This window comes from Labrus bergylta, chromosome 22, assembly GCF_963930695.1.
Source record: "Labrus bergylta chromosome 22, fLabBer1.1, whole genome shotgun sequence".
NCBI lineage: Eukaryota > Metazoa > Chordata > Actinopteri > Labriformes > Labridae > Labrus > Labrus bergylta.
The window spans coordinates 13,762,111-13,906,289 of NC_089216.1; the positions used below are offsets into that span (position 1 = coordinate 13,762,111).

General features: G+C 43.3%; 1 protein-coding gene across 6 annotated transcripts; it reads right to left on the reverse strand.

The window, feature by feature from the left end:
• Nucleotides 1-6,236: 6,236 nt before the first annotated feature.
• On the reverse strand, nucleotides 6,237-118,612 carry pcdh7b (protocadherin 7b). 6 transcript variants are annotated; one of them, XM_065950151.1, is made up of 4 exons: nucleotides 114,519-118,609; nucleotides 64,340-64,535; nucleotides 9,412-9,430; nucleotides 8,003-8,141 (listed from the first exon to the last, which is right to left on the reverse strand). In XM_065950151.1, exons 1-3 carry the CDS (start codon nucleotides 117,588-117,590, stop codon nucleotides 9,414-9,416), a joined length of 3,285 nt encoding a protein of 1,094 aa, XP_065806223.1. In that variant the 5' UTR covers nucleotides 117,591-118,609; the 3' UTR covers nucleotides 8,003-8,141; nucleotides 9,412-9,413. The 6 variants fall into 6 exon arrangements, with proteins under 6 accessions (XP_020484817.2, XP_020484816.2, XP_020484815.2 ...); XM_020629162.3 differs by having other exon boundaries at nucleotides 64,316-64,535; nucleotides 114,519-118,608; XM_020629161.3 differs by lacking the exon at nucleotides 64,340-64,535 and having other exon boundaries at nucleotides 6,237-8,141; nucleotides 114,519-118,603.
• Nucleotides 118,613-144,179: the final 25,567 nt, after the last annotated feature.

Below are 144,179 nucleotides of genomic sequence, written 5' to 3' on the forward strand. Positions count from 1 at the left end.
ACAACACATAAAAAAAAGTTAGCCCTCCATCCCCTCGGCGCGTTCCGTAAAATAAATATGAAATAGAAATCAATTTAACAAAGCCTTAACTGCTATCCCTTGGATGCCATTTCCTGCCTTTGCGCAAGAAAAATAAAATTCAAAGACAATAAAAAAGTCATAAATTGTGGTTATCAAATAGCTTCCTCTAAGGTTTATGGTCGAATTGCCTCTGCTGATGTGATTTTTGAGTCGTTATTTCGCACCAGTGAGCATAAATGGGAATGAGATTTATATTAAAATCGCATACCTCATGTTTGATGTGGGAGAAGTGATCAATGATTTCATTAATTAGCTGTATATATTTGAGCTTGGGGAGTATTACATTTGATATTCTCTATATCTCTCTCTTGCCCTATAGCGTACTATAAGACTGTTCCCCTTCCTGCTCTCCTGTGCCTGCAGTTTTATCTGCCTGTCCGTCCCACACTATCTCCCCTCATAGGCCTGGTTGAACACGGCACCTCTGCGGAAAGAACCTCAGATTCAGCTGAATATCCGATTATCATCCAGGTTACACCAACGTCTCTTTTTCAACAAAAAAAAAAAAAACCCTGTGTGGGAGGTCGGTGCATGGCCGGACATTTTTATGTGTAAGGAGAGCCTGTTTGTCAAGGGCAATGTCAGCTATCATTGCTGATAATTGGCGTCAGAGGGGTTGCTTGTTAATATCAATGAAAAAGTCATAAAAGATCATCAGTTGCTTACACTGCTGTCCGCACTATTAGAATCACTTTGACCTGATGCCCACAGGACTTAATAGAGTTTGTTTCGCAATGAGTACCAATAAATAACAGTTTTTGGAATATACTATTAGAGATCAAAGTCGGAATAGAAAATGGTCAGCCAAATCAAGCCGAATGAGTTAGAGCTCCCCCTACTGACTGGCTGAAGTATAGCTTATAAGCTCCTCCTCCTTCTTGTTTATCAAAGGGTGATGGGTCAAAGTATCTCTAAAACCAAGATTCAATCTTGATAGTTGGTTATTATCCCACTTACTTTTGTCTTAGTTATCATAATCAGTTATTTCATGCAAAAAAGAGCAAATGTAACTCTTTGATTGACAGCTCTGTGGAAAAATGCGGCTCCTGCAACCTTAGTCACAGGATTAGCAGGGTAGAGGATACAACGAAAACTAACAATGAAGTCAACTGTGAGTTTCTGCTTCAAACTTGCAAGAATCTTTCCCCAAGTTGACAGTTGACCTTACCGCCAATTTTGACATTGTTGCGTTTTGTCATCGCCAATTGGGCGGCGCTGGCCCTGCCCCCACTTGGCCCATTTCTGGAGCTTGAGCGCAGCCGTGAGCACCTGTACACACCTCACAGGAGAACAACAAGATCAAGACAAAAACGTCCAAACAACATGTTACTTTGTCTTTCTGTGGTTCATTTGTTGTTTAGTGGGTGCCTGTTTTGACGTTATGATGATAAAGTGATGGGAAATAGAATCAGAAGTCTGTATGTAGTGTTTTATTTTGAAATTGACCGGATGGTGCTTTTTCTTGTCTGACTTCATGTCCGGGTCGATCTGTTATGTTGAGCTTCACGCGTGCTTGAAGCGGGCTTTACTCGAAATTAGACTTGGAGCCTATTTGGAACGGAGCAGAGCGTATAGTGCTGCTGCTGGGGCCTTTCAGAGACGGAGCGTGTTGCTGTAGAGACAGGAGCTTTGACTAGAATGGCAGTATAATGCCCCACAGTGGGTGGTACTGACGAACCGCTGCGCGCACAGACTGTCGAAACTGGCAGTTAGGTGTCAAAGCCATTTTATTGGTAATTTAAATGTGTGCTTTGGGTAGCAAAAGCAGCCTGATGTGAGCTCCACCTGCCAGATACCTTTTGTCATTTCTCAGGGTTTTTGGCTTCACTGTTGTACAACAGAAAGAGAAGGAGACATACTGTCCATATTTACACACAGTCAATGTAAGACATTGACGCAGATAACAAAAAAGAGTAAATAAAAATAGAAAAAAAATGTAGAAGAGAAATCAAGTTTATCTTTGCCTGCAGGCTCTGACACTTATTTATTAAATTCATAGTATTCAGTCACTGTTTTATTCATAAAAAAAACCCACAACTATTAATTGGTATGCATTGCCTAAACATTAATTACATTCAAATTCATTCTAATTTGTCTTAATTTCCCCCTCTCTCGACAGAAAAAAATAAATACTACCCACTGATTATTCCATGCCAGGCAATTCAAAATGCTTCAGAGAAGACAAGAAAATGAGCGAGACCATTTGCATATAAACATGATTCAAACATACGGGTGGGAAAATATGGTCACATTTTGAATTTCCAATTGAAATCACACATAAGCAAAACTTCTTAGTCTTGCGGAAAAACAATGTTTTTCTGAACTTAATAATTTGGGTAATGATATGACACAACACTGCCCTGTCATTGAATGTCCTCAAATATTCCTATTTTGTAGGAGAACATTTCAAATTCTTGAACTTTATAAATGCATTTTTACAGCACATTGTCTTTTTCTAATAAGATGCCATTAGTGATTTGAGGGCGTTGAAGAGGCTGCCACTTGTCGTTAATCAGAGCGTAGGGAAAAAATGTGGAATGGATCTCTAATCACCTAGAGCGTAATCACCACATACATCACCCAGGCATACAGGCCAGATAGGAAACACACATTTAAAAAAAACCCATATAATTATATGCACATAAACTCAGCCAATGTATTTATAAGTGCAACTTTTACATGATTACATTGCCAGATTCTGGATGAGTGTTAGACAAAGATATTCCATATTTATGTCATGCACAGGATTTATTCCCTACTTTGAAATGCACTTCCAAGCTAATACATTGTACATACATTTTGTCCCGTTAACTTATTACAAAGCATATTAAATGTATCCCAAATGTTTACAATATGATTTGATGAAGTTACATCAGCAACCTCCAGTCTTTAATAAATTAAGCCAATGTGGCATTGCAAAATCCTGCAGTTCTTGGAGTGTCCACTTGAGGCTGGCAGAAGTTACATACACACCAGAAGTTACATACACACAACAGGCAATAAAGCCGATTAAACAGCATAAATAAACATGTTAACAGCCTGGTACAAAAACAAAATAGGTCTGATTAGTTATTTTCATCACTGGCACAAACTGTACGGGGGTAACATTTTTTTAACGGCTCAGTTTTATTTTGAAAATGATATGTGTTATCCAAAGTTAGGCGCGTAGCTGACATGACGCGTTGTAACATTTCGTCAAGAACCTTAAAAGCCACCTCAGCTGCGGCTCTAAGCTTGTCGTTAGTCTGACTGAAAGTTAGTTAGTTCTATCTCCTTACGTTTCAGTTGTGAATAATAGTTATAAGGACAAGAAAAAGTACAATAAGATAATAAGTAGGCCTTTATTACTTGACATTACATTTTATCTGAAACTGTAAAATATTAAACTGAGAAATAACATTATAACATGGTTTGGTAGGCACACTGTGATTAACGCTCCATTAAATAGCTGGAATGACTTCCTTACATACTCCATTTTCAAATTTACGAGTATGATTTACTGCTAGAGACTTTTAAACAAATAATTATACCTGTTAAACATGACTGGTTTAATGGAGGCATTGTTGTAATTCTTGTAGCTACTCTTTGACGAATAAAAGGCTCTTTCAACATTTATTCGCCAATAAAAAACGAGAAAAAAAAACGACACATTAAAAAATAATGAAAGCAAAGAGACCGTAAAGACAGAATTTGTTTTACCATGTTATATTTTAATTTCTGCAGAGACAAAAATGACAAGCAATTTATTTACACAAACCTGTACAAAAGCAAATTAAATTATGTAAAATATCTCATAAATAGAAGTGGACTTGCGTTCAATACACTTTGCCATGTTCAGCTAAGCTGCGTGCATAGTGACTCATATTAAACGATGATAAATTGGTTCCTCAATTTCTATATCAACATCCAAGTCGCAGGACAAATAGTAATGGTTAATATTACAAATCTCATTACACTGTGAAGGCTATATGAAGAGTGGAGAGCACGGACTGAGCACACACCTCGGGCAAAGAAACATTTTTGATTACAGGTGTTTTGTATGCCACTTTTTTTCGGTCAAATGTTTGTTTGTTAAAGCAGTTGCCTCAGTGGATAAAAAAACGAGTGGGTACACTATATTCAGTGTAGTTGCCAATTGATGGCATATTTTCTCATGCCTCCTCTTTTTGTCTGATGTGCACACTACAGAGTATTTCTTTCACTCCCATCAGAGCTGGAAATTCAAAGCATCACCTTGCAATACCATAGCAAACATCGTTATTTGTAGGACAGGGTTTCATCACATACTCTGATATGCATATTGTGAATCTTCTGCGTACGAGTGTTGTGTTGCTCCACACATCCTGAGGTATGTGTTCTGTCAGCTACTCTCCCTTACAACTTTGTTTCCCACCCCCCTCCCCCCCATTCCCTCTCCCACTTTCCAACTCCTAGTAAACCGTCACATTAGCATTTTTATCTCCAGGCTCCCACAAGTCTCAGCAGTCAAATGTCTCCAAGCATATTTTTTTTTTTACTCTTTCACCCCGCTCTCTGTCTTTCTATGCTTCTATATTCAGTCCTAGGGCTTGTTTCATGCACAAAGGTCACTTGACCTCTGATGTCATACATGTACATGAGTGAAACACGACAAAAAAGTCCATTATATCATTATTATTACTACCAACAAGCAACTTTTGAATGTACCTGTACTCATTCAGTAATGCACTATGCTATGAATGGATATTTCAACAAGATAATTGATCCCAGTGAACAATAGCCATAAGACTTTCAGGCTCACTGACATTTGACTGTTTTTCCTCCGAGAAGCCTTTGACATCATGGGATTTCCTCTTAAGATATGCAAATGTATTTCAGTCCGTTCTTAAATGCCACCCCATCTACTTTTGAAAAGCAATGTAATTGTTTATGCACCATTCCAAAACCGACATTGAATCATACCAATTGGTATAAAAAGGCACAATTGCATATTTGCATTCACTCTAGTATTTTTTATGGGTTTTTTTTTTAAGTTTCTTTTTTTGTCAGAAGCACTCTAAATATACAAAGTGGCACCAGATAAAGAAAAAAAAAACACATAGTACATTGTCATGATAATTTCAACGGTTTTGATTTTATAGTGTAAGAAATCAACATGTACCTCATAAAATAAAATAAAAAGTACAAGATAATAAAAAATATGGTGGTGATATAAAGTTGGGTTTGTGTTGTGATATCAGAGACAATGATGATATTTGATTATGTAAGAAAAATATCTTTAAAAAACAGAATCAATGGAATGGTGTAAACGGATGTACTAAGTTGTACTACATGTCTCTTCAGGTATAACAAAGGCAAGCAACAAGGTGGATTTCCATGTTTACAGGGAAAACATTTTTTTGTACATTTTGTTTTACAGTTTTTTTCTTCCTTCTCAGTAAGTGAAGTAAGTTCCCATTAAACGTGCAGTAAAAAGTAAATATTTATGTATACAGTTGATAAGTATAGGAGCACTTTCTTTCCAACAACGAGTAGTACTTACAGACTATAGATTGCCAGAGTGCAGAAAAAAGCAGCTCCGGTCGAACCAAAGGGGTTTTTGCTAACATACAAAAAAGTTCCATTGCATCTGATATTCTTTTGTTTTATTACAGTTATGAGATTTGTGCCCTCTGCAGCTGCGGAAAGAAACATCACTTGTGGGACAGGGAGGCACAACATCTCAACATCGTTTGTTAGCGTTAGCTGTGAGGATGTAATGCATGGTAGGCTAATGTTGAGACCTCACAATCTTATTGTTCAGTCTCAATCCTTTAATAAAAAAAACTTCATGTAATGTTAAAGCAACGTTCTCCCAGAAAGCTATTATCTGTGAATGATGTGTAAGGGGGAATGCTTCATCCTGTTTGCGAAGCTTTGGTTTCATTTTGACGCCATTTTGCTCAGCCTGCAACCTAAAAAAAATGTTCCTGGTAATCTGCTCGACAGTACAGATGTTGCCTTTTTTTTGATTGTTCTCCGATGAGCTGATTCTTACATTCGTGCTCAAAGACACCATCACCAATGTACAATGGAAAGCAACATCGACTTGAGTTTTCGACATCCATGTGTGTGCGGTAATGTCACCTTGAAGGCTTGAGAAGAAGTGAAAAAGAAGTAGATGCTTGTTGGTCACATGTACATTATGATATTTATTGCTCAGTCTATCACACAACAGAAATAAAGAACAGTAAAAGGCTGTCCTTGCAGCTGTTTTAGGACAAGCTAGGCCACGTTTACACCAACCTTAGCCTATTATCGGTGTACATCTACAGTATACACTAAATATAGCCTATACACACACTATATACTGCATATCTGGCCCATACACACATACAATTTCAGTTGCACCTCAAGAAATGTAATCTCGGCATGCCACACACTGTGCTTACCAAGGATTTTCCGTCAGAACAGCCTCAGTTGAATTAATTTGCTTTACTGCTTCTGTGTGAGTGTGTGATTGGGAAAAAAACAGGATACAACTTGATATAAACTGGAGCATTCTACCAATGTGATTGAGATATGCACAACCATGTACACACATGCTTTTTCCAGCCAGCGGCTCTATGATTATGCAGTTCATAAAAGATGGGTTTTGGTCTCAACCTTGCCAATCAAAGACAAAGAACGAGAGACTGAGGGAAGGTTGCAAGACAAAAGGGAATGAGAGCAGTTAGCTTTGTTGCTGTGGTTCAATGTTAATGTACAATGAGTGACATTTTATCTGTGACGAACCACACACCGGTCAGACAAAATCAGTCATCTTGTGTTCATAGTACACCAGTTGTGTTGCGGGTCTGAAGAAAGAAGTTGTTGCAGCAAATTCCATTGGCTCCCTTTTAAAAAGTGTTTTTTTTTTTGTATTAGCTGAGTACTTAAAGCTTAGTCTTTACTGTCCTTTTGAGATTTCAATAAGTTTTGGTAAACTTTTATCACAAACAGTCAAGTTGACAGAATCCACAGACAGCTCAGTGTGATGGAGACCAATGTGTCCCAAATATTGTTGCAGCAAATGAACATTACCGCAAGAGCACTGCGATGTTCAAGAATTTAAAAAAAGGCATAACCAACCAACACACACTTTGAAGTCAAAATAGTCCACATGTACAGCTTTGTTTCTAGAAAAAAAGTTGTCTCTTTTTGTACAGTGTCTTCTTCAGACATGGGGCCTTCATTTGGGGGGGGGGTCATATGGGTAATGCATGCATGTACTGTGTATGTAAAATGGGTTGATTATTTTACAGATTGACTGTCAGGCAGCAGATTGTGTCCTAAGAGCCCATTGCCAGTAGAACATCCCAAGTCCAATCAATGTCATCAACAGCATGTCCTCCTCCTCCAAATTGTTCCAGGTCAAGATCAGAATTAGCACTTCCAAAATGGTACGTTTTAATATCCCGTCCTTTCATTAAGGACCAGTCGCAAATGTCTTGGAGACAGTTTAGTCCTACCTTGTGAGGAACAAGAGTGGCTAAAAGTTTTTTAGAGTAGTAACTTTATGGGTAAGCATATATGCTTGGTGTGTTCCAATGCAAATGTTCTGGCACAGGGGATACAAGCTCACAGGTACACCTCCCGTCGCGTCAGAGTACCACAGGACGTGGGCTTGTACTCTCCGGTTGGTGCTAGAGGGATCTCCTCGGTGGGGTGGCCCAGTGTCTCCTCCCCACTTCCCGGTGAACCGTAGGAAGGCGATCCGAAGGCCTCGTAGGAGGAGGAGGAGGAGGCCATCTTCTTATTGAGCAAGTTGCGATTGCGGTCGCCCATCATGTGAGCCGCTGTGGGGTCTCCGTTGGCCATTGCGGCCATGGCGAGGGTCTCTTGGCTGCCAGGCTGGTCAGCGCTGCTGCTGCTGCTGCTGCCGCTGCTGTTGCCGCTCATGAAAGTGGAAAGCTTTGGTTGTTGTGGGGTGGTGGTTGACTTAGATGGCCGTCGCTCAGGCGACGTGCGCACAGGCATCCAGCAGGAGTCCGAGTGGCCGTACTCGTCGCATTCCCGGGTGCACTTGCCAGTCATGGCTACGTCAGGCAAGGGCCGAGAGTCTAGAGAAAGAAGAAGGAGAAAATAAAGTAAATGATACAGTTTGTTCTACCAAAGTGGGATATAATATAAACTATTACTTTTGACTAGAAACATTTCCTTGCACTAAGTGTTTGTTGTGGTATGTGTCTCATGATTTGGCTATGATTCCTCTATTAGATGCGTGAGTCTGTGTTTTCTCCCTAATGAGGTCATCATCGCATCTGAATGTTAAATGGAGAGGGTGAAAAACAACAGAAACTGGTTCAAAATGGTTACCAGGCACCTTGTCACTGCTAAAGCTTACGTTTCAAACGTTATCACTGGTGGATATAGGATAGAACTAAGCCTGTGCAGAGGAAGTTGCATGTTTTCATGCAGCATCCAAAATCACATGACAGAAACGGCAACATAAAACAACAATGAAAAGAAGACTCCACTGGCTACGACAACAGCCTCCAACTAAAAAACAGTGGCGTGAATCAGAGTTCAAATAATGTCATGCTTCAAAACGTGTTTGTGCTAAGAGGGGAAGGGGGGGGGGGGGGGGGGGGGGGGAGAGCTGGGGACGAGGTCAGTTTGTGTTTTTTAGTTTACCCTGATCTAAAATGTATGATGCATAATTAGGCCTGCTCTGTGTGCATGAGTCAGTATGTCTGTGAGCTGGTGGCACCGACAGCACCCTGTGTTCTTATCCGGTGATTGACAGACGGCAATCACATTGTAATCTAAGTAGCTTAATAGCTTTGTGTGGCTAAAGCAGCCCGATATCCTCTTAAATCCACTAATAGAGGTCTTAACCAATTACCTAGCAAGGAGATGGCCATTAGCTACATCTTCTGTGTTATTGTGCAAAGGGAATTATGTGCTTACGATGCTGCAACAGGACGACAGGTTTGGCAAATAATCTACTGTCAATGTCTACAGTCAAGACAGTGCGTGAGTTTATTCCAGTGCAATATATGTGAAAGATAATTAGCCCAAATACACACAAAAAAAACAAAAAACACAAAGCTGACTAGCTGGCTCAATATGAGACGAAAAAACTGTGAGCACGAAGCGTAATCTAAAAGCCCTGCCTGAATGCTTGGACGTTCGAAACACAGTGCCAGTTTTTTAAGAGTGCCAAATGTTATAGAGATGCTATGTTAGATGTAATTTATTCATGATTTGATGCGAATTATGGGAAAACCAAAATCAAGCAAAGCGAGGGTGAGTGCAAACCAAGCCAAGCATGCCTTTTGCCCATAATATTTAAAAAAAAGTAAAACAAGAGTTTGGTCCATGGCTTACTTTTAATGCTCTTTTTCTCCTGTGAAAGAAAAAAGTAGAACAGAAATCACTCTTTATGTTTTGCACTTATGCCATAATGAATATGTATATATATATATATATATATGTCTGCTGTTTATGAGGAACTCTTGAGCAGCATTGAAAGTATGACTAAAACGCACAACAGTGACACAAAAACAGTGTTATGCAAAGCAGATATATGACTGAGGACACAATGCAAGGCTGAGACAAGGACAGCAAAGAAAGAGGAGACAGGGAAACAGAATGCCAGTCCTACTGATTTGACTCTTTAAATCAACCAATGAGTCACTCGCTCCACTATGAATGCGAAACATTCAATGAGAGTGCCATTCCTGTACTGCCTCAACCTCCTATTTCTTCTCTGTGTGTATTAGAATCCTTTTATCAAGTCGCAAATTACCTTCATAAAGCATCAAATTATAATTGGAAGTCAATGTAAAGCCAATGCCTTGGGGAGCTGCTACCACTTGAAAAGAAAAATCAAAGAACTTTCTGTTATTAGTGATCCAAAACAACACTAAGAATTATTGTTTAATGGGATGAAAAAAAGCTTAAATGAATGAGAATAAGGCCAGAAAATCAAACAAACTATGGAGATGGAATTGCAATTAGAAAGAGTTAGCATGCAAGCTAATGGGGTGGCTATAATAGCAGTGGGTATGGATCATGGCATATGGATCTGGGCCTTAGCTTGCCAAACACAGCCATCACAGAGACAACCAGGTACTGATTGCCTTCCTAATTTACACCTAAGATTGAGCCATCAGGTTACCCACAATGCAAACAACTCTCACGAGGTGCCTGCGCCCTGCTCCTGGAGGCACCTCAAATTGCCTCCTTAAAAAAGAAAAAAAAACTCAACAGGGGAGGACCTTCTTACTTCCGCCAGCTCTCGTGTGGAAGCAGCCAACCTAAAGCTGCTGCCGAGGTAGTTACCCGGCGCTCTGTGGAGTTGTGTGCGCTGAAAAGGAGGCTGATTATTTCCTAGCCATGCTTCATTGACTCGGCAGGCTCGCTAAAAATGAAGATGTTTCCCACTGAGCTAATGAATTGGGCTGCTATATCAAAGCAAAAAATGCTCTCTTCCCTTCTTCAGAAGTGTCACCTCCCCCCTGAGGTTGGGCCATCAATATAAGTACTTTAAAACCACTTAAATCCATGTGTCCTGTAGCGCTGGACAAATAAGTGCGCTTGAGTCCTCTTCAGCACGGACTTCTATTTGTTGTCTTGGGAATAGCTGTGGGGATTTGCGAATTAATTCTAACGTTCACTCAACATCAATCAGATTATTATTTATTCCAGCAAGAATAGAAAGAACACATCACTATTTCTAATTCTTAATAAACCCCCTGCCGACTCATTTGATCTAAACTTTACTCTAAATCTAAGATTTTAAGTCAGCAGGATAAAAGAAAATGCGTTAAAATGTAGCTCAAGAGTAATCAATTGTAATTATTTTTTTTTCTCCTTCAAGTGTTTCAATGAAGACACGCAACATCGCTCCCAAACATATCCACGGGCCCTTTCAAGACCCAATTCAGGAATCAGGACGTAGAAAAAATATCTTCAAAGAAAAAGCCCTTACAGCACACGCAGCACTGTAGCAAGGCTTTTGTTACATATTCACAAACACCCCGCGAGCCCACACCATCAACCACTGCATAACACAATACAAGTGGGTCACTCTGCTGTGTTAAAAAAGCCTCTGTGCAACACTGAAAGCTTAACAGGGAGGCCTCGTCGTCCTAGGTTAGGTCCCTAAGGGGCCTCAAGGCCTTCTTTTATTTGGGGATGCATGACCAGAGAACAGTGGTATACATATGGTAAGGGTGCTATGGGTAGTATGTTGCTATCTCTGTCACTTGGAACTTGAAGGGGGATTTCATCAAAGCAGGACGGGCCACCACCCCTTCATCTCATAAATGGCCCCCACAATTCAAGCCATTGTCTCTTTACTTCCAAGAGAATTCCAGAAGAATTAAGAGCAGGGTGGTATTTGGGAAATTTGGTCAGGTGAGTAAGGAGAGGGGGGAGGGCAAAAAAGAAGAGCCGCATTCTTGAGCGGTAATTACATTCACCATAATCACAGAGAAGGGACTTTCCTTTGATTTGAAACTCGGGGTATGGAGGATAAATTGTGAATTCTAGGTCCTTTATCAATTGACCACTTCATATTTCATCAGCAACTGGAAGAAAAAATCAATTGCTGTCATTTTTCAACATGTTGAGCAACTTGTTAGGTAACAACATCAAGTTCCCCACAGCTATGTCAGCATTCGACATATTTTGAACGTTGCTTTAAGATAACCAATGCCTCGCTAACATAGCTAAAACAACTTGTTAGCTCGGTATCTGCCCATTTATATAAGCCTTTTTCTATAATGTAGCATAATCCTTGATGTAAGCTATGACGTGGTTAAAAGCTAGACTTAGCTTTTGTCGTAGAACAGCAAATGAGCTATCAAATATGCTGCAACTTCATACATGGACCCCTCGAGATGTTCACTATCGGTTTTCTGTTTCAGTCTTTCGTCACTCCTAAGGCGTGAAATGTTGTACATCTGTCAGTTGTCCTTCGTTTATTTAGCGTTAGCATCTGCATTACAATGGCGTTTGAATTTCCAGCCCCAAATGCACAATCAGAGAAAAAAAATGGCTGCCATGTGAATATGCAAGGCTGAAAGTCGCGCAGTGCTGAAGTGATGATTACCCAGCAAGACGCCATTATAAAGCAGTGCTCAGAGATATTTGTGCCTTATACTCATGGCTATGCTGAATGCTTTCTTCATTTGTGCAAGAAAAGCAGGCTGAAAGTGGGCCACTGGCTGCACTGGCTGAGCCGCTGCTTTTCTTAGCTGGCTTTAGTCAGCCTCCCTATCAGCTGACTAGCTTACACTGTGGGATATTTCAAAGAACCTCCACTGCCGGGGATACAGTAGCAATTTGTTGCGGTGTCTTTAGCACTCGCTAAGATGTTGCAGCGGTAGGAAGAAAGCAAGAGGGTTAGACTGTCATCTCTCGCGGGCATATGCGCGCTAATGTCTGTTAGCGTGGGCATTTCTGGGCAATTACAGTTTTGCAGTGTTTGTTTGTGTCGTGCACGCTGTGTTTTTGTTGTTGCAGCATTGTCAGCATTAGTCCACTTGTCGGCATGCATTCATCTACGTCACCCTACACTTTTGAGATCAGTCTTCTCTTCTTGGCCTCTCCATATTTTCTGCTACACAGACTGAAGCTCTGCGACCCCCCCCACCCTTTTTTTTCAGGCTGGCAGATTCGACCCAAACAGCTGAGGCATTGGGAGGAAGACGGAACGAGTGATGATGGGGAGGGCGGAAGATGGGCCGAGTGGGAAGAGGACAAAACAGAGGTGATGTGCCTGCATGCAATTTTCTTTTTTTGTGTGTGTGTGTGTGTGTGTGTGTGTGTGTGTGTGTGTGTGTGTGTGTGTGTGTGTGTGTGTGTGTGTATTCGTGTCCACGCTGCGCCTTTGACGGACATTGCAGCTGGCTGGACAGCAGATAGGGGTCACGGCAGAGAGGGAGGAGGAGGAGGATGGGCGAGCGGGCAGATGATGATGATGATGATGATGAAGAGAGGGGAGGGAGGGATGGAGAGTGAAAAAGACAAGGAGGGAGAGTGTGTGTGTGTGTGTGTGTGTGTGTGTGTGTGTGTGTGTGTGTGTGCTGAGTATAGCAGGGTCAGGGCCTGCGAGAAGGGAAACAGCAGATTGAGCGGAGAAGACAGCATGGCTGCCTCTGGGCCGTCACAGGCCAAACACACTGCCAAAGAGAGCAGTAGAGAGGAGAGGAGAGCAGGGGAGACAGGAGGAGAAGGAGGAAGAATTGAGGACATTAGCCAAGACAGTCAGAGGAGCGGGAAGGACGGGAGGAGAGAGGGAGGAAGTTTGACAACAGAAGACGCACTGTACTGGAACAGTTCCGCGTGCTCTCACAAATTCACTCATCAATCCAAAGACCTTTATTTAGCCTTTTTATGGCTTGAAATGATCCCTCTAACAATGAGTTGCATTCAAGTAACCCAATCTAATTCGCCTCCATCGCACTCACTTTCATTAAATAAAACACTCGAACCTCCAAATGTCATTTACACCATGCAGTCCACATGCTTCCAATTCGGAATCTAAATCAAGACAAGGGAAAACAACTTTTTTTTTTTTTTTAGAAGGTTCAGGCCAAAAGGCACGAAAAAGGGCGCCTGTTTGAGTTCAGCTTGGATCATATAGGCTCGTGATTTCCTCGCGCCCCTCATCAAAGGCCTCCTCCATACGGACAGATCTGTCTCGCACGGTTGCAGCAATCAGCGTGACGATGGCGGCGTCAGGTGTCACACGGATTACTGTGAGCGGCCGAGGGAGGAGAAAATGAAGTATTTATCCAGCCGTGGGAAGTACTCGGGACAAAAGTGCAAGAGGAGAAACTAAAGGGTCAAATGAGAAGTTGATGCGGAGAGATGACGCTCTACACCAAAGAGAGAGTTCTCTCCTCCAGCCGCCCTTTGTGTTTCCTGTTTCTGCTCATTCTCGCCTCTAATAGGGTTCCCGCTTAATTAGCTCAAACATGTTCATCTCATTATGGTGTAAGAGTTCAACTCTCTCTGTGTTTTTTGGCCGCCTTCCCCGCGCAAGGAAGGCCCCCGTGGCATCGCCCAGCGTCTCAGTGGTCCTCAGCGTGAATTACTGACAGGCAGACGTCTGTCTCGCACAACTAAAGGTGGCCGTGGGGAAGGAAACAGAAGGAAATGCAGAGGGAGAAGAAGAAAAAAAAAAAAACGAAGAAGAAGAAGAAAGAGAAGCGGCCTGAGACGGGTGAGAAAAAATAAAATAGAAGGTGAGGGAGGATGTGTTCCTGTGAGGAAGGAGCAGCAAGAAAGAAAAAGAAAAGGAATAGGTGCTAAATTATTAACGCTGTGACAGCGAGTTCAGACGGAACAATATCCACAGGAAAAAGCGATATTTGTCTTTCTCTCGCTGAGATGTTTGCCAGACAATTAAGGGAGGATGGAAGAGAGAGGAAGAAACGCAGTGATGCGGGTGGGGGGGGGGAGGATGAGAACAAAAGGAGGGGGCGTCCTGGGGAGCAATGACCTTTTTGAAAGCGCAAGTCATGGCGTGCACCGCTAGCAACGGCAGTAATTGATGGCATTAACGTCAGCGGCGGAGGAGTTCTTTTTTTTTCCTCAGTTGCAAGGCAAGTTTTACAAACACCTCTGACTTGTAACCGCCCCCCCCGTTAGTCCAGTTAAGATGTTATTTCATGATAAATTATACTGAAAGCTGATTTCTGTCCCCTATTATTAGACAAGAAATGTCCATTTATCCTCCATTCTTTAACATCAATCAAACCTCAATGATAAGCCTGTTTGACCCCGCTTTGACCTTTCACTATGCCAGCATCCCTCCCGCATAACCTTTCACTTCAGCGGTCCTGCTTATGGGCCCAAGCTGCAGGAATGCTGTTGAAAGCGGCAGCAGGTGATCCATTCTCTGCCTTCTGAGCTCCTTGAAGTATTTACTGCCTGGCAAGGGCAACTGAGGGAATAATCTAGAACCCCCCCCCCCCACCATGCCTGGAGAGTATGAGGACGGGGCACAGACAAAAAAAAAGAAAGGTTGAGTGAGCGAGAAGAAAAGACACAGGAGTTTTGTAATGAGCTGCCGTGTCCTTTTGCCTTGTTTTTTTTGAAGACGTCCGACCTCTGTGTGGCACAAAGACTGCGTAAAAAATACGACTTACTCGGACTCATAAGAGCCATTTTTGAGGCTGTATGACATCACATGTCTGTCATCCCTCATTTGATAACCACATATGCTAACTAGCATTGCAGCTAGGGGTATGATACGGCCGCCTTCCTCCTCCAGCAGGGTCAATATTCTTTTCTGGAATAATGAATGTACTGCGGCCTGCTCCTGAGGTAATTAATTGCGGGGAGATTAACTAGCATAATTTCATTCTGGTGACGATCTCTCAGCCAATTATCAAATGCGGCTTGCACTCTCCCTCCCCTCTCTCTCCCCTCTCTCGCTCCAGGTCTCTACCTCTCTCTCTCTCTCGCCCCGTCTGAACGCTCAGCACTCAAGCCCCATAAATAAAAACGTTCCCCGCGTGTCATGCTCCCTCATTCATCTTGCATGCACTCAGCGCTCGCAGGGCATGCGAGTACATGTGCACGCGCCCATGTTGGGGGTGGGGGGGGGGGGGGGCTTTCTGTACAGCAGGTGGTTGTTGTGTTTACTGGAAGCATATTTTCTCCAAATGCGAGACACCAAAGGCCATGTCCTGAGAGCACTTGTGACCCCCCCTGACCTCATCTATAAGTGGCACAACAGCGGGATGATTTGGAGAGCTGAAAAGCGGAGTGACTCATCCACTCTGCTAATAAGAATGACAGCTTCTGGCTTCCTGCCACAGACGCACATAAAAGATGACTAAAACAACTCAAAAAGACTCCGAAATATGTTCTAAAAAAAAAAAAAAAAACAGCAAATCTGGAAACAAAGGGATTTTCTCATCAGGCTTTTTCTTTTATCCTTTAAGCACAACACTTATAATCAACCTTACGAGGTAAAACTCACACCTTTGTGCATGTAATTCATTCATGCCTGAAAAATCACAGACTCTACAGTTTGAAACAAAGTATCCTTCCTGCATTTTTTTTTTTTTTTTTTTTTTAATATGTGCTGTTTTTCTCCAGCATGGCACACTGAAGCTTACACAAAAATGCTCCCGAAGACCCGTAAGGATTAGCATTAGCTGCTTTGCTATGGTGCACACATGCAACACTGCTGGCCGCCGATAAAAAACAATATGGCAGCCTCAGCTCTTTTTCACACCACACTGACACTGCAAGCTTTACATTAACCATGCAGCGTGTGTGTGTGTGTGTGTGTGCAGCATGTGTGTGTGTGTGCACAGCATGTGTGTGTGTGTGTGTGTGTGCAGCATGTGTGTGTGTGTGCGCAGCATGTGTGTGTGTGTGTGTGTGTGTGTGCAGCATGTGTGTGTGTGTGCGCAGCATGTGTGTGCGTCGATGCTCAACATTCCCAGCCACAGACAAGAAGAAAAAGCACACAGTATTATTTGATAAGACAAACACAGAATACAGATGAAGGGGTAGAGTGTGTGTAGAAAATGGTAGGGCTTACTGAGCTACTGTGAGCTTGTGAGATGTGTTTTTTTATTGTGTATTATTCCTCTGAATTCTCTCTCTCTCTCTCACACACACACAAACCACCTCTCTCTCTCTCTCTCTCTCTCTCTCTCTCTCTCTCTCTCTCTCTCTCTCTCTGTCTATGTCACTCTCTCTCCAGTCTTTAGAAAAAGAAGTGTCATTGCTTCCCCTCCACTGTTACTCTTATCGCACACTCCCCAGGGCACACTCACACAATAGCCTGTTTTACACCATTAAATGGTTATTTGTCAAAATACAATTTCGATTAAACCCTCCCTAAAATAAAAATAAAAAAAAAGGAGAGGAAAAAAAGTCTGTGATTTGTGCTTTTTTACCGATCGTACTAATAAGAGAATACTTTTAAATCACTGTATAGCACCACATAGAGCGAAAGAGGTGTGATTGTTTTGAGGTGTAATGTTTTTGGAACACGACTTAGGGTAGGTTAGAATAACTGCTGGGGCTCGGATTGGTGGATTTCTCATCTGATACAGTCGAAATAACAAAGAACATAGCCCCCATTTGTAGCACGTGTTCAGCCCTGAGCAGCATATGAAATATGACGCTTTAGCAAGAACTATTACAACACTTGCCGTTTACAAGTCTAACCGAGGCAGCACATTTGCATCAGAATTTCATGTGCGGCAATCAATGGTGCAATCGTGCATTTTGTGTTCCCCAAGTAGAATTAAAAACATGTCAGATGCCACAGCATAAAAGATGTAAATGTACTCTCTTAGCACTTGATGTCTAAAACCAAGCTTCCACTTGTGATAAGTAGTTAGCAGCAGTAGGTAAGCTAGTTAGTTGTGACTCAGCCAAACAACACCCACCATCTACCACGCTTGTCATCCTGAGTGTAGCAATTAGCTCTCAGCTGCTAGCACATTCTAGGGCCAGAGCGAGCTGGGCATGGTGAGTCACGACCTTAATGGAAAGCTCGTGGTGGAAATGGTGGTGGGGGTAATTATGCTGACCTCAAGGGACAGGCTTTCAGTTTTTGTTGGTGTGCAGGCTCATAAACAGGCACAGTAAGCTCCACTCCGAGGGTGGGGGAAAAAAAAAAAAAGGCAAATTATCCTGGGTTTGTGATTTCCAGAGGGATTAGTTTTATGTTTTCAGCAGGTTCACAAAACTACTCGTACAACTCTGAGCAGACCAAAGTCCTGTTCAGGTGAGGAATGTGTCATTTTCCTTTCAATTTGACCTTTCCATTCATTTGGTTGGACAGTTATTCTACAACACAACACAACAAAAATTTAAAATTAATCGATTAATTCAAAGTTAAACGATATAATGACCAGGGTAACCAAACAAGTGATAATCGGGGGCGTGTCCAGATTTTTTAACTGAGGTGGTCCATGACTTAGGCAGCGACGTTTGTGGGAACACACACAAATTAGTTTTATGCTTTTTACCCTTTCTATCCCCACTAATGCAATGTGGGGACTCAAAAACATAGATGCATGTGCGTACTTAGAAATTTGAAGTTGCTTTGTACTTTAGTCCTCTAAATTAGGCAAACAGCCAATGATAGATTTGGATTTTGGGGTGGCATGTGGCGTGACCAATCGGGGGGGGGCATGGCACCACTGGACACCGCTCTGGACACTCCCTTGATGATAATACAGGTTTTTAAATAACGGTTCTATCAGGACAGATAGCTCACCCAGTAGGAAGGTTTCAACAAACTACATCAAATGCCCCCCCCCCCCCCCCCCCCCCCCCGCACAGCTCATCCTCTTGATGAAAGTGCTAAAAGGATGTGCCAGTCAGCAAATACTTTCTCCAGCACCTCTTTAATGTATCTTCTTGTCCAATCAGTGTTGGAACGTTAAAAAAAAACACGACGAAAGGCGTCTTTGACAAGCTTGAAGGCCACATTCTACACAAGAGACATCTTTCGAAGCAATCCAAATTACCACAACGTGTGTGCTAGATCATATGTGCAAGAAAAAAATAAATAAAATGTGCTGAATTCTGACAAAATGGCACCATAAACTGGGAAGGATCCCAGCAGGAGAGGCTTGGAAACTCAGCGAGAATCGTGATCTTTGATTTCTTGAGTGCCTTAAACACTATCCAGCCACTCTTGCTCAGGCAGGAGCTCAGAGCGATACAGCCTGATAACGCCAAGGTGTCCTGGATTATAGACTATCTGGCAGATAGGCCACAGTTTGGTCCCTTTTTCCCGGAGCGGTATATTGGATTTGCTGCAGCAGAGAGGCACTGTGCTGTCAACCTTCCTTATTTGTTCTCTATCTTTGACTCGGGACTAGACTGGAGGTCGCGCCACCTCCAGATTTTCCCCGATGATTCCTCTGTAAAGGTTTGCATGCATAAAAGCGAAGAAGGGGAGGGGTATGGGAGGCTGTATGGGAGCCTGATCAGATGTAGATGGTTTCTGTTGAAAAACAACTGTTGGAACCCAATACTTTTGGGCACCTTTCACCAATTCAATGCTCTTCACAATATTATTCATGTGCATATATTTCTTTGTTAACCTTATGGCGTGCATGTGTCAACTCCAGGGCATCTTGACTGCGTTTGCCCTTCCCTTATGTCTTCTCCCCATTCCTAAGAGGCTTTGAATGTTGGGTGAAGTTATTCAGCGTGAAGAAGCAAAAAGCCCGTCTAAACAGTTTCACTCTGCTCCTCCATGCCTTGCTTCACCAGCTAAGGGGGTGTCAGCGACAGTGGCACACCACATCTTAAAACATTCATCAGTGCATGATTCTGTTCCCAGCAACAAATGCCACAGGGACACAAGAACAAGGCTCTGTTTCAGTCATCACTCAAAACCTGTTTCCTGTACCTGAAGCCTTGGGAAAAAAATCTCAATTTGAATGCAAGTAAAGGCTGGGAAGCAGGTTTCATGTTGACGTTTGAATGTATTACACGGTTGAACAAGAAAGAGACAAGATTCAAAGGGAATCCGGCCTTGGATTGGAGTCAGTAACTATGCCCCTCTTTGAACCCACAACACACACCCTTCTTAACAGGCCAGTTTTGCAGTATGGAACTACAGCACACATAGCTGGAGTCATACACAGTGTATTATTTAAAGCACCAGGGGCCCAATTTGTCACTCTGGCGGGCTCATCACAGGCGAACATCCTTTATGAAATGCACTTTTCACGCTGCCTGTCGGAGGGATCAAAGCGGCAGCCTTGCCCGTTTCTCCCTCTTCAGTTTCCCTGCTCCGATTCCCCCTGACAAAATGAGTCAATTTAAGCCAAATGGATCCCCTATCAAAATAACGAGGGGAATGGCGAGTGAGGGAGATAGACAGGGAAACAGAGATTCATACGGTGGGTGGCTTGCGTTTGGACAGGTGGGTAGAAACTTGAGAATATAGATACTCAGCCCCTCTTATGTTGACTGAAAATGGTTGAATAGGACACAAGTGCCATAGCTATGTTTGATCCGAAGATAGTTTTCAGCTAAAATGAGAACATCGTCAGACCAATGACAGAGCTGTATATCTCCAGGCCATATACCATGACATTGATATAAACCTCTGGTCTAATAACATTTTATACACTTCGTCCATCACAACAGAATAAAGGGTCTCAGTTTCGATCAAGTGTACGTCAAAGGTAAACTTTAAGAAAGTGGACTCTTTAGCAGTATCTAGTGGACGTTGTTGGAAGACTATAGAAACTTTGGACAATGAATCTTTTTCACGCAGTCTTAAGGAATGTTAACATTTTTCTTTTAAATTGCAGCTTACAAAACAAAAGTATTTCAAGGGCATTTTTCTACTAAAACTGTTTTTTTTGTTTGCTCTGGCAGCGCCCATTTTCTATAAAAAAATCAATATACTTTGGCATTAGCGCAAACACACTCCCAATGTCAGCTATTTGTTTTGTTGCACTCACACCACTCAGTTGAAAATATTTCAGATTTTGGAACGCCACCGTTCTTGTCAGTATCACTTCTCCCTCACTGGCCAAACAAAATCAAGAAGGGGCGGGACTTCCGATATCAACAATGGCGGAGGAGAAACTGTTCAAAGTTGTCTTTACAAGAGTACAATTTCCAGACCTTAAGCTGCTGCTTATTCAACGATTCCTTTAAATTGTTTTCTTGGTGACATTTAAATCGGGGAAAATAAAAAACGAGGAGTCTCCCGATTTATTTTTTGTAACCTAGCAACAAAAAGCACTGATGAGAAGCACTCTGAAAATTATTTTGTTGGGGGCATTCTTTAAGATTGGAAACAAGCCCTTATATCTGCCAATTTTAGGTATACTTCCTAATGTCACCAAAAACACACACAGGTGCATATTAGGAGATGCCACAACATTCAAGCTAACAGAAGTCAGCTAGTATGTTTCAGTTTTCTTTAAATTAAACTGTGGACCATATAAAGGCATTAACAGCCAGCATGTTTGCTAAATGTAAGCACTTTTTCTGATAATGTATGTTTGCTATGTTCAAAAGCTAAAAAAAAAAGCTAATCTGTTAGCTTGTTGCAAACAACACCTACATCAAAGGGCTTTTTTATGTTTGATGGAAGTGCTCCAGCACATAGACAGAGCCCAACAAGGACAGCCTGTGTTAAAAGCAATAATTCCAATCGGCTCTACCTTGGCATTGATTTTGCAAATATCCGTGAATACACCTTAAAGAGGCTCTTGACAATTATACATTCTTGACAAGTTCAAAAGCCTTGAGTTCACCTCAGAATTTCTTACATCATTTCACACTCAAGTGATACTCAAATTAATTTGACATGAGATGACACCACGAACGTAACATAACTTCACTGTTCCTCCTCTCCTTTGCCTTTGACGCACAGAAAACAGGCCTCATTATTCACCCAGCTTGACAGGCCTACCCCCTCTTCCCTTTCCATTCCTACCCCTTTCTACCTCCACCACCCCGCCTCCACCCCTATTTTAGCAAAGCTTTCGACCAATTGATTTTTCCTCTTTCCACTGTCTGCCTCTTTTTTTTCGCTCCCCGTTCTTGATTCTAATGCTTCTGGGTTGTGGGAAATATTTATTCACATTGATCGACGACCGAGCTGATGGGTCTTTCATGAGCGTCAGAACTCAAAACTGTTTTTGTCCCACTGATGTCTCAAAAACATCAATCACCGGTGGGAAAAAGTGCGGCCGGACTGCAGATTAGGGCAACGAAAGCCCCAAAAGGCCAGACTCATTTTCCTACCAGAGAATAGAAAAACATACACCAGACACCAAAAGTCTGACCGGTGATGGAGTGTTTGTGTAATCAGTGATGCTGTCGGTTCTCAGACACAATGTTTTAGAGACAAATGGAACTTTTTTTTTATGAATGATTGAGCACATCCAGACACTGGCTAACCTCGGCCTAGGGGGTGCAAAGTCATTTGGGTGCCATACATGACTTGTTTTTTTGGGGGTCTAGATGGAGCGCTCTGATGATAATTCCTGCATGTGCGTGGTCTCCATTAAAAATGCAGCGCCGACTAGATATTTTCTGCATCAAATTTTCATAGCATTAAGCGGTCTCTATGGCCCCGTCTTGCACAGACTTACATGAAACAAATTTGAAGTTCCTAAAGCTTATGTGTCTTTCCCCTTCTCTCTGAATGAATACAGTTATTTGCTGTATAAGGGATGAAGCCATGGTAGGGAGATTCCTTTCAGGACCTGCACAGTATATCTGCTACCCCGGGGTGCACACCTTCACTTTGCAAGTGTGGATGCACGTGGAAACTGAATTATTTCTGTCACTCGTCGTAATAAAAGATCTAGACGCTGCCGTGGAATCTAGCCGCAGGTTGCTATTTATGCAGAGAGAACAACATGTGCTATACGTAGAAAAAAGTGACATGTATGTACATTTAAATAAGCAGCAGCCCACACAAACAGAGCCGTACTAGTCCATTGAAATCAAATACAGTATGTTTGGCAGCCAAGCTATAGTAAACACATTATGTCTAATCCTCTGGAATATCACGACCTGATCTGACTCAGCTGCTCTTTTCATATTTTCATATTCATATTCAACTGTCACATCCGAGATAAAAGCACATCATTCCCGCAAAATAAAAACTCTGTTCCACCAATTGCTGCATGCAAGGTCATATGTAAATAGGCTTCCCCTTGCAGCGAGGGAGACAGAGGCATCACCGCCTGTGTCAGAATCCAATGAAAATGGCAAAAGCCGTGTTTGATAAATACGCCTCGTGCAACACAGACGCACGCATTCCCTTGGACTCAAGTCTAGTCTATGGGGGAAAGAAGAAGAGCTCCTAATAAAAGCAACGACCATGTAGACTCAAGAAGTGGTCATTTCACCCTCATTACCGGCCTCACAGAACATATACTCTCCATGTTCTCTTGTCATGTGTGGAGAGCAGACACAGGCCTGCAAGCCATTAAAACTTGTATCGAGCAGAAAGCATTCGAGACAGAAGTTGTAAAATTATATTATATGCATGGAGCAAAAAAAAAACCTTTTGATGACTCCCAACTTAATCCTAGCAACGCTGACAGAGTATTTGCTTTCTATCCAGTCCACTGGTTGAAAGATTAGCACTATCTCTGTCCTTTTGGATGAAAAGAATTCCCCAAGAATAGGACGGAACATTTGAGGCTAGAGTGTAACATATACAGCAACCGACTGAGCGAGCGAGTGAGTCGCATGAGGGTCTGCTGGCAGCTATGAAAGGGCATGCTGTGTTAATACCTGATGAGCGTCACTTGAGAGAGGGAGAGAGAGAGAAAAAAAAAAAAGCAATAATATGTATTCGCTTCCTTTGTTTCCTCTGGAGAGACGAATGGGAGGGGGGATAGCCGGGCTACAGTGGAGTGTGCGGCCAAATTAAGAGAGAGAGGAGAGAGAAACATAATCAGTGAGTGGTAGAGAGAGAGAGATTGCAAGTTTGTACAAGAGAGAGAGAGAGAGAGAGAGCGAGAGAGTGAGAGACTGGTAATATGCTTGGGAATTTAATAAGGCTCAGCGCTCCTCAATAATATCACCCGCTTCACAGAGTCCTCTGGGAAACATGAAATGTGCCGATAAAGGATGATGCCTCCCTCTGACAAACCGGGTGTGCTAAAAGCGTTGTAGGAAGAAAATGAAGAAGAAGGAGGAAAAAGAAAACATGCGGTGACGCTATAGCTTGCGCACATGCTAATGTGCCCCAGGCTACACTTTAAAGAATTATTCACTTTCTTCTCCTTATGCTGCGATTCTCCAGACCTCCCTACTTTAAGGTCACACACGCTGCACACTCACACAGAATGCAGCTGAACAATGTCAGCTTGTTTCAGGGTGGGGAGGTGCTGTTAGTGGACACGGGCGGTGCTTTTAAGAGAGATTCTGTTTGTGTTTTTGTGCCTTCTTATGCACATTTAAAGCGTGCCGTGCCGTGTTGAATATACAGAAAGCTGCAGTGAGATTCGTCATGGCGACACAGCTTTGCCTCTGTGAGTAACACACTTGACCAGATAGTAAGACATGCTTTCAAAATAGGAGCCAGTACTTCATTTATTGGCAAATATGCCAAATAAAGGGAGATATCAACATATTTTATGTGATTTTCGAACATCTTGTTTCACAAATATGCTAATTAATTTGTTCCTTGAACAGCACACACTGTTTTATGGAAGAATTTCCAACAGAATTTGGAAAAAAAAAACATTTGCTGGGCAGAGCCTTACAGAGGTACACTGCTTATATTGTTGCATCACCAAAGTTTTCTTGTTGTTGTGTTGAAGTCATTATCATTAGGAAACACCAAAGTGTTGCCCAGTGAAAGCAGACTTCATTGTGGCATTAATATTTGACTAATTTAGAAGTTAAGGACCTACATTTGCGTTAGATTTTAAGTGTTGGCATTCCATCGGTCCATTCATTGTCTTTACCACTTTTTCCTGTTTGGGGGTCGCGGGAGCTAAAAACGCCTCACTGGAGCTTTAAATATGTGTTTGAAGGTACCTTTGAGTGCACATTTTAAGGTACCTATTTGCCTGAGTTAGGCTACTTCTGTTTCAAGGTACCTTTTAATGTTTTCTTTGCTTCCTTCTCCACACTGTCCCAATCCTGTGATTAGTAGTGAAATAGATTCCCGTCCCTCGGGCAATCCACGGGATTCCCATGACCCACGGGAGTCCTGTAAAACTGTCAGCCTACAGACAAACAACTACAATCAGTCCAATTTGAATCAAGTGGGAAAAACAGGAGGAATTTTAGAGTTTAAGAATTTAAGAGCAAGCTAATGTGTGGCTCCACCGCGACCTCGAAATGCGCCCCTCTGCCTGTCATGTTCCATCTCACAAACCGAGAAAGACAGCCTCTCACTCTGTTGATTCCTATGACATTTACATACCACACTGCCTGCTTGTGTGGGAATCACCCCTAGGCTGTACCAGGCCCTTGAATTTAGGACAGGCACTTTTTTTTCCATCCAGCCCCTCCCTCCTCTCTTGTCACTACCTCACCAGGACCTGCTCACGCTTGACAAAAAGAACCCCAAACATGTACCTTGCTCCACTGCCGCCCCAAAACGGACCGCCGGTTTTCAGACGGAGGACACAAAGCGTGAAAGGGGAAAAAAAGCCACGGCCCATTTCTCTCCCTCTCTCCTCCCTCCTCTCTTTTCCTATCTGGGCAGACATTGATGTTCAAAATCTTTCTTTCACGGCGACTCTGTCTATCAAGGCTCACCTGCTCTTTTGTCTTCACTAATCCGTTCTTGCACGCTCGCTCAATCTTTTTTTTTTCTTCAACACCTTTGAATATCTCATCCCTGTTGTCCCTACGGCCCCCACCTTTCTGTCTCCCATCTTACCCCCACCACCCCTCTACATCCCCCACGTCTCTCATTATCTGCCTCTGTCTCTGCTGATCGTCCAATGACTCCCTATTGGCAAATTCATGAGATTGATCATTTTTACACGGGTGGGTGGATTTACTAAAAGGGCCCCCCCCCCCCCCCCCCCCCATACACGGCTCCTACACGGCGCACTATGTGGCACCCGCACCCCTGCCGGTAAGACTCTGAAGCCCTATCACTTAACATGCACTGGGCTCAACTCCCAGGAGGAGACAGAGAGAGAGAGGCGATGGGTGAGAGGAGGAGAGATGGAGAAGAAAGCGGAATATTGTCAGCGCGGAATACTAATAAAGTGCACCACTCGAGAAAAAAAAAAAATAAGGGAGCGCGGGTGGGGGAGAGACAGTGGCGGCGTTCTGGGTGCTGCAAAATCACCACTTAATTTAATTCAATACTGCAGCGTCTCCCTTTTCCATACCCGCCTCATGTTTGCGTGCGAGAACGTGTGCGTCAATTTATGAGAAGATGTGTACGACCGCGTGTAAAGTGTGCCCACAGGCGTGCAAAGATCCAGAGTTATAGAATTCTCCACTTAAGATATTCATATGCCTTAAGGGACTTCGGGCACTCCATTCTTTCTTCTCTTTTACTTTAATGCGAGAGCGAGAGTGTGGTCGGGTTTTTTTTTTTTTTGGTTTTTTTTCAGCGAGCCGAAAGAGCAAAGGAGAGGTTGCATTAGCATGATTAAAAGGACAGTAACAAATGACTGCTGTCTCCGAGAAGCCATGTGACTATCACAACAGGATATAGGCCAAGTATATCAAGACACACTCACACACACACACACACACACACACACACACACACACACACACACACACACACACACACACACACACACACACACACACACACACACACACACACTCCCTCATGATTTGATGTTCCTCCTCAAAAGAATGGTGGAAATGAACAATGAGGTAAGCAAAGAAAGACGCACCGGGCGAGATCAACTTGATTGTATGTGTTGTGATTTTTAAGAGGATATATTTGTGTGTGTGTGTGTGTGTGTGTGTGTGTGTGTGTTTGTGTGTTCGGATACATCAAATATTAATGGGAGCATGGTCACTGGTGAAGCCTCATTATCACAATTTCTTTTGGGGGAAGAATACAGAAGAGAGAGTTTCTTTCATTGCTACAACTGCTGAGTTGCAGGCAAAGGCGGAATCTATAAATAGCCTCAAGGTTTCATGTGCTGTAAACCCATTTCTATCTTCTGGTACTGGGTGGAAGAAGTGGAAATGCATTTTTTCTTTTCCCCCCTGATTTTTTTTTCTCATTAGAATTCAACCAATACAAGGACTATTGCTCCTCTTTGCAGCTTTTAATCATAATGCTTGTCTTTTGCTGGGAAGTTCATGGGCTCATCCTTCAATAATAACCATCCTGACTGGATAAATCCCTTAATTCTCTGCTATCACTTGGCTAATAGTTACCTGTGGCTCTGCAATAAAACCTTTGCTAACCAAGTGCAACTCTCTTGTCCAATTCCGTCTCAGAATCAGGAAGAAGCTTTAACCTTGTTCATGTAAGCATAGTGGAAAGAACATGTTTCTATCTTTGCCTGTGGCGGCATTCAGCTTGACGTTCATTAATATTAGAAGCGGAGAGAAGAGAGAGTGCGAGAGAGCGAGAGAAAAAGATTCTGCGGTACATTAGCGGCCAGATTTATGGACGTCTTTGCGCCGTGAATGTGGCAGGTGCTCTTAGGCTACTAGTGAACAGCGGAGCTCCCCTCAACTCCTGCCTCTAGAGATAAGTTTTCAGGGAAAACACACACACACATAACCCACACACACACACACACACACACACACACACAACCCACCACATTCTGTCAAGGTTGCTGAGACGTTGCAGGAACTTTATGAATGTTCTCTGTCTTGTCAGGGCACAGTGTGCAGCCTCACGCTGACAGCAGGCACAAAGTGATGGAGGGTCTGTGCGCGGTGTTGCCAACAGCTGAAAATCACCCGCCGGACCTGTGGACAAACCTTGAAAACCGACCCACCTGAAACACTTTTTGAGGTCTCTCAAGTCACATTTTAAAGTCTTTCAAAAACAACTCCGAATGCTCATGTCCGAATCTGGTACAGGAATGTCAATGCAAGCCAAGTGTTATTCCAACCATGGGCGTGGAAAGGACACAGAAAAAATATAACCTCATCTAAGCGCCATGTGCCTACAACCTTAAAAAAAAAAAAAACAACAACACTGTTCCATTAATAAAACACTCCACTTTCCTCTCGCTGTGAGTGAGGCTCATTTTATCCGTTATATCAGCACTGCATAGTGTCTCTCCTTACTCATGTTGACATTTATTTTCTATCGTCTTGACAACACAGTTGGCAGTGTGACAAATCAACGCCAAATCAATTTTATTTTCCACAATAACTCACGCTGTAGTTTGTTTATCAGTCAAGTAGCCTTTCCTTGGCACGTATTGCACGCTACTCCTGCTTGTATTTCCCCTTTGCATCACCATCTGTATTTGCTCTGGCATTGATAACGCTGAAAAACAGGTCTAAAGGGCCGTAAACATGCTACGTTTGGAAGGTAAAATGCAGCTGGATTTCCCTTGAGTTTGATGTGGTTTGATCAAATAAATCCGTCCTGCTCAGATTACAAGGGCAGACATGAATATATCAGATTGATTGAACCAGGAGACGAATGTAATACATACATGTCCTGTAATAGTCATAGGTTTCTTACATCTGAAGCACTGCTCGGTTCTCACTTGGCCCTTCCCCAAGCCACAATCATAACCTTTTCACCCCAGCTCATATGTCTCTCCCAAGCCTGAGGCAACCGGCGAGCTCCATCACTCACCGGATAGGGAACTGATGTATGGAACTACGCATCGGTTCAATACCATTTAATTTTATTAGGCCTAAAGTATGAGATTAGTCTTCAAATGTGTCCAGGAGAAACAGGGATGCTATGTGAGCGCCGGGGGTAGCGTACTAAATTGATGTGGAACCGACACTGACTAACAGGAGGGGGGGGCGACTCTGGTCTCAGGAGATAATGACTGCTTGGTTTGTTTCTGCGGGTCAGTCCGGCCATTTCCACAAACCAAGGGAGTTGTAGCCATTGATGTGTCGGAACTATTTATCCCCCCTCATCACTGGAAATTCCGTGCAAGTTGATTTTCATCCCCGTACCTTGCTTAAAGCTCCGAGACAGGTTGTCTGGTGTGATGCTTGTGAAATAAATTAGAAAAAGGAAGGGGAGGATAAATCACATTTTCATTGGATTTTGAGCGAGGGAGCCTCTTGCAAGAATCAAAGGAATGAGCTCAGGCTATGAAACGCCATCTATTCTTGGATTGTGCTCGTCCTATATTTTTTTTTTGTTGGGAGTGACTGCGTTGCAGCGTAGCATAAATAAATATGCTATGGAGGGCTTTTGAGAGGGTTTTTGTGCGGCATGAAAGGCCTTGGTGTCCATGGTGAAAAGAAAAAGAAAGGGAGACAAGGATTGCTTCCGAGGCCATTACAGATGCAAGCTACTGAACATACAGGAACAGGCTCATTTATCTGACTCTTTATCTCCTTTCTGTGCGTACCATGGAGCACATTGTGGCATCCTTAAAACTGCCTGAGACAAAGCTTCCTTTTGTTTGTGCGTTCGAACGTGTGGGAGTGCAATGACATACGAATGTGCAAAACAATCCTCAACACTATGCAGAGATTTTGTAATCCAAACACAGACGCGTTCTGGGTGATAAATCTCCAACAATCGATTGGGAGCTGTGGATATCATAGCAATGCAGGGAAGCCCACCAAATATTTAATACACAACAAACATATCAGCCACTAACAGCTGAGTATGGATTAGGCCATTTTTCCTGAATGTGAGCGCATATTTACTGACACAAACAAGCTTGGGAGCATATTACCCGGATACATATTGCTCAGTGCCAGCATATGAATGTTAAATGAGACTATATGGAGGTGCAGAATGGATTGCAGCTGGGACATTTGTTGCATCAGTTGAAGATCACCATTATTCTACTTGGTGACCCCTGAAAGGTAATGGTTGAATTCATAGCTTGTTTAATTCATACTTTTTTGAGATAGGGACTGTTGCCGGGGGTGACTGTGGCTCGGTTGGTACAGTAGAATCGGTCGTCTCTCAACTGGAAGGTTGGGGGATCGATCCCCAGCTTCTGCAGCAACATGTTCGATATGTCCTTTGGCAAAACACTTAACCCCAAGTGTAAATCACTTTACATAGCAACCGTTGCTATAAGGGTGTGAATGGGTTGGTGTGAAATGCGGTGTTGGGAGCACTTTGAGTAGTCTGAAGACTAGAAAAGGAATACAAGCTCAAGTCCATTTACCATTTATTAAATGTATTTCTTGACAGATTGACTACAACTGAAAACACATGTAAAGCTTTGATAACTGTGTACTGACCCTTTACCAGTTTACACTGAAATAGTGGCACATTTCTTCAACCCCTCTTCCCTTTACATATCCTCGTACTTTTCCCCCTTTGCCTTTGATGGCATTTTGATAGAATAGCCACAGCCACTGGTAAACAGGAAAAACAAATGGGCTTTGAGCTCAGGGATGTACATGGGTATTGTTTTTTATTGATTTCCATTGACTGAGGAGCTGGTGACAGGGAGTCTCCACTCATCAGGGCAGGTAATTGATTCTCTGAGGAGGAGGAGGAGGAGCAGCAGCAGGGGTGCATAAGGAGGTCAAGCGTGCAGGTGAAAAGACTTGGAATGGTGCTCATTGGTAAGGAAAGGCATCACTGTGATCCCTGACACCGGTAATTAACGTGTGAAATGTGGTCAATTTCTTGTCGGATAGCGATTCGGCTTTTGCCAAGTCAACACTTTGCTAATATGGGGGCAATGTTCTCACATCCATGAAGATTAAACAAAGGTTTGGATCCTGCAGAACTGAAGTGCAAAGTCAAGTTGGTGGTCATGCTAACTTTCTGGTTCCATTCAGCATTCATGACAAGAAATACAGCCATCAATGTAGGTATTGTACCTTCAAATTAGCTTAATGCTAACAATAGCATAAACTTTAAGTTCTCTAGTGCAGTATAACGTCAAGTTAGTGGTTGTGCTAACTTTTCTGGTGAAATTCAGTATTCATGATGGAAAATATGGCTTTCAATGTGCGTATACTAGCTGGTTAACTACAAAATTAGCAATAGGTACTTCCGTAAATATCAATAATTCCTTGTACCCTCATCCCTTTCAGTGGCTGGTTGTAGAAGTCTGTAGTTAGAGGACACTGGTACACTCAGAGGTAGGCAAGACAGATGACATTTTGAACCCCTGCAAGGACTGAATCATTACAAGCACCACCCTACTGGAAGTGTGGTGGGATCAGCAATATTTCACACTGACAGAAGGACCTGACAGCAGGCGTCCACACACAAGCCCAACTCCTCTACGCCCTGTTATTTATTTAATTCTGTGTGTCTTTCTTTCACCCCCCCATATACTTTGGAGTTACTAGATTGGATCAGAAAGAAAGAAAAAAAAAAGCACCCCAAACTCAAATGTACTCTTTGGCTCCATCGCAAACTTCTCTGCTTGAAGAAAGTACGCTCAGAAAAGGGCAGCGTGTGATTAGAAATCTCAAACTCGACAGATTTTCCCCGACATTCTTCTTTATGTCTCTAATCAGCATCTGAATGTAAATGTGTCTTTGGCTCCAGCTGGAGTGATAGCACCAGAATCAGTATGTGTCTGCTTAACACCAAAGTGTTTAAAATGCCCGCTGAGTGCTCCTCTATCTTTCTCTCTCTCTCTCGCTCTCTCTGTCTCTCTCGACTCCTCTTTTCCTTTCTCTGACTTTGTTGCTGATGTATATGCAAAAGGCACAACATTAGCACTCTGGTTCATCTGATTGAACCCATTTGCGACACACTCTTGCCTCTATCCCTGTACCCATTAGATAGAACCTTATCGCACAACAGTTTGCTTGTACCTCTCGTACATGTCCAAAAGAAGATGAGCTCATTTGATCTGAATACCCTTGCCTTAATGCATTTCATTCCTTGTGCTATTTATTTCTATTTAGGCCAAAGCCTTTTCTTCTCTTTCTCAGCCCAATGAATAGAGCATCACTACTCTCTGTGAGCGCTTTAACAACAAACACAAAAAGCTGTTGAAGTCCAAGTTTGACTCCAGGGTAAGTGTCCTACCCCCATTGTCTACCCATGTAACCCATGACTCTAGGCTCTAGACTCTCTTCTCTTTTTTGCACCCATAAAATGTAACAAGTCGGAAATAACAGCTCTGTCTTTAGCAATACATCTGAACATCGTAATTCTACAAACAATCCAGCTTTGGAGGCTACTGACATGGAACGATGTTTGCTGACAGAGACCACACTTAATCACTTCGGAGGATTCCTCCTTTGTCGTCTGTCTGGTCAAGAAAGAAAATACTTCATCTTGGGTGGCCTGGATTCCCCTTTGGGATTAAGAAATCCATCACCAATTGCCTTTCAAATGCAGTAATTCCTTTTCCTGAGTAGATCACTTTTGGTTTAACATGTTCCAAGCTGAAGTTTTTCCAATATTTTATAAATTATACAAGTTTTTTTTTCTTCTCAGTAGGCTGATCGTGTCAGAATATCTGGCAAGAACTGGTACCTTGGGAGCGAGTTGCCAAATACGCAAATACATAGATTCTTGACTTCTGTGGGTGTAAAACTTGCCATTGCCCTCTTTATACCAAGCAACTAGATATTGAACCTAAACTTCTTGTAAACTCTCCACCAATGATTAAAATATTAGCAACCATGAGGGGTGACTTGTACCATTTGCTGGGATCAATTAGGCTGATTGGCTTAGGCTCTGTCTTGGCCAGCCCAGGGGGTTGGCAGTTGCAGACAAGTTGTCCAATTAAGTGAGCACAAGTACTTGCCAATAATGGCTGAATAATGGGCCTTAAGGGGAGAGTGATTCATCTCAAATGTTAGGCACCAGGGAGTCAGCCATTGAGTGTGTAAAAACCATAGATTTCTCTTTTCAGATTACAATCGATATTGCCCCTGTGGCTTTGACAACGGCCTCAATGAAGGATTAGACTGTAAAGATGGTGGTATCCTGGGATGATGCCAATAGTTATTTCCAGAGCCACAGCTACCGGAGTGTACTGTACAAATGTCGAAATGTGCTCTTCAGAAGAGGTGGCTACAATGAGACTCAGGTAAGCACTTAACATATCATTGTTCTTTACTCGTCTTGTTTAGGGAAGCAGATGCTTGGTGATGTGGGCATTGTAGCATCCAAACATTGCAAAGTTGTCAAGTGCTTCATTTGACGGGTATACTTACCTGTCATTGTATTGTCCTGTTCAATTCATTTTTGTCTGATTTACATATCTGTGTAGAACAAGCACTTTTCCATGTCAATCAAATGGGAAAACTGGGACAAGATTGGTACCATTATATCATGAGGGGAGGGTAAGCAGTAACTCTTGCTGCTAAGGACAAGACTGCTTAATTTTTTTACATGTGCAAAGACTCCAAACTTGCTCAAAGGGTTTGGCAACCTTCTATGAAGATGTCACACGTATTCCCTAATTCATCGTCTTCACAGTCGCTTTTCTGAGTCTAGAAAAATTGTCAATAATTAGTCGAAAGACTTTATTCCTTCTGACATCGCATCCAACGTCTCTCTTCCTCCCATCTCTTTCACTCTCTTCCGTTGATGTGTCGAAACGCTGGCAGGTTTCTTAATGTCACATGTGAGCGGCTGTAATTTAACGAGTCGGGTGTGGCAGGCTGACAGTGGCAGTCGTTTAATCTCCCCCCTGTCGAATCCTTGTTAGAACCACCACCTGATCATAGGCCCCCGAATGGGAGATGCCAAGGCGTGCAACAAAAGGACCATTTGAAATGAGAGTGGAGGACAAGAGATGAGAATTGGAGAATTCTTGCCATCTGCGATACACCCCTTCATCTCTCTTGGTTCTATTCCACAGGAACTTCTCGTGTAAGTTATGTGATTATTTAAGATGACATAATGAGAAGGAGAGGGAGGAGAGTGAAAGTGAATCGGCCTTCCGCTGAAGTAACCTAACACCTTTACAGTTTGCTTGTGCTTTTATATCAAATGCTCCTCTTTAAGATCCATCTCACACTGCTTGTGCGTCTGCATTGCTCTGTTGATCTCATATGAGCTGCTACTGGGTACCACAGCACATCATTCCCTTTTCTGATTTACTTCTCAGCTCTCTCTGTTAGAGCAGTCTCGCTCTGCTTTGAGTCCCTCTGTGTGCAATGGCTGAAGGGTGGAACATGTAACAGACCTGGCTGTTTTCCCCTTCTAACAGTTTCTTGCATTTCCTTCTTACTATTCTGTCGTTCTCTCCTCTCTCTCTCTCTCTGCCATCTCTCCCAGGTGGCTCACGTCTCTGGCCAACCGTGGACACAGCACATCAGGGTCAGCGACAAAACAAAAAAAAAAAACGACATTAGCAGGGGAATGCAAGCCTGCACATGTGTGCGAGCACATCGCTCCCCCCGGTGCGCGCGTTCCCTCGCTGATGCCGAAGCTGTCAATCATTACAGTCTGGGAATGCGTACTACAAGGAGGTCCAAAAATCTGGAAGTAATACAAATCCTCTGTGCCGCTGCAGGCATCCCATCTTCCCAATGTCTCCTCTTCCCTCCCTCCAACACTTTCAATCCACTGTGCCTTTACCTCCACCAGACACTCTATGCTCGTTCATCCTCCTCTGGAACAAACTGTAATCCTTCTTTCACAAGAGGGTACTTGTGTCTTTATGTACATTCTATAATGGTTGCCAGCAGATAATTGTTTAGAAGACACATTGTTTTAGTCGAGATTTAAAACTCAAGGGGGGGGGGGGGGGGTGGAGAGAGATGTAAGCCAGTAACACATGGCTTGTCTGAATCGCATTAGATATATTTGAACATCAGGGCTGCATGTGATTTTTTCGCTGACCACATTGCCGTACAGTTAACAGCAGGGCATTATGGGAGAAAAAGCAATTTGCTGCGGCAAGGCTCGATGGCCTCATGAATCAAGCCAATATGGACGAGGCGAAAGCAGTTAAGAGACTGGTACATGCTGCTTAGAGATTTTACTTACTACTGTTCTTCTTTTTAAATAAAGTGTCAGGCGTTGAAGTATCTCAGCAAACAGGTTAAAGTCCTTTCATGGTGTCGTGTAGTCATAACAGGTTTTCGGGTTTGCTGTGAAACTTTCGACTACCTGAAAGCAACCTGTAAATAAAAAGATGATGTGTTTTGTCCTTTGTAAAAGTAATATATGACACAGCAAGCGGGAAGCCCTGGCTTGGTTTTCTTACAAACAACAACCTGTTGGTTTTGGGCTGAGAACAAGGGCTTAAAACACCTGTCATACCCCACTGCCAACCTCCTTCCTGGTAGGTAGCTGCACTGCTCAAGCTGCTAATGATAATGACAGCAATCAAAACATTGGCACAAATGCTGTTAATGGCGATGATGTGCTAATGAGGACACTACCTGGGAGGCTGTTTGCTTTAGCTGTTTTTTTCCTGGCTCGCCCTCTGGGACCAGAGGAAGACTGGATGATATCCTGTTGCAGCAGTCGCTCAGCGGTCCCCTGGATATCCTGAAAGGCCCTCATCTGCGGCGGCTAACTGCTAATACGGGACGCTAATTACAAACAGGGGAAATGAGGTAAGAGCAAGAGAGCCTCATGAGGCTCGGCGATGCACCCTGACTCTGTTCCCTCCCTGCTGCAACCCATCGGCCCCTTTGCCCCTGGAGGGTTACGATTTACAGAAAGTTTCTAAACCGCAGTTTTGTATCCCTCTGGCTGTTGTGAAGCTTGGTTGAAAACACACCATGGTGAGCAAGTCGGAAGAATATTCCCATTTTGACATTATCTCTAAATCTTAGTCTCTCTTTGCGGTAATTAAAACTTGGAATATTAGTCTACAGAATGGCTGCATGAATGAAAAAAGACAGAAAAAGAGCTCCAAAGCTTGTCTATGTTGACAAAAAGCTATTTATACGCTGTACTTTCTGCCTCTAACAAAAGTGTGAGGGAGGAATGGGGGTGGGGGATTACAATGTTGTGGGACCACCTTTGTAATGCTAAATCCCATTCGTAATCTGCCAATATTGATTGGCCATCACAAGCATTCATTTACCAAACAGAGGATTGTGGGGGAATAAGGGATTGGGGAAGACAAGGCAATGCGACAAGGCACTCCCGAATGGCCGACACTGGATAAAACCAAAGCCAGCTTCTCTGAGCCTGCGCAGACGGACAGAAAATAGAAAAAAAACGAGGATAATACTCTCCCTCTCATCTACTGTTTTGCCACCAGCACAAGGGAGAACATAATCGCCAGTGCAAGACTGAGCTAAAAAAGGAAAAGAGAGGGAAAAGGGTAGAAATGAGCCCTCCTGCCTCCATTTTGGCTCAGTTATCTGGCAGTTGCCCTTTAAGAGTGAGAGTCTGCAGGGTCCAATTGGAGACGGGAGCCCAATCCCCTGTTCGGTCATTAAAAGCGGTTTCTAGAATGGCATCCATCTGCTGCTCCCTCATTACGGCTGTGAGTGATGGTGGTAATGTTCCTAAATACGGTACTGGCGAATTGTCATCGTGACCCTTGACTCAGGAAGTGGACACTAGCCGGCTAATGATGCCAGCGTGTGGACAGAAGTGAGCTCTGGGTTTCCAACTTGGACTCAATGCAGGCGGCGAGCGCTGTCGCATCATTAAGGCTGGAATGGCTTGTCCTCCCCGTGACGCAGCTCGCCTAAACATTGTGTTTTGCACCAAGGGTCAATTGCTCGGCCGCCTGCATTACCATAGAAGGAGCGCCCGCGACCAGTGGAGGATTCTTCTTTATCTCTAACGAACATCAATCATTGCCTTCTGGTTCCCTTCCCCCCCACTGGACCCCCCCGGTTCTTTTCTTCACTGCTTTCAACAGATGGAAAAACTCGAATGTGTGAAATGAGTCATAAAGCGTTGCTAAAGAGCTAAGCTGTGACTCAGCAAACTGCACATTCACTGAGGATAAAAGACTTTTCCACGGCCGCCATTTTCATTTCACATCCACGACGTCAAGTCAAAGGGGGGGGTTGGCGTTATTTTCTCCTCAACAGACTTTAAAATCTCTCCGCTGCTGAGAATTTATATATATATATATATATATTTTTGCATCCATTTCTCTGAGACTAGCCCCTCCTGCCTCAGCGCTCCATCCTTAGCTCCAGTGTTCACTCCCATTAATTACCTGCTTACAGAGGCTCTACGTTATGCCTGCCAAGACGCCAACAGAAATAGAGCACGAGTGAGAGTCAAAGTCACCCATGTTCTTTTTGGCTCGGAAACATTTCTAACTACCCCCAAAACACACACACACACACACACACACACACACACACCAACCCAACCAAACCCAACCTCTCCTTGTTTGCCTTAGACAAATATCCACAAATGCACAAATGATACTGCTAACTTAATAGGCATGCAGCTATGAGTCCAATATGCAAATAGATACAGTAAAAATTGAAAACAACTCACAAAGACCTGTGCATGTTTATACTCCTCATCACTCCAAGGTATGCAGACTGTATTTACCTGGACGATATATTAACTACTCAGGACACCATAGACTAATGAGCTCACTGCAGCCAAATCCCCCAAGTGTATCACAAAAAAAGTTCACAAACACAAACCTATATACACACTCAAACACACTTATATGCAAAACTATACTCCCTCAAATGCCGGTTCCCCAACCTCCAGCCTTCCTCCTTGCCTCCATTGCTTCCCCTTCCCTAACATCCCTTTTCATCATTTCATTTTCTGCGATTCTTCTCCCCACGTCATCCCTAGTTTTTATTCTCCTCCCCCCCCCCCCGCCTCCCTCCCCGAGGCGTATCCCAGGGAGCTTCACTGATCCAGCAGCTGTTTGTTTGGAGTGCAGTTGATAGGGCGCATGGTTACCTTGGGGAGGGGGCGCAACAAACAACAACAACAAAAAAAAGGGCGACAGAAAGAGGTATTCGAGGTGAAGGGGAGAGGGAAAATAATGGCCGTGATGCTCCGGTAGATGCGCACCTTTGGAGCGAGGGGGGTGCGGATGTCACGGGACGATGTGTTGTTTGTTAACACGGTGACTTGGTGATGTTCTTTTACTCAAAGTTTGGGTGACATGAGTGCAGCTAGAAGCCTTGATCCTTAGATTTTGAACATTCTTGCCTGAAGCAACACGAGAAAAGTTCAAATTGGGCACAGTCAAGGTGACCAGGTGTGAAGCTCTACTAAAAAAACAAAACAAAAAAAAGAAACATTTTTTTTCAGTAAAAAGAATAAATGAAGGGATTTGAAAGCTTGAAGTGCAGGTTATTTGGTTTAATCTCCAAAAATGGTTCCTGCCATTCAACCTACAGCAGCTGTGAAGAGATTTCAAGCCTCCATACATGTGGAGCTCGAAAAAACAGTTTGGCTTTCCAACGCCTTCCAATATTGCTCTTTACTGATCCTGCAAATTGACTTGAAACCATTTCCCACAATGCCCTCATACAACTGATCTTTCTAATGGATTAACATTTAACATCATACCAGTTGATGATACTAGTCCCAAACCTTGACACAGTGCAAATGACGGGTCAGTTAGTCGGTAAATAGGTTCATTATGACCTGAAGTTGTTTTCTTTCACTTACCCAGTATGAAACAAAGGGGCTAGTCAACATATTTTTTTGGCAAAAGCAAGCACATGGTGTACCCGATGGGCCGATATCAACTGACAGATTTCATTCACAAGATTGTTTTCAGTCTCACAGTAGCACACAAACAACAACTCGAACAGACCCATTGGACACTGTAATTTATAACGTTGCTAAGGAAACCAAAACACATTTGCACAAATGCGCACGAGTGCCATACGACAGGTGCACAGTAAAAGGGGACAACTTGAATCCCATAAAAGGTGCCTTTGTGGTACGTGAAGCTGCTGCACTGCAGTCTACTTCACTTTGCTGGTAATTATCGCTGCCTGCCTGGAAGACAGAGACAGTAATGCTTCATTGCAAAGAACAGAAAGGGAAAAAAAAGAAAAGAAGACTTGGGGACGCTGTGGAGAAGAGAACAGACCAGAAGGAAAGTAGGCGATGAAGGGGTATCATTACTGGTCCATTTGTCTTAAAACACAGACAGAGGAAGGAGTAGAGTTTGAGGGAAAAAAAGGGAGGTGCATGAGATGACTGGATGTATGAGAGAAAGAAATCCTTCAGAAACTAATCCAGTTTGGTCTCTTGAGAATCCCGCCTGTCAGTGAGGACCAACTGGCACCCCGCAAATTGAACCGAACTGCAGAATAAATGTGGAAAACTCTTCAATTCAATTTTATTATTCCACCTTTAATTACTCGCCCAATTTGGGGTGAGCGCACGCCTTGATTAAAATGGACACTATTTAATAACCCCGGCCCCCTCAAAAAAGGAACGCACCTTGAAGATGGAATAATTAAAGCGGCGGCGAGATAAGATTCATATCGTCCCTCTCGTACTCACTCCGTGCAAATTGGATGTGCCGTAACGAGAGAGCGGAGGGAGGCGGCCAGGAGGGAGAGAGAGAGAGAGCAAAAATGGGGGTGTAGGGAATAGGGGGCTTGGGGGTTTTGGGATTGAGTGGCGGAAGGATTTGATGGACAAGTAGAGCTGGGAGACAATGGAAGGGATATGTTATCGAGGAAAATATTGTAAAAAAAGAAAAAGAAAAGAAAGATGGTCTGATAGCAGGTTTTTGTTTTTAGTATAGATTTAACCACTCCCAGGTATCATATTTGCAATGTTTAACACAGCTGATAAAAAAGTGTCTCCTGAGTTGTGAAGGGTAAATGGGCTGTAAGGATGTGGGTGGGTTAGAAGGGTTGACTTTGCATGGGTCCAACAGCGCCCCGAGGGAAGGGCTATTTAAAGACAGGGACGGACAGCAGCATAGTCTCCCTCTGTACTCTCACCAAGAAATGAGGAGAGAGAAGTGGGGCAGGACATTTGCAGTGTCCTCCACACAAACACACACCAATTCCGACCGAATGTGAAGCATCTGTATAGCTCTCATTTACTTTTTTTTTTTTTTAAAAGGGCTGTTTGCACTTAGAGAGGGGCTTGCAGGACATGTTCTTGCCTGTGCTTAATCAAAACCCCAGTGGGGCTTGAGAGGTTGAAAGACAAAATGCGAACAAATGCGGGAGTTCTGTACTTTTTTTTTTTTTTTGTTGTTGTGAATTTGTTAATAACAGGAATTCTGTTGGCGAAGTCCTCGATTCAGAACCAGACGCCGAATCTGTGTAGCTGTCCTGACTTTCAAAGCATGGCTGCGAGGGGGCAAGAAGAGAAAGATTGCACCACGTTGCGTTTCAGTGCTTGTGTGTGTGTGTGTGTGTGTGTGTGTGTTGGTGTGCCACTGTAACAGATACTAACCTGTGTGCCCCCGTGGCCTCACCTAGTGAGAGTGCCATGGCTCGTTACACTGGCAAGGATGATAGGGCCTGACATCTATTTACCAAAGCCCCCGCAAACACACACACATGCACAGGAATGGCCTACTTTGGCCAACAGCATCCCTCCCGGCCTTTTTACGACTCTCGCTCTTTGACTCTTTCCCTTCCATTACACCCAACCCATGACCGCCCCCCCCCCATCCCCCTTTATGGCTCTTTTTCATCCCTTTGGCGTCTGCATCCTGGTCTGAAACGATTAGTGTCACACCTTGCTATGAGATATAAACAGAAAGTGTCTATTCCAGTGCCTTACAATAGCTTCTATGCAAATTCTCTGTCATCGCATCCTCCAAGATGTCCACACAGACACAAATATGGCTCTTCCAATACTATCAAATGTCTCGCAGACATACACCGCAAGGCTTCGATGCAATTCGACAAGCTCTCCGTCCAAATTGACAACATTTCAAAACATCACAAGTTGCCGTTGATCTTTGCAGATATCTCTGTGTGTTAAGGGGCTTGAATTCAGCACTTCACTGGAGCAAAACACATCTTTTAACACATTGCAGAGACCTTGCAGATCTGGCCGCTGTAGTAGAACGGTAGCAAGAAACCTTGAGCGCCAACAGAATACCAAACCCCTCTCTAGATATTTCAGCAAGAGGAGAGTCCTGAGTCTTTGAAAGCAGAGAGATGGTCAACCTATACACCTATTTAAAATTCATACAAGGAATTCAGCTCGCTTAAACATTGAAGGGGACTTACAGAATGAAGCACGGAATGAATGTAAGATATGTAGAATGACGGGTTGGGAGAGTGCAGGAAATAACAGCATGCTCGCCGTGGCTCAAGCAGATCAGCGTCGTCTAGGTCAGCACATTTGAAGTTAAAGTCAGCCTTAAATGGGTCTTCAGACACCTTCAAATAAACCCTACAGACAGCGCTGACCTTTACAAACTATTGTCTGCAATGAAGAGAGAAGACGAAGAGCAGGGGGGTGGGAAAGGGGAGGGGTGAAATGCCTCCAATTCTTTCTAATTGAAACTTTTCCACTGTCTGTCAGAATTGAGCTAGACTTTCTGGATGGAAAAAGAAAAGAGGTAACAGGTTTGGAAATGACACCTTTCACACATTTTTATATATTTTTTTTACCAGTCGTATGAAGGGGGGGATCTCAGGAAGTATTTCATGATGTGTAAAGAACACGGCAGAAGTCAGAGCCTCATTACGTTGTAGGAAGATCCCACCGGTGTCTCGTTTTCAACCCCCGCCCTCTAGCTTGTGGTGAAATGTCCTGACTGTCAGCGTTCAGACATGGAGCTAACCCCACTTGTAGCAGACTTCTTATTTAGGGGGTTGGCAGGGAAAATTAAGTGCAAAGTCGGGTTGAAATATTTGGCCGATTGCGTTCACACATGCAGCTCACCTGGACAATTTGGAATATTTTCCCGAGTGAGGTGCATGTGTGAAAGGGGCTAATGATACTGTGTTTCTGATGGTTTCTGCTTTCCTCTGCAATTAATTTGTGCAAAAATTGATGATTTTAACAGGACACAACATAGATTTTGTTTGCCGATTTGTCGGAAGCTATGGCTGGAATTTGACAGAAAGTAAAGGCAAAGTTTTGAATTCTGTGGTCGCTTGCAGCAGTCCCAGCTAATCTCCTACAAACACATCAAATGCTGTCCTTGCTTGGCTGCTACCTATAAATCTTACCAGTAGCACATGAGTTATTTGTTTATGCGTGACATGTGTTGGCTGGGAAATGTGTGTCAAGCGAGCAGGTGGGGCGGTCATCGATGAAGACAATTAAACACCTCGGAGGCACTCAGCCAAGTCTTCCCCTCTGTCCCTTGTTTCTCAATACCATTCCGCTCTCCCTCCCTCCTATCTTTTCCTCGTTCTGCCTCCGACAGATGATAATTCAGTGGGAGTAAAGGGGTCACGGCCCGACAGGGAAGGGCATCATCAGCTGCGATAACCATCGCTGGACACAGACAGTCAACAACAAGTTGGCAGCTGAAAACAACAACAGACGTGATGAGAACTTTTCAAAGGCACACACAGGCCTGGGTTTCACTTACAAACCTCACACACTATTGTTCTTCTTGATTGTGTGTGTGCGCCCGCATTAATGCTGAATTTGCAGTCTAGAGAAAGGGTGGTGCAGCAGGTACACTGTGTGCTGTGGTGGAGGCACACTGCTTACTCATCCTAACTTGACTCCCTGGTGTGTATATCGAAACCCGGAGACATACGAATACACCGCAAGACACAAAACGTATCGCTGCTCAGCCCCCGTCGAGGTCAAAAGGGCTCTCAGTTTCTCTCGCATCATCTCAAATGCTTGCTAATTACAAGGAGTTGATGGGTATTATTGTACCCTATCTAATTGCTTGAATATTCTTGAAGGACAAAAAATACTTCTGTCACTTGCATATCCCCAAAGGAGGGATTATAGTCCCAAACTAGAGAGAGGGAGGAAGAAAAAAAAATCCAGTGTCACAAATGGGGATCGACTGTCAGCCGAGCTAATTATCCCCGTTGAAAAGAGCAAGCTTCATTTCCCGGACTTACGTCGAGGGGAATCATTTGTGGCGACCTCATCCCCGACTTTATGAAAAGAAACATTACATTCATGATATTACCAACCCCCCTCCCCCCCCCCCCCCAGATCCCCCTCTGCACCCCATCCATTCTCTCCGACTTCTCTTCAGGCTGGCTCTCAGTTTGACGGCTAATTCCGGTGTTTTCATTTCAGAGGCATGAGCTTAATTCTAATGCATATTAACGCATTACAAGGGGGTATCTGCGTCAGCAGCCCACACACATCACACTGACACATGGGACAAAACATGTAAGCTTTCGGTCACAACTACAGCCTATTGCGCCAACAGTCTGTTGAATGATAGCTCCTGCTCAGTGTCCACATATTAGCGCTTCTTTTAATACATTGACACTTCTAGCCTTGTGCCTTTAACTCTGCTCTGTCAGAGGCACAGCTTGGCGTTCGCTACAGTGCATCTCCATCTGAGTTCAGAGTGAATGCAATGCAGCAAGGTCAAAGCCGGGCCCCCCCCCCCCTCACATGATCGATGCTAACGTGATTAGCGACGCCAACCAGAGGCTACAGAGGCGCTCGTGAAGGTGCTAGAAGTGTGCTCTCTTTCTCATCACAGAAGAGCATTTGAACCCGGGAGCAAACATGTGTGCAGGCTAACATGAAGCTGCCCATGGACCATAATCCATTTATGACTGTAAACATGGAGGAGGGGGGGAAGACATTTACTGTCAGACAGCACTTGCTTCACAGCCAGTATATCAGCACCCTGTCAGTGACGCACAAACCGCTGCCCTCTTGAAACTCACTATAGCTACATCAGTGAATCTTATTTATATATTTTTTTTAACCTACCATAACCACTTTTTAGGAAGGTGAAGATCAGTTTAAACACATGTTTGACCTGTTTTTTTCAGAGACAGAGAGCATGCTAAATGGCATGCTGAGGACCATGTTGAATGCGATAACTTTAACACACAACATCTATATATGTAATCAGCTTGCTCTATTAGGGGCCATCGTCTCTGGTACAAATGACCAACTAACATCAATTTAATACCAGATTTAAAATGTTTCAAGACAAGGGTCTGTATGGTAGAACAAGGATGGTAGAAGTGAACTGCAGCTGTCCAAAGTCTAACTAGGGACTGAGTTGAAAATTAGCTAAAACTATAAACTCAGTTCATTGAGTCCAATAGATCAGTTTCATTCACTGTATTGGAACGATGTTAAACACTGAGTATGCGACTTTCAGAGCAGATTTTCAGAACAAAACAATGCTCTCTTCAGACACACCTTCTTCATCCCTCAGCTCCGCCCTCCCCTCCTGTCTCCACACTTCCCCCGACCCTCCCATCCAGTATCGCTAGCAAGTTTCTATGAGGCAGAGAGCAGCAGACCAGTCTTCACAAACATCTGAAAACAAGATTCTGCGATCAATATCAAGAGACTTGGTAAGTGTCTTGTTTCTCCTTCAGTTGTACTATTGCCAGATTCAAAACACCACAAGTTGCCGTTGATCTTTGCAGATATCTCTGTGTGTTAAGGGGCTTGAATTCAGCACTTCACTGGAGCGAAACACATCTTTTAACACATGCAGAGACCTTGCAGATCTGGCCGCTGTAGTAGAACGGTAGCAAGAAACCTTGAGCGCCAACAGAATACCAAACCCCTCTCTAGATATTTCAGCAAGAGGAGAGTCCTGAGTTTGTCAACAGGCAAGAGCTACAGACCAGAAAGAAGCCCAAAAGCAGGGGCAGAAAATGCTTTGCACTCACTCTCGTTGCCCTGCTGAACGGTGGTTGGAGGCCCCCCCCCCAAATAGATTTTTGCCTAGGACCCCAACAGATTCTAGAATCGCCACTGACTAATTATACCCAGTCATTATCATTATACCCTGATACACGTCGTCCCTGAGTGCGCGTGGCCATCTCTCCTCATCCTCATGGTGGCTGGCCTAATGGTTGGACAGGGAGTGGATCACATAGAAAAAAATCTATGAAACATGTTTGAGCCTCTGAACAAAACATGAAGAAGTTGAAGGAAGTGCTTATCCCATTTGTGTGAACACAGAGTTCACAACATCAAACCCAGAGGGAGTTTGACTTCACTCTCTCTTTATGAAGTCATTACTCCACTAGAGATTTAGTAATTCCTTCAAATAGTTATCGGATAGGAAAAACAGCTAGGAAAAGCACTTGAATGTGTGTTTAAACTGGGATTTTATATCTGCAATTTAATTTTGTGTTGTCCCCATTCTCTGCAATAAGAATTATAGTAGAATTTATTTAAATAAAATAAGAAAAATCGGCAAAACCAAGCAAAATAGCCACGGCTATCCAGTGGTCACAAAACTCTGACAGTTGAGTGTTAATCCACTGGCCTTACATGAGGTGAGTAAGGCCACAGTTTGACAGCCAAAGTTAGAAACATATTCAGGAAAGGTTGACATTTACACACTCCGGGTTCTAAGCCCTTTAGACTCCCAGCAGTCACTCAGTGGCTTTGTGTCCTGCTGCTGTTGTCACAGCGTATGGCTTGACAGTTGAGCCGAGTGCGATAAAGTATATGTGAGCACGTTCGTAAATTGTTAAGAAAATGGAGGGAAAAAATAGAGTGAAGCAAAAGAGTTTATTTCCTTCCCTGGGTTTCAGACAGACAATGACACACTCCCTTTCCCCATTATGCAAACACCTCTTTTCACACTCTGCCTTGCTCCCAGACCAGAACTTCTATTATTAGAGAAGGGCTCTCCAGCTACCGGTACTCCCTTTTGATTTTCATTTGCGGCATCAGCGGTTGTGAGCAGGTGCAAAAGGCTTCGCCCGCAGAATCAACCATCCTCCCTCTCAAAAAGGGAAACACAATTAACAAGCTCACAAACATCTACATCGGGACGAGTGTGTGTGCTTTTGCTCTGGCTCGGAGAAACACAATACATCATTAATAATTTTCGCTGGGAAGCGGTTTGTTTTATTCATACAGGAATGAGACAGCTTTAGGTCAAGCAATGTACACCACAAATACCTCCCTTGCCCTCCGACGGCCAAGGTTGTCTGCTACATCCAGATCGATATTTCACATCGTACTAGCTGCAGGAACATGGGGTGCATTGGCTGCTGAGCAACTAGACACGTCTGCCTGTGTTTTTCCAACCAGGAAAAGAAGCAGAAGTTGGAGTGAAGTGAAATGGAAGGAAGCAGAAAAACAAAAATAATAATAATAAGTATTAGCAGCTTGTTTTTATGTTTGTACTTTGGGCCAAGGTTTACTAACCAGAAAGATAAAGGGATTAATAATGAGGTCTTTAGGTTAAGTTTGACCATGTTATCCCTCACTTACATTTATACTGTATAGCAAGAAGAACATCAAATCATTGTCTTTTTAAAACCATTAAAATGCCCTTATTTGTCTTGGCATGTAAAGTAGGAACATAGACTGTATAAACAGATGGTCAACATGACAGCTCCCCGGGAGTAACATTCAGAGCTCCACCTATTGACCATCTGAATTCCCCTGAATTAATACTAGGGGTTTGGCAGAATAAACTCTGGGTGAAGTGTGAGCAAAAAAAAATGTGGCTGTTTGCGTTCACACATAGAGTTTCTTTCGCAGTTTTTTCTGCAAGTGTGAAAGCCCTAAAAGTCTGCCTCCATGTTAACAGATGGGACACAGGTCAAACTTCACAATCAAAGTACACAAAAAATAAATGTTTCTCAAACATGGCTTCTCTCACTATAGTGATTTATCATCATGATGATGTCAACCAGAGTTTTAACTTTCCTGAGAAATGTAGTTTTATTGAGTTCACTGATACTTTATTAGTAAAGTTATGACTTCATGTTTCACAATCCAAAGATAACCTCAAACTTGCACTTTTGTTTTTGGTCCAAGAGAGCTCCTTCCTGTGTGTTTATATAGATGAATGCTGCTGACTCAATTGGATCATCCATATGCTCTTATATAAGCACACGCCTCAATATGCTGAAACTTTTTTTTTTTTTTACATTGCTGAACATCTATCTTGGCAACATAACATTGCTACCAGAGATCGTCAGAGTTACATTTCTATTATTAGTTGCAGTTGCCACCCCCCCCCCCCCCCCCCCCAACACCACATACACACTCCTTCCTGTCGACGCATCGCTGTCATCATAGATGACTGGATTCAAATTGGATGCAGAGGAGGCTGCGTCCATGTTTCACAAGCTGCGGACGGCTATCGAGTCGTGAGCGTCGTATTTTTCCAATTAAAGTGAGCACCCAGAGCCAACATTTCCCTGAGAGGTGAGCTGATTACTCTGGGAGTCTTATTGAGTTTTTTTTTTTGCCTAAACAGATGATTACAACGAGATGTCTGGGGAGAGGGAGGGAGGAGAAGGGGGGCAAAAGGGGGAGAGGGGGGGGAGAAGTTTGTGGAACATAGAAGATGACTATGTTCTCTGTCTCTCTGAAACAGTTGGCACCTGCTTTTTGTCTTTCCTTTCTGCTTACGTTGGGTAAAAATAAGAAAAGACGAGAATGTTCACACACACTCAGAGGCGCTCAGACACACACACACACACACACACACACACACACACACACACACACACACACACACACACACACACAGACACACACACAGTGGGAAAACTGCAGAAGAGCGAAAGTGAGGCAGCTGTGAAAACATTGCTTCTCAGTATCAGAAGAGACTTGAGAGGAAATATGGTGCAATTTTTTACAGCCTTCTGCCTGTCAGGGTGAGTAAAGAGAGCCCTGTCCAGTGGACCTTTACAGTCCGAACACGCATAAACACACACAAACACACACACACACACACACACACATCACGCTCTAAGATCCAAGCCCTGGTGCCGCTGAGTGGGCTGTGAACATTTACCTTTTGCCTGATTTGAAACAGCTCGCGTTGGATTATTCTTGCATTCCTGCTGCCTTTTTTTTTTTTTTCTTCCTCTTCTTCTTCTTCAAGGGAACACATTAGTCTGTGGCCTCATTTTTTCGCTACAACATAAACAAGTGATTTCATGCTAGCAATTGCGGGAACTGCTGAGGTTTTTTTTTTTGGCCTATTTCTGCACCAGACGTATCACAGTTAACTTTTGTTTCCAACGCTCTTCATCTGCAGGTTGGGTTTGGGTCCGATGTTAATGTACACAGAATAAGCCTGAGCCTGCTCCCTGAATGAATCTCAAACACAGTGTATAAAAAACACAATTCAAACTAATAATTCCATTGATTTCTTGAGTCTCGCTGCAGAGGAAAAAGGCTTCATTTTTTGCGCGTCAGACATTGCATTCCATCCGATGCTCTCTGCTCTCTGGATCCTTACTGTGCATTCTTTGTTTCTCATTATTTTTTGCCCTATGCTCACATCATCAGCCCTTCAGATTAAACCGACACAATCTCCCGCCTGAGTGTAAGGACGCACACACAGACGCGCACACACACACTTGCACAATTAATCACAAGAAAAAGGAGGAGAGTCTGCTCCGGGTTGCATAACACCTTGCACAGAACACAATTGCGTCTCCGCACTCCCACATTCGCTCTCTCTGTCTCTCGCTCCCTCCTCTCTCCCATCATCACCTTTGTCAGCGGATAAACTCTTTGGCTCGCAGGCTTTCCATCAAAGCCCGAAAGCACAATAAAAGGGAACTTGCCGTCTTTATTCTCGAAGTCTCTCTCTGCAAAAGTCTGTTTATACACTGTACACACTTTCACCCCTCTGCAGCCTTCTCAAAAAGACAACCCCCCCCCCACCCCCCACCCCCCCTCCTCCTCCTCCTCCCCTCTGTGCTTGCTCCTCCTCTGATGCTTTGGAAACAAATTGCTTTGTCCTCGCGCAGAGTTCAGCCAGAGCACATGAGTGTTGACAGCTATGGTCTTTTCAAGAGTAGAAAGGAGGGAGTGTGTGTGTGTGTGTGTGTGTGTGTGTGTGTGTGTGTGTGTGTTTGTGGGGGGATTACTACATGTATGTGTCGAGGTGGATTAAGATGTTTGACGCTATTGAAAGGTCCCCACTGGAGCAGTTTTGTGAAATTGGTCAGCGAGTCTTAAACCCAGATAATGCGTGTTTAAGACCAAAATGAAATCACCAAAAGCAGGGGTAGTAATAATCATAATAACAGCAAGGCGGGAGGGTCCGGCAAAAAAAGAGCAAATAATCAAGAAATGTCTGGAAAAATGTAATTTTCACTCCTAAACCATCTGTTCCTGCTGCTGATAATCTGTGGTTGCTTTTGATTAAGATTAAACCTGGCTGAGCTATTAAAGAAGACCAGCCCGTTTCTTTCTTCCTTTTTTTTAATATAGATGAGTGATTTGAATTGTGATTTGGGATGCTCTGGAACAAGGTGAAGTGTGTGCGTGTTATATATGTGTGTATATATGCATATGCGTGTGTGTGTGCGCGTGTGTGTCCTTGCGCCGGCTGCAATCGCTCAGGGATTAAGATGATTTATGCTGCCCTGGCGTGACTTCAGATTCCCAACGTGTGGGGTTATGGAACCATCATTCATCACTCCCTCTATCTCCTTTCTTACTGTGAGTGAAAATCAAACTAGTCGACCTGATTCCCCTGAGCTCTAAAAGTTTAAAACTCTTATAAAATTCCGGCCAAGTCGGGTTTTTTTTGGGGGGGGATATGTCATGAGCAGCTAGCCTCAAACTGAGATGAGGCGTTACTTACAGAGGTCACTTTAACTACCTCCTGTTTAACTTCACACCGTCTGATTGTGTGTGTGTGTGTGTGTATATGTGATGGCACTGATATGACTGCCAAAACCTGGAACACATTTACTTATAATGCATTTCAACCAACAACAGATTTCTGCAGATATTTGTGTGTTAAGTTAGGGCCTAATGATGCCTTGTGTTAGCCTCAAGTGGTCTAGGTTAGCGAACTGTCTTCTTGTGTTCATGTGTGTTTGACTGTCTTCTTGTGACAAAACTTAACACCTATTTACACACTATGTAACTGAACCGAGACAAAACCTTCAGAGATTAAGATTTGATACAGTTGCAGTGGTGAATGACGCTACAAAATGCTAATCAGCGGCAGATATAAGCTAAAAGTTCTGACTAGACCCACACCCCCTGATTATAGGCTACATTTGTGTTTGTGGATTCCTTTCAAACTTATTTGAAGTGAAAAATCGAGCGCCTATTTACTCAAAGTACGGTTTCCCGAAGACATTTCACTGAGAGACAGGGGTATGTTATGCTAGCAGTCGCTAATAAGCGGCTAAAGCAAGAGGAGCTGGACTCCACCTCTCACCTCTATTTAACTTCACACCCTCACAAGATGCGTGTCTGTGTGTAGCACTCCTGATACACTTATTTTTACACACACAGTGGCAACTTGCCAGTGAGTGGTGATATTGGTGTACGATATGTAAGCAGTGGCTAATGCAGCTTCAAGCAGCTAGCCTCAAGCAAAGAAGAAACGCTGGATCCAAAGGTCAGACAAACTCACTTGTGATTAACTTCACACCCCCAGATTTGTGTGTGTGTGTGTGTGTGGCAGTCCCGCTATGAGACAACTAAAGAGCAGTTTGAGAACGACTTCCTCATAACAGCTATAACTGGATAATGACTGTAACTTGTTTCTCTGCGCAGTGTGTGAACCCAATCTGTCACTTCCAGAAGATTTTCAAATCCGAGCCTTACATTGTGTGTGGGAGGCAGGCTAAACGGTGCCTCTCTGCATCCTACAGCCCTCTGTGCTCATGCAGTGAAGGATACAGTAGCCTTGTTCAACCAAAGAGACTGGTGTTTATTTTAAAACGGTCCAAACAGACAGTTTTTTTTCCCCTGTATTTCAGATGCAGTATTCACTAGCTCCCCTGCAGCACAAAGGATCCCTTCTTGCCTATGTATACAAGCTCTTGATTTGCCAGAGGTAAGCCTCTTCCCAGAAGCGTCCCTCCGACAATTGCACAAACCCATTCTCTCGCAGCTGAGTTGCAGGCGATGCAGCATTTGCCGAGGCTGCCAATAGCTGATCTCAGGGCATTTATTTAAAGAGATAGGGAGAGATTTTTACATGTGTTTGAATTCTGCACATTTTTGCGGGCATTGTGAGTGGACTCGCATGCACATCACGCGGATTAGGATGCTCTGTTTTGACAGTCCATCGGTGAACGGGGGCGCATGCATGGGGGCGTCTTTTGTCATCATGTCAGTCTCTTCCTGCTTCCTTTTCTCGTTCTCTCTCCTTGTGCCTGATCAGATTTGAAGGGTTGCTTGATGCTCTGACAATGTGTAAAAAAAAAAAATAAAAAAAAAATGAAAAATGAAAAAGAAAGTCACGAAAGAAAATCCCCCCAAAAAAAGAGGAAAAAAACAAATCAAAGTGAAAGGAGAAGGTCTTCAACTTTTAAACAACTCCAGCTCTTAGCGGTTGTTGACCATCGCTCATTCGTATTTCCCCTCCTCTTAAATCTAATCCTGTTTGCCCTGTGGAGGCACTTTTGTGACTAGTTCCACAACCTCTGCTAAAGTGACTGCCTGAGGCTAAGCTTGAGCCACAGACAAGATAAATGCTATTGTTTTAGCCTGCAAGGTAGCCATTAGTCTGCAGGTGGGGACTTGCAAACAAAAGAGCAGGAAACAGACAAAGAGTCTCGGGCTTTGCCACAAACGTGCGAAAACGGGTGTGCCCCTACTGCGTGTGTTCAAAGAGTTAATCTTTTTTTGTTAAGAAACCCCAGGGAAAGAAAAACAACTCACCTGGCTCTTCCCTCATTAAATCAACACCACATTTACCTCCCATTGTCCGGCTGCAGTGTCACGTTGCCTTGCTTTGATTGTGACCGCTGATATGTTTTGGCTTTTTTTCTATTGTGTTTTAAATGGACGCTTTTGACTGCCACTTTGGCTCTCCCCCATCCCTCACAGGAAGTTTTGACCTGCAGTCGTGAGCGATGTGTTTAACCTGAGATGAAGCTTTGTGAGGTGATTGCTGCATTTGGAAAGGCTTGAAAAGACAGCTGCTATACGCTGAATGGTACACAGAAGAAAAGGACGTTTTTTTTTTCTCTTGTTTTGTGACCTTAAGGTGAGAAAGGTAAAAGAAAAAACATCCACACCTGTGGAAGAGGCGGGATGCATGTTTGGATGGGATGCACGCTTCCTTATCTTCAAGACCAGGTGAAAAGATTTTACAAAAACATGCAGAGAAAGAAGAGCGGAGTGCAATGTTATAAAACAGTCGGGGGAAATTTGTCATGGTATAGGCTCAAGATGACATGGAGATTCTATTAGTGGGTGCTAATATTTATTTGAATAAAGGGGACTGGGGGATTGAGCGATGGTGTAAGGTAGCTTTAAAACAATCCCTAAACTATTAGAAAGTTATTTCTTAATTTCTTCATGCTTTGAAAAAAAAGTTGATCCAGAGGAAAATAACGCCAAAATAAGTGATTTTTGAAAAAGAACAAGCCAGAGGGTATTTTATTTTGAAAAGTGGAAGTCTTTCAGCAGGTTCTATTTGTATGTATTGCTCTCATTGTGTGATAAAAGAGAGCACAATAGCAAAAAGCCCTTAAATGGGTCATCAATGCATAAGCAAGTAGCCTCTACTCACAGGAGAGAAGCAGGGAGAGTGCAAATATTAGCAGCACACACACACACACACACACACACACACACACATACAACGGCTACACACACAATTTCCTCCTCGTAATGCACACACACACACACACACACACACACAGCGGCAATTTCACGGCTGTGCGAATGGTTCAGCGAGTGTTTGTGTTAAGTAGGCTGAGCTCTCGGCCTTCATAAAACATGTATGGCGCTAATGCTGACCGTTATGTGGGTTTCGTGCCGGGCAGTCGCCAGGGAAACCGGTTCGATGGACTAAATGGACAAGTAAAAAAGAAAAAAGAAAAAAGGAAACGTCTCTCATAAAATGCATTAAGTGTCATTCAGAGCGCTCTCCGACGGCTCCGACTAAAAAAAAACCTAAAAAAAACAAACCCTCTGTTCTCTGAGGACTTCTGAGAAAACGGCAGAAGGATTGTTCAGGGTAAGAAAAAAAATAATGAGCGTCTCTCTCTCTTTTTTTTTTTTTGCTACTGAAATCGAAAATAATAAATCACATCTGCTCCGGGAGGGGATTTTTTTCTTTTTCTAATGCACACGCGACCCTGGATGATTGTGTCCACGAGCTCAAGCATGGACACAAAAAAGAGGAAATAATGAAATTCCTCAGCTAGGGGAACTAAGGAGGATATTGTCCCTCCAGGTGAATGGAGTGTGCACGCATGCATACAGCTGCAACAGGAGGCTTTTGTGTCTCTCTCTTTGGTGATATGTGTTGAATCTCATAAACCCCCCCCCTCCCCATCCCCACCCCACCCCTCAGAAGGGCAAAGGTCAAAGCCTGTACCAAACAGGGACCTCTTGCATCGCTCTACTTTTATAAACCGTGTTAGCTTTTCATTTCAACACCCCCCCCCCCCTTCTTCCCTCCCATTGCACCCTGCGTCCATATGAGACACATTAACTGCGTCCTCAAAGAGAGAAAAGGGAGGGGAGAGGGGGAGGGGGGGAATAAACCCTCCTCTTCCATTGTTACAAGCTTTCATCTATTTTTATAAGGCGGGGAGCGGAGAGCAGACGAGGGAGAGAGAAAGATGGGGGGGGTTAAAATAAGTTCTGGTGGGCCGTGTTTCGTCTTGTTGCACGGCTGAGAGGATGATGCAGCACCACTCGGACTCACATGTGCAGAAATGTGCACACATGTAGAAATGCTACACATGCATGCCTGAATACACAGATTGGTGCAGGAGTTAGTACTGATCGAATACCACCTCCTGTAGAGCACTGGGTCAAGCTAAGACTCTGACCTCTATCATGCACTTTATGAAACAGTTAGTGCATTTTGTATAACACACTGCAATCACTTGATATCAGATTAGATGTTTTTAACTGTTGATTTATACGTAAGTACATACATAAATCAAGTAACTTCTATTTCAGGACAGTGGCTTTGGGCTGCAGGGAGGCTTCACTCTGTATCTTACTTTAACCCCAAGCCGAGGAAACGCAACACACTGACACCATTGCAACACACACGCTGGTTATCATTAGCTTTCCACATAATGCCTGCAGCAAGCAACCATTTGTTAGCTCCGTTTTGACAGTTTTCACAGTATTAACCACGTCTCTGAGTCATCAAACCACCCCGATTAAAAGACAAACATGATGTCAAATTCCTAAATAATACGACCTAATTGGGATCAATTAGTGGGAGCAGACGACGCTGTTGGCACAGCGGCGAGCTTCCTGACAAAAATCCTTTCCCAGAAGGAATGCCAGTTTAAAGCCATGCCTGCTGGAGATGTGGCACAGCAAGCTGTTCCTGTAAACACACACACGTGGGAAACCCCAGACAGAAAGTTTTTTTTTTAAAGTTTTTTTCCCCCTCCAGTTAGTGACAAAGTAGTGGGCGGAAAGGCGCGATATGTATCGGAATAGTCAAAGGTCAAGATGCTACCCGGCCAGATGCAGCACATACATAATGTGTAAGATAAACAGAGGGAAGGATAGGACATGCATACGTCAGCTCAGGCACAAACACAGCCAGAAATAGTGTACACAATTTGCAATTCCTACACCTTAAAGGTCAAAAAGAGTGTCACTGCTTGTGTTTCGACTGCAGCTGCAGGATGTCTTACCAAATTTGGCAAACCCTCCCTAAAAATGAAGACATATTCATTGGCTGGAAAAGGGGGTTACATCTGGTACCGGTTGGTTCAGTTGGTTCTGGCAGAACATGTTCACCTTTCTCAGAAACTTTTGCAATCGCATTTAAGTGATATGTGTTTTGTAATCAGCGCAGGATTTCTTGTGTGCAGAGCGTAATTGCCAGCGAGTTCTTCAGACGTGTGGAAGGAAAGTGTTGAGCAAGAGTTATTATGCATGCATTTGTGTTTGTGTCTTAGCTGTGAGGAGGAATGAGGAGGGGGTAGTGAGAGACGGTGTTGGCAAAAAAACATGAATGAATGCATGAGCGGCCCCAGCTTGGTGTCGGCCTGCAGAATGTGCAAACACCTGAAATGTGCTTGTTTTGTTTGCAGAATTGTTTTTGTTGCACTTCTTATATCCAATTCCCCGAGGTGAGAAAATAAAAAGAGTGCCTTCATTCTTTGGCTCTCTCAGTTTTCTTCTCAGATATAATCCTGGTGTGAAGTTGGCATGGTGCAACATATGCACATACTTATATACATTCACACAGATGCGTGTATACAAATGAATTAATGAACATTTGGCAGCCATTTTTCCCATGTTGTCCCACTTAAGGTGAGAAACCGGAATGATGTAAATATATTCGATTGTTAGCATTTCACTGCTTTCCTGTAGACCAGCAAGTTAAAAAAAGTGACCAATGAAAATCCAGAAAGACACCTTGTCCTTTTTTAAGGGAAAAGTTAGGCTATATATTCACTAAATTATTAGCTGCAACCAGACAACAGCTAACTATGGCATTCAATAATGATCACTGACTTGAAAGACAATAAATTCCAAAGAAACAAAATGATATCTGGTCATATTTAAAGGTAATATCACACAACTGACAGCCCATTAGCTACTAGGAGACAACTACTACTGTTAGCATTCAACCATTTCTAGCTAACCTTCATGTTAGCTAAAAGTTTTCCTACAAATGTAGGGGACGTAACATCTGATATGAATTCAAAGCTTCACAGGTGAAAATCCAGTGGGACTTCTTGCCATATAATAAAGTGAAATAACATGTTTGCTAACTATTAGCTGCCACTCTACAACATCTTACTTTAGCATCCAAGACCTGTCCAGTGTTAAGCTTCTTTACCTTAATGCTTCATATAAATACAAGGAATCCAACAATCTCTCCACTCTGCCAAAGATCACTGATTTGAATCCAAAAACCACAGTGACAAGTGGTCATGTTTAAAGGTAAAATAATGAAGTAGCATTTTAGCTACTATACTACCAGACACCAGCTTTCCAACCATCTCTAGCTAACCTCCCCGTTAGCTAAGAGTTACCTTATTACTGTATGGGATGTGGCAACTGCTGTCATTTCATAGCTTCTCGTAGGTGAACATTCAGAGGGACTTCTAGCTATATATGAAAGTGAAACAACATGTTTGACAAACTTTTAGCTGCAACCAGACAGCAGCTCACTTTAGAAGGCAGCATAGGCGGACATGTCTCATATTGTATTCTCAAACACTGATTCTAGTAGTCAACTACTTTCCAGGTTCCTAAAGATAGAACTGGGTTGATGTTAGTTGAGTGCTAAAAATTGGCAACTGTCTGATGGTAGCTAATTAATCTTTTGGAAGGAATTGACAATCCAAGCCTTAGTGACTGTGACATCATATGAAAATGGCTGCCATTAGAATAAGGTCAATTGGCATCCCTTGCAGCAAGCCCTTCCCTTGCTATGGACCTCACACTGGGAGATACAAGGCACCCACTGTGTCCCAGTGCTGCACACCTGATGCTCCAGCATGCATCGGCAAATTGTATCTCCGCGCAACCTGTTCCCCTGATCTTCTTTTATAATCACACACGGAATACTAACTGATTCTTGTGAGAAAAAAAAAGGGAAGGAAAGTAAGGTGGAGAAGTGAGAACAGGAGGCGCCGGAGGAGGAGGGAAAACAAGCAGAAGACAGAGTGCCTGGGAAAGGAAAAGGAAGGGGGCGAACAGAGGGAAGAAGGGCGGGAGGCTTTGGCTTAGTGCCTTGGAGGTGTTTAATTGTCTTCATTGAAGACCGCCCTGCCGGTTCCTACACCTGACACACATACCCCGAGCCAAAGAGTGATGATATCTTGAGAGAAGTAAGGTAAGGAAGGTAAAAAAAAAAAGAAAAGTAGAGCTTGCTGCATTCCAAATTAACAGCTGCTGGAGAAAGCGGTTTTACTCTGAACATTTCAAACGTCCGTGCCATTTGGAGATGTGCCAAATTGCTAGTCGACGCTCCGTTGCACTTAAAAAGGCACAAAATGCACATGGCGGCGTGTATGACTGAAGGCCCTCATTGAAAACGCAGTCATGTCTTTGCAGTCGCCATGAAAAAGCATTCTGCTCTCCTTCTTGTTTTTCTCCTTTTTTTGTGCATCCAGATTGTAGAAGACAATATAGAAGTAGCTTAGATGTGAATATCGACACGTTTACAGGGGGGTATTATCGCTAGTACTTTAGAATAATACCCTTTACAACACATCCGCTGCCTTTTATTGTGTGTAAGAATGGCTCATATTCTGTACATACACACGTTTAGTGCAATATAAGAGTGCAGCCCCTTTTTTTTTTACTCTCTGGAGCAAATGGCTATCGCGGCTGTGTGATGCTTTTCTGTCTGTGTCAGTGTTTGTAAGCCTCCTGAATGGCTTTTTTTTTTAATCTCTGTCAGGAGTGGGTGTCATGCCGCCTCTAGCTGCACAAAACACCACAGCAAACAATTCCATTATCCACACTTCGGACTTTCACAACAACTGGTTTGTGTGTGTGTGTGTGTGTGTGTGTGTGTGTGTGTGTGTGTGTGTGTGTGTGTGTGTGTGTGTCTGCTCAACACTTCCATACATCAGTTCTTGTTTATATTTTTGGCAGTCTCCTCTGTTACTTCTAGCTACTTAAGTATTAGAAAACATTACATCTGTTTTGAACAGTTCCATTCCCTTGTTTTCTTTTTGTTTGTTTTTTTAACTCAGATTATTAAACTCAGTTGTTTCAGTCTCAACAAAACTCTCCTTGAATTGCTTCCCTTACATTTTCTGAGCTAAAACATTGGAAGATTGCAACCACAAAAATTGCTCCAATCATGTAATTCCATATCCTTTAGGGTTATAAATAAATTAAACCCCAAATATTGTTGTTTTCAGAGGCTTGTAGACTTCATATTCCCTAAGAAGTGTATGATGTTTTGCCGAGTTGTTATGTTTTTCCTGCTCATCCACCCTGCAAATCATATTCTGACCCCATGAGATTTAGCTTTTGACCCCTATGGGCGGGTTCCGAGCCCCCCTGCAGCTCTAGATAATCCACCGAGTAAACCGTTTTTCTTCGGGACCATTTCTGCAGTAGCAAGTAGTTGAAATGAAGTAGAAACTGTCCAGGGAGAGGTCTTTAGGTTATACAGAGTATCAGCTTGATAGGATTTTTTTTTAAAAATTGAAAACTGAGTGATGTCGGAAAACCTCAAAGGTCTTCAAACCCGAGTTTGAGCATGCCCAAATTCTAATTAATTCAACAACAACAACAAAAAGTCTGCAAATTGGGTGAATTGTTTCTTTAACAGGAAACAGTAAAAATCAGCAGCTTCCTCTTGGTCACCTCTACTCCATGTTGTTTCCCAGTCTAACGTGCGTCAGAATAGTATGTTACAGGAGTTAAGACTGCACTGGGAGGGCTTTACAGTCCATGTGTTCCCATGTGGAGAGACACAGAGGAAGACATGCACTGTGGTTGTGACACTAGGGGTGTGATTTGAATACCTGCCTGCTCCAGCTAAGCTGTGATCAATCATCTCTCTGTCAAGCGCCACTCCCCTGCTGGCGAACTTCACCATGCATGTAGCCCCATCCCTCCCTTTACTTGCCATCCTTCTGTTTCTCATTCTGTATCTCTCTCCTGTATCTTTTTTTTTTCGTATAAATTTTCTCTTTATCTCCTGATCTCTCTCGGGCTCCCACGCAGTGTGACTCATTTACTCCAACCCTGCCATGCCATGCATCCCTTTCTCTTTAATCCCCCCCCCATCAGCAGGTCCCCCTCGTTCTCTCTGTCTCCCTTTGCTGTCGGCACCTCAGGATATCACGAGAAGAAATCAATGGCGTGGGGGAAAAGGGACAGATGGAAATGAACGAGACTGCGGGCACACTCGCTCGCGCAATGTATAAGCATGCAAATCCTTTACACACGTTTTATTTGGGAGCAAAAAGACTTCCTTATTTTCTCTGCTAAATTTCTCCGCTTCACATTTGCACATGGACTTTCACCTTGGGGAAGTCTGTGCATGTGTAACATGCTGATTGATGGCCCAAAGTGTCTTCCGCTGGGTGATTTTTCACTACACTGCTCTGCGCTGGGTGGCATGCAGCAACACAAAAACACACTCACACTCCCATCCCTCCGACGAGTTGAGGGAAATCAGACCTAAGACCAGTGTCTGCTGCCTCTCAGCTCTTGAAATATGAATGGTTTTAATTAAACAAACTCGCTTTGCCATCTGGCCCTACAATTGGGCGCTCTTAATGAACAGAGTTACACACAAACAAACACAAACACACACACACACACATATGCGCACATTATTAACCAGGCTAAGCGGGATTCCAACAGGCAAAAAAAAAAAAAGAGAAGCTTCATAAATAGAGAGAAACAACAACGATGAAGTGATCTAGTGAGGTGGTTCTTCACAGAGCTGTTCTTCAATGATGCCTCAGAGTTAAGAGTTTTTTACACTTGTGTCTTATGTGTATGTTAGCAGAAACACACAAAAAATACCTGCTGTGTTGTGCAACATCTGCATCTCCATTCTAAGCTAGGTTGCCACTGCTAAATGATGATCTTGCTAATCCAGCAGTTGAACCCCAAGTTTCTCAACAGGAGAGACAGTGTGGAGATTGATTCTGGTGTGTGTATTTATGTCTGTGTGTTTGTGTGTGTGCGCTGGGGGGGGGCTGGTTGTCTGGCAGCCAAAGCACAGAAACGTGGGAGGCATGCTAACGTTAGCAGCCAGTAGGACGTGCTATTACTCTCTCAGAGGCAACAATAAATTTGCACTATTCATCCGTCTTGGCAATCTGGCACCGATGGAAATCAGACGTCAGCCTCGGTGAGAGGCACTCAGGGATGTAGTGGTAGATAAAAAAGTTGGGTAAACTAATTGTACAAGGCACTTGTAAGCAAAATAGTCCCTTTCCAAGCAAGTCCCCTTTAAAACTTGTTTAAAATTGTTGTCCGATTGACATTGTCAGATATTATCTGCACGTATCAAGAGAATTTAGAGGAAAAAATGATAAGAAATTCACATTGTTTACAGAAGGTGAAGATTTGTTCCTGCTTTTTTACCCGTGCAACCCTTGAGAATGATCTTGTAACCCCTGCAGGAGCCCCAGATAAGCCACATAGTAAACATTTATAAGGACTATTTCTGTGGTAGGAATTAGTTCAGAAGAAATTAAGACTGTCCACAGCCTTAAAAAGTATCTTTGTTTTTTCCAAAATGGACAAATTGCTCCTTTAACTGGGATCATAATGTGCAGATTCTTCTGGCTCCTCCACTTCCTGTTGTTTTCCAGTCGAACACAATTCATTTTACTTGACACACTTGTGTCCACAAAGAATATATTATCTTTGTTTACCTGTGTACAGCAGCAGCAGCCCCCGGCTGCACAGCAACATACCATTGTATCAACTCAGACGTGTACAAGGAGGTTAAAGCTACACATTAGCATTTTCTTCTCTAAAAAAAACCGCCCCTATGTAATAATGATTCACGCCATGGATCAAATAGGATACATCATTGGCAGCGTGACCCGTGGCAACAAGCTCAACTTATCCACACTGACGTTGTCAACAATGATATTACATCTTCAGCGCCGCGAGCTGTTCGACAATCGCATGGAGGTTTCACATGAAAACCCTTTGCACAGCTCAGACACCTCACACGATCAAAGGGGCGATGTGGAAGCGTGTTATTTTTTGAGGTGCACTTGAACTAACACGGCTAAGAATTGAAACATTCGCCGCCCTCCCTCTGGCATTGTGGAGATCAATATTAGAGTAAAAAAGTCTCTGACCCACCGGAAGAAAAAAAAAAACAGCGCATTTCTATCTGGAAGGGCTCTTTGACATCCGTTATAGCCTAATCGGGTGTTTGACTCCAAACACTCAGAGTGTATGAATATCTGATGAGCACCCGGGTAAGCTTATGAATAAGTGAGAGGCCCAGCTGTGCATCAAAAACATCAAGACTTCATGGGATGTGCCAAGTGCCTTTTGCTGAGAACTATAAAGCACTATCAGGCTGTCCAAGAATTACTGAAGAATGTATGTACGCTCTTGGCCTGAAAAAGGAGACTAACAATCGAGTTTTTTACGTCCAACTGAAGAAATTCAGAGCCGCTTCAGAACTCGTAAGGTTCCTGACATGGCGAGCTTTTGGCCGTCTGAAAGAGAAGCCTATGAAGATGAAATTGCAGAGGAGTCTTGTCTGATCATTCGTGCAGCATGGAGCGGGTCAAGAATGTGTTCATTTGCCCGCGGTGACCTCAACGCTCCCTGTTTTCATTCACTTCTGGAAGAAAACTGCCTTGGCTTGAGAGTTTTTCTGTCTCCCTTCTTTTTTTTTTTTTTGTTGTTTTGACAATCCCCATGGAAAGGAGTCAACGGATAGAAAATAATGAAGTTGGAAGCCTGACCTTGATGAAGGAGATGAGGGGAGAAGTAAACAGGGTCCCTTGGCACAGCTGTGCAGGGTGGAAGGAAAGAAAGGATGAAGACTTTGGAGTGAAAAAAAAAAAAACAGACTGTGTGTTTGTTGTATTCGCATGTGTTTGTCTGGCTTTGGTTAGTACCAATGCCTGGGTGATTGTGTGTGTGTGTGTGTGTGTGTGTGTGTGTGTGTGTGTGTGTGTGTGTGTGTGTGTGTGTGCGTGTGTGTATTGGGGAGCAGAAGTTGCATGCGTGCATCCATGCGTGCGAGACAGAGGAGCAGCTGCCGTGCGGGGCGATTGTTCAAGCACATTGTGCGAACATCGATTGACAACAAGCGAGTCGGAGCTGAATGGAACCATTTGCCTTTGTGGCCATTTAAACATTACACAAAACACAAGCGATCAAAACTTGATGGATCATGATGAAGTAAGAAAGGAAAAAAAAAGTCAAATCCATGAGTCAAAGTTTCCAAACTGGAATTTTTGTTTGTTTTTTAAGCTCCAAGGTCGAGATTTGTCATATTCTAAAAATAAACTCAAACCGTTATTTATTCTTGCCTGTAGCCCACATGAATTAGAATCTAAACTCAAACCAACCCTTTCTGCCGCTCTCGCCACAAATCACAGTCACAGTCAGGGCTGCAATTACCTGTCGCTAATGATGCCCATTCCAGCGCTGAACACCAACGCAATCCATCTGTTAAACCTTTGTTCTCCCTCTTTTTGCTCACAAGTCCCTAATTTTCTTAAAGGTCTAGGGGCTTCCTATAGAGCACTGGTGGTGTCTGTGTGTGCTCATGCTACAACAGGAGGGGGAGTGCTAATGACAGTAGTTAGCATCCGCTCAAGAGGCTGAAGCAGTTTGCCAATATTTGCCCTAACCTTAGATGATTGCGTTTGCTTTACACTCTGGTATTTAACTCATGGCCTTATCCAGAGTGACCTAGCATAAGTGAGCAAACCAGGAAGGCACAGCGTCTTCCTCAAGGGCACTTTAAAAGGAAACTTAGTGCTGTCTTTTTTTTTTGTTTTTATGTGATTGCAAGACAACACCTACACCAATTACAGGCTCTCAGACCACAAGGCCACCCTGCTGCCTGCTTAAATCTAAACTACAGCTCCTCTTATTCTCACAGTACAAACTGTTAACCCCTTTAAGACTGTACAAACACGCTGAAATGATGTGAATTTTAGAGGTACAAGAGAGATTTACAAAAGAAAATCCTGGGCTAAAAAAGAAAAAAATAACAACCAGCCAAATCTTCACATGCTCTCACTTACTTTCAATCTCACTTGTGAGGCTGCCCTTCCATCTACACACACACACACACACACACACACACACACACACACACACACACACACACACACACACACACACACACACACACACACACACACACACACACACACACACACACCAGTTCAAGCTGATCTCACTAAAGATAGCGGCGCAGCAGTGGAGCATGTTGTTTCTCTTGGATGGAGACTGATTCATGAATTGACCTTGACTCTGTTTCTCCAACAAATCTCGTCTAAAGCACCAGTTTACTTTGCAACAGAAAACCTCTGAAACCGTGGAAACGGAGAATTGACAACATGTGTGCACTGAGCTGATCTGAAGAGTGGCGGAAGATTGTGTGATTATGTGTATTGGGACGGATAGCTGATTGAAAATATTTAAATTGGACACTTTTTCTGATGTGAATGTGCTCCTTTTCTTTTGGGCGGGGGGGGGGGAGGATTTTAAATATTCCATCTTTGGGATTTATTTCTGTTGGTATTTTAGGCTGTTTTCATTCTCAATTTCGATTTGATTGACAGGCTGCTCCGTGTTTTGATCTAACTCGATTGCTATCGGCCACCCCTGTCGTATTACACTAAAATCACACCAAATTCAAATGAGCCTCCTTGTTATCTACCTTAGCGAGTAAATGGTTGCCTAAAGCTGTAATCAGAGATCTCAAAAATCTACAAGGTAACCCAAACCGCTCCCATTAGAAGTGTTTTAAATCCCTTCAATTCTCACCCTTCAAAAGCACGCATTGGCACCTTTTTCAACTGCTGGTTTGATGTGCACATCTGTTGGGGTTCACCTGACGTTCCATATCCTGTCTCGGGTCATTTGAAGCCAATAAAAAAAGACATTACACTCTCACTATAACCCGTCCAGGTGAAGCCTTCATCTTCTGCTTCTGGATGCAACTGGACAGGATATTGACAGCATTGTTCTTAAAGACGTTAAGACATCATCCACAGAACAACTTCCATGGAAGAAAAAAAAAAAAAGAGAGGATGTGTATCTTTAAGCCATTTGAATATCCTTATCCTAAGCTGCAGCGGGGAAGCCTCTGCACTTAGGCTTAGCACTCTCAAGACAGCTACTCCTTGTTAAGCGTCGCCTCAGACTCCTCGACTATGAATGGGACCATTACCCCCATCTCTCAATGCACACCCAAATGCACACACACACTCGCACACAAACACTCACACATATTTTAGCCCTGGTAGGGAAGTAGCTAATGCTAGCTGTGAGAAGGTTTAGAAAGGGAAGAGATACAGTTCTGTACCTAAGGGACTGCCTTTACAACAGGCTCCATTGCTTTCCATTGCGCCCACTCACTCTCTCTAGACTGCAGTCTTTTCACATTACAACCTACAGAACATCACTTCCATCTCCCTGGTTGTGGGAAAAATGAACTCCTCCGTAAAGGGCCTCAAGCCAAACAAGAGCTGCAAAGCGCTACAACAGGTATCTGTTCAGGTTCTAAACAACTCAACCGGGGTATTAACCCCCCATTGCTCCTCCATCATTGCTTTGTCTTTAGAGATACAGTACTTGCCAGGGTGTAGATATCTATCCTGGTTGAAGCCTAGTCGACATAATGGAATTTAATGAGAATCGTAAAGTAAAGAGCTGCACACCCAAAGGAAAAAGACAAGTCTGAAAGGTGTTGATCTTAAAGAATATATCTGTTTCGTTAGCTCCCTGGTGTAGTCCCTTTGATCAAATAGCTCCTGTGGTTTCTGAAGCAGAACCCCAGGACCCATAGTAAATCCCAGACCTTGTCTTCACGTGATGCTCACATGTGGAGGGGCCCTTACCTCTGATAAAAGTTGCAACAGCTACTACACCACATCACACCTAACACAACTCAGAACATACAAACTACTGCCAGAAATCTCCGAACAAAAACACTAAAAGGAAATTGTGATTGCAAGTATAGTAATTAGGTCTTGAGCCTCATTGTTTTGGTTTGTTTGTAAGACTCTCTATACTTGGATGGTTACTTGATTTGCTCTAGGCGTTATGTGAGTGTGTGTTTTTTCCTACATCTTAACGACTTCTAAATCTCCTTTCAGTGTTTGCCCCTACCATTTTCCATGTGCTCTGCCTCACCGACACTGCCATCCGGCGTTGTCCTCTCGTAGCTGTCCTCCGGCAGGGGAAGGGCGCCCAGGCGGGGCCCTGATGAACTCTTGCTGCTGGGCGTCTCCGACTCGTCCAGGCCGCTGTCGTAGCAGCTCTGCAGCGATCCCTGCTGGTGAGGGTCCTGGGGCTGGCTCACCACCGAGAAGGTCACTCGGCGAAACGGCTACAAGAAAAAACCAAACGGCCGGGGGTCACTATAAAAGGGACTGCTGGTACCTTATTATTATTTTTTTTTTATTGTTTGAGGACATAGCTTGGGGGTTGTTTCCTCAGGATTTTCAAGAGGGGTTTGGGTCAGGATGGAAGAGATAGGTTAGGTGGGAAAAAAAAGGGGCATGGGTAAGGTTGGAGTCTGGTGGAGTCGAAGGGTTCTAGCTAGATTTGAAAGATTCTTGGGGGCCAACTTACATCTAAAAGCTACCTTAAACTCAATTCCTACACTCCAAAAATAAGACGTCTAACCTAATCTACTGTCATGATAGCCAACAAAAGAGTTTTCATTACCACAGTCAAGGTCCTGCCTTTTTTCCACCCAGAAAATACTTTAATAGTTAGACCTTGTAGGGATGTGGAGGAGGCTGTACAAAGGGAGCCTTTCACAGGCTTCCTAGAAGCTCAGGGGACCCAACAGACATTGCAGCTGGCCAAACCTGTGTGTTTAATACAACTAGGAGGGAAGAATGCACCAGCCTCGTTCTCCTGTTTATTTGTGCGCTTAAAATAAAAAAGAGGCCAAGGTGAGCAAGAATTCGGCCTTGCAGGAGGTCCGATTTGTTGCTACAAAGCGAAAGCACAATAGGCAAAGACGACCCAAGATACAACCGGGCACATGGACTGAATTACATTTAAAAAAAAAAAAAAGGGTTTGCTGGATGAGCTGTTATTTCACACGGCCAGTATGTGTAGCCTGCTCTAACACATTAATGAGCAGTGGTCTGAGTTAAACAGTTGCAGAGCATGTCATTAAAACGCAAAGGCCCTCTTTCTCACTGTCTTGGTCCGTTTCTTTTCCTTCCCCTTTAAATCTCTCAATCCCTGTCTGAGTTTTTTTTTTTTGTATGGCGAAAGAGGGGAGATGAAAGAGGGAGAATGAGCATGAGGCGAGGAATGAAAGATCAGGCTTGGTCATTACCAGAATAAATGGCATAACAAATGGCTAATGCCATTCATTAATTAGATACGAGCAGCCTCTGTTGCGGCGCACCTTCTTTGCTAGACCTCATCACTTGCTAATGTTGTCCTTCTTTTTCTGCTTTGTCCCCCCCCCCCCGTCCTCCCTGTTTCCTCGTTCCATCATGAGGATATTAAACGGAACATAGGCTCATTACTCAAAAATGTTCTCCCTCCTTACGTTCGTCCACGTTCGTCATACCTGAAGTAAATCTGTAATCGGCCTCTGTAATCAAAAACTGTGTCTACAGTCTAGCGTTTCATCTGAAAGGCTAATGCCCAAAAAATCATGTCAAGCTCGTAATGTGTTGACAGATATTTGGAAAATGTATGAGTTCATGAGAAAAAAGAGTGGTAAATGAAGTACAAACAAACACACACAGAGATATAAGGGACATCCTCAGCATCCACTGATAGGTCACCTTTTCTATGTGAGCCTCTTTTGTTATTCTATCATCTTTAGACACTTTCTGTAAGCGCCTCTGAGCCTCTGCCAGGCACACACTGTGAAGGATTCACTTCTTTGATAATGAAATTTCACCACAAGCCAATGGGAAGAAAAAAAAATGGGCTTCCTTTTTGCATGCGTGGAAAACAAATTTGCATTTATTTATATATTTCCGCCCCGCTCCTCTTTTCTCTGGCTGGCTGGCTAACACAACAATCTTGGCAATAAATCATGTTTCCATGTAATTACAATCAACACTCAACAAATGAATTGGTATAAATATTCATGCAAATTTCACTTGGATAGTCAAACATTTGTTGCATAATTAATATCGAGGCCCAGAAGGAGAGCTGCTCTCTATAAGTGTAATAACACTTGAATGCTAAGATATGAAACATGTTTTTTTTTTTAATAGTTTTTATTTGGGTTTTGTTTGTTTGTTTGTTTTGACTCCATTTCTCTGACACACTTGTTTGGTGCGAGGTGCGTTTTTAACAAGTCCCCTAAGCTTGCATGTTGTTATACAATAAAGAACTTTGTCTTGATCAGTTTTAGTGGAGTGCCATACTCCTCGAGAAGCACACTCCCTCTTTTTTTTTTTCTAATGATACAAATTAAACGACTGTTGCCTAATGAATTGCTGGTGAGACCGTTGCAAAGAAAAGAAACACTCCAGCAAAGCAGGCACCGAGGGGAAAATTGAGTTTGGGAGAGAGAAAAGAAGCTGACGGGAAGAGAAAGGGAAAAAGAAAAGTTAAATGAACAAATAGATTTTTTTGTACACCTGAATTTCCCTTATTTTCACTGGAGGGAGAGCGAGATAGACGAGAGGGAAAAAAAAGGTAATTTGTTTGCAGACCAGAAATGGAGTTCATGCGGTGATCGCCGGAGGCTTTGGATTAGAATCTGCAGCAACCACCGTCTGCACAGCGACCTTCGCTCCCTTCATTCTGTGTCTTTTAAATAAATGAATAAAATAAGAAGCAAGACTTTCTAAGTCGTTTTTTTCCCCCCCTTATATGTGTTTGCATGTCTAGGTGTGTGTCTGGACTGTCTCACAATGGCAACCAATGTCTTTTATCCTGACTTCACATATTCAAAGGGAAGAAGATTTTGGTGCCTTGTTTCATGGCTGAAGGATGAAATTAAAAGCATTATGTGCCAGACACACAACTCAAAGGAGTTGACAGCTGGGGGATTTGCCAATCAAAAGATACTTTCCTGCATGAGCAATGGCGAGGGAGATTTTTTACATCGGAAAGGGATAAAATCAGCCTGTTGGCATAACATTGAAGGTGTTACCCTTTCTGCCCATCCCCCACAGTTTGCCCTCTATTACCAGACACTGGACATGTTCAGACCTGGTGCCTTTTGTCGAGGCTGACTGAGTACATGTCCTTTTGATGCCGTCCACTCTGCCTCCTACCATGACCCCTTGCCCTCCAGGTCCACTCTGCTGCCAATCAATTTAATAGCCGCTGAGTAGGAAACACAAACACACACATACACTGAAGAGTCATGACCTCGGTCCCATTTGATTTGAAAGAAAGGCACTTTAAATGAAAAACTAATACTCGAGAGTCAATTATTTTTATTGACTGTCTGTAATGTGATGGATGGTTCCAAAGCCTTGTATTAAAAGACAATAAAAAAGCCATAACCAAAGTAAACTATCAAAATGACAACTACACACCTTAGTATCCGATCATAACATTAAGAAGCTGAGCTCCATGCTGTGCTCTGCCATAAAGTGGACGAGCTTTCAATGAATGGCTTTCATTACATGTTAGCACTAGTTTTACTTTATCTTTACCAGATGCCGGGACCCCTTTTGGGCTCCCAACACTGGAGAACCTCTTGAGGGTGTGCCTGTGATTGAAAGCCAGCTGTGACAGCCACGGGTGATTGAGCAAATCCGTCATCCCACAGAATGAACAATGCAAACAAGCCACAGGTTTATTGGGGAGCCCGTGGCCGAAGCCTGGCCGGGCCTATTTCCTGGACGCTAAACGGGAAACACATGGGCTGCCTGACTTAAGGGGACCTGGAGCCAATAAAAACAGGGACGGTGCCACTCATGTCAATAATGTGTGACCTCCTGGATTTGATTTTCATTTCCTGCTTCCCGCAAACTAAACTGTGCAGCTGTCAGCAGCACTCTGTTTGAGCCTTGCTTCTTCTTTTATCTTCATTGTATTTGAAGTAGAACGCTCTGCCTTTGCATGAAACATCAGAGTTGCTCGGATCAATGGCACAATTTGAAAACGCAGTCAAGACACATTACTTTAGGCTATACAGTAGCTTTAATGTCAAGTGATTTCTAAAATGCTGTCATTATCTGAACTCTGCTCCAATTGGCATGCCAAATGGTGCTCAATACTTATTCAACATAATACAGAACACCCAATTGAGACTGTGTTTATACTCTACAGCATCTCCTTGTCCATTGAGGAAGACTTTACAACCTGTGTTCCCTGGATGTCTGGATTCATAATTGAACCCTTTCCAGAGCCGTTGGACACGGTCAGTGATAATGGAGCGATGGAGGAAGGCCTGGTTTGGAAAACACAGTGTGTGTAATTTCAGCTGTAAATACCTTTGGCGGATGGCAGTGACCCTCTACGATGAACCACAGGAAGTAATTGTGGCTGGGCTACACTTGGGGGAAAGGGGACCAAACATAAACTGCAGGGCCAGTGTCTTATTGCAGTCAAGCAAGAAAGAGGGAGGTAGAAAGAAGAGAATATGTGTAAGTGAGATGGAAAGGTAGATAAAGAGGCCAGTTGAACACAGAAAGACTCGGAGAGAGTGAGCGAAGGAGTGACACACGAGTATGGCCACGATTGCCAAAAGTGCCAGTCTGTAATTAAGAAGCCTTGTTTCATTTTTAATGGGCAGCCAGACATAGACCTGTGATATGCCACCTGAGACGTACAGAGAGTGCCAAATAGCCACGGAACACCAAACGACATACTTGCTGGGATCTTAAATTGGTTCAACCCAATCGCAGCTGCTGGTCAGGCTTGGTGTAATTCCAGAACTGTGAATTAAAAAGATCACGATACTGAAGGGATAAATGAGACAAATGCCCTCAAGGTGAATGTCTGACTGGAAATCAATCGGAATCTGATCAGGGTGGATTCAGGTTCAGGTTTGGGTTTGGGTTGATGCTCAGTTGCATTTAATTACCATGTAACAGGCTAAGCTAGGCACAGAGCAGTGATGCTGCCTGGTTTCCGCAAACAGAACAAAAGTGACTGAGAAGGGCTCTCAGGTGGGTTTTGGTCTGGGCCGAGTAAGTTGAGGGAATTTTACTGGAGTGGTTGGCTGCAGCTTTTGTTAGTGCAACCCCTGCTGACTCTCAGGTATCATGTTCTAGCCTGACTGATAGCTTTGGCCCTGTCAAGCTCCAGTGCTTCTCTTCACTTCCTCCGGTTTCCCCCGTCTTCTTCAAACTTCACTACCCGGCGCACATTCCTCCCAGGTCACCATGGATGAAGAGGGGAAACCGGGGTAACATTTCCAATAAACACCCAAGACTCCAGGAGAAAAAGGAAGAAAAACAAAGCAGAGATAAGAGGCTCTCGCGAGTTCATTGTCTGATGTTTTTTTCCCGACATTATCTTCTGAGTCAACAGAGATGCAAAGGTTTTTTTTTTTGGGGGTCGTGTTCTACTCTGCTGATTTTGAAAGAAAGTAGTTTTTCACATCCTTTCAGGCAGCAAGGCGCACAAGGGTATCCAGCTGGCTCTGAGTTCAACACCTTAACTGTGTACACAATAATGGATTTGAAAATAATAATGGAAGGTGCGATTAGATTAGAAAGATTTGAATGCCAACCTTCAGTCAAACTGATGTGTGTTTATGAGCTGTGAGGTCATAGAATACACAAAGGTACCAAGCTAGATAATAACAATTTCAAACACCTCGAAAAATACTTTTATTACAGAAGGTGTAGGCATTACGGGCAACAGAGCACACAGTCTCGTTAAGTATCGATGCTATTAGCACTCTCTTGTGGATCTTTGAAATCATGAGGGTATCTTTTACCTTCCCACTTTACCATGTGGTCCTTTTATGATCTGACAGCACACCGATCAATCGAATGTTCTTCAGTACTTGTCCACTGAGGGTCTTCTTTGAGTCTTTACTGACCCTTTATTGGAGTCTTTGGCAGAAGAAATAGCTGTGTAAATATATGTGCCCCATTAAGAGAACACTATGTAAAAAAAAAGACAGCAGGAAACCAAAGATATGATAGTTCTAATGCTTTTGAGCATTGCACAGTTGGGGCAGTGCCATAAAAAGTTGTTGCTAGGCAAAAGAAGTTCTGCAATGGAACTCTTGGGGAAACAATCTTAGGCTCAGAGCTTGTGCGTTGGGAACAGCGTTGGATTGAGAAAAAGGAAGTGGGGGAAAAAAGCTGCCAAAGTTGGAGAGTATAATAAAGGGAACTGGGTAACAAAGGAAGGGAAATAGAAGATACAGAAATGAGAAAGAGGGTGATCCTTCCGTTTCTGAATCTATTTTCCTCCACATCCCGCTTTAGTCTTTTCTTTTTCCCAATGTGTTTGGAATGCCTTTGGAGTAGTTCCAGTTAGCACTTTCCTATTAGCATGCACCCCATGCACACAGCCGGAGAGACGGACCCGCAGGAAGAGAAAATATAGAGTGGGGGGGGGGGGGAAAGATCACACATGGTTACTTTCTTAAAGTCTGGGCTAAACTTTTAATTGCTCTTCAAGTGGCGGATTAGGCCACTGGTGTAACAGAGATACTATTCTAGGGGGATGCTTTTGAACATCTTCAGAAGCTTAGTCCAACCCCTGACCTGCTCTGAATGGCAAAGGAGAAGTGTTTCTTTTTCCTTTTTTCTGAAGTTGATGGGCTGGGTGGGGGGGGGGGGGGGGGGCAGAGATGAGTTGAGGGATGTTGGTGTTGAGTTGTAGTGGATTAGCTTCAAGCCGACAAAATAATGTCCTTCCGTGGCGTGCTGCTGTGACGTTCTGCTGCGCTGCAAGAACACCAACATAGCAAGCCTAGTGAACATGTACGCTGATAGCAGCAGGGCTTGAAAAGAGGGGATCAAGGAAAGCTTCATAGTTCATAAAGGGGTGCTTGTCATTGTCAGCACAAAATATGGAATGCATGTCCACTTATGCTGTGGTCAATTTTTGTGGATGTTCCAGAGCAACATCCGTGAATCATGTTACACCCTCTCATTACAAATGAATGGAGGCCGTCTCTTGTGTCACCCATGTTAGAGCTACTGCTGCTGACACCAGTGCTGGCAGACACTGGGAATGACTGTCACCCAAACCCTGACACTGGTGTTGCTAACATACAGTCTGCCTGCAAATCATGAGTTTGCGTTTCCTACTTTTCCGACTTCAGATCTTGTTCTTACACTGACAACTGAATGGCACACCACTCATTGTGGGAAAAGCAAGTAGAATAGCTCCCTGACCACTCAAGCATGGTGAGTGCCTCTTGTCTTTCAGTCAACGGTGTATGTGTGTGTGTGTGTGTCATGTATTTGGCATTGTCATGTCATTTCACATGTCACCCTGCCATCAGCTTAGGTTCCAGATTCTGGCATTGGCAGGAGGGGTAGAGGGATGTAGGTGTCGTGTTTGGGGATCCATCACGGTACTAGCAGCACCGCATCTGACCAACGGCCTACTACTGTCAGCTTGTGACGAGCCTCGGGGGCTGGCGCTAACGTTAGCTTGTTGTGACACGGGTCTGGGTGTCAGCACAAAGCATGACATGACATGACATCAACGAGTTGCGCTTCAAGTTGGCGCAAAGCGGCCAAATGCCAGAACTGAGCAGTTGTGATATGAGCCACAGCAGCTCACTTTTTTTTTCTTGTTTTACTTCCTGTCCGTTCACATGCAAACACCGATTTGTAAGCAATATAATGATATATCTAAAGAAAGGAACGTAACCGTCGAGGGATACAGGGATAGACTGATAGTGCAGGGATACGGAAGGAGAAAGAGACACAGGCTGATAAACGATGCTTTATTTACCATTCTGAGTCGCTGATGACAGATAACCTGCATTTAGGGGGATCAGGGCTGCCATCCAAGCAGACGAAAGGGAGAGGAGGGAGATAGATATGGGGGAGGTTAGAGAGCATATCCAGCTTATCCACTAATGAGGCCTTCTATTTGGGAACAGTCACGCAGGCATGTATCATTCAAGTGGGATAAGGAGTGTTCAAAAGATGCCCTGGACAGGCGCACACAATGGCATGGACCTGCTCTACAAAATGCACACAAGGAGACCACACCCCCCTTTTTGTTTTATTCAGGCAGCACCGCCATGTGGTGTGTCCTTGCCTTGATGTAATGAAACTGAATGTCCCGATCATATCACTCACACACACACACACACACACACACACACACACACACGGACACACACACACACACACACACACACACACACACACACACACACACACACACACACACGGACACACACACGGACACTCCCTTACAGGTCCCATCCACCACCTGTTCCTGACAACAGCAGCATAGGACAATTACAATTCAAACAATTACAAGCGACAATTATAACAAATGAGTAATTAAACGCGCATGTCAGGATAAATAAAGTGACAGTAACAAGAGAGGATGGAGCCCCAAAGCCCCAAAGGCAAGCGTTGGAAATAATGAATAAAAAGGAGCAGGATAGGGAAGGGGGGTTGAAAGTGTGCGGTCGCTAACATGCTCCGCTCTGCTGGTGAGACATGAGAGTTATGAGAAATGGAAAGCCGTCACACGCACACACACGCGCACATTTAACAGACTTCAAAACTTGGCGTTGAAAAGATTTTTTTTTTTTCCCCCGTCATGTCGCCCCATCCCTCCATCTACCCCCTTGTTCATCATCTCACCCCCCCCCCCCCTTATCTCCTTACTTCCCTCCTTCCCTATCTTTGCCTCCGTCACTCTCGCCCCCACTCCCTCCCCACCTCCGCTATCTCCGCCGAGATCACGCAAGGTCAAACCTTCCCCGACATTTGATGGATGAAAATGGAATTAAGATGAAAGCACACTTTCAGATAATGAAGATATGCGGGCGGGAGATTAGGAAAAGCTGGGGAGGCTGGTGAGGTGCCGACCAAATTAATATTGAAATTTATGTGTGTTTGGCTCGAGCCCAGACAATCCCCATGTGGTATTTTCACCGGGGGGGGGCAAAAGTGGAAAACATAACAAAAAAAAAAAAAAAAATGTAATAGCATTTGAGAGGGGGAATGTGGAAAGGCGGCAGCTTAAGTCATTCATTTTGTCTGCAGGAATGCAGAGTAAGGTACTTTAAGTGCGCAACACAAGCCTTTCCTCAGAGGCTTTGTGTGTGTGGAATTCAAACATTACATACCTTGACTTGAGGTCTGATGTTTAAAGGCGGCTGTAGTGCGTGCTCACTAAACAGCATGTTTGCATATACCCACATGTGCCTGTGCAGACATTTGCATTGACTTTGAAAGGCATATGATGTACTTGGGATGAGCAGACACATCTTACAATCCGATCTGTCCCATCTCAGCGGCTCTAAAGGACTCGATCAATGGGTGTGCATTTGAGGTAGCCGTGGCACTGTAGATAGGCGAAAGGAAGAAGGCCACCGCACGCCTCAGAAGGCATCAAAGATAGACAATCTATCAAGGCCCTGTATCGCTGTCTGATGATGGCGATACGACGCACACTAATCCGCATGTAAAATAGACCTCTCCTCCAAGGCGCCTCTCCGAGTGCACTTAGTGTCTCTCCTCTCCCTTACTCTCCTCATCTCTGCATTATCCTTATTCCCTGTGAAGGTCCAGAAAGATCCATGTGTGCTTTTTTTAAGGTTTCATTTTCAGCTTCGGCCCAATTAGATTACTCATTACTCAGTTGTCGACTGCATGGGCAGCCGTTTTGGGACACTAATGGGGGAAAATTTGAGAACGGCGTCAGGTTGTTTCCCGGTCCCGTCTGTCACCGCTCTCCAGTGCTCTGTTAGCAGTCACGGGGGGGGGGCTTGTTTGTACCCCTCTGGTGTTTGTGCCCCCCCCCCCCCCCCCAAAAAAAAAGTCAAAACAAGAGCGGGAAGACATTGGGAGAAGCAGCACAAAGGAAAATTCATGCATAGTTCAATTGGGCCCTGTCTTTGTCCTCTCTAAGCTGCAAGCTGTTCCCCCTTATTGAATGAGAAGGAGAATTAAAAAAAAAAAAAAAAAAAGAACACGATCAGGTTACATAGGAGATCGCCAACAATGAAGCTCTTTGTTAAGACATTAAGTAAACAGGCGGAATGCAGAAAACATTACCTTTTCTCTTTTTTGTTTTTTGCACCTCGAATTAAAGGTTACAAAGGTCAAACAGGCATGATCACTGGACACCTGTGCCTGCCTGTTCTCCATAAAGTCGTGTAGCAGTGTGCCGATGCCGCCTGCGCCATTCATCCCCAACCTACAAGTGTGTTTGTGTGTGTGTGTGTGTGTGTTTGTGTGTGTGTGTGTGTTTGTGTGTTACACCTATCACCTTACAGGCAGCTGGTATCCAAGTAATAAAAGAATTGTCAGTGAGATGGCCAGTGCAGGCAGAAGATGAAGGGGAGCAGTGTGGGTGTGCGCGGGGCAAGCAGATGGAACTTATCCTGTGCGCCCCCCCCCCCCACCTCCTCCTCTTTCCTTCTCATAGTGCAGGTGAAAGCACCCGACTGTATGCATGCTCCTGTCTGTACTTCTAATCAAGCAGAGGACAGAAATGAGAGGACAAGGAGCTTTGTGAGGGGGGAACAGAGAAAGAATGGCCGCTATTGAAGTAACCTAAGCTAGCGCAGAAAGATAGCCGCCGTGAGGACATATCAGACTGCACACACGCACACACACACACACACACACACACACACACACACACACACACACACACACACACACACACACACACACACACACACACACACACACACAGTCTGCGTGGTGACTGTTCTGCTCTCTGACTCCAAGAAGGGTTGGTGTGTGTGTGTGTGTGTGTGTGTGTGTGTGTGTGTGTGTATGGCTGGGGGGAGGTCAATGACTCTGAGATGGCTATTGATTTAAAGTGACATCGGCGTGACGGATAATAGTGACGGCTGTTCAGGAACGGCGCAGTGCATCACATGCAGCATCATCAAAGAATCTATGATGCCAGATCAATACGGAGGCATGAAGTCGGGGCTCGAGCTATGTGTGTCTGTGATTTCTATGAATAGGCCGTCCTCTGTCCTTGTGGATTTTTTTTTTTTTTTTCAGAAAGAAAGATCTCTGTCTCCCACCTGTCTTTTGTTTTCCTCTTCATCGCTTTCTCTTTCCACAGCGGCAACAAAACGGTTACCACTTCCAAAAGAAAAAAAAAAGAAAAAACACACACAAACCCCGACATCAAAACTCGAGGCCAGAATCGAGACTGTCACAAAAAATAGACAAAACATCCATTTAATTTGAGCTCGTATTACATTGCCATTTTCTCTCTCTCTCTTTGATCTAAGAACAATGGCCAGGATTTGCCTCAGACTGGGCCGCCTCCAAAAAAAAAACAAAAACCCTGCCACTGTGCAGTACCTAGGTTCTAACGGACAGGTTTTCAACCCCAATTCAGTGACACACAGAGCCGGCCGGGAAAGCCAAATGCTAACGGCGTAGCACAGCACCCCGCCGCACTAATGATGGCCCTCATCAGGCTGGCTAATTTAACCCCCTGTGTAAAGTGGGAGGTGGAGGTCATGGTGGGGAGTTTGGATGGGGGATGCAGCTTGGAACAATAATCAGGCCTCTAAATGAAGAAAGAAAAAGAAAGACGCCTGGCACACATTGCTAGACTAACAAGTAAATAGGTGTGTGTGTGTGTGTGTGTGTGTGTGTGTGTGTGTGTGTGTGTGTGTGTGTGTGTGTGTGTGTGTGTGTGTGTGTGTGTGTGTGTGTGTGTGTGTGCAGAACCACATTATTATGAATTTGGGGCATTGACATACACAATATTTAGGCTGCAGTGTCTGTTATTCCCAATGGTATTCCCAATGTACATACTTTGCCTCCCTTGCTACACTCCTCAACGCTCCATTCCTTCATCACCACTCATTTAGTCGTCATTTTCGGGCCAGTTTGAAAAGAAAGTCAGGCGTTAATGACCGATCAATAAGCCAAGTATAATGCATCAAATACCAAGTGGAGAGTCATGGATTTAACATAAACAGAACTATGAGGCAAGGTAAGCAAAAGTGCATCTTTGCATACTATTCCAGGTGCTTTAAATCTCCATGTGCTGCTTTTGTGGTACGGTGGACCACTTGATATGCCCCAGAAAAAGCGTAAAATTAATTAAAATTTTCCCAAGATGCATTTGATACATTTTCAGAATGACTGGAACTTCTACAGCCAGTTCCAGCAGCTGGCAAACAGCCACTATGTCTAGCTTAAGTACATGTTCCTATATCACAATGCTGATGGTGTGTTTTTTTCTTTTTTTTACACCGGTTGTCGAGCTGTCATCAAGGAGTCATTGCGTTTATAGGTATTTTTTGTTGTTTTTTTTCCCCCTCACAACCAATGTGTGCCAGGTACCATCCCATCCAGATGTGATCATCACCATTTGTTTTGTTTTTTTTCTTTTTCTTTTCAGCTCCAACAACTTTTCATTTCTCATCCATCTGTCAAGAATATTTCCCACCCCAAAAGTCATCCATCACACTCAATCCACTCCCTAATTCTCACATCTCCCGCTCTGCTTATCGCAACACTTCGGAGCCGAGACGTTATACTAACAAGGAGGAGAAAGACGAATGGCTCGCCGGGGTCGTAAATCCACAGATAAGCGGTGAGTGGTATGTTTCACATTACAGTTTTAAGTCCATGTAAGACCTTGGAGGAGCTTCTCTTTGGGGTAGGCACACACACACACACACATACAAGAATAAAGGTCCCCGTCATCTCTCCCACTGTCTCTCCGCTAATGAGTTCCATTTCATTCCCACATTCCTCAACACGACCCCATCAACCCTCAGCCGTGTTGAGTTGCAATGCCACCATCTTTCTACCTCTCTCTCTATACAGCGCTTTCCAGTGCGGCTGATCTCCGCCGAGCCCTACGATCTCGTTAATATTTCATCAAGTAGGGAATTTCACATCTGTAGGTCACATTCTAGGCCTTGGCAATTAGAAACTCAAACAGCGACCTGGCTTGCTTCTTTAATTCTCCTTCTTCTTCTTCTTCTTCTTCTTCTTCTTCTTCTCCTCACACTTCTTTTTCTTTTTTTTTCAAAGGGAATTAACAAGTTGAAATTAATTTGAGCCCTCGCTGAAGTCCTTATAGCGCAATCGGCAGGAGTCACTGGGAGCACAGGGAGATATGGGGGGGGGGGGGGGGGTGGAGATGGGCCGCCAAGAAGGCTGGAGGTGGGAGGGAGAGGAATATGGTGGTGGATGTAAGAGAGGCAGAGAGAGAGAGAGCGAGAGAGAGAGAGCGAGGAGTCCGCTCAAATCTACATGAATAAAATAACATTCAGGGGTTTGAAAGTGTTGCACTGCTAAATCGGAAGCGACTGCAGTCATTTGTTGGTGCGCAGATTCTCTTTGGTCTCGGACAAATCGCTCATTTAGGAAAAACTAAGGACATGATGTCGCCATGGTCGCTTGGGCGCTGATTCTCTTTGGTTTTGGACAAATGGCTCGTTTAGGGGGAAACATGATATTGCCATGGATGCCGGAGACACAATGAGTTGGGAAACTGTGGCTAATTGGAGTCGTTTCTTACACCAGTTTGTGTGAATTTTCTTTTTTGTTTGCAAAATAAAATATTTCGTTGCACATCACAGAATGTGTTTGTTCACTGCCAGTGTATGCCTTTTTTTTGTGTATGTGTGTGTGTGTGTGTGTGTAATGACACACTGAAGGACATCTGTGTAGGCGCATTAAGTGTGTGTTGTGCGGGTCGGAAGTGCATGTTGGATTCTCTGGGGTTTACCCTAGATACAGTATAGCAACTGGATTAACAATGCCTCATTCCCGGCAAGATCTTTGATTAACCCCGTCTGTACCACATGGCATTAGACGGCTTAACAATAGGGCGCCTGGTTTTACCATGTTCACATCTGTGATAACACTGAAAACCAGATGTTGTGAGTGAAATGTACAAGGCGGGTGTTGGCGCTGTTTTGTAATTGTAGAATGTCATAAGCGATGTGATCAATGGTCCACTCGCTGTCGTTTCTATTCGGGAAGTTAACACAGGAGCTTGAGAATGGATTTGAAACGATCGCCGGGGCTTTTATCTGCTTAAGATACTGAGTAGCATTTACACTCGCCATGCTTTGTAAGGCACTGTGTCTGTGTGGGCTGCTTTGGGACCAGTGATTATTAGCAATGACCATGCTGAGCCCTGACCTGCACTGCACTCTAATACGCGACCTTGTGACCTTACTGTTTGCTAGCCGGCTTAGCACTAATACGTATTGATCGGTTGTTGGGGGTTGTTGAGTCTGTGGAGGGGAGTGAGGAAGAGATAGGGTTGGTTGTTTGGTTAAAATTTTACCCAACTCTGGCAACCCCAGGTCCCTGCTGGGCTAATTTAAGCATGGCAAACAAGAGAGGCAGCCCAGCAATCTGGCAAAATAAAAACCAATGTTCCCGTCCTCCCCCCGCTGGAGCCGGCCAACCAAGGCCATCACACAGAGAAAAATGGCCAAAAATCCACAGCATCTTCCTCAGAGTTAACAGTCTCAACCGAAAACCTCAGAATGCGAGCCAGCGGACGCCAGAATCGAAATGAAAGAACAAAGGGTGCACCTCTTTTTTTTTTTTTTTTTTGTAAGGTGCAGCCAAGACGGAATGAAACTTTGATATGAGCGCGTGTGAGATCAGTGGCGCAAATTCAAGACACACCCAAATCCCACACGCAGCCCAGATCTGTCTGTCAGTCGTGTGTTTAGCCAACCTGAAAAAAAAAACAAAAAAAAAAAGAAACTGCCCCAATCAACGCAGAAGCCGAGGCTTGTCAGTCACACATTAGCAGCCAAGTCACCACAAGGCAGAGGAGGAGATGAGGCTGAATGCTTATTAGCGGCTGTGAAATCGTAGCCCCAAAGCTTCTCTTGCATTCACAGTAAGACAGCACCATTGCTTTTTTTCTTTAAGAGGATTCTTTTTTTTTTTTTTTTTCAGTTTTGCAAAATGAATGATGCGGGAAAGGACGAGGCAGAGACGCACAAAATACATCCAAAACCTGATAATTTGAACACATGGGTATCCCTCCCACTAGCTCAAACTGTTACTGTAAGCATAAGAAAAAGAGGTGGTTTGATATAGTGTGTTCCCAGAGATTAGGAGGCTTCACTTTATCCCACGCAAATTTACTCTGCGCAGCACTGCTGGAATGCTGATTGGCTGTGTAGACTTTGGCCATGGAGCGGGAACATTTTGCCGTACATTTAAATTCACAGTTGAAGTCAAAGAATGGAAATTGTGCAAGTTCAACTCCCACAAGGTGGTAAAGCTGTAGTAATGTGTCGATTTTTTGGTTTTTCCTCAGTGGCCTCACACAGGCCTGCTTTCCTTTTGCCTTTATCCTCCTGTGTCCTAAAAAAAAAAAATTGCTTGGACAGCCCGGAAACATGCCCACACGCCATCGCACATACATTAATAAAAGCTTACAACCACGCATAGACCCACACGCACTCACACAACCCCAGCTCACATCCGCACACTCGGCATTCCGAAGGACGTGGCGTTTAAATGGATGTGACATTAAAAACAGGAAGCCCGGGTTTGGAGATTGCGGCCGGTCGAGAAAATCACACTCCCTCTGTCTCTCCGGCTCCTCCACATCAATGTTGAAACGACGACGTCTTAACATATTTGTCAAACAGATGCAGCCACTTTACACTTTGCTGGAGGAAGATGCAATATGCAGAGCTTTATGTCATTCTGTTTTTTTTTCTTTTGGGTTTTTTTTTTTTCAACAACGACGCACAGCATGCTGTCACTCACTAGCCTGACCGAATTTCAAAATAAACTCCCACGCATGGGTCCACTCAATAGTTGTCATGAGTCACGCGCTGGAAGCAATTACTGTGATAATAAGGGAATAAGAGGAACATGGAATCATACATAAGGAGAAACTGAGGCGGTTGGTTCTTATACAGATCAGGTTCTTGCGGCAAACTGGGCAGCATAATGAAGATGGCAGGCTAACGGGAAAACAAAAACTTATTTTTAGACTGAGCATATGTGCGTTGGATTGCCTCCCCCCCCCCACACCCCTTACCCCGGCTAACATGTTTTACCACTTCATCCCGCCTCTCGGCGTGTATCAACGCGAGGATTGACCATCAATGGCGCCGGCGTCCCCGTTCAATCTGCTCGTTGTTTGATCTCGGCGAGGCAAGAGCCAAAGAATAAACAACTCTATCACAGAAGGATTTTGCATACAAGAGAAAGGCAAAGAGATACAAAGCAAACAAATAAATGTGCCAGCCCGTATGAAGAATTCTGGGCTGCGTAATTAAGCAACATTCATAATACATGACCGGAGGGAGAGCAGGGAGAGGAAGGGAGGGAGGAGAGAAAGAGAGAAGAAAGGTAGAGGAGAGAGAGAGAAAGTATAAGCAAGGGCTGGTAATGCTTGATCCGTTGTCATTGATCACGTGTGTGTGTGTGTGTGTGTGTGTGCGAGTGTGTGTTTATTTCCATCGTGTGTGTGTGCACCTGTGTGTGTGTGTGTGTGTGTGTGTGTGTGTGTGTGTTTGTTTGTGATGGAGGCAGAGGGCCTGTGGCAGGTAGAAAATGGCCCGGGCCTTTTCATTTGACACCGCTGCGCCTTCAAACAAACTACCTAGGGCCCCTGCGCACACCCATAATCCATTCAAGGTAGCAAGCAATTTTCATTATTGACTGGTGAGAAACACAGGTCGAGAGAGAGAGAGAGAGAGAGAGAGAGAGAGAGAGAGAGAGAGAGAGAGAGAGAGAGACAGACAGAGACTGAGAGAGAGAAAGAGAGAGAGTAAGTGAGACGAGATGGAAAACAAAAAAAGAGAATAGCATGGCTGAGCGGGGAGAGATTGAAAGTAGTAAAGAAAGGCAGACGTGGAAGAGATAGCCGGGGTATTGGCGAGAGAGAGAGAGAAAAAAAAGGAGAAGGTTGAGTAAAGGGAGAGAGAAAATAGATTACAAATAAAGAAGAGGCTCAAGGAAGAGCGAGAGCGATGGGATTGAGAGTGGTGCGTCTGTAAAAAGGGGGATGCAATCACAGGTGGTAGCATAGGTGCTAATGTATGGGTACAAATATAGGAAGTATATGTTTACCAATGCAGGAAGGAGGCGGCCCACATGCAAGTTACATAACCTGACAGCTTATATGCGAACGCACACAAAAACACAGCTGGTGGTTTCAGTGAGAGGGGTGGGGCGCGCATCGTACGGATATGCTAATCCAGACCTTGTAAAAGGAGCCAGGGCTGTGCGACAGACGCGCTGATGACCATGAGGTGACTGATGGCGGGGATGCTGGGTTTTTTCTTTTTTTTTTTCCCCCACACATCCCTCCCCATCTTTATCATTCATTTTCTCTTAAAAAAAAAAAAAAAAAAAAACCCCAACAATCTACAAATCCTACTACAGATATAAACCCTGGTAAAACTCCAGCGCCGCTTCTTATTTGTCAGCATTTTTTTTTTTTTTTTTTTTTTTTTTACAGTATCTTGCTGTAAAGATCCGTCAGGAATATTGACGGGGCATTTTGGGCAAGAAGCTCATTGGAATGCAGCTCGGCAAACCGCAGAAGAAGAAGCAGCACAAGACGGAGATAGATTGATAGAGAAAGGAAGGGTGTTGAGAGTTGTGAGAAATCCCTCTGCAACATTATATAAAATCACAGAGATTTGTACGGTTTAGCCCCCCCCACACACACACACACACACACACACACACACACACTTTTAGCATCAACACATCCTTTTTCTAAAAAGGTAACTCTCCAGAAAGCATTTTTTTTGTATGCCAGCTGTGCATTAGTCACTGAGAAATCCTGATGAGCCTAAAAAACCAGGGAGCATCCCTTCCCTTTGCTTTTGGACATGGAGGGAAGTTGTGACAAAAGAAGAGGCAGAGGGGTAGAAAACGAGAGAAATGATTGATATTCCGTCCCCGTGTTGTTCCAGTCAAGAGACAAAATTCCTCTCGCTGTGTTTTTCTATCGCTCTCTGTCTCTCTAACAACCTGAGCCGGCAGCCAGGAAATGAGCCTGTTTTGTTTTGGTGGAAGTTTTTTTATATCCTCTTCTCTTTTTTATATATATATATATATATATATATATATATATTCTAAATAAAAAATGACAGCTGATTTGTCACCCTCTCTGTGGTTTCTTTTCACAGGGTTGTAGTTTGTGTGCAGCTAAAGGTGCAGCCCGCAGGAAAGAGTGGATACCTTTTCCTGACTGAGGGATCATACAGCAGCGGGGAGACACGAGCCCCCTTGAGAACGTTAACACCGCTCCCCTATGGGGGAAGTGTGACAGGTGTGCGTGTGGCCATGTTGTACCTTGATGTAGCATCTATCAAACTCCGCCAAAAATAAGCAATATCCATTTACTGCAGAAATGTTTCCCCCCCCCTCGTTCCGCATTCATCCCCGCAATTCCTGCTTCCAAATCCCCTATGCTAACATCCCGGTTCTCTTACGCCTTATCTCCTCCTCATCCTTTTAGCCTCCCTCCTCTCTCCACAGTCACATTATCTCTCTCTCTCTCTCTCTCTCTCTCTCTCTCTCTCTCTCTCTCTCTCTCTAACACACACACATTACACTTACAGGGCGTGTGTATAAGATTATGAGTCGCTCTCTTTTCCTTTTTTTCCCTCTCTTTCTTTACGACTGGGGCCAGGGCCTGAAGTTGCCTCTGTCAGCACAATAAGGCCCTATAATGGATGGTAATCATTCAGCGAGCGTGGCAGCTATGGCTAGCATGAAAAAAAAGGAGAAATAAAGTGAGGGAGAGAGAGAGAAAGAGAGAGAGACACCCAGCTCCTCTGCTGCTAATCTCAGCTAATGGCTTCTGCAGAGCCAGGAGAGAGCTATACGCACTAATAATGCAGCGATGGGGGGGGGGGACGCACGCAGGGATTGGGTGGAGAGGTTGGTGCAGATGAAGGTTGGGGTGGTGGGGGGGTGTCGGTCAACTGAGCGTTGGAAGGGGCAGGGGGTGTAAATAGAGAAGAAATGATGCGAAGAGATTAAGGGAGGGAGGCGGGGGAATAAAGGGTGAGGGAAAAAAAAGGAAAGCAAAGTCAGCTTAAGCGAATGGTTTAATAGCATCATTATTACGGGGAGGCTCCCACTATGGGATTTAGAGCCACACACACACACACACACACACACACACGCAGGTATATTTAAAGACCACATTATCAACTGCTACATAACACAGAGCATTCCTCAGGTATTGCTAGAAATGTTTTCCGGTATTTTCAAACACAATAAAAAGACTTTTGATTTCTCAATTTTCAAAGATAAAGTCCTATTAAATGGGAAATACAATCTTTGCCAACCTTTGCTTTCTTGTTATGTTAAATTAAAAGTGTGTTGACCATTCTTTGTCAGATAAAAAACAAAAACAAGGGCACAAATTAGCTTAGCTAAGCTAAGTAGAGCTTGGCATAATTAGTGTGTAGAAAGTTGTAATCTGTTAGCTATGCTATCAAAGGTGACACAGTTGATACCAGAATCTCTTAAGCTAACTTGTAATCTAATTATCATTGGCTTGTGAAAGAAATGTCCTCACTTGATGACAAGTACATTACTGGATGATTCCAGCGCTTTATTAGTCAGACAAAAAAAGATATTAATATATATGAAGAAGTTATTTCAAGTCAATTAACCTTTATGTCTCTGTCTGATAGCTGGGGTTTGCCAACTTTGCTAACAGACCAATGCAAGCTAATGCTCCGAGTTTCTGGTCTTTAGGCTAGGCTAGCTGCTTAAGGTAGCAGTAGTATTTCTTAATCTTATTTCTGAAGAAATAATGAAGAAAGTTTAAAAATGTGTCTCAATTATGTTGAAGTCATGTTTTCAATACATTTTGTGAAGTTATTGAACTAGTTGAAATTACTTGTGTATGGAGTCATAGGTATTTTTTTCGGAGGAGCCTTATCCAACTCATAGCTTATGAAAATAAGATTATTTGTATTTCCCTTCCAAAAAAAAAAAAAAAAAAAAAAAGGTTTCAGGTTTTTGCATTTGCAGTTGATTGGATGTATATCCATGAATGCTTTCCACCCCGTGCAGACTGTGACCTTTCAAACCAATCAAACACACCATCTGACTTTTTGTTATTTGGCCCCAAAAACAGGTTCAAAGAAAAAACCCTGGGGAAAAGAGAGTGAATAAATAAATACTAAGAGATTTAACAAAAGGAGGGAAAAAAAATACATTATTTAAATATAGGACTTTAAACAGACATGATTTGACAAAGCAGCACATTGGCTAGTGTTGCAATGAGCACCATGCTTTGAGGGATTGGACGTTTGTCTAAAGGGATTAGCTCAGGGGATGAGCAGAATGTTTCCCATATCTCTTTAGCCTTACTGAGCAGACAGACAGCGAAATTGTACTTGTTTGTGCTTGGCTCATTTTCTGTTTCCAAATATATATTTATCCTTTTATCCGGTTTCCATCATCCGCAAGGTTATGCAAGTGTGAGCAGAGACCGGGCTACGAGGTCGAACGTATGAAAGGCTGATACCAAATTACTGTTGACCAGAGCTCGTGCACAAGGGCCGAGGCCGGGGATTGGAGTAGAGACCAGCGGGCGTTTTCTCTCATTACAAGGCCAGCAGACACAGATGGCCATGGTCAGAGCCGAGGATCAAATCTGTTGGACAGCACCCAATGGGTGAGCCATGAGCCTATACCCATGGTCACCGACAACAGTAATTGGGAGAAAGAAGCTTGAGGGACATGGTGGCAGCAAAGTGTAGAGAGTTTAAAAAATGTGGCAACTGTGTAAAAAAATGTGAAAACTTTAGGCACACGAGAATAAAATAGCCTGGCGTTGTCGTCTCAAATACACTAGCAGTGGGTTTCACTTTGTAATGAAGGGAACATTTACCCACATATACTTGGTCAGACATCTTGAATAATTCTCTCAGAGGGATTCACAATAGATGATGTGGTGAGGATTTTATACAGTTTTCTTCGCAAGACTGGCCTCAGTAACACAAAAAATGCCTCCTTTCAGCTAAAAAAAAAAATAGGTCAGATTTTAGCATCATGCCCAGGGACAAAAACAGCCGTCTTCTGTACTGTGTAAACATAAAGCCACACGGAGAACAGAGAAGAATGAGGAGAAGGGGAAAAAAAAAATATTTCTCCATGTATTTGAGTGTGTTTGGTGTGTTGAAGATGGGAGGAGAGGCTTAAAAAAAAGGTGATACACAAAAAGGCGAAAGTAGGAAGAAAAAAAAATTAGATGGAAGGGATTGAAAACAGATGAAGAGACAGGATATGGAAGAAGGCGAACACAAAAGGAGCTTAGAGAGCTTAGAGACTGATGTCTTATGAGTTTGTGTGTGTGTGTGTGTGTGTGTGTGTGTGTGTGTGTGTGTGTGTGTGCGTGTCCAGTATGGGTGGTCACAAACTCAACTTTTAAGCTTCCACTTTCCCTCTCAACAGATTGCCATAAAGATGGGCAATGCCTATTTACAATGAGAGGAATTGTAAGTGGTGTTGACATTTTTGGTTTGTCAAAGAAAATTTCTCGAAAGCTGTTCGTAGGGTTGATGTAACACTTGAAAGAAATATTCAAGGCCCCTTTGGAATCCATTAAAAAAATGTCTTCCTCTGAATCACATGAAGTTAAAATTTGAGTTTGCAAATATGTTGGTTGTGGCCTTAAACCTTGACAGCTAGTTCTCTCAAGCCTCAGTTGTAATTCTTCAGGGTAATTAGCAAGTGAATGCATGCAAAACTGGATGCTAACAAAAATGGTATAACACTTAAAGAGCATAGGCTACCTGTTACCTAAAAAAAGTCAGTTTGGTAGCATTTTCACTGTAAGAATGTTAGCATCTTGACGTTAGCATTTACATCAAAGAATTGCTGTGCCTTAGTAGCCTACATTGCATTCTTGTTAGCCACAGTTAAAACTCTTTAGGGCGAATTAGCAAGTGTTAGCATCCCAAAAAAGTAAATGGTAATACTTAAACAGCAATCCTGCAAAAAAAAAAAAAAAGTTTGGTTGCATTTTCACTGTGAGAAAGTTAGCATCTTGACATTAGCATTTATCTCAAAGAAGCTAATGACATTCTCGTTACTCGCGGTCAGAAGTCAGGCCAATTAGCACGTGTTAGCATGCTTTCTAGCTCAGACGTTCAAACTGTTCAACATTGCTCTTCTTTCAGGATCGTACTATTTAGTTTTTTTGGCTTACACTTAGTCTTGGTTCCATACAATGAGTACATAAACATAACAAATGAACCAGGCCTTAAACTTCTTCTCCCTTTTTTTCCTTCATCTCTTTCTTCCTCTGACGCTTCACCTCCATCTTCACCTCCCGTTTACTTCTTCTCCGTCCCCCTCCTTCTTCATTCCTTTCATTCCTATTTTCTCTCACTCCATCTTTCTCTGTCTTTCTTGTTCCCTCCCACTCAGCTTCGCCCTTCTGTGAAGACTGATGTATGCCAGTTTAAGAGACGGAAAAAGAACATTCATCAACAAAGAGATGCCTCGTCACTTCACTTGAAGTATGTGTCTGCATGCGTAAACAAAAGCTAATACTATCAGAGGCATTAGACATCTGTGTCAGAGTGCGTGCTTGTGTGTGAATGTGCTGCGAATTGTCTGGGTACAAACACGCCTCCTTGAACCTGCTTTCCACCTGCCGTGACTGACTGGAGGCAGTGTGTTGAATGCTCCCCGCTTCTTTCTTGTTGTTGCCATTCAAACAGTGTAGTAGGTTTTTGTTGCTAGTGAAGTGCCAGAGGTGGAATCCATCCGGCATTATAAAGGAATGTGTTGACAAAAACGACAACATTTTCTGAAATACAAGTACAGCTGAGAGAACATGTGAACATCCATGTCTTGGTTGTGCAGGACTAATACCCCAAAAAAAGGAGCCATGAATCGTGTTTACAGCCTTGGCATGAGGCCTTTCATCCATCATCGTGTTTGTGTTTGTGTGTGTGCTCGCCTGTTTTGGGCGCAGGTTGCTCCGCTCCTAATTTGACCAGAGAATGAGTGAATGTTATCATTTTCCTGCCCTTGACCTGTTCCCCGCACCGGTAGACAGAAACACCAGATTGAGAAAAAGATTGAATGAGGGGGCCGCAGAGAGAACATCGAACAAACAGGGGGGCGGGGGGGGGGAGAAAAAGAGATAGCTCCAGGCATGAAAAGTACAAGGCCTACCCTGGAAGAATATTATAAATATTTTTGAAACTGGTTTGATTGTCTGCCGTTGCTTTTTTTCTATCCAAGATTGAAAATCTCATTTTCAATAACACAGCATGTTTCAAATATTAGATCTTCTTCCAGCGCAGGATGTCGGTATACTCCTCACAAAGTGTCATTGAGAAAGAGTTATTCTCGGTGGATGGATTAGCTTCAGTCTTCCTCATGCAGACTTTGACCTTTAGGGTGTAAATTGCAGATGGTTATCGGGAGACAAGCCAAATAAGAATGACAACCGAGGGGAATATGATCCCTCAGCTAGAACTTTAGCTCTGTCAGAGAAGTTTGAGGCCTGAAAAGTTTGTTAGAACATGTCCATGTTGAGGGTTTTATCTCTTTTCTCCCGTCAGTTTTTTTTGACACTATCAGGTGTTCTAATAGGATTCAGGCTGATGCGCACAGATGTGTGCGCGCGCATAGGCATGCACATCACAAGCCCGTTTGATCTGGCATCGCACCGAGGTGACATCCTGCTGCCGGTAACGAGGCCCCCGCTCTCGAGGAAGGAGAACCTAAGGTCAAAGAGGCAACTACAGTTCCACAGGCTTTTATTTAGTGCCCCGCTCAACCACCCCACCTGTCTTTGAGTCGAGATTAAAGACCTTCAAAAATAGACAAAGGGAGAGAAAAAAGAGGGGTGAAAGAGAAAGTAAAAAGTTCAATGACAACAAAAACACCCTCCGCTGTCAAAACTCAATGTCATTGCATCTCGAAAGGGAATTGGTAATTGGCCTGGAGAGTATAGGAGAGCAGGGGATGGGAGACAAGAAGGGACCAGGGCGAAGGTTCTTTAGCTGGGTAACGATGCTGAGGTATGCTACTCGCATTGTCTCTAGCCTCAGGCGGAGAGAGGCCAGCTCGGCTGTGCCTCAACAGCATAGTTCTAAAACGGTATTGATGTCAAAAGAGGAATAAAGCTCAACGGCACTTCCCATTGTTGTTGGGAATATAAAAGACAAAGTGGTAAGCTCCCCCACTGCGATGAGGGGGGAAAAAAAGATGTAGGCATGAGTCATAGAGAATCACCACGAGCTGCTCTGTGGTTAACCAAATCACTTGCTGGGAGCGGGGCGAGGGTATCTCATGAATAGAGACGGATATATTCCAACATAATTCTGTGGTCAATAGCTGAATGTGCCAGGCAAAGGAGGCTCTTACCCTTCCCCACACAATAGTTTTAGCTTTTTCATTTGCAAGCACACCTGTTCCTGTGAATTAATCTGTACCATGTTAGGAGGTCCTTGCCCAAGACCAAAGACATCAAATACTTGATAGCACCTTGGAGGAGTGGTTCTCAGCTGGTCGAGCCTCAGGATCCACCACCGACTCCTTCATGAACTGAATTAAAGGGTGATAACTTCTATCTATCCCTTTTCTTTCATTCATTCTGTAATTCCCATGTCATGTCTAGCATGCAGTGTAGGAATGCATTCTTTTGAATTTTCAAGGAAGGCAACGTCAGCAGGAAAGTTCTTCTGCAAAGTCGTCAAACGCCAGCAAACGTCTTTGACAATGCATCATCAACCCTTGGGGTCAAAGTGGTGGTCACTTTTTTTTTTTCTCTGTTCATTCAACCAGGTCTGTATTTCCCATGTAATGTGTAGGCTGCTCTGTAGGGAATGCATTCAGTTACGAGTTCAAGGGAGGCCAGGTCAGGCGGGTCAAAGGGCAGACTGAGGGTAAGCATCACTTCAAAAGCAAGGCAGACAATGAGTTAGCAAAGACGACGCGCAACTGGGCTTGCAATACACTCTTAAGTAGCCCACTGATAATGTGAGGCTTTGCATGAAGGTGAATTGCATTCCATGTGGTTTGAAGACTTGTGATTGTTGAAGCAAATTGAGACCACAAATTGTAATCCATTCAGAATCAGAAACTCAACTGACATAAAAGCTGCTTGTCAAATAAAACATTTCCTGGTTGATATTTTAGATTCAAATGCAGGCAGGCATGTTTCTGCAGTGTCTTTAAGCTCAGAACGCCAGATTGTTTGGGTTAAGCCAGTCGCCCATCTGACCTCCCACCTAGTACTTCATTGGTAGATTTACTCTCCTTGGCCATTTAGATATATCGCTAAATCCTTCAAAGTTCATCCAGATGGTCACCATCCAGCCTGTCACAGTCCAAAAAAAAAAAAAAAAAGCCATAAAAGCCAAAGAGAGGGTTCACAAAGATATCTTTTCAGCACTCTGCTTTTAATATTTCAAGGTTGTGAGCATAATACTTGCATGCTCTGGGACAGGGAAAATTCACTTCAAAGGAAGGTTGTGTTTAACCCAGAAAATATAGCAATTCAGTAAAATGGATGGTTTCAAAGTGTGTGGATCTGATTCCGTGTGCACAGCCCAGGGTTTAACTATGAACCCAAATTCAACTCTATGGCAAATGGAAAAAGGAATAGAAGGTGGGAACATGACGGTGGAGGTGTCACGACTCTGCAAGGGGGGAGGGGGGGGATTTCTCTATCTATAGGGTACATCAGCCTCTTTAGATTATGTGAATGAGCGCACATGTGTGTGTGTGTGTGTGTGTGTGTGTGTGTGTGTCAATATAAAGACGGCAACGCATTAGCTCCGCTGCCGCTTTTCAGCAAAGATGTTCAAATGACGCGGTCTGTGTGTGTTCCCTTTCTCCTGGGCCCTGCATCCGCTGCCTCATCTTTTGTGCCTTTGACACGCTTGTACGTTCTGGGTTCTTTTTTTTCCACGGTGCTATGTCATGATCAATTTGCCGCTCGGCACATGACGGCCCCTAGCAGCCTCCGAGGATTTTCAACGACTTTGTGTGCAATCCCAGCCTTGTTTTTTTTCCCTCGCTTTCTCTCCCACATACAAAATGGGCATTTGTATTTTTTTTTTTTTATCCCACTTTGGCCGCCCAGCGAGATTCAATCAATCATCAATCAATCAATCAATTTTTATTTGTATAGTGTCAACTCATCACAAGTGTTATCTCGAGAAACTTTACAAAAGAGCAGGTAAAAGACCATACTCTTTGTTATGTTACAAAAAAGCAGGTAAAAGAACCTTACTTATTGCGATATTACAAAGAACTTGTGTCCCAGCCTTTTTTCCTCTCTGATTCCAGGTTATTGTTTGGAAAAGCGAAATCACCACCAAATCTCGCCGAGCAGCAGACACCAACTGGCAGCTCTTATTTTGAGTCAAATCTGGCTCAATTTTTTTTTTTGCCCACTCTGTTTCCGACTGCGTGAGGTTGGGGTCAATCCGGTAATCTCACAGAACTCTAGCTGTATGTGTGTACCTCCTTTTGTGTGTTGCAGAGGGAGAGAGAAAGCACTGAAGCATTTTGAAAAACATCAGGCCCAATCAGTGCTCATTTGTTCGGGGACCCTGAGAAACTGAGCTCATTGCCTCACATGGCGACAGAAAGAGAAGAAACCAGCAACAGTTTGTTTGTGCACCTGCCTGTATTTTTTATTTTTTTTAACATGCTGCTCCTCACACTTTGTACAAATACTTCTGTGCACATGTTCAGAAAAATAAAACAACATCTCTTGTGTTCAATGATTCAATTTCCTCCATCGCTCAGGCGCCAAATATTTGTCTTTAGCCGTCTGTGACAACAAAAACAAAACCGAGAAAATATGCTAGTTTTCAATATTTGCACAGTGAAATTGAGTAAAATGCTAAATAACTGGGCTAATAATCCACCGAAGCAAGAACATGCTGTTGAGGACATTTGCAATTCAACGACTGTCATCAGTGGTAATGCATGCTATGCCAATCCAGCCAAAATATTATATTCTCATTCTGCTTTCGTATGCAGGTTGGTGCTGCCGCCACTGGCAAGGCTAAGGCTGTGTGTGTAGTGTGTGTGTGTGTGTGTGTGTGTGTGTGTGTGTGTGTGTGTGTGTGTGTGTGTGTGTGTGTGTGTGTGTGTGTGTGTGTAGGTGGGCTCACATTATTAAGCCAGCCGAGGACTGAATGTATTCATGCAACCTGCCTCATGTATTGCGTTGCTCATTCTCTCCTTTCTATCCCTCCGTTTCTCTTTTTTTCTTCCTCCACCATGCCATCTCTACCATTCTCCTTTTTTCCCTTTCCTTTTTCTCCCTTTCTTTTTTTCAACCTTCTCTGATCCTGCATCCATCTGGCGAGCATTCCCTCCACAGGGTCTTTTTTTTACAGCAGACCTTTTCTTTCCTCCGCCTCCTAATTGAATAATGCACCGTAGTATAAAATCCCTCTCATTAAAAAGAAAAAAAAAAAAGGGGGCCTTCTTCGGATTAAAATGCTGAGGCGAACACATTTTCCGCATGCAGAGGTAACTTAATGTATTCTGTTACCTCCAGTAAGTAAGAAGTGAAAATGAGTGCTGACCGACGGGCTCCAATTTATGTGTTTTGCACGAGGTGCAAACTTGTTTTCCTCAGGTGATGAGTGGCAGCCCAGTGAACATCAATACTACCCCTCCCCCTTTTAACACGATAACAGTAGAACATCACAGTATGATCTGGTAGTACTGCATGTTCCATTAATCATTCAAGGTCGTTAGATGTATCAGCAACTTCTCAGTGCAACATGTTCTTGTTTTATAAACGTTTCAGATTGGCGCTTACAAAACAGGTCTAAGTAATTGAGTACACACATCTGTCTGTGCTCTGGATCTAATTGGTCCCATGTCAGCCTTCTTTAATGGGAGAATTAGATTTCAAATCCTACCACACTATCAAGGTTCACTTGGAAATAAAAAATGGTAAAAATTCAAAGTGAAGCAGTCGAGAAAGTAACATCGATTAAAAACACATTTTCAAAAACCTAGCTAGCTTTAAAAAATATATATACATATTGTCCATGTTATGCCTTTGTTGATTGGACGGAGAGGCAGCAAATAGTGGAGCAGACTTGTATGCAATACTGAGGTTTGGACTTGAACCCAGAACAGCCTTTACATGGGATGTTATATATAGCAACAGGTGCTCCATTGCTAACTTTTTCAGTGGATTCCACAACTTTTAATGCCACCACAAAAGCATCCATGAATTCCACTCGAGAGGTAAATACAGCGTCAAATTTTCTATGCCAGGAGCCAATTTCCAAACTGCCATTATTACGATTGTGGAGTGAAAAAAGAGCTTTAAAATGTATAATACACCCACCTTACATTTTAGTCCAATGACCTCTGTTGAAGATAACAAACACCAATTTGTACTGTAGTTACTTGTATCCAAAGGTAAGACACTACCTGCCCTCTGAAAATCTAAAACAATCTTATTTCAGTTTATTTACCAAGAAAGAAAGCATAAAAAAAGCAACCAAAACCTCAATTCTTTTCTTCTCTTTTGCTGTTAGTTGATAGAGAGACTGTAAACCCCCGTGGTTGAATTTTGAAATTAACCAACCTCACCCTCGTATGAATACGAGATTTCTTCGGCTAATATTGATATGCAGAATTTTCTCATTATCCCAGGCGAATGAAACCGCTACAAACAACACCCGAGCAAGCGTGCCTCATGCGAGGCGCAGAGGGGGGAGAAAGAAAAAAAAAAGACAACAAGAAGAAAAGAAAGTTAATGTTTAATTTGTGAAAACAACGCCCTGACTAATGAATTTCCTAAGTTTGTTTCCCTGCTTACAGCTCCTTGTTTGGCTTTGTTTTTAATAGAGCATTCAGATTTAGAAAAATGCGAGGCAGGGAAAAGCGAGCAGTGGGAGAAAAAAAAAGAAAAAGGTATTTGTGGGGGGAAAAAAAATAAACACCTTATTTGGACTTTTTCTGAGGTGATCCAACCGTGCCCTGCCAAAATGAGATGTTGGAGCTAAGTGCAAGACAAGAAACAGCTTACATGAGGAGTGCATTGCCAGAGGCATTTTAATGATCCAGGGGTCTAAGAACGTGAGCAACACAGTGCTCCTCTGAGCCCCAGACATGAGCTGAATTATTGCTGTATACAGAAGCCAAAATCTCCTCGTAGAATCACATAAATCGACGAAGAAGAAGAAAAAAACAGGTAGTCTGGTGTCATGGTGGCCTCATAGATGTTTAAGGTAAACGTAGACAGGATCCGTCTGCTGTGGAGGGGTTCAGCATGAGTTCATAAAAGCCAGTTTTTCTTGTATCGGTGTCAGCAAGATTTATGTGGGAAGGCAATAAACTGGCAATAAATGCAAGGTTATTCTTATTCTAGATGTATCTTAGGAGTCAAATAGAGTATTTTATGGAATTATCTGAAGCGTTTCTTTTTTTAATAAATGCCTTCAAATCAGACATGAAGTTGTGTTTTGTGATTTTATAGGTTTAAAGATTATTTCAAGGATATTGGGAGTCTCAATTTAGAAGCTTTATTTCCCTCACCTAAAAAAATGCAGACAAATGTATCAGTGACTCATACTTCTTCTATGACTGTACTTTTTTTTATTTTTTGAAGCACCCATTATAAAGGCTAAGGAAATGTCTGGAATTTAAAAAAAACAAAACAAAAAAAAAACACTGTGATATGAGCAGCCTTGCCTGCTCCGTCTCCTCAGCTTTCAACTTCTCGCCTGATTCTAGTCACAAGAAGTATACCGTGGCTCTGAAGTGGAATAACTTTGCAGAGTGCTGTGACTTTGTTGCACTCATGAAAGGAGCGCTCTTAGAGTTGCATGCCATAGACGTAGGGGATACACACGCACACACACACACACACACACACACACACACACACACACACACACACACTCTACCTTTTTGCCGGGAGAGAGGTTAAGGGAGGTGGTATGAGGGAAGATGTCGATGCTAACTGTGTGCATATTGAGTTGTTCCCAATACAGCCTCAGATGTGGTTTTGGGGTTTCTACAAGCATGTCAGTCGACGTACATATCTGCTGACCTAATTTTTTTTAGCTTCTAGGAAAATAATGTTTTTCTTCTTCTTCAAATAGACAACAGCCTTACCTGAAAATATATGTAGTGTCTAACACAGATAACTACTATTTAAGAGCAGAAAAGAACAGTTTTCGTTGCTAGCAAAACATGATGTGTTGTTAGCTAAGAATGTCACAATAGCAGAAGCGAGCAAAGCGTCGGAAACCAGTGCTTTTCCATCAAATATTTTCAGGTTGTTGTTTTTAGGCAAAGAAACAAAAAAAATACAGATGAAGAAAACAGTTTTTTAACTTTAAAAAGCAGTGTTTCCCAGACACACAACATGATGCTACAAGGGGCCGCAATAAGCTAGCGCTAACAAGCTTGTTTCAAGGTGCTCTATTTTACATTAGGATTCCTTTAGCTATACTATACAACACCACATAACAATGATAGCAAACGTATCATATCTTTCCAGGGTTAGTGGTACACTGCTTTTTAAAAATGTTTACATTTCTTTTACCACTTTTGTAGAAGAGGGAGACTTGTTATTGTTCTTGGATAGTAGGCTACATACTTTCTCACCACACGACAGGAACAGAAGTCACTGTGAAATTCCTCTTTGACAGCTTAAAGCAGTCACACACAAACAGGACGGACACACCCTCTCAAACCAAAGAAAACTACACAAACAGTAGCAAGCAGGTGCACTCTGTTTTCTCTTTTCATCTCCTAAAGAATTGATTTCCTGTGAAGATACCTCGCAATGTTTTTATCTCCATGCCAGCATATTTCTCAGCCGCGCTTCCTTTCACTCAATCATTACATTTTAATCCGAACGGTTCTAAGATTGATTCCAACAATAATCCGCGCTGAGCCGCAGAGGAAATAAAGACAAAAGATTTTGAGTCATCCGGTTTTCCTTTTTCTGGTTTAGCTAAGTATGCTGAAGCGTGCGAACTGGGAGTGGATCTTCTTTGTTTGTTTTCTTTTGATTGTTGGAGCAAAGTGGAGGAGCACGCTTCAACCTTGGCAACAACTTTGGCCTAGTTGGTGTGCACATTGCCCTCGTTAGCAACCACCTCCTGTCAACATGAAAGCCTCCGAGTTTACCCCGTGTCACACTTAATCGCACGTCTTTCCAAAAAATGTTAATGTACATTCAAGAGAAATCACTCCGAACTCCCGTCAGCGGCTCGACGCTCTTACTTCTTACATGATTTTATGACTTCAAAGACCTGACGCATTTTACTCAGATATCCTTGTTTATTTAACACAATAAAAGAGATTAATTTCCGTCCACACACACACACACACACACACTACAGTCCCTGGAGGGCAAGCGAGTGAGAGAGAGAGGAGTGTGATTGTTTCAAGTTATCACAATAAATGTAATTACTGAGTATTTAATGTTTTTTTCTGTGTTTTTTCTCCCCTCCTTTTGTACTTTTTTTTTTCAACAAGAGCTTTGTCAGTCTGTAATTAGCGATCACTGAGAGGAATAAAAAAAAAAACGAGAAGGACTTGTTTTTGTTTAGCTCCCTGCTTCTCTCTCTCTCTCTCTCTCTCTCTCTCTCTCTCTCTCTCTTTCTTTCTCCCCTGAGGGGAAGACACCTCACACGCAATTTGATTCAGAGACGAGTTGCCGTAAGAACAAAAAAGAAAAACCTGTTCTGACTTCAGACAATGTTAACTCTGGGAGACTCTCGACCATATTTCCGCAAATGTTCCAAACTGCAAAGTTTTTTGCTATTTCAAAAAAAAAAAAAAAAAAAAAGCAAACGAGGATGTGGAAAGGATGAGTCATAAAACTCCTAAGGGTTTTGTTGATGTCTTTGTTTCCTCTAAATCCTTAGCAGAAAAGACCAATGCAAGCTACCATAGGTGTTCAAAAGGCTTTCGTGTCAGCTCTTTGATATGACAGCAGTGGAGGGCTGGACTCTTGAAAGTACACACAGCTTCACGGCGTTCAAATTTATATCTGTTCCATGAAAATGGTAGGTTTAGGGTTAGGGTTAGAGGGTTTGTACCATAAATATTTTCAAATGAAGCAACGGGGGAAAAAACTGTTTAAAAAAAAGATTTTTGTCCAAAAATCTGAAATCTAAATATAGAGTTCTGAACAGGCAACAAAGCTTTTTAAATGTTTCACAAGCCCTTTCCTCTACACTTGTCCATCACCGTGTACAATAGAGGCACCCCACCGCTGCTGCCTCTGCTGCTCTTTCTTGCTGGTGCGTCTTCGCTGTCTCCGGCTGATCTTTCCCACTTTTTCTCGTCTTGTAAGAGTTGAGCTAAACTACTGTTAACGCAGACAGCCGGCCCTCCTGGAGTTGCTGCTGGCCCGAGTTGATGTTTATTAAAGCCAGATTCACTCAGAAAACATGAAAGCTGCGCTACAAAAAAGAAAAAGAAAAAGAAAAAAAAAAAGTAGAAGCTTGTTTTTTGGACGGTTGGTGTTCTAAAAGGTCAGGAATGTTTCAGCTGCGAACAAAGTGATAGGAAAATAAAAAAGCTCTTAAAGGTACAGTTCAATAATAGGGCACTTAGCAACTTTTTTTCACATGGCTGTTGTTAAATACTCAACACTCATTGGTCAACTGTGGCTTTTTCTTCAGTCTATTATTTCTATGTAACTGACTGTTGTTATTAATAAAAGACCGTTTCTGTTTTGGTGACAGATTCTGAAGGTCTAGCTGTATTCACATCAATCTGCAGAAAGAAGTCTGGGTGATGTAACGACCATCAATTTAGTGTGACATAACGAGGAAAAAGAAGTACACAGGAGAAAAAGCAAGATGGTATAAAGGCAAAAAATCTGGGCGAATGCAAATGCAAACAAACAAATAAATGTTGCAAGACTTTGACAGTTTTCAGTCAGAAAAAGTGCTGTGATACTTCGCCATTTAAAATATTTTAATAAGGCTACAGAGTTTACCGATGTCACATACACACCATACAACCATAGAACCTCAAAAAGGGACTATGTAATTGTTTGGCAGACGAGATGCTTCGCAAATCAATAGAATCCTTTTGCAAGGCATTTAAGCCCCATTTCCACCAAGCAGTCTGGTTTGGTTAAGTACAATTTGGTACGGTAAATCCTGATTTCTTGCATTTCCACAGCCGATAAATTCAACAAATAAGAAGAATGTGACACAGTAAACAAAACCGAATGGTTCCTAGAAAGGTTGTCTCTTAAAGGTTGTCAATGGGGCGGAGCTACGGGTGACAATAGTCGCAAGAAAGACAGAAACAGCCTTGAAATGACTCTCTCCAAATCCACAGGATGTTTAAACATGGCACGTTTTCTGTTTGTCCTTTATTACCGCTGCTCCAAACTTTAGTGTACACTTGGCACCAGAAAGGTACCAAAAAAGTAGGTCGGGACGAATGAGTTATTTTGGTACCATTCCCAACTTTTGAGAGGTTAAAGCCCCATTTCCACCAAGAAGTCTGGTTTGGTTCAGTATAGTTTGGTACAGTTTGGTACGGTAAACCCTGAACTTGTTTGGTAAGCGGAGTGTAAGTCAGATGGAGATAGCCGCGCCAGCTATGTAATAATGGGACCCTTTACGGTCGGATCATTACCCTTGGCACCCCAACAGAAGGGGACCAAAAAAGTAGGACGGTACGGATCTCTTATTTTGCCACCATTGCCCAACTTTTGACGGTGGAACCCGAACTGAACCAGACCACTCGGTGGAAACAGGGCTCTAGAGACTGTGTTGTTAAATGTACTTAGTAAGAAGCTGTGCATTAAGTGGTTATAATGTGGACTGGGCAGGTTACCCAAGAAGGACTCATTAAAACTCAATAAAACCCCTCAGGACCCTGAGTTCCACCTGAGACTGATATGACATGTAGTACTCTAGCAGCCTTTACTTTATCAGACACTTACCCATATCTAAATGAATGGACAAGTGTTTTGGTTATCAAGACCTGATGCAGAGAGAGAGAGTTTTTCCATGATTAGCAGGCGAGGTTGATGAAATAAGAACACTCATCTAGACAGGGAGGGGGGGTAAGGAGCGCTGCTGTAGAACCAGGTGGTCTTTATAAACACTATTAGAGAACGGACCTGGCACATGTTTGAATCAACTCAAAAACCAAAGGCCTGCTGTTTTTCCATCAATGATCCCCTCTGTCCATTACACCTCGATGGGGAGGAGCGGCCATTGTCAGTCACAACCATTACAGGAAATCCATAAGTAATGCTCTTCTTATTACGCATGCTCATTGTAAAAGTTCAGTAACAGGAGCTGTGAGCAACTTCCGTCATAACAGACGTTATTCCTTACGGGGGTATAGGTGTTTTTAGTCATCCTCTTATCAGTATCTTCTGATGCAAACAATATGTCAGGGTTGTAATATGCAAGCGCACAAGTCGCTCTGTACTTTCAAAAAATCCAGCCTCACTAATATGCTTCTGCAAAGAAATCAACACAACGCTGAGTAGCTGCAGGGGATCCACGGGCTGTGACTGCAGCGATGCGACACTTGAAAAAAAAAAAAAAACATTGACGAGGGCACAGGAGCTTAGAAATGGTAAGCTTCCTTATAGATGTATAGATATCCTGAGTTATAGAGTGCACACGGTGAGCCCCCGGAGCCATTCTGGGGCTGTGATGAAACAATGACCCAGGAGCCGACCAAATTTAGAGACAAGCTGAGTCTCCCAGGAACCATCTCCATTTGGACTGGAATGGCAAGTGTGACCCTCATCTCTCTGCTCCTCACCTCCTACTAATTGAATCAGGCTGCTGCCCAGGATAATTCCGTTCCTGTGTGTGTGTGTGTGTGTGTGTGTGTGTGTGTGTGTGTGTGTGTGTGTGTGTGTGTGTGTGTGTGTGTGTGTGTGTGTGTGTGTGTGTGTGTGTGTGTGTGTGTGTGTGTGAGTGTGTGAGTGTGAGAGTGTGGGTGGGCAGGGAGTCTGTTAAACCTGGTTTAAAAATCGTTAAAATGTGTCTTTTCGGAGCTGACCCTCGCTTCAGATAACCATCCAATATATTTCACACGTGAAGGGATTGGGGAATGCATTGCGCGCACACACACACACGCACGCACGCACGCACGCACGCACGCACGCACGCACGCACGCACGCACGCACGCACGCACACGCACATGCACACATAACCACCGGGCCTTATGCTGCAATAAAACTCTCAGGGCGAATATATAACTGTGCTAAAAAGTCGCGCGACTCTTCCAGAAAAGTCTCCATTAAATTCCCTCGTGGACATTCCCTGGGAAATGATGCATTATAAATTTGTCTACTCCCCACCCTGCAACCCACTTCTGACACTCGGCTTTTTAACTCTATTCAGATGCATGGATTTAATTAAGAAACAGCGGAATAAACATTAAAAATGTATGATTGGAAATTGCCCCAAGTTCTAGATCCTCCTTTTCCCCCCCCCCTTCTTTCTTCTCCTTTTTATTTCCGCCTTCTGAAAACAATGTGAAAGCATTGTTCAGAGCCTTCCCCGTCATTAATTAAGAGTTGTTTTTTTTCTACAGAAACACCACAGATTGTTCTGGTGAAGACGCGGCATCACGACGGCGGCAACGCGGACACAAAGAGGGGACGCTGAAGGGTAAAGACTCTTGTTAGGGTTCCCTGTCTTGTTCCACGCGCCGGGGCCCTTGGAGCGGCGGTCTCATCAGTGTGCGAGATTCAAACAGGGCTGTGAGGAGCCTTATAATTGTACCTTATAATTAGTCAGTAGTCTGCTTTAAGAATGCTGAGGTAAACAAGGTTTAATTAGGAAGGATAGAGCAATCTGGGACAGATGTTGTGCGGGAGGGATCACGCTGCGTGACTGCTCCTGGTTTTGTGTCGCAGTAACACCAAAGAGGGAAAAGGATCTTGCTGTTTTAAAGCGACAGGAATAGCTAATTGTTTCAAAAACTCTCACTTTTTACATGCGCTCAGTCGCAAGCTTGTTGTATTGTTAAGTAGCTTACGTCGATTGTGTTCAAAACAGAAAGCGAACACATTAGAAAACCTGCGCCAAAATGTGACACTTTTCCTTATTTTCGCTTTCGGGAGGTGCACGTTTTTGCTGTGAAAAGAGCTCAAGCCCCGCAGCCCTGCAGGCTTGGGTTTTCCTGACAGTTCTCCTTCTGGAGGCCGAGAGGAAATCAGGGACAGGTATTCCGAGAATGTCTGCTCGACTTCCCTGCTAAGTGGTAGCTCTACTACTTAAAACCTGCTGATGGGATCACACGGCCCCACCTATGGCTTAAATCGCCACCCCCCCACCTAAACCACATGAAACTGTCTTCTGACGAGCAGGGGCTGAACGAGGATCAACAGCCAACAATGTGGCAGTGAATGCAGCATTTTAGGGAAGTAACAAAAGCAAACACACCTAAGGCGGGTTTTATGGATTCTAAGCCTTAAATAACCACATCGGCTAAGCTGGAAAGAACAGAGAAGGAGGGTGGGGGGGGGGGGGGGGGGTGGATGGGAGTGAGAGAATGAGAAAGCGAAAGAGAGGAAGGAGGGTCTTGTTGGTGAGAGGATAGAGTGTTAAAACAGAGATGATGAGAAGCAGAAAGAGAGGAACGCAAGCTTTGAGGGGCAGATGATGAGGATGACAAGCGAGGAGGGGAGGGGAGGGGAGGGGAGGGGAGGGAGGGGAGGGAATGATGTGGAAGAGAGAAAAAAAAAAAAAATCACGCATTCTTGACAGAAGCAACATGGCAGGATCACACAGCTATTTTTCATTCACACTCTTCTGCATTCGCACATGATTCCAAAGGTACCCGAGCCCTGAGGAAGCCTTCCAGCAAAACACTGTTTGCCAATTTTTCAAACCTGTCACTCCCTTTTTGCGGTGCATCAGCTCGCGCCGCACAAAAAAAAGCCTCCTGCTCGAGCTGCCTGTGCGATTGCTGTTGTCATTGTGCCGACGCGATGTAAACATGTGAGGCAAGCGTCGTCCATTTCCCCCCAACCCCATAATGCATCACACATTGTGGTGAAAATAACACCACAACTGTGGGAGGGACTGGTGTTTTTTCTCATCCTTGCAGACACCTTGCAATATCCATGTGGCATATCTCGGCCTGTGTTGAGAAATCACACGAATGCCTGAAGATGCGACGGAGGCTCAGGCGACACACAACGAGAGGATGTCGAGATTGTGCACCATCACCTTGTCAGTTCAAAAGTGGAGTTTGAGGGGGTTGCCAGCTGCATCATCCGCCCCCCCCCCCCCTCCCCTTTCCTTTTTCTTTGACTCAGTCTTAACTTTTTCACACCTTTCTGGCTGTAAATAAAAGAAACCGGCAAGGCCTCACACGTCATGAAACAGAGCAGGCCACTACAGGCAGGCGGGCAGGTGAAACAAGTCGGGAGCAAAGTGTTGACGTCTTTGAAAATAAAGTCACACACATTACGCAGACACCTCTTACCTTCCTTTGCGCAAAAAAAAAAAAAGAAAACACACACACCCTTCACTGCCCACAGTGTTCATTATGAGCTTTGACACAGTCTAAAGAGACGCCGAGGCTTGTAATCAAACATGAGTCACGGTGTGTTCCTAAAGGCTGCCGGTCTGTGCGGCAAATGATTCTACCCGTGCTTTACGCCGTCAAATATGGAAGCCGAATATTCCCTGTTTGACTTGAATTTGCATTTGAACGGTTTATATCCCTGAGAGTGACACTTAAATCCCACCTGTTCCCACTCAACGGAGAGAGTCGTGACAGTGCAAGGGGTTACAAAAGGAAAAAAAAAGAAAAGGGAGTGTTTATTGTTCGAGGTGTCTAAATGCACACAGCAAAACGTGTTAAAAACACCCGCAGGCAGACTCGGGAGGGGGGGGAGGGCAATCCCGCAACAAGTTACTATCAGACGTGTAGACGTAGTCGCACTTCATTAGGTTACATGTGTGCCAAGAGTGATTATAGTGAGGAGTCGCACTCCTAGTTTGATTTGCACACACACACACACAAACACACACATCTCGGAGTTCATTCCTGTCATTCAAGCTCCGGCTTTGAAGCTGACGAGTTGCCTGAATTCCTCAGACTACACGATTTCTCTTTCTTTACATTTCACTGCCTTCCCAATCGACACACACGTATGCATCTGAATGCAAAAAGTGTGCATGGGAATACATACAGTATTTAACATTCCTCCTGTTTGATCCTTGACACTAGTTCCCTTTAATCTGTCTGAATGAATTCATTGCTATTCAGCCTTCGTTGCGCCTCAGATATGGGATGAAATATAGAGGACTTGTTCCATCCGTTTTTAAGATTCATGGCTATTTGATACTCTGTAATGTTTGAAAGCACTAGATTCCAGCGCGGTGCATCGCGTCAATAATAGACTTGACCTTGCGTGCCGTGCCTTTGCTCGAAAGGGCTGAATGAGTGACTCAGATCTTATTAAATGCTTTTTGTTTAGCCACATCAAGCTCATTCTTCTCCACTTGTTCGAGAAATGCGCCGCGGGTATTTCATTTCAAATCTCCTCGGGCTGGTTTTCACAATGTCGAGCGTGAGCGGAAAAAGTCGGCGGAAAACCCTAGCCTTGAGTTAAAGAGCAAAGTGTTCGGCAGCCACTGATGTTCCCTCTCCGTCTAATTTGATCTCGTGAATCAAGAACTCAAAAGTGGGATGGGCTGTAAATTAGGGGTCCCTGAGGTGCTGTGACACAGGGACGAGATGAGCCCATTGTGCCGAAGCAACTCCTGCCAATTTAGTGTTCAGGGACCTTCATCTTTGAAATACTCCCTGCTTGCCCAGGTGGCTTTATCAAAAGAGTTTAGTGGAACATGGCGTTCCCACGCCTCATCCAACTTCAGGCCAATGCTGCTAGAATGCTGACTTCTTCACTGAGGGGGCACATTCCCCCCCCCCCCCCCCCCCCCCAACTTTTGGCAGTGATCCGTCTGAATTACCGGGTACAAGCAAGATGAGAGAGCAGAGAGAACCTTTTAAAAACTCCAGGCATATGGCCATGGGAAGTTGCAGTAGGTAGTGGGGGGCACTGCGGAGGTACATTGCCATAGTAACAATGGATAGCCCACCAAGGATTCCTGAGCAAACACAGGCATACGGTTTGAACAGCGACGGAGGACCCTCGCCAGAGCGCCGGCTTGTTCAAACAGATTCACGCTGGCACAGATAGCGCCGGCATTTTAAACATAAATTACAAGGCCCTTCGATTGTCATGTCATGTCCCCAATTCACTGCGAGAAGAGGGCTGCCTCTGCAAAGAAAAGCTTGTTCAAAGACATTCAAGGGAGCAGGCACACACTCTGACATAAATCGTTCAAATGCGCCTTGGAAGGGGGGGGGCGGAAAGGGAGAGAAAGAATAGTTTTGTATGTTAAGCACTTTTGCGTTGACATCAAACGATTGCCCCGCGATGGTCTTCACAGGGGACGGTAATCTGCGCTCCTCAAACATTTGCCCGCAGCGCCAGCAGAATCTTGATGGTGATTAAACAGAAAGTATCAGTCTTTTCCCGTCTAAGTCTGGCTGGGGATCTCCACGACCCCCTCTCGTAAATGTCACCCATGTAGGCACTTAGCTTCTTGTCAAAGTCGCTATGAGCTCCCCTCATGTCACCAGTTCATATAAGTGCGCCTTGCCGTGTGATCGACTTCCTTTTGTGCACTTATGTTCCCAGCAGTTTGCCTTCTCCTGCAGAAGTCTGTTATTAATGTATCATCATGGAACGGATTAAATGTGATGTGTCTGACGTTAAGTGAAACTTATTAAGCCGAGGCTGGGTTTGAAATAAAGTTGAAGTAAAAAGATGAAAAAAAAAACCTGCTCGTGTTTTAGCGCCTTTGTTTACCATTATTCTAATCATTTTACCGCCTCCAGGAATGTCAACTTGATTGATACCCTTTGCCTTCCCCCAATCCCAAACCTCATCAACCTAGAAAAAGAGCAACAACATTCCCTATTTTCCTCGCCTCTGTGGGCTAGCTCCCCCTCAAGGCACTTCTCGCCACTGAATTCACTCTGTAATTTACAATTGGCTATTGTGTCCCAAGTGTTGCATTGGACCAGCTTGGAGTAAATGAACCATGTCAAAGACCAGTCTTTCAGTCTTGATTACATCCCTCGTGTTCCTCTCCCCCTCAATAACGGCCCCAGACTCAGCAAAAAAGGCCCCAGCTCAGAACCTGCTATTATTCAGGCACCTGAGTTGACCCCTCTCGTTCACAAGCACAAAATGGCTATTCTTTGCCAGTGGCCAGTTTGATGGAATATTTGTTGTAGCTACCCGGAACATTGTTGCTCGGAAAGAGAGAGCGAGGAGGACTCTATCTCCTGAGAAACTGCAGAGAAAAAAAGGAGTAAAAGGTGAAACCAAAGCTAGATAATAAACAGGCTATAGGGCAAGGTGCCGCAAATCAATACCTGAAACCATATTAAATGTCTGAAGCTCCTCAATCCACCGCAGAATTTGTCCGACTAAAGCCAGAAATCACAGTCGTCTCCACTTTATTTCACAGTCGGCAACAGGACTGGCCTATGGGACTATGCAGCATACGAGAATCAGACTGTGTACAGTTTATCCTGACAAAATTGTATAGAGCCCTGTTGCTATGGAACAAAACATTTGATCCTGAGTTTTTTTTTCTCTGAAGGGGTAATTTCTGCCACTCGTATTCAATCAAGCAGGTATCTGCCTTGTTGGTAGTCATTGTGAAACTAATCACCATTTGAATGATTGATTAGTATAGTCAACAGAAGTGAAATAATGTATACATGATAAAAACAAGAGTAGGATAAAAAAACAGCCTTTTCAGCCTTCAAAATCCGAAGATATACTGCTGAAATCAAAGATCTAACCATGTAAGGAGCCCAGAAGTGGCCCCAATGGATTCAGACTAAATTGGAAGTGCAACAAAACCCGGGATGTTAGGATTGCTTATGAAGATAGGAAGCTGGTTTCCAACATTAAATTCATACATTCATATGGCTCACATTTCTGCTCTGGTGTTGGGCTTCACTTTCATTTTTAAGCCAGCATTTACCATTTTCACATAACATGGCTACCATCCAGTGTGTTTCATTCTGATTTAAAAGTGGATCTAAAAGTTCCACATCAATTGGCAGCCATTTAAAACTCTTCACAAAATCTCTTCGATACATAAAAATAAACGGTTCAAAAAGTTGCTGCCTTAGGAGTCACGTTTGTCAACCTGTATCAGCACCAGCTGTCATTTCAAATTGTTGAAATGGTGACTTATTAATGTTGTATTTGAATATTCCTGTAACACAAGAAGAAATATGGCAGCCATTTTTAAATGGTGCTTCTCACTGCTGCCAGACAGTTTAATAAACCCGCTAAACATTAGCGATTGGATTCAACCAAATCAGGCTGGATAATAATCTTAAAAACACAAATTTGAATGTAAGTCTTGGTCTGCCATTTCTGCTTGATAAATGACTGAATTGTAAAAAGCTACCTACCATTCATGATGGAATGGCTCAATGTCCTTTGCTACATTTTTAAATCATTAGTTGAGAAGAAGAAATAATACATAGGAAGTGAGTGAGTGAGTAAGTGGTGCCAATTTGTCACCATCTACCTCATGGCTATCACAAACTATGTCAAGGATCCCGCCGTATTCATGTATTAATTGAATCCTCCATCTCTTTATGTAGCGCGCCTAAAGAGAAAAGTGCACATTTGAAAAAGGGCATACTTTCACATTTCAGTTTATTTGATACCAGCTGCCTTAGCAAGGCTGCTCGTAACTCCAGCTGCCCCGTGACCTTCGTCCTCCAGCGGGCAGGTGGATTCTCTGGTGTGAGAGTTATCACACTTGCTAATAAATAGCCTGCTCCCTGCCAGGTAAAGCCTCATCGATATGAAAGCTCCTCTTGCCTCAGCAAGTTCTTTTTCCATGCTTAAAGGGGATGGGAAAATATTTGACCATGGGCAGAGTAGGGTTAAAGTTAAATCCAAAATAGTTGTATTGGGGCTCCTGGTGCCTTGCTTACAGGCAAGAGTGTGGCATCATACACGTAGACTACTGGAGTTTGTTGTGGGGTTTTTTAACCGTTGAAGATAAAGTATTGCTCCAGCCTTCAGGCTCCATCTGCCGCTGTATGTGCAGTGTGTATGTAATAACCAGACACACATACAATTATAATGAACTGCATTCCTTGGGTAAACACAGCAACACACACACACTCATGAACACGCACACTCAGGATATTGAAACCCTCTCAGGCATGTCGCCGCGCGTGTCCTCGATGATGGAGAGGGTGAACTGCGGAGGCCCGCGTTTGCTCTCCTCACCAGCCCTCACAGGACACACACACACACATTCTTACTGTACACCCACACAGTTTATCACACCCTTACACTTCCACACAGTGTGTGTACCCACTGAGTACACATGCACAAACTTTCACACAGGTCCCCCCAGGCTTTGATGGATGGTCGGTGAGTGCTCTACCTCCTGTTTCATACACATATAATCTCATTTGGGGGCCACATGGTGGGAGCCGCACCAAAACAGGGCTAATAGAAGCAGTCAAGCTGTCCTATCCCTTCCCCTTCCCCTTCCCCGAGTCAAGTCAGAGCCATTAGATCTGCTGCTTAGCAAATATGTATGACTCTAAGCCTGTTAATAAAAAAGCCATATCCTTTGAACAAAAGAAACACGAAGGTTTCAGATGCATTATTTATCCAGGACGATTCTTAATGTGTCTTATGCAGTCGGGGGATCTCAGCACGTCTTAATATTTCATACGCTTCTTAATACAAAAAGTAAGGTCAGCGCCAGAAGAGGATGGGGAGAGGGTTGAACAGGTGCATGTCCGTCAGAGTCTTAAAAAAGAAAATCAATGTGCACCTGAACCCCGGGTGAAGGTTGTACCTATTAGATACGCTTCGATTACACTGCTAAACTTGTTAACTCCCCCCCCCCCCCCCTCCTGTCAACACCTATGTATAGGCGAACAAAGACACACCTGCCTGAACGCCGTCCTTACAAAGTCCACCGTCTTCCCTCTGTTTTCCCCCCCTCGGCAAGACATGTCAGTCACATCGTCTTTTTCTTCACCTGTCAGCCCCGGTTAATAAACAAGTTCACTTCACACTGCCGGGCTTTACAGCTGGCTTGCCGGAGCAAAAGGTGGCACTTAGGGCTAAATTATGGATCAACATGTCTGGTTTTCATGGCTCTGATTCTCATTTTCATGAAGGCCGTGTGTGTGACAACGCTACCGATGCTGGATGGGGTTTAAATCGCCGTCCGGGCTTAAGGGGCGAGCCACGGACCCTTGCTGGCAGTTCCCTTGACACCTTAGACCTGTGTGAGCGAGACTGACAGCAGGTGATTCATCATGACGTTCCCTCCACAGTGGCGAGGGAGCCAAAACAGGGAGGTAAAACATGTGTAAACCTACAATTTAATCTCTGGTTTTATTAGCTTTATTGGCCTTAAAATTTCATATAATGGAAACCCTATACAAACTACATGAAACTGAAGAACCTGAACCGACCCTATAAGTTATCCCATATGACTGTCTACCAATTAGTCTGGTTCTGCCTGAGCTTTCTGCCTGTTCATAGGGAGTTTTCTGATGACATTGTTGCCAACTGCTTGCCATTGGTGGATGATTGTTGGGTTAATTACATTACAAAAAATGCGACCTAGACTAAGTCTATGTGTGGTTACAGATGTTCTGTTGTGATTGCAGTTGATGGCTGTCCACCAATCCGACTGGTTCTGCTCAATGGTTTCTGCCCGTTAAAAACAAGTTTTTCTTTGGAAATATTCCCAAGGGCTCGCTCCTTGATGGATCATTGTTGGGTCTCTGTAAAAAATATTACAACAGTGTTGGACTATATGTCAGTGAACCAATCTTTATTTGTATAGCGCCAATTTGACCTGGTAATCTGCCGGTGTCTTAACAATTTCAATTCTTGGGGTCACGATTGTATTCAGAATCTATTTTCGATTCAAAACATTCTGGATTCATGATTCAATGTCTATTTATGAAATAGTGCATACTTCAGGATCTACTCCAGTAATCTGTGACACTGGCTGAATGTCTTGCTACTCCATTTGGCATTCTACTGAGTTAAAGACCTTTGAAAAAAAAATAGTTTTTTGGAAGTTATGAATCTATTTAAAATCTCAAAAGCTAAGAATCTCGATTATTACATAAATCGATTTTTTTTCCCACCAATAGCGCCAATTCATTACAAATGTTATCTCAAGACACTTTACAAAGACCTTACTCTTTGTTATATTATCTACAAAGACCTGACGTTAATCCATCATGAGCACAGCACTAAGCAACATTTAGCTAAATTACAGTGGCAAGAAAAAAACGTCCTTTAAGAGGCAGAAACCTCGAGCAAAACCAGACTCATGTTGGGACAACCATCTGCCGAAACTTGGTTGGGCTTGAAAAGTTTGGATAGAAGGAGATGCGGGAAGAAGGAACAAACAGAGCAACAACGATTGGTTAATTGGCCGAATGGTAGAAGTTTGATGTAGTATTAGCAGTAACAGCTAAGTATGATAATAGACTGATCAGTGTAACTTTACCACCAACAACTGTAATGGTTATGAAACAGGGAGGACCGGTAATGTTAATCATAAGGGTTAAAGTTGAGCAGTTCTAAGATTCACTGACATATATGTACTTTCTATTGCTAACTCTTTGCACTAAATACTGTACATCCAATATAATCAATTGATTGGATCAGCTCAAAGATCCCTGAATCACCTGTTTCAATCAGCATCAAGAGGAAAGGTCAGTCAAAGGCCAACAACTTTTTTTCCTGCACAGCAACCACAAAGAGAACACACACTTACAGTAATGACTGCCAGACATGGTTGGAACTTGATGAGCTGCAGTGTTTAGACTAAACAAAACACAATTGTTCAGCATGTTAGTCTCCCAAACAGGCAAGCCTCACTTCTGATTCCATGTTTCTGATCCACAGAACTATTCCTGAAGGGGATTGTGCAGCACTTGAGCTAACTGATGTTCTCATTTAGTTCAGTTCCATGGAACTCCTACAAGTCGATACAGGAGGACAGCTATGTGAGAAAACAACGAGGCTTCAGCGTGGCATATCATAGGGAACTTGGGAGCCTTGTAAAAGTCAATTTACTGTACAGACTCCCCTCTTTAACAATCGCCCGTGAAAAAACAAAGTCTGCAATATGGGCAAGGGGGTGCCGTGATTGATAGTGCCACAGGAAAGGCAAATCTGCGAAAATGAATCGGCTTTATCCTGGTGAGCCCTATCTAATGCGATCGCTGCCGAGTATGAAATGAAATTCCATTCTCGATGGCATCAAATTGAAAGACGAAACGGCGAGAACGAGGTGGCATCCCTGACACTGCCACTTACAATCAGCAGCGTGGAAAGCAATCAAGGTGGCATGCGGCTTAAATTTCTTCACTGTTTTGTCCCCCCCCCCTTTCCTTTCATCTTTCTTAATATCTTGGCATCATATGCTGACAATCACAAGTATTTATTTGGTTGTATGTAGAAAAACAAAGGAGATAAAAAAGGAAAGAAAAAGTAAGATGTACACCAACACATTTACCGTTTCCCCCTATACAGCAGGTATAGAAAAGCCCTTGCAGAGTCACACAGCAGAAACTGTAGCAACCAGCTACAGAAATCTCCCTCTGACTCACCCCCCCCCCCCCCCCCCCCCCTCCCCGCCTCCCTCCATTTCTGCCGGCGTATCAGGTACGTCTAATCCTCAGATTAGTAATTGCCTTAGAGCGACTGCATTCAAATCACCAAACCAAATTATAGCAGAAAACGCTGCCCGCTGCAATTTCATGAGTATTACCGGGCACTCTTTACTCTCCCATTTTCCCTCTCGGAACATAAACAACAAAAGCGCCAAGGAGCAGCCATAGATTGAATTAAGCCGTAATAGATCCAAAACAATTTTGATAAAATTAGCCACAGTCGGCGGTACGCAGCACCCCACAAAGGACGAGGACGCTAATAATAATTTGGCAATAAACAAACCAGCTCATTGCACGTAATCTCATTTCTTCACTTTAATAGAAAATTTCCAGATTGCTTTTCCTTCACCTCTTTTCGTCACCTTTGGCCTCTCATTTCAGAGGGAGACTTTTCATATTTTGTTTTTCTTATGTGATAATGAGCTGTTTTCTACCTCGTCTGCTTGGTCTGAAAATAGGCTGACCTGTATCAGCAATCAGAGAGGGGAGGGAGGGGAGGGGAGGGGAGGGGAGGGAAGGGAAGGGAGGGAGGGATGACCAAACATGTTTAAGCTCCTGTGGAACCTCTTATCAAGTAATTACCTCATTGAGCTCAATGAGGGGACTGACTGCCACAACAGATTCACAGATAAAATCATGCCAGAGCCATCAGGGGAGTTTGGAACCCTGATGACTCCCGGAGGTAAAAAAGAAAAACAAAAAAAAAACACACACACAAAAGGTTTGGACGATTGGTAGCGTGATTGCTTAATCCTTATGCGTTCATACAAAAGTGTTAAATCACCGCAGGTTTCATTAAGGTCAGATGTGGCTTCCTGCAGGTGTTTAAGGACGCTACATTTTGCTGCTTGGAAAACAAATGAGGCCAGGGGCAAAGTGCTACATTTCCATATTGGTTTCCTGTTCTGCATGGAGCCTGAAGGGCGATCGCATCCTATGTTTTGGCTACAAACACCATTCATGTGACCTCCATTTGCATGATATTGTTTGTCCTATGCAAGTGCGCCTGGGAGGGGATTCTGCCCTATGCAAATCGGGAGCGTCTCTTGTGCTGGAGAGGCTGCAGCGATGAGGAGGCGCGGGAGGAACAGCTGGCCAGAGCGTGGGAGGTGAACCCTCTTGGCTGGGTTAAGGGCAATGTCCAGTTATGCTAGCTGCATCAGCCCTGAGGCAGGATGATAACCGGGTATAAATTCCTCGACTGTTTTTTTTTTTTTTTTTTCCCTTTGCCCTGAGGGGCTACACTAGCTGAGCATTGCATTCAAGCTGCTGTGGCTCACCCCTGATTAAAAGTGATCCACCTGGGCAAGAGTGCCGCTTTGAAGTGCAATGATAAAACAAAAGCTGATGGCTTGTGCTAATTCGATGGCTAAGTGAATTCATTCTTCGCTACATTACGGTTGGACAGCGTTATTTTCTGGCACTGGCTGGAGCAGGAGCTGCTGCCAGAAGTAATAAAGTTAAGTGTTCTGTTAAGTGCACACCACTACTCATCAGCTTCCAGATGTAAGGATTGGACGCAGGTTATCTTAGGAGTATAGCCACACATATAGCGGGAACATGAATAACTTACTCAATGGGGTTAAAGGGAGAGATGTATTTTCCCCCTCCTGGCTTCATCCTCCCAGTTTAGCTCAGCTTAATGACTGTTTAAATGTCCGATGGACGAAAAAAAAAGCCTCCCTCACTGATACACTCCTCCCAGTTGCCTGGTTACCTGCCCGTGCAGGTTGCCTTTGCACTCATTGTAAGATTAGCTTGGCGAGGAAAGAAAGAGACGGAACCTGATACCTCTGAAATTACAGACAAACGGTCAGCACCAGTCCCTCTCTCTCTCTCTCTCTCTCTCTCCCCTCGTCTTCCCCTTCTATCTTGCCACCCGACCCCAAGTCCCCTGTGAAACAGTGGAGGCCTTTCTCCGAGCCGCAAACAGGGCCGTCTTTCTTGTGCCCGTCTCTATCTCTTCCCACTGAATGACAAAAAAAAAAAGAGAGCGAGAGAGAGAGAGAGAGAGAGAGAGGGAGTGGTGAAAGACGAGGGTTTCTGTGGGAGGGCGTGTGTGTGCATGTTGTTGTGTGTGTCGCTTGTCATCACTTGCGATAAATCAGAACCATTTACAGCTTTAACAGGTTCTACTGAGTTGCAGCCAAACGTGATAATAGGTGAAACGAAAAAAACAATTAAAGCTCTCAGATAAAAAAAAAAAACAGCACCTCTCCGTCTCAGACAAATCTTACAACAAAGTTAATTCTGTCCGTTATTTTTCAACCACTACTCTAAAAACGTGCACAAATCGTTCCGAGTCGCATAAGTATCCCTGAGTGTTTTATTATGTCTTTAGCTCCAGTGGCTCTTGTGCCAAAAAAAGGAATATTTTTAGATGCAGCGTTCCTAAAAATCAAGAGCGTGACCGCTTCGCTACTTAATCTAATATAGAGGTGCATGTTTAACGCCGTAATTTGAGCACATGAACGCACACCTTCTCCTCAATTAGCTCTCTTGTGCTGCCATTAAAACACACTCTATATCTGCCGCAACTGAATATATCAAGAGTGAGTGTTTTACCGAGCCCATGGGATACAAAAGGCATTTTGATTACCTGCTAGCTTTTGTTTATTTAATTCAAAACAGGCTACACTGCACAATAAACATTGGGTGATATTACCCAGTGGACCACTCAACACTTTCTTTACTATTCTAATAGAGTTTAAGTGCCCAAAGAATCACAAGGAAACGCTCTTTGTGCGCTATAGTTTTGTCGGCGTGTTCTAACAAAAGCACAGTTCATAAAAGTTACCGCAGCATTAATGCAGAGAGTAAATAAATAATTATATAAGTGGAGCGTAGTGACACACAATACATGCTGCTGCCGCAGCAGCAAATAGAGTGCCCTTTTAATTATGCAGGAGACATCCGAAAGCAACAGCACTCCTCACACTCTGGGAAGCAGCTCAGTGAATACACCATATTAGAAGCTGTTAGAGACAGAGCCAGGAGAAGAGAGGGGATAGAAGTAAAAAGGGGGGGGGGGGGTGAAATGATTTGAGAGGAGAAGTAGCAAAAGAGGGAGAGGGACATAGAGAGATGAGAGTGGAGATTTAAAAAGAAACCACTGGAAGAAAAAGAAAAAAAGGTAAGGAGAGAGAGCGAGAGAGCAGCATTGTAAGGAGTATGATGTTGTGGAGGGCCGGAAAATGAAGAGAGAGAAAAGAAAAAAGAGGCAGAAGGGGTGGGTGTAAGGCAAAGCAAGGATAAAATACACAGCACAGGGGCAGAGAAGAGTTTGGGGGTAGAAAGGTTTACGCTGGGCATGGAATAGAAAATAAGGTGAAGGAAAGAGGACAACAAAAATGAAAAAAGAAGCTTTGTTCTGAGAGAAAACAGCCCCCCCCCCCCCACCCGCAGAATTCTTAAGGAGTAAAGCTGACACCAGGTAAAAAAGAAAGATCAATAATTCATTAGACTACCATAGAAAACACATAAAACAATAGTGTTCTTTCTCCTGGAAACGCAAATCAGCCAACTTCATTATGCATTTACTTTGTTTCTTGCAACAACAAAAAGAAACAAAAAAAACAAAAAAAACACAAAACCCAAAGTGATGAAAGCACACACATTTCCTGGAATTTGAATATCACATCACGCCACCTACACTGTTTCCAGCACTGAAGAAGCCAAAAGAGGTAAGGTAAGAATAGCTAGGGGGATGGATGAGACGATAAGCAAGGTAGAAGGTGGCAGAAAAATAATATATGAGGAAGGGTTAAAAGAGGGAGGCGAAATGTCCAATTCCACTGCTGGGTCAGTGAATTGATGCAGACGCTGACGTGCAAAAGAATGTTAATATGACCCTCCTGGCCAGATGTTCCTACTAAAACCCAGACGGTAAAACTGACTCACAAACTTAACAAAGCCATAATTGTGCGGCACTCACTCCACATCTACCTTTCTCTCTTTTGTTTTGTTTTTCCCCCCTATGCTTTCACAAGAAGACAAGGCGGCCTTGTCACAGGAAAAAAAAAAGGGCAGGGCAGGGTTTTGACATGGCTAAAGGGCGGGGAGTGTAGCCGGCCCCTGCTTCACTCCCCTCGGGGATCGAATAACTGCAAACCAAACCCGCATGTGAGCTGTCTACAGCACTTCGACACATATTTGCCAAGGTTAGTAGTTTTGACACCCGTGATGGAAAAGGCAGTCTCAACACACGGTGTGATAAAAGCGGGGAAAAAAAAAGAAAAGTTGTCCGTGTTTGGTCGAGTGGTAACAGTTACTCCTCCCCCCTCAAAAGCTAAGCTGAACCTTTCTCTTTCCTTTCAATATTACATGTGAATGGCACTCCAAACCAAAACAGATCAATACCGCTAACTTGACACACATTAGCACCATAAAGGCAACAAGACTACTGAGACTAGCCCTGTCAGAAAGCATTATGGTGGAGAGAACACTAAGAGGAAGAAACAGAAGACATTTAAGAGTGGTGGAAAGAGGGGGTAGAAAATAACATGGAGATGTGTCTTCTTACCTGTTTGTTGTACTTGTTGATCGTTTGACTGCTGTATTCAGAGCAGTGGTCAGATCCAAGGGAAATGTTATCTCCGGTGCCAACAAAGGTATTGGCAGGGGGCAGGTCCTGAACGGCCTGGTGCTTTTTGCCAGCTGTCGGCGACTGCGGGTGAAGCTGGACAGTAGGAAGTGGTGAACTGGACTTGTAGTGCCGGGCCAGGTCCGGGCTCCCCGGCCCTCCGTTGACCGAACGGTATCGACCCATGCCAGGACTGTCCGACAACTTCTCGTTGACACTGTCGTACCGCTGCCCATTTGGTTTGGAGGCCTCCACGGTGACAATACTGCTGTAGAGGGGCTGTTTAGATTTCTGTTTCTTCTTGTCTTTCTTGGGCTTTTTGGACTTGTCGTGCTGCTGGGGCGTGAAGAAGTCCTCGTGGTCCTTCTTCCCGGCCTCGTAGCCATTCTTATTCTTGGGGCGGCAGTAACGGGCCATGACGACAACAAGAATGATGAGGATCACTGTCATGATGCCTGAGACTACGCCGATGACGATGCTCAACCGCTGCTTGCTGAGGTCATAGTTGGGGTCACCAGCAATGTTTGTGTTAAGGGACGTGCTCAGGCTCCGAGCCACCTGGGCCTCCACCACTGTGGAATTGGAAAGAGTCTCGTTGACATATACATGAACTAATGCGGTGGTGCTCTGGGAAGGCTGGCCACTGTCATTCACCTGGATTACTAGTCTGTGGAGGCCATAGTGCTTTTGCTCCAGCTTCCCCACCACTGAGATGACCCCAGTGCCCCCATCTATCTCAAACAGCCTAAAAGGGTTCCCCCCAATAATGCTGTAGCTCAAGTCTGCATTGGGACCGGTGTCGGTATCAGTGGCCAGGACAGTCCTGACTACAGTTCTGATGTTACTCGAGGGAGGAAGGAGGGTGTAAGAGTTGTTTGGTGGGAAAGTGACAGTTGGTGCGTTGTCGTTTTCGTCCATGACAAAGAGTGACACTGTGGCGGTGGCAGATCTCTGAGGGTCACCGCCGTCCACAGCCTTGACACAGAAGGTGTATGTAGTTCTCATCTCTCGGTCAAAAGACAGCGTGGAAAAAATAGTCCCGGTGTCATTCTCGATTGAAAAGTCCTCCTCCTCCTCGATGAAAAGACTCATCTCAGCATTCTGGCCTTTATCTGCGTCGATGACTGTAACCATGCCAACTGGGCTGTTTGGCTCAAGGTTTTCTTTGACATAGAAGGTGAACACGTCCTGCATGAACTTCGGCGCGTTGTCATTCTTATCGGCCACAAGGACGACCACTGTTGCGGAGCCCTGAAGGGTGTTTATGCCCTTATCTTTGGCTATCACTTTGAATTCGTAGCGCTCAGTCTGCTCCCTATCCAGAACGGTGTTTACCCGGATGTCACCGCTGTCTGTGTCGATAGAGAAAAGCCCGTTTACTGACGAGTCCAGAGAATAGGCTAATTCAGCGTTCTTCCCACTATCTGCATCTATGGCTGCCACTGTCGTCACTCTCTCGCCAGGGGGATTGTTTTCTAGAAACGACACTTCCACCACATTCTGGCTGAAGACAGGAGGGTTGTCATTAGTGTCGCCCACCTTGACGATGAGAGAGTTGTTACTTGCCAGACTTGGGCTCCCGGAGTCCACAGCCACGATGACCACGTTGTACTCCTGTGTGGCCTCATAATCCAGCGGTGCAGACGTGTGGAGGAAATATTTCTTTTTGTTCTGCTCCCCCTCCATTTCGCTGGCTGGTTTGAGCTGAAAGGGAACATCCCCCACCACTGTGCAGGTGACGATACCGTTCTCCCCCTGGTCCCGGTCCGACACCTGAACCAAGGCAATGGGTGTGTCCACCACCACATCCTCGGCCACGTTTGCGATCCCGTCTTTGAGGAATATGCGTCCAATTTTCCTGATCTCTATTGCAGGAACGTTGTCATTCTCGTCCTTGATGTTCAACACCACAGTGGCCTTGTCCATTTTGGGTGGCTGGCCTCGGTCACGGGCCATTACTGTGAACCTCAGTTGGCTCACTTCTTCACGGTCAATGCGGTGCAAGACACTCAGCCACCCTGTGCTCTCATCCAACCTCAGGAGCCGCCTTACTGACTCTGTGGCTGCCCCGAACACATACTCTATTTGACCATTAACCCCCACGTCTGCATCAGCCGCTTTCAGCTGAAGTATGGGGGCACCAGGGGAGCTGTTTTCCGGTAGGTCAGCCTCATACACGCTCTTCTCAAACCGAGGGCTGTTGTCATTCACATCAGTGATCATTACCCTAAGAATGGCCTGGGAAGAGCGAGGGGGATCACCTCCATCCCTCACGCGCAGTGTAAGCTCATATGAGTCTCTCTGTTCCCTATCAAGGGCCCCTTTAATGATGAGTTGAGGCTGCTTCTCTCCATCAGTCGTGTCAGCAACTTGCAGCTCAAAGACACTGCTCCTGCTCGCGCCTTCCTCAAATCTCCTCTTCCCGGAGAACGAATCCCCAGAAGAGCCCAGGCGCCTCAAGTTTTCCCCGTTGTCCTGGATAAGCTCATATCTCTCTATTCCATTTCTTCCAAAATCTCTGTCTGTGGCTGTGGGAAGCAGATAAAGGGTTCCAATGGGTCTGTTTTCCTCCACAGACAGTGTCAGGACCGGGGAGGGAAAAGACGGAGTGTTGTCATTTATATCTAATATGATGACTTTTCCCTCAAAGAGGTCAACCCAGCTCTGAGCCGGTCCAATGACAGACACTTCGAAATCTATGAAACACTCGTTTTCATCGAATATCATTTGGCACTGCTGTAGTTTTTCGCGGTCTATGCGTCTCTCATTGGTGGTGAGCTCACCTGTGATGTTGTCTATTTTGAAAAAATCAGAGCCTGATTCAAGCGTGAATGTCACCTCGCCGGAACCGGCTACGATGCCCAAGTCGCCGGCTACGTTCCCCACTCTGACATCGGCGGGTCCCTCCTCAGCCAAACGGTACCGGAGCACCTGCTTTGCAGCGGGCTGATGCACAAACTGCAAGATGAGCATGCAATAGTACAAATAGTCCACTGCACCAGTAGTCCTCATTGTTCTCCCTGTAAAAATGTCCACTTACAATAAAAAGAAATGTATAAAAAAAACCAAAAATTAATCACTACAGCAGAGTCCGAATCTGATGAAGAAATATCGTTTTCATTCAGAGCTAAGCCCTCTGGAGCGGGATGCGTGAGACTTCATCCTCCGGACGACTTCCTACATCGCTCCTGCTGCAGTGTGAAGCAGCAAGTGAAGGGGGCTTCACGTCTCTTCTCTTGCTTCTCTAACACCGACACTGGATGTTACTTGCTTTTTCCTTGATTTAGCAATGCAAGAAAGAGCCGCGATGATATCATGAAGCACACCAGAGAGTCTCCCTGCACTCCGGGCGGTGCCACAAATATTTGAATTTCATGCGCGTAAAAGCCAAAAATGTTACAGTCCGAGCATCATCAAATCACCCGGGAAGTGAATTCAGTCCATATCCCGTGGTTTTTACTCACAGTTTGCGGGTAGAATTTCCTCTCTTTTTTTTTTTTTGGCGATATTCCTCTTTCCGGTGATATGTCCACAGATGATTATTTAAATGCCCGCGCAGTTTCCAAACTCATCACACGGTGAGTGTCGATTGCGCGGAGTCTGTCAGCTCTCAGTTCGTGAGGATCTTAAATTGAGGTATATTACCTGTCCGGTTGCCTACTCTGCTCTCTTCCTCCAAGTCAGCAAGCAGACAGAATAGTTCTTTCCTTTTTCTTTTTTTTTGCGAGACAACTCCACCGTATTCTAAAAAAAAAATAAAAATCAAGTCTGTGCTTAAAAAAAAAAAAGAAAAAAGCAATGGAGAAAAATGAAAAATGTAAATCCTTCGTTAGTTTCAGGAAGCGCTGGTTGAATTCCTCAGTGTGTCCAGCACATTCGAGCCTGTTCCCTCACCTGCAGACGCGCCGCATGTGTTGGCAGCCCCTATCTGCAGCACTGTGAGAGGGATTCTCAAATGATATTGCAGTCTCCCTCTCTCTCTCTCTCTCTCTCTCTCTCTCTCTCCTTCCCTCGTTCTCTCGTTCTCCACCTCCTCCGGTTTGCTCCCCCCCCCCCTCGGCAGCGCACGTAAACAGGGTCGGACTTTGTCTTGAGCGTCGGGTTCAGACACCGGCAGCACCGTCAATATTTGACGGAAAGGAGGACAGTGGAGGAAGAAGCTTTATAATGTTGTCGTTTTTAACCGGCGTTTTTCCTGAGATGGCATTTTACACTTTCTGAGCAAATGAACCCTTCTTTTTTGTCCATACTTATGCTCCTGTCTTTGGGCGACGCGGAAAGATATGCGATTCAAAAATATTTTCGAGTATTTACAGTTTTGTAGACATTGTATGCTATATGACGTTATTGCATTATAATTGATGGAGTGGGTGCAGGGGTGATGGCATTGCCGCAAGAAATCCCTTATGTGACAAAAAAAAAAGAGAAGCAAATCCAAGCATAACTTTTGCGCACTCTCAGGTTAAGCGTAAGTTATAATATTTCAGAACATGAAATAGTCGACAATCTGAGTCCAGCAGTACAGGACAGGCGAGGCGAGGCGGGACGGTGCTGGCTGTGTGCGCAGTGCTGTGGTTTCCCTGTGGTTACTAATATGAATGCGTGTGGTCGCCAGTGGCTGTGCTCTCCGCGCGCAGCGTGCTCGGTGTCTTTCGCCTGTCTGTGCAGCGCTGATCAGTCCACTCAGCATTGAGGAATCTGACAACTGTTGTTATGAATTCATTTGCGTAAAGAGTAATAATGATCTAAAAAAAAAAGAAAAAAGAAAAAAGGATGTCTGAGACTTAGTCGGCCACTGCGCAAACCCAACTCCATGTCTGTGCGAGATTAGTGTGCAGAGTGCGTGTGTGTCCCCACAGCTGCCTGCATGTACTTGTGATGGGAGAAAAATGTTGAACCTTCATGTGATGCCGGCGGTCATTCTGGCAAGAGTCATGCGTAAATTCTCCCGAGGGCGCACGTGAAAAGCAAATCTGCACCTTTCCGTTCCTTTTTTTTTGTTGCACGGATTCTGATACAACGTCAAGTATGTGCATTTGCTGTGTAAGAGAAAAAGAAGCAACTCTGTGTTTATATGATTTTTTTTTAACGCGCGTGCGTGAGGACACCCTCCTCTCTCTCATGGAAATGTTGATGGCTCTCCTTGTTTTTAATATAGGGACAGTGCGGCGCTGTGTCTGAGATTATACAGTGAACGAGTGTAATGAGTGAGTGAAGGAGTGAGAGACGGAGTTGGGGAGAGAGAGGGAGGGAGGGAGGGAGGGGGAGAGAGGAAAAGAAGCAGCCAGTCTCAGCAGCTGCAGCTTTCTCAGACGGCTGTCTGAATTCCAGCAGTGGCTTTATCCTTGCTTACTAGTGCCCTCTATCGTCAAATTCAAATCAAACCCTCTCAAAAGGCTTTTACAGGAGCACAGCACAAAGAGGGAGAACGCATACATATACTGTGGCCAGTTGAAGAAGCTTCATCTTTTAGTTTCACGTATTCGTGCACATTTAAAGATGATATTTACTGTATACATTGACTATATTAAGGTGGAGTATTTCTCAGATCTATATGAATGTGTATGGTGTGAGTTGTGATTATAACAATAACAAAAAAAAGCAATGTTTTCATCTCAGGAAATTAGTCTTTAAGTGAAAGGAATATCCTTAGAATAAAGAAAAAATTATCACATATGTGATGATTCATGAGAAACAAGGTTGTAATTTGCACAGAGAAACATCACTGATGGTGTCGACCCTGAGTCAGAGTTATCTTTTATGTCACTGTTGGATTATTTGTCTCCACTGAAATGTGTGATTCGGACTTGAATACTCGACAAAAGAAGCTTAAATGTTAATCCTACTACAGTCACAGATTTTGTGTGTTTCAGCTAGAGTACAGTCTGCAAAGATGACATTTTACTAAAGTTGTTTTGGGTCAGCAACCCAAATAGTAAGAAACAGTCAAAATATCCTCCATCCATCCAAATATTTGGTGAGTACCAAGTAAAACAAAGTGTTGATATAGAGTTGAATGAGGTGACTTTTACCCAGTGATTTTTTAGAGTGTATATGTTTGACCACTTCCATGATACACAGTCAATTTAATATTGGAAATATCAATCTCATCCAACCTAGATTCAGTATAAAAAACTCAAAACTGCCTCATATGCACCAGCCAGTTTGAAATCTATTGTATGAATCAAGGCTCACAAGAAAATAACATGAATAACTCCATGTCCCAGGGCCTTAGGAAGAAACTACACGCGATGAGGAATAGAGCTCGTAGACGATTTGGAGACGGTGTTTACTATCGTCGTTTTTCGAGATCAAGGCTCAAAAATCATCACTGAAAATAATTGTCATAGATGTGTGTAGCATCGATCTGGCTCTCGAGTGGATGAGTGGTCTAAAACGATGCCAGGAAAAAAATGCTCTCGACCGCGTTTCAAAGACCTAATCAGGGAAAAACGAGGTGTTTTGAAAACGAGATGTTTCAAAAAAAAAGAAAGAGTGACTCATACGCCCACGGGACGACTGAGAGCACAAAATTAAAACAAGTTCTGAGAAGGGCTGAAACATCATTGCCTTGCCCCCCCCCCCCCCCCCCCCCCACAAAAAAAACAAAGGAAATTCCTGAGTGAAATAAATTCACATAAAATGTACATTAAGAGTGTTAGCAAATTTGCTATAGCTTCAGAGCACACGTCTCAAAATATTTACCTCTTCCTTTATGTTTTGCTTGTTTTGCTCATGCCTCATTGGCAGTCTAGACGCACTAATGAAATGTGGGGAGAGAAAATGAAAAACTTGGATGATTGCACAGTCTGCTGAATTAATGGTCCCCATTTTCTAAACATAATAAGAGAAGCAATGTCTGCCTGTCCTCACTGAGTTAAAGCTTTACGCGGTGACTCTGGATACAAGTTGTAATTATACTGCGGCTGTTGACACAAAGGTGACACCTGAATGAGGGAGGTGTACCTTTTTTTTTTGTTTGTTAAAAACATCAAAATGTCATCATAGGTTAGCCACAAGGCTCACTTTGAACCATGAGGTGCTTTTTACATTTAAAGGCACACACACATATATCAGTTTGAGCATACTGCCAAGCTGCTTAGCATCCTCACAACACTCTGCATGTATCACATGCTCTGTAACATCAAATAAATAAGACTTAAACATTTCAATTACCCAACCAGTGCAGATGGTCTCACTGTCTTCCTAATATGAATGGGTGAAAACAGAAAGGTTGGGATGAACATGCGATGAAGAGATTAGGTTGTTATTTATGTGTTCTTCTATATTTACCTGGCAGGGAAAATATGTAACACCTTAGCAGGAGAATATGACAACATCGTATTGGCACCAGTTTATTCACACTTTCAGACTGAGAAGGTTCTGAAATAGAGCTGCGGCGGATAAAAACGGTGAAGCTGTCATGTGAAGATTTCTTGTAAACTGAAGAGAGAATATTTTAACTGAATGACAGCGACACCGGAACAACGGATTTGTATTTTTTTAAGTACTTACATTGAAAACATTTTCTTCCCCGCCCCCCCAAAAAATGTGGATCTAATTGACCAACTTGTAATGGCTAATGTATTCATCTGTGTTCGCTGGCTTGCAGTTTAGTACTTTTTTTTTTTAAGGCGTCTGCCACCAAACTGCAGGCAAGTGTAAATAATGCTGCCTCTATACAGTATGTGCGTATTCATGTTTGCGCACAATTGCACAAATCGTGGACAACATCATAATTGTTCTGTAGTGCTATGAGCGGTTGAAAACGCCAAAGGGTGCCTGTAATGAAATAGTTATAAAGGCGAATCTGGCTGTGGGCGGCTGTGGCTCAGTTGGTTGTCTCTCAACCGCAAGGTTGGGGTTACGATTTTGAGCATCTATGGAAAAGCTCCGACCTGCTGAGAGTGAGTACAGTATCCATCTGCAGGAACTATTACAAACCAGAGACTACTGTGGTAAATGGACAAAAAGAACAGTCATAAACATTGGTGCGCTACATCTACATATCCCATATAACAGGGTAAAAATAACTTTGAATGTTTTTATAAGGTGATGGTGTTTGATTGGATTCCGCACCCTTATCACCGGTACTTGCTGTTCTTATACTATTTTGATCGCCTTTTTAAACACTTATGGATCTTTATGACTAAAAGGTACCAAGCACATCCACTAAAAGTGCCTTTTTTCCCACATTAAGACTCAGATTGTCAATCCAAGAAAACTGGCAACATAATGTTACGAATATCAACAAAGATACTGTATGTAGCCTACTGTTTATTTACTGTATAGGGCTCAACAGTGTTGTTCCTGAAGTAAAAATCCCATTTTCCTCATTTTCTCCATTTCTCCACTATAGTAACGAGTATAGGGGTAGCTGGTTGTCTTGGTTCCAGTCACCAATCTCTTGATATCAGGATTTTGTGCAAAATCAATGGAGGATTTGAACCAGAGCCACCGAAAAAAAGTGAGCGATCACTGTTGAGCTCCAATTAAAAACCTTACATTTGTTAAATATTAAATAGATAAATTAGGCCTACTTTGAAAAAGTCCCCAATTTCTTGCAAAGCCTCTGATTAGAGAGTCTGCTCTGAAATCACAACCATGTCATATTGGTTGGATCGCCATCCGTTGAATATTTATCCTAATAATGTTGTAGATTACTTCTTATTTAAAAGGATGATGAAGATATGCACAATCTACCACCTCTATCCTCCATCATTACTCTGCATGGAATGTTGATTCTAGTAATGGTGGAGGAGTTGGTGGTTGGATGTTGGCATCAGCACACTGCAGGTGCGGATTGAGTAAGTGGATTGATTAAGCGGATGGTGATTACTGATTGGCTCTAGTTGAGAGGAATATTAGCTTAAGGCTAACCTGATTGGATAGCTTTAACAAGGATGGTGTTGTGTCTTCTATGTTCAGAGATTAATCCTGAACGGATGACAGCTAAGACGAGTGGCATGGAGCAGAAACAGGTCAAACAGCTACATCTTCAGCTTTCCTGTGGATCCAGTGTCTTCTCCCTTGAAAATTGAAATCAAATTGGAACTTTCTTGACTGGTGCTGCTCTTGAAATTTGAATGCAGGTGATTTGGCCTCCACAGAGCCCTTTTCAACATGTCGAATGTTGCTTCTGAAACTTACATTCAGACTGTGTGATTACAAGTTGTCTTTTGTGTCAGAAAAAAAAAATCTAATTGGCATTCAGCTGTGAAGTAGTTACCACAATAAGTGCAAAATGTTCAACGAGGCATCAGGTGTTTTTGTCTCTTTTCTGCAGACACTTCAGATGGTTCTACAGCAAAATGGATTTTCATTCATGTGCAACTTTTGAAATACGGCGTGCTCATGTATCTAAGCATTCTAAATAGAGTACTGGCAGAAACAAACAAGAAATGATGGACATTTTGGATAAAAAGTGGATCTGTTTTTTTTTTTAAATTGGGACTGTGGATCGCTATGATTACTACACTTTACTGTTGGTATACCTGAAGTTTCTACAAAGATCTCTTCTGAGAAGAAAGTAAGTCGTAATTTTCCAATTTAGTTGGACTCTACAGCAAAACTAGAACCACATATTTGTTGTGCTCTGAAAACCTGAAAGGAAAATGTGAGATTTGCTTTCCTGTTAGGTCAGTGTAGTTGGAATTTGGCTGTATAAAAATGGCAAATTTCTGGGGCGTCTTCCATCACAAAAATTAAGACAAAATCACCATGGCAACAGCTACACCTTTACTGATGTGGACTATCTCTACATTTTCTATGTCAATATTCCACTAACTTACTTTTAAGAAGTGTCTGACTGATCGCCCTGGGTCCTAAATGGTTCCAGGCCACCAGGTTCTTTTCAATTGAGTCAAAAATTGATAGTCTGATTAAGCATCCAGTAATATCTGAGTGGAAGTAAATGTTCACAACTGTTAGAAAACAGACCAATGGCTTACCACCCAATTATGGCGCATATCTGTGTATTCTAACCCTTGACAGTATGTTTGAGTCTTCTGTCAGAAGCCAAGTGGTATCAGAAGCCCCTACATGTTTAAATCATTAATTTCAATTGTTCTCTAATTGGTCAGTTTTGCTTATTATAATCCAGTTAGCAAACATATGAAACGTTACCTGAGATACCCCTAATAGTTCTCAAAGAGTTTGTTAATGTTAGTTTTTGCAGTATTTGTGCCGAGTTAGCTTTGTTTCATTTATGCATTTCAGTTGTTCACTGATTGTTCAGTTACAAAATTTATTTACATGTGCTAATTAGGAGTTTGCATCCATTTAGATTAGCTGAGATGCCTCTATTAGTTCTCAAAGCCTTGGGTTTAATGCTAAAGGATGGCTCTTAAGTGTTAGCTATTGCCAGATTTGTACAGAGCTTCAACATCCCATGCTGATACCAAACACCCTTTGCCAATAATAGGTCATCTTCCCCCTGCGTTTAACTCCCACAGTTGATGATAGACAACTGATGATTGATTTGTGGAATGTATTTTGTTATTTCATGGAAAAAAAGCATCAAACCCAATATCAGAAACGGCAACAGATACTTACATGGCAATATTTTGATGTTGAAACTAATCTCTAATACTTTTTCAATCCCCACCTTAATGTTCAAATGGCCTTGATTAACATACTTGTAATGCTAATGTATTCATTTTTCCAGTTGCCTTAAGAAATGATTGACATTTTGTATGTTATAAGGGGTTTTGTTGAGTTCCACCAAATGTATTCCTTTTTGGACTACAATCAATATTGATTTCTTGGAAATGTGATTCCAATCTCCTTTGTGTATTTATAAGCATGAAACGGTGGCCAAAAGATTTGACCTTGTTCACAAGTTTTAGACAACGCCATTTATAGAACAATAGTCTCCTCTATCTCTGTACAGAAAAGCCAAACTCTGTCTTATCAACCATTTGCAGGCACCTTCAGATGTTGATCTGATCATTTACATGGCATCTATGCATGTGTGTCCTTATCTTTTCTAGTGCCTTCCCCATGTAACCATATATATCTCCAATGCTTACATGTAGATTTCCCTTGTTTGCCTGTGTGTGGACATGTCAGTCATTGTCCCCATTTGCCCGTCAGTTTTTCCTTTCCGACCACAAGGCCTTAGGAGAGAAATACAACCATCCGTCAAGAACGTGTAAAAAGTCAGCCGATGGCCGGGCGGGCAATGAGCCAGGCCACATTTAGGCAACTCTTTGTAGTGCTGCCCGAGAGGTAATATGTCACGGCATCCTCCGCTTTGAACAGCAGAGAGAAACATCAACAGGGAGTGACTCAGATGCAGAGCAGAGAAGAAGCGTCCAGTGCCGTGGCGGTGTATCTCAGAGAGCCTTCTCCTCTCCAACTCCCTCTGGCGAGTTGCTATTTTGAGACTCCCGACGCCTTGTTCTGCCTTCTTACCCCCGGGCTTTTTTCGAGAACCGCTGAAGAGATCACAATACACAATGGGATTGGTTCAGAAACTTTCAATACCGCCCAGATCATTCAAGTAGTCACAGGAGGTAAAATGGATGGTGCCATGCTTTAAATATGAAAAGGAATTAGTGTTTCATGTTCTATGCATTTGGAAACAGTAAAAGTGGAAGCTAGCGAGATCATTGTTGAGTTCTTTCAGTCATATTTGCCAATTATTCAAGACAATGACTGATAGAGTGGGTTGATCTGAAATATTAATCAGCATATAAATATACTGTGAATAAGAAGGGCCTCTTTGAATAAAATAAATACAAAGCTGCATACATTTATTTTATGATATCCAACAACCAAAACTACCAGTTTTCAAATACAGATACAGCCCTTGGTGTGGGGGAAAATTGGGGTTTCAAACCAAGGCCAATCCAATGGGTGGCCTTGGGCACCTGATTGGCCACTGGAGTCCACTTTGGGTTTCGGCAGGGATACATTGTTCAAACGACTTTCACCTAGGACACTTATGTGACAGGTGTCACAGCGTTAGCGTTAGTAACTATTTCAACCCTCACCAGTTTTTTCTTCCTAATGCCTGGCCCAAACTAAAATATAAAAAAAATATTTTTGAAAATGTGAGAGGTCCCACACATGAAGACAAATAGGGTGTTGAGAGCAACGATTTCTATGCCATCCACCAACAGCGAGAGTCCTGACTTCCAAAACTGGAAATCTTGCTAAATCTGTTACTGTTCAATCTTCCTCAGTCGGCTTCCTTCCATATTGGCTGTTGTTTCATTTTGCATGACAGTCATCAGAGTGCATGCTTAGCTTCCCTTGGGTTTAAACCGACACAAATGGAGATTGGATCGTAAATTTTGAATATGTTTAATTTTTATTATTTGAAAATCGGGATGGTCTGACGTCCTTACAAGCAGATCGGATCACTCTTAACACAATTCAAACCGAAGTAAGAACGATGGAACAATTGGGACTTCACTTTGGATTGTTGGAAGGGGGAATTGGGCTCAAAATCAGCCAGATGATCTTGTAGTGTGTGCCACACTTATCCATCATGTAGTGGGTTTGGCCAGAACCTTACCTAACTGACACTATTTGAAATATGAAAAGGTTAGAAAGAAGATGCTACGTTTCACTTCTGAGCTTACCGGTGACAACTCCTCAGTAGTTGACTCTCAGTGATACAAAGCGTTGGAGTGTCCAGTATTGCTGAAGATGGGTTTATATGTGGTGTTAGTTTAAAGCAAAGTGTAATCCAGATTTCCAAGGATATGCTGTGTTTTTCCATGACTGCTTAAGGCTGGGACAAAGCGTCAGTATTTGACAACCTATGATTGTCTGATATAGTTGATGGGTTACCATTGATGTAAGCTAAATGCCTGGTGCAGACACCTTAAGGGTATCTTGTGCATCTGCACATGCTTCTCTAAATGCTTGTCTGGATCCCACTTAAAGTGGTATTAAAATACATATCTACGATACAATGGGATATCAAATGGTAATGGAGGTCTTGTGGATAGGCTGTACATATTTTTGTATTCAGTACTTACAAGCCCCGGCCCCATATCACTCCCATCAGTACAAGGGGCATATACATTGTAGACATTGGGCAGCTCCCAATACACAGCCACCCCGTCACAACTTCATCACTGACACCAGTGACACAAGGGACACACTGCTTTTCAAGAAGCCCCTCAAAACTTCAAAAGACTCGTTCTGTCAAAGCAGCCATTCAAACGCCTTTCTTCATTGGGATAAGTGTCGCCGCTGTGCTGCTATGAATGGATTGATTTGGAGCAAACGTGGTCCAAGGCAACTTGTATTGTGATAATTCTAGAGTCAACACTTTGTACTCTGAGCTTGACTCTTGTCATGGAGAAGAGCCTTGAAAATGTGACAATTACGAGGGGAAGTTTGGCACAATAACCCGGCTAATCCAGCCCCCAGTACCCACCCTTCATGACAAAAAAAAAGCATGCAACAGTAGCCACATTATTGGGATCTGCTTAAGGAAATAATAAGGATGAATTACCCCTGCTTTTCCTGTGACCTAAAAATCGCATAGCATACTAAATCTGGACCCCTTGTCAATGGCTGCCTGTTATTTGCATGCATTAAAGTGAAAATAGTGGCTGCTTTGTGACACTCATTTTGTGTCAGTGTGGATAGTCACAGATTGTTCCGCCGACCTCCGTCGACTTCAGCAGAAAACATTACGTGTGAAGGGTAGTCATTTCCAATGCATAGTTACTTCTTGAGTGCTATGTTTATATGTGTGTGTGACTGAGTGGAGTGTGTGTGTGTGTGTGTGTGTGTGTTTGCCTGTCTGTCTGGTCTGCAGGTCTGTTTATCTGTTTATGAACAGTGCTGGAGTGTTTGTGTGCACTGTCCCACTGTTTCGGCGGAAAATAAGAAGACACCTGCTCGCCGATTCGGAGCTGGCTGTCAAAAACAGGAAAGAAAAAGTGTGGTTGGAGAAGGGAAAAAAAAAGAGAAGATAAACCCGGCAGCCCTGAGATATATCTATTCTGGCTCCCCGCTTCCCTCAAGCTGCCGGTAGGAGACTTCAAAATGGCTCCACTCCCTGCCACAGAGTGGGCTCTGCCCTGTCAAAATGTCTTTGAATGGGAAATACAGACTGAAAAGTTTCCCCCTTTCCCTCTCTTCCTGCGTTGTTTTTCACTCTCTCCCCTCCCCTCCTGTCCATCCTTCATCGCACACAGAAAGGGCATCTCATCCTCTCCAGTGAAGCTCTCATTGAATGCTGCCTTCGCTCCGAGAAAAAACACGCTTCCTCTCTCTTTCTCTCTTCCTCCCTCTCTCTTGCTGAATCCCCGCCAGAGCTCTCTGTCTCGGTGAGGTATCTGCCAGTCAGTCAGAAGTCCATTCTTCACTGAAACATGATGTCTATCTCCTGGGTCCTGTCGGTAGAACAGTGCAGGTCCTGGTACCTTTGTCAGAAGCGATTATGATCTGTGCAGCTCACAGAGTTGCAAAGAAAACTCATCACACATCTTTTTTTTCAAAAGTTGGAATTGATTACCAGTGAACATTTTTTGGACAACATTTAAGAGGACACCAAAACATATCCCTTGTTTATACTTCAGCTTATCTTTAACAGCCATTTACATGACTCTGTAATAATTTCTACTCCTCTGGAAAGGCCTCTCCCAAGATTTCCAGCTTCATGTAAGCCACCAAAGCATTAGTAGTTGACACAAAAAAGGTGTTCCTGTAATGATATTCAACAAATATTGTCTTTGTAGGTGAAACATACTCTAAGAGTGGAAGACAAATTCATTTTGTACATTTTGATGCTAAGAAAAAGCCTTGGATAATTTTGCCCATATAAACGAGATGGATCACTGCAGATGAACATACTCAAACCAACTTTTCTTTTCTTTTTAACTTAGTTATGGTGACTGAACACATCCAAGCTGAGACCATTTTCCAATGTTAACATCTCATAATGACTGCTGACCCTCCCAATACCACATTTGTTTATCTACAAGCCCAATTTCGAGGGTCAAACTCAGTCGATCAATCAATAAATCATTATTTGTACAGCAGTATCTTGAGACGCTTTACAAAAGAGCATATGGGATAATATGAAGGAAGGATTTGTCCTTTGTATTCCATGCATTCCTGTTGTCCACACTTCCTTGCTAATGAGGTGGAGGACGGAGCAGACCGTGCATGAATGAGGACAGCGGTGGTTGTGGGGATGGCACAGTCCGATGGTGGTGGCTGGGCGTCGGGCGGTGGTTGAGGGATGATACAGTCCGATGGTGGTGGCTGGGCATCAGGGACGTCACTTAACGACATTTTGCTTATTCAACATCTCTTACTAATATTTTTTGTATTGCTAAATTGACTGTTGAGCCTTGCATATGCAAATCTAATAAGGCATAACAAGATTGACACATTTGGACGCATACAGCCACTGAGCTTGGATCACTTTTTTACCCTCTAAGACTGTTGCATTTCAATACTTATTAGAAGCCTAATGTCAAACATTGTGTATTTCGGCATTGCAAGAGTGAAGACAAATGCATACTTTCCAAACCAACCTCTGAGATTTGTCTTCTGATTGCTCTTTGGGGTCCTGAGCTCAAGGTTGTAAACTACAAGTAGCATATAGCAGTATCAGGATATTGCTTAATTGGAAGTAAAAATAACAGGTACAAGTCCCAGGAGCCAAAGTACACAACCGTTTTTCACATAGTTTGGTCATTGGTCAGTGTTTGGTCGTGATAAATATTGGAAGAATAATGTTTTGTAAAAATGTCACTGCATGTGTAGAACATCGATCCCCTTAAAAGCCAATGATTATTCATTTCATGGGCTGGACACTCGAGAAATCTATCTGCTTAAATTTGCCCCTTGAGGCGTCTTACATTTATGGTTAATCTAATCCTCCTCCTATGACCATGTCTAAAAACCCATTCAGCCAGTGCTTTTCCCATTATTTCAGTTGGCTTCATCACCTGTGGCCAGGAGGAACTACCTAATACCCATTTTTATTTGATAATTGGTTATCTTGACATTTCAAACCAGCTCCATAATTTGTTCGTCTCTATTGTGAGTGGCTCATTAATTAGAGTGGGCCTGTGCTTAGCCCATAATTTCCAAAAAGGATCCGAGGTCATTGTTGAATTACACGGTTGGCATTCTTTGGACATGTTCATTAAAAATGGCACTTTTTGCCCAAATGGCCTAGCATAGGAAATTTGAGAAAATCTAACCCAGACGATAAGCCACTGAATGAATTTTAATATCCAAAGAGCTGAAGAATCCAGGCTGTGTCTTTATTCAAAAGTCTGCTACAACAAAAGTACTTCTACTTCTCTGAAATATACTCTTCAGGACAGAAGGTGATATGTGCCCTGACAGCATTGTGAAAAAGGATCCATGTTTGGTGAGTTAACTCCTCAGGAAAAAGAAGTAAATGTCCTTGTGAAAGTCTTCAGATGAGTGATGCCTCAGACTAAGCCTTCAATCCTTCCACAATGCTCATCTCAGTAATAATTCATTCTGCATCCTCAGAAATGGAAAATATTGATTTTCAATGAATAACACCCTAAACCAGCATGCAGCCCTGCCTTTGATTGCTGGTAAAGTAGAAAAAAACACATTCTCCAAAAAGAAGCCCTTCTCCGGCATCCGCTCCAGGCGTGATCCACAGACGTATGCAAGTCGAAATCCAAACTAGTTATTGTTATTACAACTAATTAGGAGATAAGTTCTTGTTGCTTTCAAGAGGCTCAGACTGACAGAAAATAATTGCCACAGCGTTCACATTCGCTGTTACTATTGTTGGTAGGGTTCAGGGAAGACGCAGCTGTCAACAACAAAGTTGCAGGATCTGGTTTAAAATTAAATTCTGGGAAGGATGAATGTTTATCTGGCTTTCAAATTCAGAGAATTTGTGTATAGTCAACAACTACAGCTGTTTGTGTCTGAGTGCTGACTCACCAGCAATAGCAAAAAACATGCTTTTATATCCAAATGCAGCAGATCATAATGTACACTTTTGTCTTTTTATATCAGTAGTTATTTACATAATGATATTTCTGAAGATCAGGGGTGATATAAGGGAGTGGCCTGGGGTGGCATGGGCCCCACTTGGATTCTGATTTTGACACCTCAGTTGCCAACATATAATCCTAAACGATGATTGGATTTCTGCCCTGTAAGAGCCGGCACTTGTGTTCATATAAAAAAAAAATGGGGCCATTGAGCAACAGGCTGCCCACCAGGCTCATGATCCTTTAGCCTTAGCCTAACTGCCAGTAGCTTTTGTAATTTCCCAATGGAGTACGCATTGTAAACAGCAGAATTTGACATCTGTATGATACTTTTAGCAGGAAAAGTAGATTATTGGAGAAAGAAAATGGTTTTAAGTTATACTGTATAGGGACATTTGTATTATGTACTTTATACCACCAAACCATGATTAGGTTTGGCCACCCCAGTCAATGAATCTAGACACAATCCTGCTATAGATCACAAGTAATGTTAGCCTCCTGTATTTCTGGAACTACCCTCATTTTAAACCCCTTTACCATACAGTACATCTCACATTGGCATACACTCAGTTGTATGGGCATTAATCCATTATGTGGCTGTATCAATGACAGTAATTCGCCAGGATTAATGTGATCATCAGGATTGATCAATAGATTATTTTAGATTAATGTTCAAAGCTCAAAGCCTCCTCTTAAATAACCCTATTTCCATATGCTCCTACATGCCTGTAGAAAGACAGCAGAGATTATAAACTGCACTTTTCCTGAGACCATATTAATCACAAACCTTCACACCTAGCACCTGTTTATCCAAAACACAGCCCACAGTGCAGAGAGAGACGCACCCACTGTATGAGATTCAAGGTTGCCTTCTTTGACACAAAAAAAAAAAAAAAAAAAGCAACAGATTCATTTTAAGGGATAAAAGGCTTCGGCTTTACTGATGTGATTAGAATTAAAAGTATAATGCTTGAAATCCCCTCCGTGATCTCTTTTGTTTTAAAGTACGCAGAGATGACAGAGGGATTAAAGAACATTGTTAATTGTTGCAGATCTGTACATAATTATACCGGTTAGCATTAATACATACAGAAATGTATTCATAAGAGAATGTATTCCGCAGATCATGATGAAATAAATCTGCACTCCTCTGCCTTTGACAGATGGAAATTCTAAATCTGATCCTGTGTGCACTTATCGAAATTGGCACCCATGTAAATCACAGTTGTAGCTAAGGAATGACTCAGTTTGCTGGATTTAAATCAGTTAGTGTGCTGAGTTAGATTTCATCTTGTAGAAAAGTGTGATACTGTTGCCAAAATGTTTAGAAGTGTGCCTAGTAGTCTTTAATTTGAATCTCCTTAGTGTTTCTTATCTTGTTTCTCTCTAAACTTTAAGTTTCAGATTATGTTATATCAAGATTTATTTTTGGGCTTTTTGTGCCTTTATTGTAGTGATAGGACAGTGGATAGAGTTTGAAATCAGGGAGAGAGAGAGTGGGGAATGACATGCGGGAAAGGAGCCACAAGCTGGATTTGAACCTGGGCCGCCCACTTGGAAGACTATAGCCTCCATACATGGGGCGTGCGCAGTAACCACTGCACCACCGACGCCCCTCTGAACCTTTTTAAAAAGGCTCAAGTGTGAGCAATATATCTGTAAAATATTTGAAAAATGAAAGATTCTGCGCAGGTCATTGGCTAAAACTTTAGCGACCATTAAAATCAGTAGAAAAAATATATTATTTCGTTCTACCACCAATCTACCATTCTAAAATGGTTAATCAGATCTCTCGATCTACATAAGTAGCAGTTCCCTATGTTATCATTACATTTAAATACCAACACAGGTCTGAAAATAACTCAGAATAAGTTCAGACACATCCCTACCCTACCCTAGCTTTTCTAAAGCTGCAGGAGAATCACCAGGCACACTTCCCTTGTATGTCCTTTTGTGAGTGTATGATCCTTCTCCCTCTTTGGGCCAGGCAGTGTCTCACTTTATACCCTCTCAAATCACTCAACTTGTCCCTGGTTACCACATTACCCCACAGCCCTCACACTGTCTCTTATCTGTCCCCTCTCCCTTGGCCTTTGATACACCCCTCTAGCCTCCACCAGTTCCCCAGGAGTGCAATCTGTTGTCCACTGGTATTGATCAGACACACAAGGTTTTGATTAGCACACTTGGCTGGATAACAGGGGGGGGGGGGGGCTTCACTGCATGATTGTCCTCTACCATTCCACCGTCTTGTTCCTCTATTGGCCAGGGAGTACTCCACTTCATTGGAGTCAGTGATTGGATGCACCCAATACCCCCCCCCCACCCCCCTTTCCAACCACTGCAGTGAAAGATCCAAGAGTGTGATGCTCTCGCCTCTTGACTGAGTGTTTTTGTGTTGGTTTTGTCACATGAAGGCAAGCTAAATGCGAGCAGCAATGTGCAACCCAGGATCCTCAGCTCAGGAGCAGATCTAAACCCAAACTGGGGAGATACACCAAGATGAAAAAAACGATAGCGGTCAATTTTGCCGAAAGATGAAGCTGAGACCCCTCCACGTTCAATAAAAGAATTTCAGGCGACTCAGTGAAGAAAAGCCCCCAAACAAAAGAACCGGCAAGTGGGTAGATGGGAGGTCGATACGGATGTTTAATCAAGGGGGACATCCAAGCTTTTTTTTTCTAATTTGCAGGAGAAAGAAGCAGACAAGGGCAAGCTGCTGGCCGGTGAGGCATTCTGACATCACAGCTTAAGAGTCAGCCACCCATTGGCCTATTCATTGGTCAGCCAATTAGGTCTTGGCTGTTAAGGTTTAATACCTACAGTTAAGGCTACTATTGTGTGCCAGCTAATGCTATTTCAGGCTTTCACTCACTGTGGAAGCTTTCATTAAATCCAGAAGAATGCCAGGGCTATTCAGCTGGGCTCGACTTAAAAGGCTCTGCATTTTCATATTTCCTCAACCTGCAGACCCCCCCTTCCTCCATATATATCCCCTCCGTTTATTCATGCAAGGACGCAATCTTTCAAATAGGTGCAAGAGAAAAGAAAGTTGGATTTCATGCTTGATTCTGACTGTTTTGATGTTCTGGTTCAAGTCTTCTTTTGCTGCCTTTATTCTTGTCAGGTGCTTTTACAGGGTCAGGACGGTCTCTGCATTTGAAAACTTTCTCAAACCCTTGCCTCTTTGAGAAGTCAGTCACTCGGGATCTTCATGTGATGCACTGCCTCTCCTCGGCAGAATGTCACGAGAGAGTTTTGTGCGTGATTTCTGTTACATTCGAGAGGCTTCTGCAAACATTTCACGCTCGTCTGACTGGATACTTCCACTCCTTGTTCCGGACCGAGTCATTGTAAACAGTGCCCCCATTGAGAGTGAAACTTATCAAACAAAAAGGCAGGGGAGATTCGGGCTGGCACATTCCTTCAGTCGTGTTCATTAGTTGCACCCCTCGCTGTGATGCATGCTGGGGGATGTTGGCTGGGCCTGGCCGAGCACTCGAGCACTGAACGCAGCCAACAGATGTAACGTGGCATCTCCAGACAGAGGGGGATCCTGACTCGCTCAAACTTGGCCAGGAGTCGGGGGAGTTGTCGATGGAGACGCGGAGGAAGAGAAGGCGACGAGGAAAGGGTGCGCAGAGGGAAAACAAGAGGAGAGTAGAGGGAGAGAGAGGCTGGAAGATAAAGAGAGACAAACACAGAGAGGGGAGTTGGGGCGGGAGGTGGTGGAGGAGTTGTTCCCCAGAGGGATCACTCTTGGTGTCTCACTCCACTGGTCCTTCTAATGTGTGACGCTCAGGAGATTGACAGACTGTGTAAAACTCAGCCCACAGGAGAAAACAACAACAACACAAGTCAGACATATGAAAACTGCAGCTCGACTGGGCTGCGCCGTGAACAGACAGCGGTGGGGGAATTTGTTGGATGGACAGCAGCACTGGTTGATGTAACCTTCCCGCATTCTGGGAAGGTTAGCTGAGCATGTGAGCCCCTTTTTTTTTTTTCCCACCGCTGACCTGCTTCACACTCACACAGTTACATGACTTTTGAGCCTGTGAGTTGCCCTGTATCACCTCAATGACGCAAACAGAGTGAAGGCCCTATTATTTTTTCTCAAGGTCATAACCTGTTTTTGTAAAGGTCCCCATGTGGAAAAGTCAAAGGTTGTCACATGTTTGATTCCTATAACAGAAAACTGTTTTCCAACTCCAATATACCGTCCAACCATAAGAAATGGGTCGATTCACAAATTAGACAAAGAAGTTCAACCTTTATATAGCTTTTAAGCTAATGCTTTTTTAACCTTTACTTGGTTTCATTGCGCCTGGTTCTCTGATGTCCCTCTCTTTTTTATTTTTGTAAGTTTTTTTCGGCCATTAGAGATTTTCACAGAATCAGAAAACTGGAAAGACCATTGAGTAATAAGAAAATGTCCCCTGCATGGGAGACAGGCCCATTGCTTACTCAATGAAATCTAAGGGAATTGACTGCAAAACCAAAGATCCAATTCTGAAAGAGGAGCTTTAATGTGGCATATTTTTTGCCTTATTCCAGCGCCACAACCCTGTGTAACTACAGTGGCGGTCGACCTGGGACTACCCAAACACTTAATGGTCAGTCAAGGAGTTTGGTTGGTTCTTGGCATGGTTCTCCTTTTATAAAGCTATGGACAAAGCACATGCTGGCAACCTCTTTTTTCTCCCATAAAGAATATCCACAGCTGTGCACATAGATCTCTTAGGTGGATTTGGGCATTTTCGCACAACTGGCTACTAAAGGAAACAACTGGGGTGGCTGTCAGTGGCTCAGTAGTAGATTCTGTTGTCACTCAAAGCTGGGGGATCAATCCCCAACTCTTGCATTTATATGTAGTACCCTTGGGCAAGGAGTGACAGAGCGCAGGATTACAGATTGCATTTAAACACTGTTGGTCGTGTAAATGGAGTGCTGATGGGCAGTTGGGAACTTTGCGCAGCAGCCTTTGCCATCACTGTGTGAATGTGATATGAATGGGTAAATGGGACATGTAAAAGCAACTTTGAGTAGTCATAAGACTAGAAAAGTCCAAATCCATATACAATTTACGGTTGTACAATTTCACTCAAGTTCAAAGTTGTTTACTTGCATTTTGGTTCATGATACTTAGAATCTACATCTTTCAAATCTCACAGTAACTGGGTTTAATAGGGATTATCTTCCACTGAAGAAATAGTTCCTATCATCATTGCTGATTCAGTGATTTGAGAAGTATGCACCCTAAAGTGGCGCCTATTTCATTCAAGTTGTTTGCAAGTGCACATTTTCAGTGGTTTCATCAGCACAAATGGAATACCATCCACATATTTATTTTTAATACATTTGGTGCAAATTGGTTGAACTGAGTCTTAAATACATTATTTATTAGCCATCATCATTGGTTTAGTCACCCATATTCTTATAACTATGTGCGTTCATAACTGAAGGTCAGCCACATATAAACAGAAAACAACTTCCTCTTTTGTCTCATTATCTTGTCCACAAAAACTGAGAAGACAGGAAGAAAGCAGGATAAGCCCTGTTTATGGGCCTATACGTTTGTCTTATCTCCCCACTGGCAAGCCTCCACATGATAAAGCTCCATATCTCGCAATGTGATGCTCCCGCCCTAAAACTGAAAAATGTCATAGGCCCTCCACAACCCAACACCTTCTCATCCTCTCCATCATGTCTTTGACACATGAACATATAAGTGGCTGCAAAAAGGAGAGCATTTCATTCACATGTATCTCTCAGCTTGACCTTCAGCAATGATGGAGTGAAAGCAGCAGAATGACGATAAATGGCAGGCGAAGTCAACACTATGACCAAGTACTCCTCCGCCTGAGTGGCACGGTGGTAATCTGTACCACCATCTTCATCATCACATGCCTTTTCAGAGACATCAAAGTATAGGGGGGGATTTTGTGTACTCATCATTAGCATACAAAATATGTATTATTACTTGCACAAGTGAATATACAAACAGAATTACAATGTGTATAAAGCAAGATATTTATGTAATACCAGGATATTCATGGATTCCTCTTTTTGAAGTGAAGCCATTTGCTAAGCACATGGTCAAGATCAACTGTGCCAAAAAGTCCTGCCTCGCAGTTAACACGTAGGCGGCTGTGGCTCAGTTGGAGTTGTTGTCTCTCCACAGACAAGAGGGCTCAATCCCCAGCTCCTGCAGCAACATGTCCAATATGTCCTTGGGCAAGACACTTAACCCTGAATTGCTCACTCTGCTTCATGAGTGGCGTATGAATGGGATTAGTTAATTCTGATGGTCTTGTTACATAGCAACCTCTGCCATCAGTGTGTGAATGGGTGTGAATATGTAGGTGTGACATGCGGTGTAAAAGCACTTTTAGTAGTCAGAAGACTATAAAAGCGCTATAAAGATAATCACTACAAGTATGATTTTCATTTTGCAAACACAGGTATTTCATCCCAAAATTGCAGTCCAGTTTCCTTTAAAATTATAAGTTTAAAGACGGTGGCTGGGAAGTGCAAACCAAAAAACTTTTGCAAAGCTTGACACAAATTTTCATTTTGGAAAAGATTTTTACATTTTATGATGACTGCCTTATGGGAGCTGTAATTCCACTGGCATGTTAACAGCCTGCTAGGCTTAAGTAGCTGGGACACATCTGCACACTCATACAGCACAAAAGCTGCAAATGCATTATTAACATGGAAGTCCATTAACAGCAGTACTGAAAAGTGGAGGTCATGTGAAAAAGCATCATCTGTAACCATCAAACAGTGACACAGCAATTTGCTAACCTTTCTGTAAGTCACAATTCTTCCTCTACCCCAAATAGATGGAGATAAAGTAGGAATTAATTTTTCAAGACCATGAACAAAAATAAAATGAAAAAAAAGAAGCCTAACATACATGTTACATAATACGTTTTTGGCCGGCGAAAATCCACATCAAAATGTTTTTCATTAATAAAATAGCTGAGGCTTACCGTCAGGAAATAGGGGACACATATTTTTCATGTGACTGTTTCTTTAAGAACTGTACAATGACATTTGAAATTCCTGAACTGGTAACTGAAAATACACACATAAACCTGAAACCGTCTTCCCATATGATAAGTGAGAAAACATGTTTCTGGTTGTGGGTGTCACATGTAGCTGTATGAATACATTATACTGTAATCTCATATCTGCATAATTGATTCAGAGTATGAAACAATATGAGGACAGCATATGTACATACATGCTGTGAGAATGATCACTGTCAGGTCTGTCCACATCTAACAAACAATCTGTTGCAGAGTTGGGCGGTATCCAGATGTTGCTACCGTTAAACGTCAACCACATTGTCCCGGGGTTTACGGTATTACCGTGACTAATGAAAAATGATGTTGTCGGGCTTCAGAGGAGCTGCCTGAATTTTTAATTTATATAGCTGTCAGGCTGTCAACAGAATATTGAAAAAGAAACAAATGTGACCATGTTTATTACTACTACGTTATCATTGTTTTTGCCGACCTTTTTCATCCATATAATCGAGTGCCACGTGGTTTCTCTGCTTCTTAAGACCCTGTCACACTAAGCAGACGTTCAAGTGGCGACGAAGGCTGCCTGTGGCTGTCTTGGCCAAAAGGTTGCACTCGAACACACGGCAAAGACTACAGCCGACGGGCCAACCACCTGGTATGCTCTGTGCATGCGTGAGAGGCAATAACTCTCCATGCCAGCAGGCAGCGGTAATCTGTTGTTATGGTACGAGAAGATCATTTTCACACCACTGATGCGCACCACTCGTAGGTAGTTTACTAATCCAGAATAATATCTGATAAAAAGAAAAAAAATGGCACTGGCTTTGTCAAGCCTTGGTTTTTTATCGGAAAAAGAATGGAAGAGGCGGAGGTGAAAAATATGGAGAAACCGCACTAATGGGTGAAAGCATGGATACTACAGCGGCATGCTCAAGGGGCTCTCCCAAAACTGTGTCGAGAGCTGGAGAGAAATAAAACCTCTGAACAGCTAATCACAGAGATTCCTCTCACCGACCGCAGACGCCGTTTCAACAGGTCGAATGGCCAAATAAAGGCAGACAGGTGCTGACGGGTAGCGACGGAGCCAGACACTCTGCAAAAACTAGGGCGACGACTGCTCACCGACAGTCCCACTAGGACCACAAACGACGATCTCCTTGGTCTGTCGGGGCCTTTAGTTTGAGAAACTTCTCTCCGTTGACTTCTCCACGTCCTCCTACAATATCTCACAAGCCTTGCTCACTCGCCGATGCCTGGTCTGGGTGAAAGAAACGATTGTCTGTAGCGTCACGTGACGATTTCCGACAAACGGATTGGCCTGTGACCTCCTTGGCCCCAATATTATGCAGCTGAAACAACTACCGTAAAGGCAAGAACAGTTGGACCAGTTTATTTATTTATTTTTTTAAATATTTTTTGGACGGTAATGAAACGCATACCTTTGCTATTTACACTTGGGATACCGTGTCACCACCCAAAGCCTAATCTGTTGAAAGTGACAGTCATCCCACATGTGACACCCCTGCTGTTGTGCGTGTGGGTGTTGGCGCTCACGTAAGCGTGACGCATCTTCCATCAGGGAATCGCCAGCTTGTTCCGATATGACAATGCCGCCTTGAAGTCTCCTCCATCTACTGTATGTGTGAGTGTGTTAGTGTGTGTGTGTGTGTGTGTGTGTTGTTGGCACGGTGACCACTCATGACACCCACGCACAGAAAAAGTGACACATGAGCACAAGCAACTTGACTTTTTCGGTGTCACATGACAAACAACTGGCCGTGGCTCTTGTGGAGCCCAGATGCACAACAAAGAGTGTGTTGTTTTCATGGCCACTTGTGCTGCTTGAAAAGAGCGAGTCACTGCGGACAAGAGGGCTGAAAACGGAGTGCATGTCTGTGCGTATTAGCTTGTATTTGTTGATACATGATAGCAGTGCATCATTGCTATAAATGCGTGCTCGTCTGAGGAGTTAAGCCTGCCTGAACACTGGAGAGCAGGCCAATTACAAGGCCTGGATTAAAAAGCAAATCCCAACTATAATGAGAGCCAATCACAATAGCCGCAGGGTATCCTAGCAACCAGAACTCGGATAATGCCGAATATTGTTGTTGTTGTTGTGATGGCAGTAAGGATTGGAAAATATATATAAATAGAGGAAAATAAGGGGGGGAGGTTCTTGGGTGTATAAATGTGTTTTGGCAATAAATAGAAGGCCAAAGAGGGAGATGAATAGAAAAAGGCAAAAAAAAAACAATAGAGTGAAGTTGGTGAAAAAAAAAAAAGATATGAAGAAAGATACACTGGAAAAATAGAAAGAGAGTCAAAAAAAAAAATGACAGATAGCCTGGTGGAGAAAACATGGAGCGCTCTAGCAGGAATTAGGCAGCTTAGGGTGCATTATGTCAGTGTACATAGGATTTAGAGTATAAATCTGGATTACGGCCTTTTGCTTTGATAGAAAATGCCACCTTATAGGCGATGGAGCAGTGTTTTGTTCTCCGAGTGCAGATATCAAAGAGTGCACCCTGCTGCTTTTTTGGAATGCACAGTCAGAAGGTGGGCACTCAAATCCCCTCCCTATTGCTGAGGAATTCAGACCGGGGATTGTGACGCCGACTGCTCTGTTTCTCGGTGTGCGGAGGCCAAAATGGACCACAATGACACACACACACACACACACACACACACACACACACACACACACACACACACACACACACACACACACACACACACAAAGGGCCAGAAATAAAATGGATTTTCACAAATACACTTATGCACGCACGAGGCAAAGGTAGCTTGCTTTAAAATGCATTCCGACTTCCTATTTAATTTCACTCCATTTGAGATTGCTTTGGCAAATTTGAGGTGTGAAGCGAAGGTGCAGATAAGAAAAAGTGAGCAATTACAAAGTTGAGGAAATGTATTTCAGGTTTGCGTTCAAATTTTCTTTCATACAAAAAAAAAAAAAAAAAACACTTTAATTTAAATGGACTTCTGATTCCTTTCTTTGGGCTCATAAAGCATTCATAGAAGTAAAACAACCTCTAAATTTCACTATTAGATGTTAATGTATTATATTTCCCTACAGATATTATGCAATAATGCAGGGGGTTCACATACAAGACAGGGGAAATGCAACATCTGTCATGTACAAACATACCTACACAAATATTCCCACATGCAATGTTTTTTCTATGTGAAAAAAAAATCAGATTCCCTCTTATTCATACACACCTACACACACACACGCTACAATTGCCACTATCCACTTCCTCCTCCTGCACGGTTATTGTCAGCCGCATGAAGGATACCGTGTGATTGGTCTGAAATCCTACACAGTCCTCCTACACAGTAATGTGCCGTTTTGCACCACAGAGCTTTCTCTCTTTCAGGTGCCTCAGTAAATAGGGCCATTGTGTGGAGTGCATTACCCAAAGGTTTTACTCCCATCTCTCCCTAGTGGTTTGTGGCTAGTGGCACATTGGCCTCGCTTTTCAGAGTCACAGTGCAGAGAGACATTATGGGGTTAGCGCTTTGTAACATTTGGAAGTGGGTGTTTCAGAACATTTCCACAGAGAAGTCATTTTAAACTCGTCTCCCTGTAACAGTGGCTCAAACAACTTCCTACAAAATGATGAATAGCACAAACCTGAAATAATTAATGCCGCCTAAAAACTAATTAAAGGACCATACGAGAGTTTTGCTTGTTTTTCATCCATTAACTGCTAATTATACATGCTACACTTTTTGCCAACATTTTCCCAAGCACACCATGTTTCTAGACTGATTTCATACCCTCCAGGCAACTATCGGATCCCATTTATTTTGGTATGGCGTGAAAATCGCCTTGCAGAGATATTTCAAGATGATAAAGTGACATTTGCTGAAAATGACTTACCATATTGCAACTTTTCTAGCTGATTTAGAACAAGAATAATCATTTGTTTGTTTCCAAAAGAAATAATTAGGCCCAGACAGAAGAGAAGAAATAGCACAATTTGGACACAATGCAGCGCAAACAAATCAAAGGGTTATATGAAAAGTTGCCCTGTGGAACCATTTAGTCCTATTAGCTCTAGGAAGCAATGTTTTTGTAAGACAATCTCATATTTTGGTTATCAATGATTTTACTCACTGTACCCAGACTATGGGTTTCAGTGAATGGAAATTTCCAATTGTGTACAAGCATCAAGCTAACAAATTAAGTACATCCTGGTTAGGTTGACAATATGTCTGGATTTGACTGGGGCTGTCCCTTTTTCAAACTCTGTGTCCCAAGTCTTCAAAAATACTGGTTTTGAACGTCCGTTTTAAGCAACCAAATACACCATACTTGCAACTAGAGGTGGGGAAAAAAAATCGATTTACGCAAAAATCAAGATTCTTATCTTCTAAGATTTAAAATCGATTCATAACTTCCAAAAATATATATATTTTTTTATTTATGTAAAAAAAAAAAAAAAAAAAAAAGATTTGGGCTTATCAGTCATTCCCTGCTTAGTGCTAAGGCTAGCACTTTAACTCAGTAGAATGCCAAATAGAGTAACAAGAAATTCAGATGACTGGAGTAGATCGTGAAGTATGTACTAATTCAAAAATAGACTTTGATTCCATGGATCAATGAATCCAGAATCATTTTGAATCGAAAATCAATTCTGAATCTAATCGTGACCCCAAAAATCTAAATCAAATTGAATCGTGAGACACCCAAAGATTCCCAGCCCTACTTGCAACACTGATTAGTCTTAATATGTAAATCAATGCCGTTGCCAAGGCTGTTACCATTTTAATCAATAGAAAAATATTACTAATGTACAGTAAGTCAGAGTTCAATACTGATTTGTCTGAACACGTGTCAATCAATCTCGAGCTTGCGGCTGTTTCTTAGATAGCATAGTGTATCCTAACCTAACAGGTCCTTCTGTGTAAGACTCGTATGGGCTAACTGCCATGCCTAAGGGAAGGTCAGTGTTTTCCAAAACAAAGGTCAAGGAGAGTTACAACTCCTTTGAAAAGTTCCAATGAAATATGCAATGAATATGCTGCATTTCAGATAATCTGCAAGTGTCCATTTTCAGACGCCCATAAAATAAGATAATCCTTTATTTATCCCACAATGGGGAAATTTACATGGTGGTAAAGGCAACATACAAAGCCATACTGAAATGAACAAACACAAATGGTGGGTACAGACTGGAAGTAGCCGCTGTTACGATCTTCTTCAGGAGGAAACCTTTGACTAGTACCTCTCGTGGTCAGTAGAGCTCATCAGTCCGTGGATCTATCCATGTGGGTTAGCAGTAAAATAAGAGTGTCCTGATTGGGAGGTTTGAAAATATGGTTGTCCTAATCCTGGTCCATCCGTGAAGGATTTCGCCCGCTAGGGAGAATATTGGTATTCTATCAGAATAATATCCAGTGACTTTTGAATCAACTTTAATTGACTTTCGATTTTGTTGACTTGCCCATCCCTAATTCATTTTAAACTGTGAAATTAACCCAAGGTAACCTTTCAAAACCACCCAACCTTTGTCCAAACAATACTTCTAAAACCCAAGTGTTCTCATTGAATTAATTAATTCTGCAATGAT

Bases quoted from the DNA above. Each gene is read 5' to 3' on its own strand.
- pcdh7b (XM_020629159.3), bottom strand. From the start codon at position 117,590: ATGAGGACTACTGGTGCAGTGGACTATTTGTACTATTGCATGCTCATC. The intron at 64,536-114,518 runs GTAAGAAGACAC...TTTTTCTTGTAG, and splicing joins TCAACAAGTACAACAAACAG to CCGTTTCGCCGAGTGACCTT. The intron at 8,142-64,315 runs GTAGGGGCAAAC...TTCTTTCTCTAG, and splicing joins GGCAGAGCACATGGAAAATG to ACTCTCGGCCCTTGCCTGAC.